Raw genomic sequence first — 117,186 nt, 5'->3', positions numbered from 1 at the left:
ATGGTGTCCCCAGGAGGGCTGGGGTTCCCTGGGAGTAGGGTCCCTGGGAGCCCTGCGGGGTCTCCAGGAGGGATGGTGTCCCCAGGAGGGCTGGGGTTCCCTGGGGGTAGGGTCCCTGGGAGCCCTGTGGGGTCTCCAGGAGGGCTATTGGGTCCCCAAGGGGGCTGGGGTCCCCAGGAGGGCTGGGGTCCCCAGGAGGGTGGCAGGGTCCCCAGGAGGGGCTGGGGTCTCTGGGAGTGTTGTAGGATCCCCAGAAGGGCTGTGGAGTCCCCAAGAGGCCTGGGGTTTCTGGGACGCTGGTGTCCCCAGAGAAGGCTGGGGTCCCTGAGAGCCCTGCAGGGTCCCCAAAGGGGGCTGGAGTCCCCAGGACATCCCCTGTGGAGTTCCCAGGAGGGCTGTGGTCCAGCTGCTGGTGGGGGACCCACCTGCACAGAATGGAAAGGGCAGGGCAGGGGATGGGGGCACCTTCTTCCCCCTTTTCCAGCCACCCCCAGCCCACCCACCCCGGCATTGCAGAGGAGCAGCCATGTGGTGTGAGAGGTCGCAGCCGCCGTGTCCCCCTGAGGACAATGTCCCCTTGACCCACAGAGAAGCCTCAGCGTCACGCCGTACAGCCCAACGCTTCACCGCAGGAAAGGATCTCTTTCTTTTGGGCGAGGGGGGGAGTTGCTTTCTGCTTGCTGGTGCTTAATTGCCTTGTGTTAATTAGATGCTTTATTAAATTTTGCTACCCGAGATTTGTCGATTTTTCCCTCGCCGTCTCACTCCTGCGTGATGGGGCAAGAAGGCTGCTTGTCAGCTAGGAATAAGAATAATAACCAAAATATCTGCCAATAATAATTATTAGCAGTGAAGAAGAATAATAACAACAACAGTTGCAACAATAAACAACAGTAACAACCATAATATCTACAAAAGGTATAAATAATAGAACAGAATACAATACAATACCGTACATAATCTACTATATATACATCATATATCAGACATAATAAAATTATAATATACTCAGACATCGTACATCAGAATATAATTGTGGTGGGTGGACCTTGGCTGGCTGCCAGGTGCCCACCCAGACGCTCTATCACTCCCCTTCCTCAGCTGCACAGGGGGAGAACGATGCGAGGGGTTTGCGGTCACTTCATCGCACATTGTCTCTGCCCCTACTTCCTCCTCACTCTCTTTCCCTTCTCCAGCATGGGGTCCCACCCACAGGTGACAGTCCTCCACCAACTGCTCCGATGTGGGTCCTTCCCACAGTCTGCAGTTCTTCACAACCTGCTCCAGCGTGATCTCCAATCCAGGGGGTCACAGGTCCTACCAGAAGCCAGCTGGGATGGGCTTTTTGGGGGGTCTCTGCAAAGGTCTTGGTCCTCCCCCATAGGTTTTGCAGCCACGGTAGTGCGGTTGAGGAACCACTGCAGCCTGGGTGTCACAGACCTGTGATGCTGCAGAAGATGCAGCAGCACCTCGGCAATGATGCTTGGGTGCCAGGTGGAAGTACAGCTTTGCCATTGCCATCACTGCCTGCAGAGAGAAACACAAGCGTTACCTGGCGAGCATGGGGACAACCTAGGAGATGTCTGTGTCCTCCAGTATTCCACCCAGCAGCCCCCAGAGGAAGCCCAGCCCTGGGTGTCCCTCAACCACCCTGGTGGCTCCTTGGCCAGTGGGGAGACCAGGCTCATGGACATCACTGGTGGCCTCCGGGGATGGACAGGGCTGGGGCAGGGGGCTCACAGCGGCATTGCGGCTCTGCAGCACGGGCTTGGTGTTGCGCAGGAATAGGTGGTGATCAGGGTCCATGATGTAGACCTTGCACTTGGCCAGCGAGACTGCCTCTGCCTTGGTGTCCTTGGTGTCCTCGGTGTCCTCAGTGTCCTCCTCCTTGGAGCCATAGAAAGCCTTCTCGGCTCTCTCCTCCAGCAGGGACTCCTGATGGTAGGTGGGATGCCTTGCATCCCTCAACAGCACCCTCCTTTTCCCCACCTCCCTACCACAAAACTGGGCTCCCAGTGCACCCCGAGGCTCCTAGGGCACCACAAGGCTCCTACAGTCATGTTCTGGCTGGGGCAGAGGAACTGGGTGCACATATGTCCTGATGACCACCTGCTCCCACTCCTCCACATCGATGCGCAGGTTGCAGAGCTTGCGGTAGTTTTTGTGGATGAGGTCGATGCTCCCTGAGCAGACCTCCTCAAGCGCCATCACCATGCTGCTGGCCATCATCTCGGTAGGGAAAGTCTGGGATGACTCACCAGAGTGGTGGCATCTCCATAAAGATGCCGGTTTGGTGGGGATGGTGGCATCTTCATGAGGATGACAGCTTTGTGGGGATAGTGGCATCTCTATGAGTATGCCAGCTCAGCAGGGATGGCTGCATCCTTGCCAGGATGCTGGATCATGGGGCACAGTGGCATCCATGTGAGGATGCTGATTTGGAGGGGACTGTGGTATCCCCAGGAGGATGCTAGTTTGGCAGGGATGGCTGTATCCCTTTGAGGATGCCAGCTTGGTGGGGACAGTGGCATCCCCATGGGGATGCTGGTTTGGTGGGGATGGTGGCTTCCTCGTGGTGATGCAGGTTCGGTGGAGGAGATGGCAACCCCACGAGAATGCCAGCTCAATGGCTGGGTTAACAAGGAAGGCTGTGGCATGCCCAGGAGGGATGGGTCACCAGGAGGACTGTTTTCCCCAGGAGGGCTGACATACACAAAGAGGGCTTGGGTCCCTATGGGGTTGTAGTTTCACTGGGGAGTACAGTGTCCCAATGAGGGCTTGGTCACCAGGAGGACTGTAGCCTCCCCAGGAGGACTGGGGTCCTCAGGATGGCTGGGTTCCCAGGAGGGCTCTGGTGTCCCTGGGAGGGCTGTGTCACCAGTAGGGCTGGGGTCCCCGAAGAGGGATTGCTGCACTCCCTGATCCCTCCCCATCTTTCCTGTGATGTAGTCCAGGGTAGCGAGCTTGCTGTGTGCCCCCCTTGGTGCCCTAAGGATCTTGAACTCCGCCATCTCATGGTCATGCAGACAAGACTGCCCTTGGGCAAGTACTTTAGAGTGTAGAATAGAATATAGAATAGAATAGAATTAATATACGTCGCAACATAAAATAATGTAGTATAACATATAACAACATATAATATATAACATATAGGATAGAATATAGAATGGATTATGGATTATCAATTATGTATAATATAGGATGATTGAATATACAATATATATGATACCACAGAATTAATATAATTTGTAATGTAATATATAACATATAATATACGGTGTATAGTATGTAGCATATAATACACAGACTATAATATATGCTATATAATGTATTATGTATGACATAATAATATAAGGTAATGTATAAATATGATATAATATGATTTAATATAATGTAATAGAATGTAAATGTGTATAATTATATAATCTATAATGATGTATGATATACAAGCTATACGATCTGTACTATATAATCACATCCCAAACCCTACTACTGCTAACATCCCGAATTATGCCCGTTTTACTGCTGAGCTGGCACCCAAACCTGTGCAGGTGGGGGGGGGGGGGGTGTCCAGGCCGGGGGACCCCTTTTGAGGGTGGCAAAGCCCCCCCCTTTCCCCCCTCCAATGTAGGGAGGGGACGAACCGCCCGGGCACTGCTCCCCTGCACCGCGCATCCCTGGAGGGGGGTGGCAGGGCTGTGTGTGTCCCCCTTGAACCGCGCATCCCTGGAGCGGGGGTGGCGGGGAGGTCCCCCCCCGGAACCGCGCATCCCTGGAGCGGGGGTGGCGGGGCGGTCCCCCGCCTTGAACGGCGCATCCCTGGAGGGGGGTGGCGGGGCTGTGTGTCCCCCCCTTGAACCACGCATCCCTGGAGCGGGGGTGGCGGGGCGGTCCCCACCCTGAACCGTGCATCCCCGGAGCGGGGGTTAGCGGGGCGGTCCCCCCCTCCCCCGCCCGGCGCTGACATCAGTCCCGGCGTCCCCGCCGCCGCATCCCGCCCGCATCCCGCCGCCATGGCCGCCAGCCCGGCCTACGGGGAGGAGAAGGGGGGGTCCTCCAGCCTGGGGGAGCCCGAGTACGGCCACGACCCCGCCAGCGGCGGCATCTTCTCCTCCGACTACAAGAGGTGGGGACAAGGTGGAGGAGGCGGGGGACGACAGGGGACAAGGGCCGAGCCTGGCCGGGTGGCTGCCGCCGTGGGCCTCGGCCGCCATCCCCGGCGGTACCCGATGGGGGCTGGCAACGGTCCCCCCCCGGGTGGGGGACGGGATGAGGATGAGGATGGGGATGGGGATGAGGATGGGGACAGGGGACGCCGTCACGCCGCTGCCACTGCAGGTTGCAAAGGCCGCGCAAGGTTTCGGGGGAAAACCGCAGGGTTTTAGAGCCACTGTGGCGGGGGGGATGAGCGGGGACCCCCCCCAGAGCACCCCCCATCCCTGGGCGGGGGGAACCATGGGCACGGTGTCCCCCCCCGGGCTCCGCTGGCTCCCACGGCTCTCGCGGGGGTCCCCGAGTGACGGCACCCCCCCCACCGAGGTCCCCAGACGGCGGGAGGGGCTGAGAAATGTCACCCCTGTGTGGGGCAGGCTGATGGGGGGGGCGGGGGGTGAGACAGGGACGCAGAGGAAGGTGAGGGGCAGGTCTCCGGAGCTGCAGGAACGTGGGGGTCCCTTTGTCCCCCCAGCCCTGGCAGTGTCCCCCACTCTGAATGTGCCCCCCGCCCTGACCTCCTGTCTGTGTCCCCAGTCTGGCAGTGTCCCCCTCCCTGACTCGCTGACAGTGTCCCCCATTCAGGCAGTGTCCCCCATCCCTGGACCTGTCCCTAATGCCACAGCAGTGTCCCCCTGTCTAGCAGTGGCACCCCCCCCCTACCCCTGGCATCATCCCCCAGTCTGGCAGTGTCCCCCCAGCCCTGATGCACTGTCCTCCCAACTCTGGCAGTGTCCCCCAACCCTGAAACACCCCCCTCAGCAGTGTCCCCCAGTCTGGATATGTCTCCCCAGCCCCAAGTCTGGCAGTGTCCCCCAGCCTGGCAGCACTTTGTCCCCCATTCTGGATGTGTCTCCCATCTGTGACCCGCTGACAGCGTCCGCATCTCACAGTGTCCCCCCTTCCCTGATCCCCTGGCATTGTCCCCTGCTCTGGCAGGGGGATCCCCCCAGCCCTGACTCCCTGTCAGTGTCCCCCAACTCCTTGGTGTCCTGGCAGTGTACCCCTGTCTGGCAGCATCATGGTCCCTACCCGGCTGTGTTCCCCAGTCTGGCAGTGTCCCTCCATCCCTGTCCCTCTGGCAGTGTCCCCCAATCTGGCAGTGACACCCTAGCCTTGACCCACTGACAGTGTTCCCAAGCTGGATATGTCCTCTCATCCCTGCCCTGCTGGGGGACTGCCCCAAGGCTGGCAGTGTCCCCTCATTTGTCAGTCTCCTCCCTCCCTGACTCCCGGCAGTGTCCCCCAGCCTGGCAGTGTCCCAATCCATGATCCCCTGGCAGTGTCCCCATCTCACAGTGTTCCCCCTTTCCATGAGCCTCTGGCAGTGTCCCCTGGTTTGACCCCCACTGGCAGTGTCCCCCAGTCTGGCATTGTCCCCTGATCCCTGCCCCTCTGGCAGTTCCCCAGTCTGGATGTGTCCCCCATCCATGACCCGCTGGCAGTGTCTGCATCTCACAGTGTCCCCCCATTCCCTGATCCCCTGGCATTGTCCCCCGCTCTGCCAGTGTCTCCCCAGCCCTGACTCCCTGTCAGTGTCCCCCGACTCCCTGGTGTCCTGGTAGTGTAGCCCTGTCTGGCAGCATCATGCTCCCTACCCCTGGCAGTGTCCCCCAGTCTGGCAGTGTTCCCCCACCCCTGATCCCCTGACAGTGTCCCCAGCCTGTGCACTGCCCTTCTCCAAAGCCTGTCCCCTTGTGGCCACACCAGATCTGTCACCATCCCCATGAGCCGGGCATGGCGCGTGGGGCAAGAGAAATGCAGCCCCACCACACATGTGGGACACCCACAGATGTCCCGCTGTGCCACCCTCACCACCCAGGTGGGTGTCCCATCATGATGCTGGGTCCCCGGCCAGGACTGAGCCACCCAAACCACCCGGGAGGAGCTCCCTGTAATGTCCCCAGGCCACAGCTGCAGGACAGGTGTCTCTTGGGATGTGACACCACAGGGTGGCTTTGTCCACTGGGAAGGGCGTCGTGGGCGTTGCAATTGTGGCTGCAACCCAACCCCAGCCCCAGCATCAGGTTTCAGCTGGCGGTGCAGGTAGTAAGCTCGGGGCCACAGCCGTGCTGCTGTCCTCAGGGCCACCACCCCTGGCCAAAGCCATGCTGTCCCTGCCGCCGGTGCAGAAGCTGCTGCAGCAGCTACCGGCGGGGCCAGCCAGGCGGCCAAAAACACCGGCGGGTGGCGACGTGGCTGAGGAGGTGACGAGCCCGGTGCTGGCCGCCGAGGCTGGACAGCCTGCCTGCTACAGCGCCCTGCGAGCTGATGAGCTGCAGCCACTTGCCAGCACCGAGCCTGCAGTGGCCACTGGCACCGGGCCACCGCTGCGGTAAGACCCCTTCAAGGAGATCCCCTGGGACCCTCCAGTGACAGTGGCTCTGGCTGAGCATCGTCCCATGGGTGCCACCCCCAGCTACTGTGGCTGGATACAGCCTTGTAGGTCTCCCCGGTGTGGTGGGGATGGACGTCCCTTGGAAAAGTGGACAGTGGTGACAGCCAGCCTTATAAAAGGCTGGTGGCATTTTCCCAGGCCAGGGAGGGGACTGGGGACAGGCTCTGCATTGGGGTGCAGTGGCACATCCATGCCACTGTGCCCATGGGGGACAAGAGACACCAGCCAAGCAGGGCTGGTGGCTGGGATGGAGCCGGCGATGGGTGCCTGCTCGCTGGGAAGCGATTTGGGGACATCCTAGGGTGAGAGCCACAGCTGGGCTGGGACAGGGTCCTTGTCCCAGTGCCTGGGATGGGGACAGAGCCGGGTGCCAGTGCTGCGCTGGTCCCTCCGGCTCCTCTTTCACCTGGCTGTAACCCAACTCCCGTCCCCATAAATATTGCATGGCGAAGGGTCAGGTTGACAGCCTGATGGCAGGCTGGGAACAAAAAAAAAAAAGACTTAAAATGGCTAAAAATAGAAAACTGGATATTTTTTTTCCCCTCCGGCATGGTGCAGGCATGATGACCTCAAGGAGATGCTCGATAGCAACAAGGATTCACTCAAGCTGGAGGCCATGAAGAGGATCGTGGCGGTGGGTGTTGCTGCCACCGGCGGGGACCACCGCTGGTGCCGAGCCAGCTGCCCTGTGTCACACCGCTCCTTTACCCCCTAGATGATCGCACGGGGAAAAAACGCCTCTGACCTCTTCCCAGCTGTGGTGAAAAACGTCGCCTGCAAGAACATTGAGGTGAGGAAGGTCTCGGGTGGCCCTGGTGGCACCCATGGGTGTCCCCAGGGTCTGGTGCCTTCCCTGCAGGAGGGTTTTGGGGATGGGCTGGGTTTTGTGGGGGGCTGTGAGGTGGCCCCACCATCTTCACCCCGCAGGTGAAGAAGCTGGTGTACGTCTACCTGGTGCGCTATGCAGAGGAGCAGCAGGATCTGGCCCTGCTCTCCATCTCCACCTTCCAGCGAGGACTCAAGGTGGGCTGGTTTGGGGAGCCGGGGGGTGGGTCTGGGGGAGGGCAGCAAGTCCCTCCATGCCGCGCTGCAGCCCCCCGCATGTCCCCACAGGACCCCAACCAGCTGATCCGCGCCAGTGCCCTGCGGGTCCTCTCCAGCATCCGTGTGCCCATCATCGTGCCCATCATGATGCTGGCCATCAAGGAGGCCGCCTCAGACATGTCCCCGTACGTGCGCAAGACGGCCGCCCACGCCATCCCCAAGCTGTACAGGTATTGGCGGGGGGGGTTGGCTGCTAAATTTTGGCGGTACCAATAAGGGTGTAGTGCTGGGTTCTCAGCTGCTTGGTGCGTGCAGGGACAGGCAGGGATGGGGGGGCAGTTTGGTCTGGCCGCACCTGCCCTGCTCTTCCCTCACAGCCTTGACTCGGACCAGAAGGACCAGCTCATCGAAGTGATTGAGAAGCTGCTGGCAGACAAGACCACAGTGAGTGGGGCGCCATGTCTCCCCTGCCCCTAAGTCTGGGGATGTCACCATCCCCGTTGACCCAGTGTCCTCGGGGGGATGCAGATGTCCCCACCAAATTGGTGTCCTTGTGGGGATGCAGCCATCCATGCAGAGTGGGAATCCTTGCAGTGATGCTGCTGTTCCCATCGAACCAGCATCCTCATGGGGTTGCCACCACACGCACTGAGCTAGCATCCTTGTAGAAATGCAGACATCTCCACAAAACTGGTATTCTTGTGGGTCTGCAGCCGTCCCTGCAGAGCTGGCATCCTTGTAGGGAGGATGCTGTCTCCAACAAGCTAGGATCCTCATGGGGATGCAACCATCTCCACCAAGCTGGCATCTCCATAAAGAAGCCACCGTCCCCAACAAACCAGCATTCTTATGGGGATGCCACCATCCCCCCATCAAGCTGGCATCATGATGGAGATGCCATCACCTCAGTGAGTCACCCCAGGCTTTCCCTCCCCAGCTGGTGGCTGGCAGCGTGGTGATGGCATTCGAGGAGGTCTGCCCGGAGCGCATCGACCTCATCCACAAGAACTACCGCAAGCTCTGCAACCTGCTCATCGATGTGGAGGAGTGGGGGCAGGTGGTCATCATCAACATGCTGACCCGCTACGCACGCACCCAGTTCCTCAGCCCCAACCAAAACGTGAGTGTGGGAGCTTTGGGATGCCCCGGGAGCCTCGGGGTGCCTTGGGAAACATGGTTTGGGTCAGGGAGGTGGGGTGAAGGAGGGTGTTGTTGCGGGGGTGCAAGGCGTCCCACCTACTGGCAGGAGTCCTTGCTGGAGGAGAGCGCCGAGAAGGCTTTCTACGGCTCCGAGGAGGAGGACACCAAGGACACCAAGGCAGAGGCAGCCTCACTGGCCAAGCGCAAGCCCTATGTCATGGACCCTGACCACCGCTTGCTCCTGCGCAACACCAAGCCCCTGCTGCAGAGCCGCAATGCCGCAGTGAGTCCCCTGCCCCAGCCCTGTCCATCCCTGGAAGCCACCGGTGGTGTCAATGAGCCTGGGCTCGTGATGTCCCCACTGGCCAAGGAGCCACCAGGGTGGCTGAGGGACACCCAGGGCTGGGAGTCCTCAGGGATGGACTTCCTCTGGGTGCTGCTGGGTGGGACACTGGGGAACACAGCCAGCCACCAGGGTGTCCCCATGCCCCCCCAGGTGACGCTTGGCTGTCTCCCCACAGGTGGTGATGGCCGTGGCACAGCTCTACTTCCACCTGGCACCCAAGGCAGAGGTTGGCGTCATCGCCAAGGCGCTGGTGCGACTCCTGCGGAGTCACAGGTTTGCTGCACCCAGGCTGCAGTGGTCCCCTACCTTGCCATCCCCATTGGTGGGACTCATGGGGGACCCCCAAGACCTTGGGAGAGACCCCCAAAAAGCCCGTCCCTGCAGGGACATCAGGTTGAGGCAAATTGCCAAAAAAAGAGGGCTTTTTGACCTGTCCCAGCCCAGACATGGAGGAGCAGCACCATGGTGCCACCAGCCTGGTGGTGGATCCTGCCCTGTCTTCATGTGGAAGTGCTGGTGGTGCCCGGCCCTGCCCCACTAATGGCAGTCCCCTCTTTGTCCCCACAGCGAGGTGCAGTATGTTGTGCTGCAGAATGTTGCCACCATGTCCATCAAACGGCGGGTGAGTCTTGGATTCAATGTGGGAGGAGTTGGCCCTGTCAACTCGAGCAGAGCGAGGGCTGGCCAGCAGCCGCTCTCCAAGGCCGGCTGCCTGTGGGTGGCCTTGGTGAGGTGGGGACAGGGATGGCACTAATTCTGCTTTTTCTGCACACAGGGGATGTTTGAGCCCTACCTGAAGAGCTTCTACATCCGCTCCACAGACCCCACGCAGATCAAGATTCTCAAGGTGAGCTGGAAATATGTTTGGCAGGACGCATCACTGGTGGCTTTGGGGCTTCCTGGTGCTTTCCCTGTGGGGCAGCTGTCCTCCATGCCCTGGGGACAGGAGGACAGCAAGGACCCAGTGTCCCAGCACTGTGCCCTCATGCTGCCCGTCTCTCCCTTCTTCCCACAGCTGGAGGTCCTCACCAACCTGGCCAACGAGACCAACATCTCCACCATCCTGCGGGAGTTCCAGGTATGCCATGGCCATACCGGGGTGCCACCCTGGCATGGCTCTGGGTGCCAAAACACCACCATGGAGGGGACAGAGGAGAGCCCCACCAGGAGGAGTGGGCTGAAGCCAGGTCATCCCCATGGGTGGCTCCAAAGATCCCCAACATGTGACTACCACATGGGCGGATGCCCGTCACTGGCATGTGGGTGACATGTTGTGTGTCCCCCCCCATGCCTGCACAGACCTACATCCGCAGCATGGACAAGGACTTCGTGGCTGCTACCATCCAAGCCATTGGGCGCTGTGCCACCAACATCGGGAAGGTGCGGGACACCTGCCTCAATGGCCTGGTCCAGCTCCTCTCCAACCGGGATGGTGAGTGAATGCAGTGGGGGTGAGACAGGGGCTCCATTGCCCTCAGGGCAGGACCCTCCTGAGGCCAGGTCTCTGCCCGCAGAGCTGGTGGTGGCCGAATCTGTGGTGGTCATCAAAAAGCTGCTGCAGATGCAGCCAGCTCAGCACAGTGAGATCATCAAGCATATGGCCAAGCTGACGGACAACATCCAGGTAGGTCGGGGCGTTGCATGGCCTGCAGGACTAGGGGAGCAGCAGCGGTGCCACATGCCCGGGGGCATTTTGCAGGTGCCGATGGCGCGGGCCAGCATCTTGTGGCTCATCGGCGAGTACTGCGAGCATGTGCCCAAGATCGCACCCGACGTGCTGCGCAAGATGGCCAAGTCCTTCACCAACGAGGAGGACATCGTCAAGTTGCAGGTCATCAACCTGGCAGCTAAGCTCTACCTGACCAACTCCAAGCAGGTATCAGGGATGCAGCCCCACAGCGTGCCTCAGTTTCCCCAGTGGGGAGGAAGAGGCTGGCCCTGAGTGTGTCCCCTGGCGCAGAGCAAGCTGCTGACCCAGTACGTCCTCAACTTGGCCAAGTACGACCAGAATTATGACATCCGCGACCGGGCTCGCTTCATCCGCCAGCTCATCGTGCCCACTGAGAAGAGTGGGGCCCTCAACAAGTACGCCAAGAAGCTCTTCCTGGCTCAAAAACCTGCTCCCATCTTGGAGTCCTCCTTCAAAGGTACCCACCCCTGGTCACAGAACATGGGAACACAGAGCCAGCTATTACCACGGTGCTGCATGGCTGTCCCCGAGCTGCTGCCACCTCTCACCCCGCTGTAGATCGGGACCATTTCCAGCTGGGCTCCCTGTCCCACCTCCTCAATGCCAAGGCTGTAGGCTACCAGGAGCTGCCTGACTGGCCAGATGAGGCCCCTGACCCCTCCGTGAGGAATGTGGAGGTGTGTAGAGCACCGTGGTGTGCTGGGGTGCACGGGGGTGCCAAAGTGGGGGCATCTTCTCGAGGTCGTGGGAGAGCCCCAGAAGGTGCCCAGGTTCTGCTCAGCTGCCCCATGTCCCCTCTCTGGTGCCCACACACCCGGCTGGGGACAGGAGCTGGGGAGGGCTGCTGTTTGGGTCCTCCACCCATGGGCAATGGCCACGTTCCATCAGCCTTGTGCCCGCAGGTTCCTGAGTGGACCAAGTGCACCAGCCGGGAGAAGAGGAAGGAGAAGGTGGAGAAACCTTTCTACTCTGACTCAGAGGGCGAGTCGGGGCCCACGGAGTCAGCAGACAGCGGTGAGTACCCGGTGGCACAGCAGGGCATGGGGCAGGGGCCACAGTGGTGGGGCAATTGGGCAGGGGTCAGTGTGGCAGGGACATCAGGCAGCTGCCACCATGGAGGGGCATGGGTCAGGAACCGCCATGATGGGGCATCAGGCAGGTGCCACCATAGTGGGGCATGGGACAAGTGACACCGCAGTGGGGTATCAGGCAAGGGATGCCATGGTGGGGCATCAGGCAGGTGCCACAATGGTGCAGCATCAGGCAGGGGACACTGCAGTGGGGACATCCCATTGTAGCAGGAACATGGCAGGGGACATGGTGGGATGTGGTGTGGTGTTGCGGGGACGCAGCGGGATGCAGTAGGAAGATGTGGGGATGCAGTGAAGGGATGCAGAGATACAGTGGGATGCAGTGGGAGGATGTGGAGATGCAGCAGGATGCAGTGGGAGGCAGCAGAGGGTTCTGGGATGCAGTGGGAGGATGTGGGGATGTAGCAGGAGGACACAGGGATGCAGGGATGCAGCAGGAGGATGCAGGGATACAGCGGGAGGATGCAGCAGTGGGTGTGAGGATGCAGTGGGGTGCAGTGGGAGGATGCAGTGGGATCTAGTGGGAGAACGGGGGGATGGAGTAGGAGGTTGGGGGGATGCAGTAGGACACTGCAGAGAGGTGGGGGGATGTGGGGGGACGCAGCAGCAGGGCTGAGCCATGGCCCCCACAGAGCCCGAGTCTGCCAGTGAGGAGAGTGGCAGCAGCAGCAGCTCCAGCAGCTCCAGCTCTGGCAGTGAGGAGGAGGAGGAGGAAGAGGAGGAGGAAGGCAGCGGGGAGCAGTCAGAGGACAAGGAGGAACAGGAGGAGAAGAGGACGAAAAGAAAAGAGAAGGAAGGCTCCCGGAAGGCAGCCCCGGGGAGCGCTGGCAGGTACCCCCTGGGAAAGCGGGGTGCCCCTGGCCAAACCCCACCGTGGCCCTGGCCCCCCCTGAGGCAGGGTCTCCCACAGCCCCAGTGAGGAAGAGGAGGAAGAGGAGGGGGCAAAGAAGGCCAAGAAGAAAAAGACATCACAGGGGAGGAAGAGCCATGCTGAGACCTCATCGGAGGAGGCCAGCGCCTCCGAGAGCAGCTCCTCAGGCTCCGACTCAGGCTCCGAGGCAGAGGCCAAGCGGAGGAAGGAGGTGAGGGCCGGGCTGGGCTGGGCTGGGCTGGGGGCAGCACGAGGAGCCCCAGCACCCCCATTCATCCACCCTCCCTGCCTCTCTGCCCCCTTGCAGCCCCCCAGCAGCAAGGCGGGCCCCAAGGAGATCTCCCTGCTTGACCTGGATGACTGTGAGTGGCTGCCTGGGGCAGGTGGGATGGCCGTTACGGTGGCACTGGGGAAACTGAGGCATGGGCACCCACCCTGGTGGGATGGGGGTCCCACAGATCCTTTGGGGGCTGCTGAGCTGGGACGGGGACCAGTGGGGTGAGTGGTCCTTGTCCCCAAGAGGATGGCTGTGGGACAGGTGGCTGTGCCAGTGGGGCTGTCCCTGTTGGGGCACTGCACATGGGATTGTCCCCATGCAGCTGTGCCCCTGGGGTTGTGCCCACCAGGGCTGTCCCCATGCAGCTGTCTCCATGGGGATGTCCCATGGGGCAATGCCACCGGGGCTGTCCCCATGGGGTTATCCTCACAGGGCTGTCCCCATGCAGCTGTCTCCATGTGGCTGTCCCATGGGGCTATGCCACCAGGGCTGTCCCCATGGCGTTCTCCCCACAGGGCTATGCCACCGGGGCTGTCCCCATGGGGCTGTGCCACTGGGGCTGTCTTCATGTGGCTGTCCCATGGGGCTACACCAACCAAGGCTGTCCCCAGGGGGCTGTGGCTTATAAGAGCTCTGTTAACCCCGTGTCCCCCCACCCCGCAGTCACCCCCCCTCCTCCCCAGCCCATCCCCTCCAGCAGCATCGTCTCCACCAGCCTGGTTACTGACCTGGAGGGCCTCACGCTCACTGACACCTCCCTGGCACCCGCCGTAAGTGTCCCCAATGTCCTTCCCGGGGGTCTCCTGGGACCACTGCCACCCGCGGGGCCCGTCAGCCCATGCTGGTCCCTCGGTCCCTCACAGCTGCTGAGCCCGGCGTTCGGCACGGTGAGGACCTACGAGCTGCTGCACCGCATGGCAGGAGAGGGGCTCTCGGTTGAGTACTGCTTCAGCCGCCGGCCCTTCCCGGGGGACCCCCACATGGTGGCCGTCCAGATCCAGATCTCCAACAACACCGATGCTGAGGTGAAGAGCCTGCGGGTCAGCGAGCCCAAGCCTCTCTCCGGCATGCGGATCCAGGAGTTCCCTGAGATTGGTATGGCACGGCACAGCACGGCACAGCCACAACGCTGCCGGGGGGGACGGGGACAGGGGTTGGCTGGTGGAGGGGACGTGGGACACGGTGGCAGCCCTGTGATTTCAGAGTGTCTGGCGCCCGGGGACACGGCCAGTGTGGTGATGGGCATCGACTTCTGCGACTCCACCCAAGCGGCCAACTTCCAGTTGTGGTGAGCGTCCAGCACCGGGCACGATGGGATGGGTGTCCCAGGGGATGGGGACATTGTGGGGTGCTCCAGGGATACGGGACAGCGGGGCAGGGCACGGGTGCTCCAGGGGATGGGAAAAGTGGGATGGGCACCAACATCCCTCCAGGGGATGTGCAGCAGGAGGGGACAGGTGACAGCCAGACAGGGCATGGGGTACCCTGGGAGACAGGGACAGCAAGAAAGGGCATGGGGTACCCCAGGGGACAGCAGAACAGGGTATGGGGTGTTCTAGGGCACTGAGGACAGACAGACAGGCACCAATGTCCTTCCAGGGGATGGAGGACAGCAGGAGAGGCTCCAGGGGACAGCGGGACAAGGTCTCTCTGGGAGACACAGGACAGCAGAATAGGCACCAGGATCCTTCCAGGGGAGGGGGGACACCAGGATAGGCATGGGGTGGTCAGGGGACAGCAGGGCAGGCACCGGGCTCCCTGCAGGGGACAAGGAGGTGTCAGCAGCCTCAGGTCCAGCCTGACAGGTTCCCTCTATTTCTGAGATGGTTTGTGCCCTCAGCTTCCCTCCAGCCCCCCCTACCCAGGGCAGGGATGGGAAGTGGGACACGGAGGGGGGGACATTTTGAGCATGTGTTCTCCTCACCTGCCTGTCTCCCCAGCACGCACACGCGCCACTTCTACGTCTCCATCCAGCCGCCCGTGGGAGAGCTCATGGCCCCTGTGTTCATGAGCGAGAACGAATTCAAGAAGGAGCAGGGTGAGTGGGGGATGGGGATGGGGACAGGGCGGCCTGTGGGCACCCAGTGCCCCAGTGCCAATGCTCACCCCCCTTTTTGTCCCCTCTGCCGCCCTTGCCGTGGCCTTAGAGCACCTCGCGCGGCCGGGCGAGGGTAAGTGGCCACTCGTCAGGCCCCTAGACTAGCTCTGCTCCCCTCGTCCCCCTCCTGAACCCGCAGCCTGCGGGTTGGGGTGACCGCCCTGGTGCCTCTGCCGGGTCCCTGCGCAGTGTGGAGGTCTTGTGCCACCCTTGGCACCATGTCCAGTGAGTGATGGGGACACCCTGGCACAGCGTCCCCATGCTCCTGAAGCAGCAGCATCCCTGCCCTGGCCCTGTGGATGGGGGTCTGCACTGAGCGGTGGGTGCTTGGTGCCCTGCAGCACACGGTCCCATCGCTGCCAGTGACTGGAGGAGCCTGTCCCCAGTAATGTGGCTCTGCCACTGGGCAAGGACAAGCCTGGAAAAGGTTGTGGAAGAAGGATTTTCCCAAATTCGTCTCTGCCTGGAGCAAGCAGGGCAGCCAGTTCAGGATGTCGTGGGGGACCTGGATGTGGGGAGCTTGGTTTGGGGATGGCAAAACGGGGCCTGGCAGGGACACGGCCACTGGTTGTGTGGCCAGAGATGGGCAGGTGCCTCTGCTGCCTGCTCCAGGGAAGCTGACGGGGATGAGTGAGATTACGGAGAAGCTGACGCTGCCCGAGAAATGCCGGAGCGACCACGCCATCGTCCAGCAAGTGACCTCGGCCGCCAACGTGGGCCGCGTGCCCTGCGGTGCTGACAACGAGTACAGGTAGCCAGACCCCCACGCTGGGATCAGGCAGGTGCTGTCACCTCTCCGGTCCCACACAAATCACAGCAGGGACACTCAGGGCTTCCTTTAGGACAAGGAGCCTGCGTGAACCCACACATGATGGTGGCTGTGGGTGGCAGATGCCTCCCTGGTCCCCACCAGAGCATCCTGAGGTAGAGAAGGGTGATGGGGGGACAGCTTGCCCTGAAGCCCCGTGTTTGCTGGTGGGCAGGTTCGCTGCCAAGACAGTGACAAGCGGGAGCCTGGTGCTCATCACCCTGGAGCGACGGGAGGGCGCTGCAGCCCAGCTGACGGTCAACAGCGAGAAGATGGTTATCGGCACCATGCTGGTGAAGGACATCGTCCAGGCCCTGGCGCAGTGACAGCCAGGCCCTGCCGCACCCACGGCCTTGCCGTCCCACCCCCCTCTGCCCCACACCGTTCCCCGAAACACTCCCTGCCCCGATTTCTGCCAGGTTATTCCCCGTTGGGAAGAAGGAGCGGGACAGGGCGGATGGGATGCAGGGAGCTGTCCCGCTCAGAGGCGTGGAGGCAGCTCCAGACCCCACGGGAGCACTGTGTGGCTCCATCCCCCGGCCCCTCACCACCATCTCCTAGTGTAACCCCTATTTATTATGGCCAGGATCACCCAATAAAGCTCTTCTTGAACCCGCTTCCCTTCTCCTCCTCTGCTCTGTGTGCACAGCCGCTGGATCAGCCCCAAACCGTCCCCACACCAGGCACAGCCAGCCTCCCCCGGAATGGGCTGCTGTGGGGACATCATGAGACCAGCCAACTGGGGACATACGAGTTGCTCGGATCGTGTGTCTGCTGGCTTTTGGAGAAAACCCGGCACCGAAACACAGGGCTGGGGTAAACATCCCTGGGGCTTGGCGGAGGGTGGGAAGTGTTCGATCCCAAGTAGGGATCTGAGGAGTCTTGGTAGGTTTCCAGCTATTTATTCAAAGCAGAATTGCTTGTGCTTTGACCACAGAAATACCTGCTACGTCAGGGCTTGATCTATTCTGCAGTGTCACTGGAGGGATTCCGGGGGCCAGCTCGGGGAAGCTTTTCATCTCCAAACTCGGGGTGGGGGTGGGGAGTAGGAAGGAAAAAAAGAAAAAGGAAATTTGACTCTTTATCAAGATATCTCCTCCCAGCACGGGTTGGGTGGGATTTAAGAGAGCCCCAGCTCTCGTTTTCCAAAGCTGCAGCCCAGCAGGGAGCCAGGCCCAGCACTGGAGGGAGAGGATGAGCAGAGGACACACTGGAAGGCCTGCACCCCAAATCACCTCCAGACTGACCCCTTCTGCTGCTGCAAAGTGGGTGAGGGGCTTTCTGCTTTTTCCAGCGCTTGGGCAGGAGACGGGATAAAATCACCTTTATGGCAGGCGAGGAAATGCTGGCCAGAGTGGCAGCACTGCCAACCACTGGGTGTCAAGTGTTTGCTCCGGCAGGGAAGAAAAAACATTTCTATGGGGTTTTCCCATAGAACTGCTTGTTCTCCCTTGAAGTCCTGCCAAGAAAGACAAATGTGTGTTAACCCTGCCTGGTGATGGGAAGAAGGGGATAGAAAGTTCCTCTCTGCAGAAGGAAGGTGCCTTCTGTCCCTTTTCCCTAAGCAGATGATTTCACAGCTCAGGTGTCAGAGGTGAAGACCTTTGCTGAAACCACTTCTGGGGTTCTTAAAAAGCCCTGTGATTTCAAAGAGTTTCTAGTGGGGGTCCCATCACACAGGATTCCAGCCTTAGATCAGGATCCCAGGATTTATTCAAGACGAGTGTCCTCAAGCCTTGACTTAGGTCCAGCACTCCTTACTCCATCACACAGAAGAGCTCACCTGCCGCGGCACGGAGAGGCCGAAGCTGGGAGCCGGCAGCGGCACCGCCACCGCCCCAATTGCCCTGTTTTACCCCCTCGGGGGGGGGTGCCATTCCCCTCAGAGAAGGCACAGCAGCCTGAGGGAAGGCGGATGCCGATGCCGGGCTTCGTGAGGCGCCGCCTCACAGGGCGGGAAACGCCGCGCGCCTGACACCCCGCGCGGTGCACGCTGGGATCGAGGCGGAGTAAGGTGGGGGTGGGAGGGGTGGGTGTGCTGTACGCATGCGCAATAGCCCCTCCTCTCCTCAGCCGCCCCCCCTCCTCCTCCCCCCCCTTCCCTCCTCCCCTTCCATCAAGCCCCGTCGGGGCGGCCGCCCATAAAAACCCGGCGGGGGCGGCAGGGTTGTTACCCGCCAGGCTGTTCGCTTCCCTCCTTTCCGGGATCTGCCCGCTTGCCCGCATGGCCTTCCCGCCGGTGAGGGAACGGGAAAAAGGGGAGGGACGTGTGCTCGGGGAGGCGGCCCCTTTAAGGCCGCCCCTCCTGCCCCGTCACGTGGTTTCACACGTTGGCGGCGGTAGGTGAGGGAGGGAGGAAGGAGGAGGGGGGGGATGTTCTGAGGTGATTTCCCGCCCTTTTTCCATGGCGGTGGGATCCCTCTTTTCCCAGGAATTCCCCTCTTCCCTCAGCAGTGGGGACAGGCCTCTGGGGGCGGGAGGGGGGGGTCGGCCCCTCCTCCCCCCCCGAGGCCTGGCCCCGCTTCTGAGGGAGCTTCACCTCAGGCAACCTGTCGACATCCATTCCACGAGGGAAAAAACAGTGCTCCCAGTCCAACCAGTGCTCATGGTCGCTCTCAGCCCAGGTTATGTGTGGGCAGAGGGAGGTGGAGGTGCTGAGCTGCAGTTGGTGATGGAGGGGTGAGTTTTTGGCTGAAGTAGAAAGCTGTTCTCTTGGTTAAAGCTTCTAAAATCTCTTTTTTTGCTTTAGCGTGCAAAGCGAACAGAGTGGTTATTTCTCCCTTAAACCAGGTGACTGCAAGCTCCATGTAGCTTCTGTTGGTGAGACTTAGGCCCTGTATCCTTAGACCTGTATCAGCAGAGGCAAGAAACAAGTCTGAAAAACAAGTGGGGTTTTTTTTACCCTTCAGTATTCCCCAGCTAAAACCAATTAACGCTTGTTGTTGCTGCTGCTTTGGTGATAAGCTAACTGTGTGTGCTGGCAACTGGAGCCTTGGTGAGGGGCTGTGCAGAGGATGGGAGCTGTGTTTTGTGAGGAGTTTCGGGATCCCTGTTGCTTTGCTGCAGTTTATCTCAACTGAAACAATCTCCCTAAACCAATTAAAAACCTTATTTCTGCTTTGATGATGTGCTGAAACGGGCAGCTGGGATACTGCCTGTTTCCAAAGCTGCTTGGGTGATGGTCTTGTTCCCCCCAAAATACCAAGAAGTAGGTGCCTCAACAGGGAAGCTTCTTTAAAAACAGGTGTTTTGGCAAAATTGGTGTTTTTCCAAAGTCAATGCTCCCATGTGAAATAGTATTATCAAAACCCCTTCCAGTCTTGATTGTGGCCAGGTGTGTTCAAGACCCTTCTCCACCCAGAGTAAACCCAGGGAGAACTGCTTAATCTCAGCCTTGCTGAGGGCGAGAGAGCTGATGCTGCCTAGCCTAATGCCATTTGGGATGTGGCCTTGTTGCTTTGTTAGCAGTGTTGCTTGGTAGGAACAATTACACTGATATCACACTTGTTATCAGTGTAGCTGACTTCAGCTTGGAAAGCAAAATATACCGGGGGAAAAATGACTTTCAGAGCTGCTTTTGTCCAAAGTATGGAGCCATCTTGGCTTGATTATGTTGAGACTGACATTTTAACAGCATCTCAAACTTCGTCTCAGGATTGAAGGCCACCTTGGCTGTAGCTACAGCGCTGAGAAACCCTTTGGGCATCAGCATGGTGCTGTCCCAGTGGGATATCTGTGAAAGATGTGAAAAGTAAAGGCTGAATTGTATCTGAGGTGGATGAGCCTTGTCTACTCCAGAGTGTCCCCAGGAGCTAATGCACATCTTGGCTATACTGGCAGCTGAGCTTTGTTTAATGACTTCCCTAAGGATTAGGATATCGTAATCCTGTGCCCAGCACTGTTGTGATGCTGCAGGTTCTACCTAGCCCTGGGATTTCATTATCTGTAGGTTTCCTACAGGTGTGTCTGCCTCGAGGCTGTAGAGGTTCCTTCATTTCCACTTACCTTGGACATCTTTGGTGGCTCTTGCTGCACAAGTGTATGTTGTTCCACCAACTGAGCTGCTGCAGGTTGTGCGTGTGTCTCTGGAGTGGGACCTCCTGCAGGTAAAACCACAGGCTGCAGCCGTGGGGTTTGCTTGGGGCTGATGGGATGGGAACTCCAGAGACCTGACAGCCACTGTGCTTCAGCTGATGGCTTTTCAATGCGGACCTAGCAAACGAGCTCTCTTGTAAGATGTAATGTGGTAAGGCTCATTGGTTATATTTCTGTTACTCTGAGGGAGTGGAGACTCCCCCCTATTTCAAATCAAGCCTGGCACCCCTTTTCCCATACCAGTGTGTTTGGTTTGGAGTGCTAGAGGTGTCTGGAGCCTGACTGTGCCCTCCCTGAGACCTCAGAGCATCCAGGGGACACATGTTCATGATTTGATATGGGTTCTTGGCTAAGGGTTTAGCTGTGCCAGGATATGATGGACTGTACTCTTGTCTGAGATTCACCTTGATGTGATGCTTTTTTTGGGTCTGTGTTCCAGATCTACCACAATGATTTAACCTGAAGCCTTTAAATTGTTTGCCCTGTGGCGCTGCATGTCTACTGCAGGAAACTGAATTGCCTTTCTCGTTTGTTTCTGATCTAGGAACATCCCTAGAAACTCTTGGCTCTTAAATGGAGATTGGGTGTCTTACCAGGCTTCAGGAAGCAGTGTTTGACTCCTGATGCTGTCAAATGACCTGTCAGCTGGATCACACTTCTGTTTTGACTTGTTCGTCCACTGGCTGCACTGTTAAAATAGTGTCTCCTCTCCTGGATTGGGATTTTGTGGTGTAGCAGGCAGGATCGGCAGAGAATGGCTGTTGTTGGGTCACTGGTTACACCCCAGTGTCACACCATGTGCCAGGTCACTGCAGGGCCCACAGAAGAAGGACCCACCAGTGCTCTGGGGCTGGTGCCTTGGTGAAAGCACAGGAAATCACCAGCACTGAGCCTGAGCAGTAGTGGTAGTTGCCGCTGTGCGGAGGACTTCTAGAGAAGCCTGGACAGGCAGCATGTCTTTAACTATTGCAAAATCCTTCAAGATGGAATGCTGAAAGCTAATCCTGGCTGGCCTTGACTGCTCCTTTGCTTGTCTTGGCTTGGGGATGGGAGAGCAGAGCAGGTTCTGGAGGATGCAGCCTCAGGCGCAGTATTTCCCTGTGCTTTGGTATTAACTCTGAGACTAAAGGATATGGGTGTATTCTCCAGCTACATGTTTGCAAACTCTTTCCACTGGCCTATCCAAGCTGCTGAATGGTTTGGGCCCTGTGTGCTTTGAAGACCTGCAGAGCTCTTCTCAAAGGAGTCTCTCCCTTCTAGGGATTTGGGGAGGAGTGTGAACTTTACCAGGGGAAGGTATAGACACAAGCCACTTCCTACAAGGATTTGGATGCCAACTCTTGGTGTCCTGGATGTTTGCAGTATCTCTGGGTTATCCTTGACAGTCTTAAGGTTAAAAGCTCTGTAAGTGGAAGGAATTTTTGTGGAAATGCTTGGCTGCATGCTTACTGTTTTCTGTTCTTGTTTGTAGCAGGCCTGGTGCTGCCAGTTGTGAGAATCATCAAATGCTAAATGAGCAGGAGCAGGTCAGGCATTTGGTTTGCTGCTCGGTTTTATTTTTGGCTTGCTAGCACAGACTCCAAGGGAAAAGCTTTGCCTCCTGCTGTAAGTGGTTCTTTAGCAGTAACAGGAGTAGAATATGGAGTTTCACGCTTGTGCCAAAGCAGCCTGATGCGGCACTTCTTTTTATTAAAGATGACTGGCAATGCTTTCTTAAATTGAGCTTCTGTACTCCTCATCTGCTTTTTATAAAGATGACCTAAAGCTTGCTCTGCCTGTTCCCACTTGCCTGAAGCTCCCTTTCAGCCCTACCTGTCTTACTCTTGGCTTGTAAATGCTCCTGCATTGTGTCTGCAGTCCCAGGACCTTATCTTGGGATGGGCTGAGCCTTTCATTAGACAAAGATCCCAGCGCTGAATAGATGCTAAGTAGCCTTAAACGGGCTGAAATCCTGAATCAATTGTTTGGACCCTGCCTGGAGGCATCGTGTGAGTTGGCAATTCAGTAGCTTATTCCTGCTGATTCCAGGACAGGGTTTCCTTTGATTTTTAGCTAAATGGTTGGTGGGGGGAAGCTCACAACTGTGGAGAAAACTGTGGGATCATGCAGTTACGGCAGAAAAACTGCTCATAATGACAGGGTTGGGGGGGGGTGTGTGCAAGTCCTGTACTTGGCCTGAGTTCCTGTGTCCACGTGAAATTAATTCAGTTTAGACCTTCTGCCACAGGCCGCGTTCTGGAAAGATCGGTAAGGGATGATTTGAAAGTAAAACCAGCTCGTTGCTTCAGGCTTGCTACTGGGTGAAGCAGGGGGAGAAACGTGGGGGAAGTCAGGCTCAAAACTCTTGCAGGAACCCATCCAAAAGGTAGCTGTATTAAATGTCTCCTTGACAAGTACAAATGGCCCAATTTAGAGCTATAGGCTTCAGTGTGTCTTGGAGTAGCAGGGCCTTGTTCGCCAGCCTCACTGCAATTCAGTTCTCTGAATTTGGCTCTAACTCGATTTGCTTAATGGCAAGGATTCTGCTCCGGAGGCCAAGACTGGCGAGGTTGTGCCTTCCTGCTCTTCTCTTTAATGTGGATCCTAATTGATAGCGATACCGTTTGCTCAGCAGCAAAGGTCTGCTGCAGTGGCTTTTGGGTGGCAGGAGGAGCTGCCCTTGGTCCAAAAATTCTGGTTAGAGATTAAGTTTAGTGGCTTCTAGATCAACAGAGGCTTAAATGTTGTTCAGCTGCACCGAAACGAGCCTGGATGTGAAAGTGGCTTGTGAGCAGATCTGGGGGAAGCAGCTGCTCTTGCTGATTCTCTGGACTGGCACGAGGAAGCAGGAGGGGTTTGATTTTATTTTTTTTTTTTTTTTTGTGGAGAGGAAGCTTTAAGAGAGCTCTGGCTTGTGTAGGATGGTCCTAAAACCTTGATGCTGGTAGATCAGTGCCTGTGGAGGGTCATGCTAAAGCAGAGCTGGTTTGGGGTAACCTCCCTTTGTGGTCAGGAGCTGCTACCTAAAGGGAAGATTGGGAATTAGTTCTCTGCCTTGCCAAGGGAAACCTCAGGATTTGGGGCTATGTTTGATTAGCTGGGAAGCCATGTTTTTTCTACAAGCCTGTTTTCTGATGTGACTGCATGGCTGCTGACTTGGGCCATTCCAAGGTGTTGCTCAGAGCTCCCAAGTATGGGTGGTGAAGTGAGCCTTGCTCATTTCTGCTGTGCACAGGAGGAACTACTGTGGCTTCGTGTGGTGGCTGCCTTGACCATGGGCAATACACTTGTCCCCTAGTGCCAGGAGGCTGATTCTGTCAAGAAGGTGCGTGCCTCTGTGTTAACCAGGTCTCTGCTTTAGTGATGTGATCTGATGGAGAAAAGCTGCAGGGCGCTTGTGTTAGCAACTGCACTAGTTTGGGTGCTGTGGCTCATAGTCTAAAGTTCACCCTACCTGTGGTGAGGACCAGCTTTGTGACTGGGACGTTCCTGGTCTGATGTGCTGTATTGACAAACTGCTGACCTGTTTGCTTAACTGTTTCTGTAATGCCAAGAATGGTGCTTGAGTGTTGCTAAGACCTGGAGCTAAAGCTAATATGAGTATTGGAGGCAATCCGGACTTTCCACAATGTGTTGAAAGCTGTGGTAAGTACTAGCCTGCTTGACATGAATACTTCTTTTTTCCAGAAAGAAGATACTGGGAGGAGCATAAAAGACTGCTGGGATAGCCCAGATGCCCCTGCACTTTCCACTTGCAGCAATGCAGATATATTCCGCCAAATAAATGCCATGTTGGACAACGCTTTGGATTTCAGTGGAGTCTGCACCACGCCTGTCACAAAAAGCAAACGTGACATCCTGCCAGGTGACGTGTTTGGCTGGGTTCAAGGCGAGCTTGAGGATTTGGGACTGGTAGAAGGTGGGGAGTTGCTTGGTGGGACCTAGTGAGCATGTGGTGGTAGTGGTAATCCTTGGTGGTGTGGCTGTTGGCCTGTGCTTGTGAGCAGAGAGCTGCTTGGAGTCAGGGTTAATGCTGTTTTAGTACTGGAGGCTTCATTTGTGTGCCTGAAATGGATAACCCAGGTATTCCCTGGCAGTTTGGATGTGCCTAGGAAAGCATATTTATGTTCACTGTGATGCTGTGGATCATTGTGTGGGCGGGATGTGAGGTCTCGCTGCCTGACCTGACAACTTCTGGTGTAGGTAGTTCCAGCAGTCTGCCTCTCCTTGGAGGCAGGATTCATCTGTCAGTGGTTAGTATGGCTGATCTGCTGCATACATTAAAAATACAAAAGAATTTTGAATAACTGTTTGCTACAGGTCACTTAATCACTTATGTAAGAGCCCACCGAAGCAGGACATGTAGGTGAAGACTTTCTTGCAAAGCAAGTTTGGGATTATGAAATCAGTGCTGCAAGTTTTGCTTCCTGCAGGCTGAGGGGAGTGGGCACATTCTGCTGTGTTGCACTTGATCTGCCTCAAAACAGAAGGCTCTGTGCCAAAGCAAAGAGTGTTGGGTCCAATCTTATTTTTATGTAAGTGAAGGACGTGCTTTTGTCCCTCTACAGTAGGCAAGATCTGCCAGTAAATGTACCTGCCCGGTGCCTGATGTTCTTCTTGCCAGCGCACTTCTGTGCAGTGGTACTTGTGCCAAGGATTTGGGCACTTGAAAGAGATTGCTGTTGCTCCTCCAGCCTCTGAATTATAGGGTCAATAAACACTTTGGCCATTATTGGAAACAAACTGACCCTCTGGACTTGTCCCAAAACAAAGTGGGAAGTAAAGGGAGAAACCTCACCAGCTGGTGACCTTGCAGGCTGCTGTAGGCAGAGGAGCTTTCGTTGCAGTCACTTGGAGACAGACTTGTCTTGTGCTTATGGATAATCTGATGAGTTTTAATCAAATGGGTGTTAAAAAAAGCTGCAAATGGGTGTCTGGGCATCCTGTGGGTCTGTTTGATGCTTGCACAGTACAACTTTGTTCTCGACTAGCGAAATGACTGCTACCAGATGACTTCCAGTGCAGCTTAATCTCCTGGGTATTTGGAGGGCTTAGCACTGTGGAACCCGGGGCTGATCTGCCCATGTGATCCTGTGCTGGCTCTGCAGAAATACCAGAGGAAGTGAATTGTTCGCTTCAAGGTACGGATCTATAGCCAGCATTGCTTGAAACGTGCCTGGTAAAACGGTATTGGAGGATATGCTGGCTGCCCCAAGCAGTTGCATAGTGAATATTAACTGATTCAGGTCAGTGGTGTGGTTAGTGGTGCCTTTTTAGAGATTTGCTGTTGTACTGAGCTGTTTAGACTTTTTTTTTTGTCCCTTGGTACAGTGGTAGTTGGTGTTGTATCTGATCTTGATGCACTGGAAGCATAAGGGAGAAATAAACCTAAGTATTTTCCTTCAGCTCCTTACCATGAGCTCACAAAAGAGCCGTTTCTGGCTGCCTTGTTGAAATCTTAACTGTAGCCCTTCATAGCCCATTTATAACTTGGAATGGAAATGTTTCCTAATTAACTTTCAGTTTACTTCAGTTAACCTAGTTGATAAAGCAAGTATCTCTGCCTGCCAGAGCAGATTCATCCAGTGAAGATGTGGGTTAGTTCTGGTCTTAGGTCTGGGCTTAGAGCTGGCACATCAATTTTAATTTGCAGGACCGTCTTCTAGGCTTCTAAAGCTCTTCTGAGGGACTGGGCTATTCACCTGGCAGTGAAATGAACCTGCTGCATGGAAACCTCTGCTGGGTCTGTCAGTTACTGTGGTATTTCTTATGGATGTCTGGAGAAGAGGGTCTTGCCTGGTGTGGAGCTGATGAGAGGTGATGCCTTGATCGGAAACTGGGTGGATTTACCTTCAGTGGTGTTAAACTGTGCATGTGTTTCAGGCTACTGTTGACTAACTTCTATGGAAGACCTCTTGTAGGGCAAGTATGGTGGGACATGCATGTAAAAAAAGGGAGGCTTCCTCTAGCAAGCATTATTTCTGATGCAGGGCAACCAAAGCTGTGCTTTTTGGGACATCCTAAGCAGCTTTTCTTGTTCCTGACATAGCAGTTGAGGCCAGTCTCGCAAGTATGTGCTGGCTGCTGATGCAGCCTCTTGTGTGTGTTGGGGGTAACCTGACAGGAGGCTTTTAGCTTGTGTCAAGTCCCTTGTGCAGTGGCACAAACACTTGTGATAGCATGAGGAGAGAGGCTTGCCCACTTCCCAAGGGATGCTGGGCACTGCTGGGCCAGAGCTAGAAAGTGGCTGCCTTGGGTGCCCTCACACTTCAGGCTAATAGAAACATGTGATTTATTTTTTTTTTTTTTTCAGAAGGTGCCTCTGGGCTGTACCAGAGACCGATAATAGAGTACAACCTGAGCTACCCTGGCCAGGCCAGCAGTTATCAGCCGTAAATATGTGGATGAGTCAGCATCTGCCAGTGCATCGGCAGCTCAGAGTTATTCGTCTCCTTGCAGTCCTGGCCTTGTTTCCTTAGTGTCAGAGTCAGGACCTCTCAGTAGGTAACAAGGGCTGAAATGCAGCAGTTCTGTAAGATTCCTTCTATCTCTGGATCAGAAGAGTGCATGAGCTGCTTCCCTTGTTTAATGTGTTGCTAATGAGCATCTCCATGAAAAAGTTGGCGCTGTCAGCAAGAATCCTAGGACAGCCATGATCAGCAAATGGGGAGGTGCTTCAGCGCTTGGTTGTGCCATTCTTTTGCAGAAATTCATACCTGGTGGCTGTAAGGCTGAGCAGCTGATGACTAACATTCAGAATATAATGCTGCCAACTGCCCCCTGTGCTGGGCAGATGGTTTAGAGCCTGAAGCAGGCTGTTGGAGTTGTTTGCCATGCCTTTCAGTGAACAGGGCAAGGCTCTGCAGGATCAGTGTCTTGCCTTTGGTGAGCCTGGCTCCTGGGTGGGTGACCAATGGAGCAGAGAGACCCTTGATCTCATGTGGTGTCTTGTCACTTGTGTTAAATCACTTCTGAAGAATTCATGAGCCTCTGGTGCTTTTACTCAATGTAGGAACAACTTGTGTATTGTAGTTAGGCTATATTATCATGAAACTTGTGGCTTGGGCAGTCTTAATGAGCCTGGAGATCTACCCTTAACGTAGTTGCTATAACAGGTGAAAGGACTGTCTCTTTACAATTTGAGCTCTTTTGTTGGTGGGCTTGAGGAAGTGATTTTATTCCAGCAGGGGAAATACTTGTACTTTAATCTATTCATGGTCTCAAGCTTTTCAGTCATCTTCCTCAGGTCAAACTAAATTTATCGTGGATGGGACTTGTGTGTAAGAAGCCCCTTTCAGTATTAAGAGGATTACATGTGGTGGAAAAGGGATGGCAGAAGTTCGTGACCTTTCACTAATGCTATTGGGAGACACGTGTGGAGACACCTTACTCTGTGCGATGAGGTGTGCAGCAGGATGGTGCTGAGGAGATCAGCACAGCAGCAGTCTGAGCAATGTGAGAGAACAAGCTTATTCAGCAGTCCCAGATCTGACACAGTTGGAGAGTTATCCAGATCTGGGCAGAGCTGCGTGGCAGAAGGGACTGCCACTGGAGATTTAGCTTACCATACCTAATGTTAAATCTCTATAAAGATCAGTTTGCAGTTAATGATAATCCTTGGTGAACGTAGTTGCCTTGTCAAAATGATCTGAGCTGTCAGGCCCAGCCTGACCACCACAGCAGTGGCTCCTGGGTGCTTGCTCCAGGAGTTCCCCAAGCAGCAGGCTTAGATTGCTAGCCCAAACCAAAGGGTGCAGTGCAGCAGTGTGGTGAAACCTGTAATTGTAGAACCTGTCTGGTAGCTTCTGGGACACGATTGTGTGGTGCTTCAAAACGCCTGCTTTTCAGTCCAATTCTGTCATCTCTGAAGAAAGGCAAAGGTTCCTCAGCAAGGTTGTGTGTAAGTGCAGACATTAACCTTTAGTGGGGTGTTGGAGATAGGAGAGAGAATGTGGCCTTGATAGAGGCAGAAGTCAACATCTCCCAGCAGCCTGACTCCTGCCAGTGCTGCTGGAGTGCAGCCTGTCCTTGAGGAACCACTTCCTAGGGAATGTTGGTTCACTCCCGAATTTAAGGCTTATCTGCATGTTCATTGCTCGTCTGGATAAGAATGTAAGCAAAGCCAATTTCTTGAGGTAGGAGGTGGTTTGTCTGCCAGGCTTTAAAGCTGGGCCTTGCTGGGTGGAAGGTGCTGCTACCAGCTTTGGTTAATAAAAAAAAAAAAAACAAACCCTAAACCAGCTTTCAAAATCATCGGTCTGTTCTTTAGGCACAGCTTCCAGGTTAGTTAAGTAGAACAGTGAGTAAAGCTCCGTCTTCAGCCTTTGTATGCCCATTTACTCACCTGGCTAAGCTGACTGGCTTCAACTGAAGGCAATGCTGGCTTAAAACAAATGGATTTAAAAGGATTGTAGGTACCCCAAATGTCCCATCAGCATTGATTTCCCTTTCATTTATCTCTGCTCGTTTAAGTGAGACAAAGCAGCCATTATTTTGCTATAAGTTGACAGTCCATTGTGTGAAGAAATGGGAGATGTTTAAATGACTTCCTGTGGATGGGAGTGGCTTAAGGTGCCAAGTTCAGTGTAGAGGCTGTTAGTTGTGGCCCATCAGGTCCTAATGATTCTCAGTGGCTGCTTTATTTAAGGAAAACTGAAGGACAAATGCAAACCCAGACTTGCTGATGACTAGATCAGCTTCCTGTTTGCTCTCCATTGCAGTCAATTAATGACTTACCGCTTGTTTAGCCACCCAAAAAGTCCTCTCTGGTACTATAATGTAAATTCCTCTGTTCTTCACTGCCCTGCAGCCATGAGGAAACATGCCAGAGAGCGCTGGGTGCAGCCGACCTGATGTGTGTGGTCTTGGATGGCACGGGGACAAGGTGTTGTAAGATGCAGAGACCCAAAATGTAGTGCTGCTTGCCTGGAGCGTGTGGGGTTAACAGGGTGCCTGAGGCAAGGCTGTTAGCAGGAGCTCACCTGGAGTGGGCAGCTGAGAACAATTCTGCTTGCCCCTAATACATGCTGTATGCCTGGTACACACATCTGGAATAGTGAAATTCAACACCTGTGTGCCCCCAAAGAGGTGCACACCTATGGCCTTTGGGTTTTGGCCTTTATATTTCAAGTGTCATGTTAACAGGTTTTCTGCTCTGTGATACTTTTCTTTACTGTAAGGTAGCTCTAGTAAATGGGTTTTCTTCATCAGATCTGCAAATGAAAGCAGATCTTGGTGGTGTGTTCTGCAGTGAGCAGGGACTACCCCTAGAGCTGTTGCTCCCTGCAGCAGTCACAAATTGGATGGTGTTGCTGAAGATCCAGCAGGTTTCCTGATGTGCTGTGTTCTGTCGTTCAGGTCTTGGTGCTGTAATCCTGTGGCACTCTCTCACTCCTACTCTTGGAAGAGGTAAGTAGAGCAGCAAGGTGAAGTTGCAGTGCCCTCTTCCTTAGTTTCTTAAATAGTTGCGTGACAGCTGTTCAAGTGGTTGTGGTTACTGGAATAAGACAAACTCCTTGCTCTGGCTGTGAAACGGGTCATGCAGCAGCAAATATCTCCACTTGAGGAATTTTTCAGATTGCAGGGAAGATGCTTAGTCGTGTATCAGAAAAACCTCTTGTAACTAGTAGGTTTATGCCGAACAAGAGCTTTCCTAAGTGCCTGATGATCCTCAGTGTACCTTAGAGGATGAGCCGATTGTATTCCTAAAAGCTTTCACCTGAGATTTGTTTGTCTTGTGTGCAAAAGGTACTTGAGAAGCTTAATTTTCAGGGATGCAATTCCCAGCCTTTACAGCTGGAGGTGTAAAGAGGTGTGAAAGGTAAAAGAATGCTTCTGCTGTGAGCTGCCTTCCCATTTGTGATCTGAAGGCTGCAGAAATGCTCACCTTGCCTCTTGCTTCTCTGGTTTTGGTTTGGAAGTCCAGCCTTGGCCAGAGCTCTAGTCCACAAAAGTGAGTCTGGTTCTGTCAGTGAACAGAGCTCACAGATGAGCTGTGCTTATCCTTCCCCCGCTTTGTACACTCAAGGGCCTCATTTGTGGAAGGGCTTCCTAAATTAGCACATGGAAGCAAAGGGACACCTCTTCATGGTTGCAGAGGTAGTAGGAGTCAGGTCTAGCTTGTTTGGTTCATGCTTGCTTAACCATTTTGTTGCTGCCTTTCTCTGGGTTTTCTCAGTTTTCAAGCTAAACCCCATTTGCTGGATTTTTAGCTGGCTTTGCAAGGGGCCTAGGTCTGGAAGGCTCGAACATCTGAATGTCTTTGTATTTGGATGAAGCGTTACCTTTCAAGACTAAGTCTTATGGCACAGAGGGATGCTGCTGCTACAGGACAGGGACTGAATCATGCTCAGCTCTTCCCATGCTACCTTAACCCGCCTGCCACAAACTGCCTGTGGGTCGCAGCTCCTGGTGCTGGTCCCTGCTTGTCCTCTCCACACAGGCTTAGGCTGTAATTTTCTAAATGTTTTCCTGTTTCAAATGCCTGGTCAGTGCAGCCACACTGCATACCAGATCAGGGGAATGAGCTAGGCTAAAACTAACTCCTAGTGGCTTGGTTTTAACCAGATCAGATCCCTATCCCAGCTTCCTGTGTGGAAACTCATCTGCCTAAACTAGTGTAAGTGGGGAGGGAACACTGGGGTGGGGACAAGTGGCTGGGGCTGCAGCTTGTGTAAGCTGTCTGGGCTGGTAGGGCTTACCTGCAGGTTTAAGAGCTGAACTGTGTGGAGATCTTCACCTTTTAAGAAGCCTTTGAAATGTCTTAAAGTTGGCGATGTTAACATTTGAAGTCTGAAAAATGCAGCTTTCCGTCTGGGCGGTGGTGTGGAAAGCTGTCCAGCCTGTGCTGCAGTGTGCCCTGGCTCCAGGGATCTCCTGGACAGACAGAAGGACGTCATCCAGGAGAGCCGCCTGCTACGAGACCTGCACGGAAGCGTTTTACTAAGGACTTGCTTCTCGTGATGCTGTTGAAATCAGACCTAACTGGCTTGGGAGGTGGGAGCTCAGTCTCTCCCAGACGCTTGGGCATGAGCCCAGCACAGCGCAGCTCCCTCTGCCAGGATGGTTGGCTTCCAGTGGCAACTCCAGAGAAAAATTCAGGTTGGAAAGACTCATGCTGGTTCTTGGGGCTTGGAAAAGTCTGCAGTGAAGCATTTGGGCTGGGTTAGGCTGTGTCAGGTTGCAAAGTGAAACTATTTTATATTTGGTAGACACTTACTTAGAACTGATTTGAGGTTGTGACTCTTTAGGCTGAATTTTTGTAGGAAATGAATTCTTCCTGCCCCAGTATCCTATTAGTTTTGTCTGCCATCAGCAACTGATTGCTTTGTAAGAAATTTCCAGGCTCTGAATTTGAAAATAACTATTCCAGAAATCCATTTAAATTCTATTTTTTAAGCTGGTGTTTTTCCGTGATGGCTTGTATCCATCTTTCAGTGTGGTTGGGAGTGTTAAAGAGGAAGGCTGTTTGCTTCAGATGGGAAAAGGTCCAGTTAAAAATTGCTGGTTATAGAAGCAAATTCTACTGTGCTTCAGTAGTTATACCCGTAACTGAATTGCAGAGAGCTTGTCTTTAATGCAGACTGAAGTCATCAGAGGGAAACATAGATCTCTTGAACTTGAATCTGATTGGGTTCAATTAAACAAAAGAGCTTATTTCCTGAGAAATGTAGATAGCCAGGGAAAACGTGGCTGGATGCTGTGGAGTGAGCACTTCCTGTCGCTGATGTATTTGTTCCCTACTTTCCTTATTTCTTCAGTGGTGAGTTTCATCCAAGATGTTGGATGAGGGACTCTGGGTGGGATTTGAGTTCTGCTGTCTGTCGATAATTCTCTGTGTCCATGCTTCCCAGAAGATGAAGCTTGGTGGGAATTAATTTTGAAGATGACATAAAACTTAGCAAGATCTTGGTCCCCAAAGGGAAGGTAGTCTCCTACTGCCAGGGCTCTGGGCTAGAGCAGAGCACTTGAGCATTTTCATAAACACAGAAATGTTACATATTCATATGGGCAAGCTATGGTTGCTGTGGGAACTGAGTTGTCTGAGCAATGTGCCTTTATCTTCTCCTCCTTACAGCTGCATTATAAATGTTTTTAGGGCCTGTCCAAAACAAGCAATCTGAAAACTATACAGGAAGAGTTAATGCAGTGAAATACCCTGCTGAAGATGCAGTGTGATGCATGCTGTTACAGGTGCTTGATAGTAATATGACTGAATTGGCACTACAGCTTGTACTAGTACTACTAGGGGAGTAGGGAAAAAAAAAAAACAAACCCAGTGGATGCTACCCTGGTGAAGTGCTGTGGAGGAGGCTGCAGCTGGAAGGGGAAAGGCAGCGCGTTGCCAGCAGGTATGGTTTGAGCTGCTCTCATACTGACTGCAGTGCTTCAGCCCCCTCGCTGTCATCTGGGAATGTTGGCGTTCCCAAATCCCTGTGGGGTGAAGATGAGGGTCCCACCTCTGGTGGTGGGGCAGCCCACATCTTGCATAGGGTAGCCAGCTGATGGTGGGGCCTTTCCTGGGCTTCACTAGGTCCCGGGCAACCAAGTGGCATGGGGTGTGGGTGTGGAAAAGGAGACCGGGAATGCTGTCTGGGATGGCCGGGGCCGCACGTGAGGGATAACGTGACAGGCTGGAGCCACTGCAGTGCCCTGCTGAAGAGCCGGGAGTGGTGTGTGCGAGGTGTACATCTGATGGCACAGTGGGAGGGTGTGGGGGCAGGGGGAGGAGGAGACAGCTGCTGCTGCTTGGTAGCTGGCTTATAAATGCCCTCTGACTCAGATTTCGGGTAACACAGCTGAGCATCTTGTGGTTTCATCAGCCCCCAGATCACCGCATTAAACTGGAATTCTCAGACTATGAACCTGCTGCGTTTCCTTAGGCTGTTGGCACAGGCTTAAACCGAGGCAAGAATCCGGCGTCTCCAGTACTGTAGGCTTGTGAACAACCCCGCAGGGGAGGGGAGGGCTGGGAAAGGGGGGGGGCCAGGCATGCAGAAGGTAACAGGCCATGAAAAATTCCTGATGTGAAATGGGTCCAGTGCTCTGGTTGGTCCTCTTCTCCCTATACCAGTGCGATGTGCCCACTCGGGCTGGACCCGGGATAATGGGCTTCTCTCCGGGTAGCAGGGGGGTTGAAGGTTATCCTTGTTACTCAGTGGTAAACAATGCAGAGTCAGTGAGGCACAGTGGCCAAGTTGAACCAAATAGATTATGCTAGCAGAATTGCGAAGCTTTGCATTGGGCTCTGAATTAGAGCCAGCAGCTGGAGCCTGTCCAGGACTAAAGTGTTTTTGGGTTTTGTGGGTGGAGGGAGGCGGGGACAGGAGAGCTGGGTAGCACTAAAACTAACTGTCTGCTCTGTCGCTGCTGCTGTCGTCGTTGCTGGGGGGATTGCTGCCTCGAGCCTGTCATCTGCTGTGCCGTATTGTGGAGCCCTGCTTTTGTGCTGCCTGCCTCCCTCGATTTACTGGAGCTGCACCTCTCTCCTCTCGCCTGCCGTCTTGTCTTTTGGGGGAATCTTATCCTTTCTTCTTACCTTTTATTTTGTAAGAGCTGATGCAGTTCTCTTGCATGGCTGAGTGACGTCACTGTCAGCACAGTAAGCATCAGCAGCCTGGTCACATGCTGACCCAGTCAGTAATGCAGACGGGATAGGAAGGTGGAGGGGCTCAGGGGGGTGGGGGGCTGGTTCCTGGACATATGGTAGCCCTCCCTTTTGGGGTGCAACTGCTAGTTGCAGAAGCTGTGGCTTCAGAGCGGCACGAGACCTGGCTCAGGGCTTAACGCTTTGGAAAACTCCTTCTTTAAAAAGAAAAAAAGCAGCCCTGAACTCTCAAGCTTCTGTTTGTTCTCAATCTGAGCAGACTTCCAGGACTCTGAAGAAGCAGTGGCAAGCAGCATGCTTTTCCCCACGTCCACGCAAGAGTCTTCCCGTGGCCTCCCGGACACCAACGATCTGTGCCTTGGCCTGCAATCCCTCAACCTGACAGGGTGGGACAGACCCTGGAGCACCCAGGACTCTGACGCTGCAGCGCAAACCAGCCCACAGTCCGGTGAGTCTGCTGACACATACAGCAACAGTTGTTGGATTCCTTTTATTTTTGGTCATTTTAAAGCTAACGTGGAGCGATTTGCTTGTGTAAGGGGGTGCTGGTAATTCACTCATGGGGGTTTCTTGACCTGTAATGCTTGTGTAATGTGGCGGTTGAGTTGGGGAGGCTGTGGCTGGCTGTGCCACAGCCCCCTCTGCTCTGCTGTCAGTTCACTGCAGACAAGAAGTGCCCAGGCTTATGTTTTGCTCTGTAATGCTGGTGGAGGAGGAATAACCTCGCTGAGAGAGGAGAAATCTTCTCCCTGTGTTTGGAGGAAGTGGGTGGGGGGTGTGGTGTCAGGAGGCTAAACACGCCGGGTGGGAGTGAAGCTGAACTTCACTCCGGCAGCCTGAGAAAATCCCTGGTGGCAGGTAGCTCTGCGGGCAGGGATGCACGTGTTTGCAGAGGGACCCCCCACCCTGCCCAACTGCAAAAGTCCAGGCAGCACTGCTCGCTCCTATGCTACAGCAGCGTTGCCCGCTGAACTCTGCCTGCGGGGTGTGGTAGGTACAGCCAGCATCTGACTGACAACTTCAGCCGGCATCTTGCAGGCTGGGAGGAAGACTTGGAGGGATCCTTCCTCCACTCCCACGTTCAACTAGAAATAGCGGTCTGCTCCTAGCAGTGGGCTGGAGGAGATGCAGTGGAATGGCTTCTTGCTTTAACTCTTTTGGTCCAGCGCAAACCTACGTGATCAGCAGGGTGTGGGCTTGCAGCCACGCGCTGCTGGCTGGCTTGCCCTTCCCCCTCAATCCTCTCCAGTCTGGTTTTGCAGCTGGGAGTGGATGGGGAGTTTTTGGGGTGCTGGGTACTTCCCCTGGAGTGATGCAGGGTTCAGTTAACTCTTCCAGAGGCATCAGCCTTCTCTGTAAAATTGCAGGAGGAGAAAGGGGTGCTGCATGTACAAACTTAACACATCTCATCAGCCTGGTGACAGAGGAGGGGAGTAAAACAGAGGCAAGAGTTCATTTCCCAGTCTGAGGGCTGTAAAAACCAGTTTCACAAATGGTGGTGTGTTCGTTCAAGTATCCGTCCATGGAAAGATCTAGTGCTTTGGCAGAGTTTGTACAAGTTCAGCCTGGTTGCTACAGAAACTCATCCCTTTATAGCAGCACACTGCTGCTTTGTTAAAAGGGTAGTGCATCTCTGCACAGACTTGGGTGACACAGGAGGCCCCAGGCGTAAAGTTGGCGCTGACAGGAATGTAGATAGCTTCTGGGGTGGCCTGGGCAGTGCGACTTGTCCACACGGATGCTTGGGGGGGCGGGGGGGTGCTGTTGACCACCTCTGTCCAGGGGACACTGCCCTCAGGATAGGGAGACCTTCTGGGACGCAGCCCTGAATGTTGCTGCATGGGTTGTAAAACAAACAAAAAACCACTTGTGGGGTAGCGGAGTTTGAAACAACAGCTTCACCAGCACAGCTCACTCAAGTTTCTACATCTAATGTCCACAAGACGTAGTGTGCAGGCTTGCATGTGGGCCCTAGCACAGGCACTTAGGATCTGCTTGCAGTCAGGCTGTGGTAGCTTTATTAAGCCTTGCTCTGCTCCAGCACATGGTCCTCTGGGCTTCCCCTAATGAACAAGGGAATACCACACACTTGGTGTCTGTCCTCCTTTCACTACCAGCTAAAACCTTGAAGGAGGAGAGAGAAATGAAAGTTATTAGTGTGCAGTGGCCTGGACAGGTGCTTCAGCTGTGCACTGAGCCCCTTATGGTCGCAAGCAGACTATGGGGCGCTGAATAGGATCTTTAATATAAAAAGCACGCTTCAAGCAGTCAACATCCATGCTGAAGGGTTCTGCTGCTGCTAACAGCCACAACACCCAGGGCTGGGCGCACAATGGCGTAGAACAAGGGCTGTCGCACACTGAGGTGGCTGCTCTGTGCAGATGTCCCAGCCCCACCTGATCTGCTGTAGCTGTCTCCAGTGCTCTGTTGGCCGGCTTCCTGCCAGGCTGTCTTGGCAGAGGCAGGAATGTCTCTGCAGCGCTCCGGCAGGCAGGCAAGCAGTGCTCGCACCAGCCTTGGCAGGCTCTGCACCTCTCTGGTTGGGTGGTGGGACTGGGTGGACTGTGGTGGTGGGTTTGCTGTCAAGGGTGGATGGGCTTCTGGTTTCAGGAGGGAGATTCATTTGGAGATGATTTGAAGGTACTCTGGTGACCTCCCTGCTCGCAGAGGGTGTATCTGGTGTCGGGTGCCCCCACCGACTGCAGCGCATTGTGCTGGAGCTCCTGCCTGCCGCAGAGGCCTGGGAAGAGCGGCAGGAAGGATCTAACTCCAGGTGCAGCCCTGGGCTTGGGCAATCTGCACCCAGTGGGTGTTTGTGACAACTTGTGGTAACACCTGCTGGAGCATGGCACCCAATACTGTCTGGAGAGGCCTGTTTCCTCACATCTCACTCCTGATATTCCCCTCAGTATGTGAGGGAGGGGATTTGGGCATAAAAACCAACTCAAATGCGGCCGTGCTGCTTCTACAGAGGAGCCTCTGGCCTGCAGAGGCTGTGCGGAGGGTCTAGGGCTGTATAGCTGGGGGTGCTGTGGTCCTGAGACCGTGTTCTCCTTCTCAGTCCCACCCTCCCATCCCAGGTGTGCAGCAGCTGGGTCAGGAGTGCTCCTTGGCCACTGTTGCTCTCCTGCTCCCGAGCGCTGTGAGGATGGCATTTGCTGCCTGGAGAAGTGAAATGCTGGTATCTGTGCACAGCTGTTGTATTGCTTCAGCCTGCCCACACCTCCCACGTCTGCAGAGCCTTTTTCCCCTTCGTAAGGGCCCTGGAATGGCAATGTGGAGCTCCATGGGAGGGGAGATCTTGTAGTTCAGGAGCATCATCTGAAAGGCTGTGAAACACTCCTTTCTGGGTGGCAAAGGAGTCTCCTGTGTCTGAAAGCTGTATGGATCTGAGGAGTCGGCAGATACTGAGGCTTCCAGGTGGCTGGCCATGCTGTGGTGGAAAGAGGGATGGCATGGAGAGGATGCTACTATGTCGGGGCACTCCTGATGCCCAGTGCTGAGCCCTGGGAGGCTGCAGCTGGCCCCCAAGGGCTGGGGTCTCCATCAGGGTGTCCTGAGGCTGTATCAGTGCTGGGCTGTCTCTAGGGGTTGGGGAGGGATGGCGCTGCCAAGCAGAGCTGTTGTGATGCTGGCGCCCCAGCATTTGGAAGGTTCCAGCAGTGACTCAGCTGTACAGACCCGCAGGGAGGTGTCTGGAAGGGTGGAAATGCAAAAAACCTAACAATCAGGCTAAAAATATTGCTGATGTGGTCCCCTGCAGTGCCTGTGCTTGAGTACTGATGAGCTGGGACCTCCTCTCCTGTCCACGTAGTCCCTGCCAGTGCGGAACTCTCAGCCTGGGAAGGACCTTTGGCTGCAAACCCTTCTGGTGTCACCTTGCACTCCCAGGGCGGTGTCACCATGCAGCTTGGTGCAGTGGGATCAGGTGCCTGACACCAGCTAGGGCTGTGCCAGAGGAGGCCAGAGAAGCAGGGGGGATGGCTTGTATGCTCCAGTCATGCCTACATCCCCCTTCCCAAAGGGCTGCTGAACCCCTTGCACCCAGATGAGATTATTTGTAATGCGTTTTCCTTCTGGGCCCAGTACTGTAGCACACTGAAGATGTGTGCTTCGCCCTTGAGAGCGTGCCAGATGTGCTGCCAGCCCCTGAAGCTGGTGTCTGGAGAGAGCCTCTCCGGGAGGCAGCAGCTGCTGTAGGCTCTAGCTGCCTGCATTTATTGGCTGTAGGATTGAACTGCTGTCTCATGGCAGGAGAGGCATCTCAAACCCACTGCTGCCACTGGATCTGTCAGGCTGGAAATACTTCAGCAAGTCCCAGAAGCCTGCTCTGTGGCCCGGGGAGGGGCTTTTGCAGGAAACTGGCCTTGAACACTTCCAGTCCTGCCATCCCTGGCTGTACTACTTAAGGCAGCATTTCCCCTTCTTTAAAGTAGGCTCATATATCAAGACCTTTGAGTTCATCCCTCTTCAGGGGCAAGGAGGGGTTAAGAGGGAGTGAGAAGGAACTGCCCTTGATGGTATCCTTTACTTTCACTGCCCTGTTCTTCAAGGAGCACAAGCAAATGGGGTCTCGATCCAATTTTTGCCTGGAGAACGGGTGACAGCAGTACGCAGGCAGATTCATGTGCAGATTTTGGGTCTCTAGCTGTTTTCAGCCTGCGTGCCAGCTGCTTGGTCTGGCTGGTCTGTTTTGCCCTACATCGGGAGGCTGAGGCTAACCCTATGTGGGACAGGCAGACTTGCCCGCTGGGAAATCATCCTAAAACCGGTCTGTTAACACTAAACTTGTGATGCTAATGTGGAAGGGCATTTTCAGAAGGATCAGCTCTTCTTCTGGAGAGGACGTTGGCTTCTCTAGGTGAGCCCAGCCTGAGCAGGTGAGCTCTTCCTGGTGGTGTCAGATGGACCACCTTGCTGTACCTGCCTCTCCTTGGTGTGTGACCCTAAAGCTGCTGGTGCAGCAGCAGACTGGAGCTTTGTCTTGGATCTGCTCTTGAGGCTACAGCTCCAACCGCATCCATGCCCTCTCTGGGCTGGCTGCTGCCATCTCATTCTCTAGCCACGGGGTTACAGCTCTGGTGCTAGGAAAGTGGCTTGTGGTAGAGAAGTGCAGCTGGATCTTTCCGGCTCTTGGTTATCCTACTTCCCACAGCACAGCAACCTCTTCCTGCGGTAAGCTTGAACGTGCTGATTATCTGTAGTTGCTTAAAATCTGCTAGGCTAGAACTGCTGGCAATCTGTTGTGCATAGCCTGGCAGATAGCGAGGCCTCTGAGTATAAATCACTGAAGTCTTCAAGGCAAAACCCTGTCTCTGAAGGATGAAAGAGAAGACCTGTTGCACAGAAGGAAGTGTGGTTGTTGTCATGGGCTCATAGCCTTTCTTCTTGGTAACAGCAGGAAGGGACTGTTTTCAGACTGTCCTCAGGAAATGCTGCCTATGTGGTGGCAGGCACCTGAGAACCCCCCCAAGTGAGAGTTGCTAATCAGTTTGGGAGTGGTTGTTGCTAATAAGTGCAACACAGCAATTGCTGGCCTTCCTCGAGCAGTTGTTCTGAGTGTTTGGCTGCAGAGCTTGAGGTGGACCTTAGAAGGGACAGAGGATTTGGCTGAGGGAAGTCCCCTGGATATCTCTTTTCCCTGGCTGTTTAATTTGCTGCTAGACTAACCTGTGCTGCAGCACGGTGCCAAGTGCCTGCTCCATAGTGCTCTCCCTGTGCCCCTCTGTGTCAGGGTCTCTCCCTGCTCTTCTGCTTAATGTCTCTTGGACAAGTGGCTTCAGAAAACAGTTGCTGCCTAGGTGTGCCCTCAAGTCCTGCGTGCTTGGCTGCATGAAAGTCCTTCTTGTACTAGAGAAAGGTTTCAGAGGCTCATTCTGATAGGATCACTCAGCATCTGGATAACTCTAGGTTGTTACCATAATATCCAAGAAGGATTTTTTTTTTCCTGCTTTCTAGTGAAAGGGGAGCCTCAGGTCCAGGGAGTGAGCACTTCACCCTGAGTGAGACTTGCTTCATACGAGTTCACCTGCAGCCTTATGCAGATGGAAGCACAAGTCTGCCTAGAAAACTTAGTAAAAGGTTCCTTCATGCTGCTGATGGTGTGGCGATTTGCTGGAGCAAGGACCACCTTTTGCTGGCCTCAGACTGGCACACAATTCAGGCAAATGGGTAACCAAAGACTTGCAGGGGGGGAGAGGGATCCTGAATCCCCATGTTCTCAGTGTCCTTCATTGTCTTGAAGGGAAGACAGGCTTTCCCAGCAGCTGTGCATTAAGCCCTGGTCCTTCTGGAGCAGCCTGTCTACTGCTCAGGGCTTAGTAGTGGATGCACAAACATCACCATGTTGCCATCTGTGTGGAGTTAAGTATAATAATGCTGTAAGGGAACAAAGCTCGAAGCTGGCTTGACTTGCATGGTCTCCTCTGGGGCGGTTGTACTTCAGGAGTACCTGAGATGGCCATGCTAAAAGCTTGCCCCATGCCATCTTAGCTCCTGGAGGGCTTTTCTGAGAACGCACTTGGTGTGGATGCTTAACAGGCACTTGTTTCTCGAGCATGTTTTGGTAAGGGCTGCTCACGCTCCGTGGGCTGACTTCTAAACTGCTGGCCAGAGCCAGCCATGCTGTGGAGTAGAAAGCAAGGAGCACTTAGTAACTGCAGACTACTCATGTGGCAGCAGTATTTGATCCTTAACAGAATAAAATATGTATCAAGTAAGTAAAACAAGTAGCATAACTCTGAGTTTGCAATTGGTTCTTAATGGAAGTTCCTCTTAATCCACTTCTTAAAGCTTCCACTTTGAGCAGCTTCTCCTAAACAGATTTATTTTTACTTGTGCTGATGCTGTAAAATAGAAGATGCAAATAGATGAGTAATTGGAACAGGAATCTAACCAGCATCTCTGCTTGTATCCAACTAGTGCTGAAGTGGGTCAGGGCAGCCTCCAGTCTTGTGCTGGACATCACTTGTGGGACCAGGCATGCACCACCCAGACCCCTCCCCTTGACTTCTGTCAGGGAAGGGTGTTTTATTGCGGCCTTTGTAGCAACATGGAGGGGCTGTTGCTGCTGCCTGTGTGCTCTCTGGAGGTAATGGTGAACGAGCACAGGTACAAGAAAGGCACAGACCTTTCAAGCACCTGATCCTGCTCAAAGCTGGAGATGCAGTGATGAAAATGTTCCAGCACTGGTGGATCTCCATCCTTCATAGACCTGCTGCCTGGTAATGCTGGTGTGTACGAATACATCAGGCTTATGAAGCTTGCCTATAAACTCTTTGACTCAAGTTGTAGTCCAGAGTGTGTGCCTCTTGGCTATCTCCTGAAGTGACCCTTAACAAGCACGTTCCTTTCTGAGGAGAGCATCACAGCCGCTGTTTGGCTTTGAGCTGCCCCAGGCAACTTGTAGCTTAGTCTTTCTTCCCTGTTGCAATTGATATTGGAGGTAGCAGCAAGGTGGTTTAGATGTGTGCAAGCTCTGGCCTGGGGTGAGATTCATCCCCAAAATTGTGCCAGTCAAATGCGAGATGGGGCAGTTAAGTTTTTGTTCAACCCGTGCACTGCTGGATGTTTAAGCAGCAGATGGGATGCTGGCTTGCTGGGCAGAGCAGACATGAAAGGCTTTTTCTGCTGCATCTTCATCAGTGGTAATATGGTAGCTCTCTAGAAGAGGCCTGAATGTGTTTTTTTTGGCTGAGTGCCTTCATTACAAACTCCACAGCGTGTGTGCAGGTCTGCATTCTTCCACCTGGAGCTGGATAGTGGAACTGCCTGGACTCCTGCACGGCTTTTGGAGCTGCTCTGCCAATGTGCTGGGGCTGCCTATAGCAGAAGGTAGGAGTGATGCCCACTCATCCCCTTCCCCACCTCTGGGTTCATCTGCTTCTGCCTTAGACTCACGTTTATCACTGGTGCTGCGTTGTGCGTGGGCACAGTGCGCTGCTCCGATAACCAGGCTGTGTAGTGTGGTGTTGCAGGATGACTTGTTACTGTGGTGACACTAGGGGCTAGGCCAGTGAGCCAGCAGAGTGCTTGGCCTGTTTGTACAGCTGAAATCCCTCTAGCTGACTTCTCGTGCAGTGACTGCCTGTGGGACTGCTGTTAGAAGGCATCTTAGACCCTCTGCGGTGCTCTTGACAGGTTGTCCCTTTAAAATGATAGGGTAATTTGGGTTGTAAGGAACCTCTTGAGGTTATCTAGTCCAGTCTCCTGCTCAAAGCATTATAGAAAAGCTGCTAGAGAGTGGCAAAAATAACACAGCCCAAGGAGGGGCTCAAGAAACTGACTCCTGGGCTGCTTCAGTGTTCCCTGTTTAAATGGGCACCTCCACTGAGCTGGCTCCGAAATGATCTGCTTCCAAAAGGTGCCCTGGTCCTTGAGCTGTCACCCTGCAGATGGCTGCGCAGTGCCACTGCGGGGCTGAATTATCAGCCTCCCGGAGGGTGTGGGCTGAGGGCAGGGGCACTGGGCAGGGCATCTATCTCCAGCCAGTGCCGCATCTTCCATCTCAGCACTTGTTATCCACATCTCCAGGCTTCCTTGCCTTGTGCGTGGTCCCTTAGGTGCTGGCAAAACAGCTGAATCACAGGTGATGCCTGTGCTACTGCCAGCTCAGAGGCTGCTCTCAGACACAGCAGCAGCCACCATCTGTTTGAGACAGCCGCGGAGAAATGCCCAGCTTTCCTCCTTGCCCCTCTGGCTTGTTTTCTCTCTGAGAATGCAGAGGGAAAGAAGGATGAAACAAATCCCTGAAGCTGTGACGCTATACCTGAGGCATGCAGACCTCTGGAAAGTAACTGGGAATCTGCAGGCATCACTGGTGGTGCTGGGTGTGCCAATCTAGTGATGAGATAGGTGGCTTTATTCCAGCTGAATGCCTTAGTGAGGCTTGCATGCCATTTTTCAAGTAAGATCGCGTTTGGGACTAAAGCTTGTCTCTATTTTTTTTTTATGTTTTTCCTTCACTGCAGCTTGCTGCCTTGCCCAAAGGGGTACGACCAGCAGCCTGCTCCCCCCAGCCCCCCTCTAAAGAACATACCTTCTAAAGGTGGTATCCTGATGGACTTGACACCCCAGGAACTGTGATGCAGCTGAGCAGTGAAAATGAGTCAGCCTCATCCTTGTTAGCATGTAAAGTAACACATGCTGCAGAGTTTGCACCCTGGACGTTGCAGCAGATAATTGAGAGGAGTTTGGTACTTAAATATAGAAGTGTTTGTTCTTGAGGTTTGCAAAGCTGAAGCTTGTTGTGCAGAATTTGACCTGAATATGTTGGCTTTTAAATCTCTCTGGGACTGATACATGTTAAACCCTGCTGTATTTCAATGTTCTGATCTCTTTAAAGACAAACGCAGTTGTGGCAGTCTGCTTAGTGAATGCAATTACCTGTGCACTTCTAATCCTGAGATGTGTTTTAGCTGTCTTTACTGATTTTTATATTTACCTTGGGCACCTGTTTTCCCTTCCCAGAAACATAATAGTAAATTCCCTGCCTCAAGAAGCAGCGAGGCTTGTTGTCAGCCAGGTCCCACTCTCTCTCTCAGAGGAGGACTGGTGCTCTCAAACATTTAATGTAATAAGCTGCTCAGTGTTCCTAGTTCTGCTGCTGCTTCCATTTTTCAGGGCACACTGGGAAAGTGACTTACCACGTTGGTGCCAGAACCAAGAATAGACCTCAGGTGTCCTGACTCTAATTCTGTGGTTCAGCTGTGGGATCATGCTGCCTTTTTTTTTTTATTCCCCTGCCCCCTTCTTAGCAAACCAGAAATAGCTGCCCGAATAGCCTCAGTTCTTCTTTGCCCCAAATGAGGAGTCTGCCAGGGCAGAGGTTCCTCTTTAGTAGTTCAGGAACAAAAAGGCTTGTGCTGTAGTTCTTATTCAGTTGGTGGTTACTGCTGGTTTGATCACATCTGCAGTTCTGGGAGTTGCTTTTCTTGAACACTGGCAGTTGGTTCAAGATGATAGAGACTTCTGTTGTGATGTACAGCTCCATAGAGTGTTGCATGCATCTGACTTTAGGTGGCTTTTCTCATAAAAGCAGTGGCTTCTTTCCCCAGTGGAGTAATGGGAGTATAATCAAATTGGGAGGATTTGAGCTGGACAAGATCTGTGGAGTCATCCAAGGATGGGGAGGGCCTAAGGAGGAGATCCCTTCCTCTCTGGGCCCTGTCCCATGGCTGCTCCACTTAAGAGGAGTAAATTTTAGTGCCGCTTCCCTTACTGCAGCCTTTCCCTGTTTCTTTGGGCACCTGTAAGAGCCTGGCTGTTCTTTATAAGGAACTTCCTGTTAAGGAGTGAATAGATGGGTGAGGGGGATCCAATGTCTGCCTTCCCTGTGCCAAGCAAAGCCTGTACCTGTACTCTGTGCTGCAGCCCCACAACTGTCATCGCAGCTTCTGCTGGGCTGGGTTCAGCTGGTACTCCCCGTGCTGTGCCTGCAGGCGTGCTGGCTCCTTGCAGGCAGCGTGAGGTCCCATGGCTGCAGGCGTGAAGTATTAAAACTTCACTTAAGATTAGTCTGGAGTATTGATCACCCCTTCCTCTGTGGCGAGTGGGTCGTGTTTTTAAGCAGCTTGGTGCTAGTGTGTGATGGAGGGGGGAAACTCACTGTGGCAGCCTGTCTGGCTATGTTGTAACTACAGAGACATTAACTGTAGCTGTAGGAGGTGGCTATGGTGCCCATTTGCCTTTCAGACATGCTAATGTTTCTCTTGCCATGAAGTTGCTTAGTGTCTGTAGGAGGTGCTGCTTTTTGGCTGACTAAAACGTTCAGCCTGCTCCCACCCCACCAGAGTAGAGTCTGGCTGGGCGGTAAAAACTGCAGACGAGCTGTTTTTCTGGAACTGCAGCAGGCTATTGTTTGGGACATCAGCCTTTTTTTTTCTTTACAAGCTTATTTGACAAATGACAAAAGAAACTGCACTGTGTTCAGTCTCCAGGGCCTTGGTCACGCTGCTTCCCTCCTTTGCCACCCTGCCCCAAATGTGCATACAGCTCTGCAGCCTCTGGGTATGGCAGGTGTCTCCAAGTGGAAGCAGGAGCGTGGTCGTGCTGAAACCCATCTCTTCTGACTGGCTTCTCTCGGTAAGAGCTTTCCTATCGGTCTCTTCACCCCTGCTTTTGCAAGGAGATCAGGGCAGAATGGCAGACTTTCAGTGTAAGTAGTATTGGTGGGTGAAGGGGAGGTCTTGACAGTCTGCCAGCTCTCCTGTGCTGAGTAGTCTCCCAGCAGTCAAACTTCTGGTATCTCCTCTCAGGAGACTGAAGTGTCCCTCTATCTAACCTTGATGGTGGTGCCAGCCAGCGAAAGTGACTGTCTGAAGGCCTCAGCATTGTAGACCTGCTCAGACAAGTCCTGGTGCCTTCTACATAGGCTTTTTTCCAGCCCTGCAGTGAGCTTTTAAAGGCTGGAACACATCTTCAGAGTGTGACTCCAAAAAAGCGCGTGCATGTGCTCATCTAACACTTGGTGGCACTGCCAAATGCAGTGTGGAACTGCCTGTGCATTAAGTGTGCAGGTGCCAGACATTACTGGTAGTAGAAGAATCTGGGGCCTGGCATGCTGTTCTGCTCAGCAGGAGTTCCTTGTGGGCACACACATGGTTACGGGTGCCTTCAGGCTCATGAAGAGGCTGTGATGTGTGTTGCCCTAGGGCAAATGGTGTTCTCCTCTATGGGGAAGCTTCTACTGATGTTCTTGGTGTGGGGAAAGGGCTTGAGCAGAAGGACTTGGATAGTTGTAAGGTGAGAGGGTTTGGTTTGTTGTTTGGGTTTTTTTGCTCTGGGCAAAAAAACTCTGCTCAGTTTCCAGGTAACTTGACTAAAACTTGACACAGCGAGGAGTGAAGAGCATCAGCACTGCCCTGCTCATGTGCTGTTGGCTGCTTCTGTTCGGTGGTCTCTTGCAGACCCAAGCTAAAGCAGAAGTACTTGTACAGAGGACAGCTTAACGGTGGCAGAGCTTTTTTTCAACTCTAGCTGTCAGAAATAAATTCAGTGGATGCTCTGTGTGTAGTGTTCTGCTTATCTTAAGGTCTTGTTCAAGGCATTAAAGCATCATTTGTCATCAGGATAGTGGTAAGGTGGTTTATTTACCCAGAGCCCTTCCCTGAGCTGCCAGCATTGGTAAGCCCAGCTCCTTAGGGCTCATATTTACACCCATCTCTTATAAAATAGGCTTGGTCAAAGCTACCAGGAAGGTCTAATTCTTAAATGGCTGTAAATTGTAGTATAAAGGGAAGAAAGTACTTCAAGGTTCTGAGCAGGTGCTGGAAATCTTAAATTGCAAGTCTAACTGGCACATGGGAAAATAAAAGCTGTTCTGAGGCTGGTTGGGCTGGGCATTGGGCATCTTGCTGTTGGGGCACCTCTCACAAGGTGTGTGCTGTGAATCACAGCTTGTGCTGATGGAGTCATCTGTCTGAGGCTGGGTAAGTTTGCTTTAAATGTAGTAGCTCAGTAGCTGGTAACTGGATTTAGAAGGTGATTTGGGGTCTACAGGACAGAGCTGGCATGAAGAGTTAAAACTAGTCACCATCTTGGGTGTGATGGGTCCAAGATGCTTGTACGTGCTCCACCTGGTATCTTAAGGGGCTCCAGGATGATGCGGGAATTAAGAGGATGTATTGCAGCAGCATGGTCCTGATAGCATTTACTAGGGAAAGCTCAGCTAAGGAGGAGGAGTGGTTCGTAAAATGCTTGTTCTCTAGAGAGACCTGAGCGCCTGCGATCTGGAAGAGTGCCACACTGGTATCGAGACTGCTCCACAGAGCTCTTAAATCTGTCAGTGTTTGGCTGACGTGCTCAAAGATGGAGCATGCAGGCTCTGAATCCAGTCATTAAAGCTGCAGCAGTGAGTCAAAAGTCAGAGCTGAGTTTCTATTAAAAGCTACCTTTTTTGCTGTCCCCTGCAAAGGAGCATTGGCATGTGCCTCTCTTGCAGCTCCAAGCGGAGTCTTGAAAAGTTCCAGAAGCTCTCTGCAAACTGCCACGCTCTGGACAGCAGGGCTGCTGTGTTTGAGCGGATGAATGGGATTCGCATTGACCCTTCGGTTAAAATTTGCCCAATAGATGTGTAAAATAGTTGTTTGCACTTAGGGTTTTTTTTCGTAGTCTGAGTAGTTACCTGATGCTTGCTGCTTCGCTTTGGGATCTTCAGGGATGTTCTTGACACCAGAAATTGCTGATGCATCTTGCATGTGCGTTGGAAATGCATTTTCTCTTCTGCAACCTGTCGTCTTGGAGGGGAGACAAGGCCAACTTCCCTGGAGGAACTGTGGTTTTATTGAGTGTCCCCAATGACGTGAGAGCCTTTTTTAAGGTGGGCAGCCTTTGTCAGGCTCTTGTGCCCCATCCCCCAGGAGGGGGTTCAGTGGGTTAAGGCAGGGAGTTAGAGCAGGATGCCTTTGGGTTGGGGCGGTGAGAAATAAGATCTGATCGTGTATGCTGATGTTTCCTAGGCTACCTGCAAAGGCTGGCTTCAGGGGACACAGCCTGATCGCTAGGCAAGTGCGGAGGAGGAAAGGCCAAGTGTGGCTTGCAGCTTTTCCTTCCAATGTCCCTGTGAGTGGCTGTAGGTACCAAGTGAAGCTGAGTCAGACCCACTGGGGTGATGTGGGCTCTTCCATGAGCTCAGCGAAGCCTGCCTAGCGTGTAACCAGGCGCTGCCTGTGCAGACCTGTCAAAGCTTCTGGAGTGGATGAAATCCATCTGCGTTAACAGCAGGATGTCAGCACTTCCAGGACAAGAGGTTAGGAGTGGGTCAGTCATAGCCGGCAGGATTTTGCTTGGTGGTAGGTGCTGAAACTCAGATGCCCAGACAGTAGATCCCTTGAAAGGCTGGTAATCCTGCTACTTGAATGCATTCATACTGGCCTTACTGGTTTTCTAGCTGTGGTGAGAGCTAAGCAGTCTTGGGAGCAAATGTGTAAGCAGTGGCTGCAGCAAGCCAGAGATGAGGATGAAATAAACGGGGCGGAGCAGTTGGGTCCTGTAACACCTTGGGGAGATCCCAATGAGCTCCTGAACCCTTGCTGGTGGATCCCAAATGGAGTTCTGGTCCCTGCCATCTCTGATAACCAGGAGATGAGGTGCGGGATGGCGTTGCCTGGTAGCAATCCATGTGGCATTTGCTGTTCCAGCTCTTTAGGAACGCTGCGCACATGGGGTCAGTGCAGGGCTGCTCGCTGCCCGGTATTATAAAACCACTGTGCTTGATGGCTGAGGAGGAGGAGGACATCAGTGCTGGAGCGTTTGTTGGTGGTGAGGCTTGGGCCATGGGATCAGCTGCTTTGCTTTTGACTCTTGTACTGTTTAGTGACTAATCAGATTTTTGAGCCTGTTTAACAAATTCAGCTGTCTCCCTTGAACAATACACTGGCTGTATTTTTAAACGCATCACGTGGCTTCAGAGAAGTCGGCAAACCAGCGTAGCGCAGCTTGCCTGGGCTGGGAGATGCTCTGCCCTGCTCTGTGCTGTGACTAGGAGGGAGCAGTCTCCTCCCCGACTCGAGCTGTCTGCGGCAGCTCTCCCTCACTACCCGCTGCTGCTGGCGGGGCTGCTGCTGCTCCTTGAGCTCTGCCCAGGGTAAGTACTGCTGGGCCAGTGAGGTTTTTCTGTGGCTGCGGGGCTGGGCGTAAGCACAGGTGCTGCTGCCGCTGGGGAGAGCCAAGCAGATATTCAGGGGACAGGAGGTCCCTTTCCAAGTGCGGTCAGAGGTGAGCTCATAGTCCTGTGTCGCAGCCAAAATGGATCTGCACCTCTGTTGGGGAAACTCACAGGTTCAGTGAATGTGGGGAGATGCTGTGACTGTCGCTGACAGCTCCTGCAGATCAGCTATGCCTCAGGTTGAGGTAGATGCTTCAAGTAAGACTCACCTGTACCTGTCTGGGTGTTTTGTTGGTGTTTCAAGTTATCTTGCTCTACTGTGAGGCTAGAGATGCCAGCTCCCTGGCAGGTATCCTGTGAGTCATGCTGCTTGGGACAGGTATATCCCAGCATCTTGGTTCGGCCATGCTCGGCAGCTTTCTCTGGCGCTGGCACCGAGTGGGTACTGGTGTCTGACCGTAGTGCTACCGCTTCTTTCTGGTAGCATTTTTCTACTCACCTGGTTTGGGCAGCATTTTGGACTGTTAATCCTCCTCTGTACAAGAGCTACCTGAAAATCTGGGTTAAAAACCTTGTGGTCCTAACTGGTTGAGATCAGGTGGGGCTGGAGGATATCAAGTGGATCCCAAACTTGCTTTGCTGAGAACTGAAAGCTCCAGGGCAAGCTGCCTTGTTTTGCAGCCTCTGAATAATTAAAACCATTTCTGAATGCTTTGCTCTTTTCGTTTGGTTTGGGGACACACTCAGCTTGCTGAGACTTGCTCCTTTTGAATAGAGCTGGCTGGTGTCGTGCCCGCGTGGGATCCTGTGTGGCCGAGCCTGCCCTGCATTCCCTTTCCTTCTGGGTGGCAGCTGGTCCCACACCGCTGACCCACGGAGCAGGATGGGACTTTCACGACCCCTTGGTGGCCTGGTGCTCTGCTCAGGGGGAGGGCAGCTCTGTTTGTAGGGAGGAATTTGCCTGCCTCAATTCTCCTCAGTGGGAGGAAAACCTGCTGCTGTGCGAGGGAAGCAGTCTGGCGCATACTCGCCTGTCAGCTCTCGGGCAGAGGCCTGACCAGACAGGCTTGTTGTGAACACGTACCGGGGACGGTGCTCGCCGCTGACTGTGAAGCGTCTCCTTTGTCAGCCAGCCAGACTGGCACATAGCTGGGTGCTTGTAGCCAGCTCCTGTCAGGGCTGACGTGCACAGTGTCCCACCTCCGAGCCTGCAGATGGCTGCTCGTGGGCCAGGACTTGCTCTTCGCAGCCTGGCCATCAGCGTGTGCACAAATGCTGGCTGTGGGCCCGGTCTGTGCACCCCATTGCGAAGACTGCATGGGTACCTGCCCCTCTAGGTCCCAGCTTTGTCCAACACAAGCAGCCAGAAATAGCAGCATATGGGCATGAACCTGTCTGGAGCATCTGAGGCCCATAAGTGGGACCTGGGGCCTCTGATTCTGCTCCCAGATGAAGTGGGATCTCCTGTCTGATCTTGGCATTGGGAGAGTGACCCATCCTCGTGTTTGGCAGCCACACCAGGCTGCTGCTGGCTCCAGCTGTGCAGCACTGTGCTGCAACTGAGGGCAAACAGCAGTGTGCAGCCTTTCTGGAGTGACGCAGAGGTTGGTGCCTGCCAGACGTGCCACCTCCTGGATGAGCCATTGGTGGGCTGATGGGAGCCCAGTACCCTCCTGGGCCTCTGCCACAAGAGCCAGGAGGGAAAGAGGTGCGTCATGCTGCAGGACTGACAGGCTCTTTCTCTGTTGCAGTTCTCGGCATGCTGAATAACCCTCTTGGGAACGTCCTGGGGAAGCCCCCGATGGGTTTCCTGCCTCTAGACCCCATTGGTTCAGACCTGTCAGAAAAGTTTTCCACACCGACGCTGAGGAGCTCCCGCCTGGATTCCCGTTCCCTCCTGGACTCCCGCTCCAGCAGCCCCTCGGACTCAGACACCAGTGGGTTCAGCTCTGGCTCCGACCACCTCTCAGACTTGATTGTAAGTTTGGGTCCTGCACATGCTGTGTGGTTCCTGGTGTCTTGGTGCATTTCAGGGGAGCACAGGAGAGCTGTGAGGGGCTGCAAGCTGTAGCCCAGGAAGGGAAGGGTGTGCTGGAGGGATCCCCATGCTGACACAGCAAGGTTCTGCAGCCCAGGGTTTGGAAGAAGGGCTGCTCGTGCAGTCCTCCTTCAGCACAGACTAGCACTGTCCTCATTTATTTTTTTTTTTCCTAGATAATGTTTTGGCCTTTTGGCTTTGTGCTTGCAGCCCTAATGGGTTAATGGGTCAGACCCAGAGGGGTCTGAGTCCTTGAGCTGGTGTGTGGCAGGAGGGTGTCTGTGCCCTGATCCCAGCAGGGAGGTGGTTGATCAGCACAGCTGCCTCCAGGCTCCAGCCTGGGCTTCTCAGGAGCTCCTGTCTGCCTTTCATTGCCCTTCCCGTTTGCTGACTGCACTTCTCTATCTCAGGGCTGTTTCTTCTAGAGCAAACTGGGTCTAGCCTGCTCCCGTTCCCTAAAGCATAGCTAAATTTGGAAGCCAGCAAGTGAGGCGAGTGTCTGTCTCGCTGACCCAGTCTGTGCCGCTGGGTCTGTGTTGCAGTGTGAGCAGCAGCTCTGGGTGCCAGCAGGGCAGCCTGGCTCCAGCCAGCTCTGCGGGTGCTACGTGGCTCCTCTGCAGGACCTGAGGCTAAAGCCAAGGCCGAGCTGCTCCTAGCTCTGCGGTGGCCTTGACCCCCATGTTGGGGTGGGCATGAAGGACACAGCTGGCTTGATGTGGAGTTGATTCTCCTGTGATCCGTCATGGAGAATTGGATGGTGCTGTAAGTGGCTGCAGCCCCCTGGGCTCTGATGATGGCAGGTGGTGCGGGGTGGCAGGGTTTTGTGCTGGCCTTGTTCACGAAGGTCAGGTCTTCCCCAGCATGGCCTCAGTGTGGGTGGCTGTGCCGCAGCAGCACACGGCCGCATCTGCAGAGCGGCTGGCACTTGATAAGCTGCACAGTGTCTCACATCCCTGCTGTTCTATTAATCCATGCTTTTACTCCTTCCACCCTGGGAGAGGCATGTTAAACCTGTGAGCGGTTGGGTCTGTGGCCAGCCGAGCCCGCATCCTGGTCAGGCAGCCTGGGAGCTGGTCTGCGGAGGGCAAGAGCCACCTCTCTGCCTGCAGAGCTCCTGGGTGCTGCTGGTGAGCCCTGCCTGCTGCAGGCAGGGCCCGAAGCGAAACATGAGGCTCCTCCTGGGGTGGTTGATGTTCCCTGGGGGTGGCAGCTGTCCTTGAGGCTGTGCAGGCAGGGGGTTGCTGTTGGTTTTGTGGTCTGCCATCCTGCTTAATGCCACCTGCTGCTGCTAACTTGGCTTGGGTTCAGGGGGAAATGGCTGTAGGGGCAGACCTTTCGCAGGGAAACAGTGATCCCATCAGGCTGCTGGGACAAGTGACGTGGCTGCTTTCCTGCCTCTGCCAGACCTCAGAGGGTCTTGGAGAACAGGAAATCACTGAGAACACCTTCTCTTGCTGTGGGTGAGGGCAGGGCCCCAGGGTGATGCATGACCTTCAAGTATTGTGTGCTCCTACTCAGAAGCTGGGTTTTAACGTGGACTTTTCTCTTGCAGTCAAGCCTTCGTATCTCCCCACCTCTGCCCTTCCTGCCCCTCAGTGGGGCATCAAGAGACTCCCTAAAGATGGGAGTGGGGTCCCGGCTGGATCAAGATCAAGCTGCCCTGGCTGCAGTCACTTCCTCCTCAGCCAGTGCATCAAAAAGATGGCCTGGAGCATCTGCATGGCCTTCCTGGGATCTCCTGGACTCTCCAGAAGACCCCTTCAGTATCGAAAGAGAAGCCAGGCTTCATAGGCAAGCAGCAGGTAAGTTGGTTCGTGGGTCTCCGTAGGCTTCAGTGTGCTGTGACGGTCTGGTGCTTCTTGGAGGGAATGGAGGTGGTTTCTGTGCAGATAATGTGGCTGGATATGAGTTTGCAGCAGATCAGACCTTTCTCCATGCACAAGCCTGACTCTGGGTCTACCTGCTGGCAGAAAACCAGGCAAGATGTACGGGCCACTGCCTATCGCTGCCGCAGCTCTGCTGAACCTGTAGTTGTGGGATATGGGGATTTGCTTGGAGACCTGTGGGAGAGCAGGAAGTGAATGGTCCTGTATTGAGTGTTGCTTGTGCTTGTCCCAGCTATGAACGAAGCAACCTGCACCTGGAGTGGTCAGCTGCCTCCCCGACACTACAAGAACCCCATCTACTCCTGCAAAGTGTTCCTGGGAGGAGTCCCGTGGGACATTACGGAAGGTGAGGAGCCCCAGGCTGGGCACTGAGGCCTTGGATTTTGACATCAGGAAGGTGCAGGGTGAAGCTTTTTAGGGGGGTGCTGACTTCTTTCCTTCTGTCTGTAGCTGGACTAATCAACACCTTCCGTGCTTTTGGCTCACTGAGTGTGGAGTGGCCTGGTAAGGATGGCAAACACCCACGCTGCCCTCCCAAAGGTAATATGCCTAAAGGTAATAGCGACACGGTAGGGTTACTCTTTTCCCATGCTATGTTACAGCACGGATGCTGGGATGGTACGGCTGCATGCTGGTGACTGGATGGTACAGAGCACCCTAGGGTAAATCTCCTGCTCTCACATGGGTCAGCACCAGGGTTGCAGAGCACTGTCACCTCGAACCTAGTGTCCCCCTTTGCCCCTAGCAGGGCTGGACAGGAGCATGGGCTGGGGGAAAGCCTCTCTGGTGCTTCAGGAGCCCCACGTGGGGTTGTCTTGCTCTGGGTGATAGCTGCTAGTCCCCACTGATAGTGCAAGCACTCAAATCGGACGCACCCTTGGGGCGCACACAGTGAATCCAAGTGTGTGTCCGCAGCAAGCTGGCAGCTGTGGGGACTGGTTAGCCCAGCAGCCCCTGTGGCATAATCCTGGCTCAGGCAGCTGGGCTGATGTGTTGTGTAAGCAGTAATGAGTTACGGGGCAAGGACTGACTAGTTTGTAGGTTTGGTGGTGCCTAATGGCCTCATTCAGTGACCAGAGCACTGCGAGGTAGAGTGCTGGCACTGACGGAAAGGACTTTAAAACCCTGAACTTCTATTTCTGGGCCAAAACATCTTAAATGTGAAGCAAAGTCTGTTTTCCTGCAGGCCGTGCTGTGACCAGGCTGGTGGGTGTCCACTTGTCATGTCTAGATGTGGCCTTGTGGGTGGGGGACAGTGGCCCAGATGACACTGGGTGTGAGTAAACCTGTCTCTGATGGCTGGGCAGCCTTGTGCTGAGCTGGGGCCCTCTCCCAGCTTGGCCAGCCTCTGTGCATTGTGGGTAGATCTTGTATGTAGAGTTGGCTGGGGCAGGTGCTGCAAATCTCTGCCTTCCCCTAGAAGGGGTTGAGGACAGCAAAGAAGATGCAGTGCAGATACTTTGGGTGGCATCTGAGAGTGATTTTGAAGGTGTCTGCGAACTGGGATGATCTGGTTTTCCTCTGCTACGGTTCTAATAACTGTTTCCTTCCTTTCACCTCTAAAGGATATGTCTACCTGGTGTTTGAGTCTGAGAAATCTGTGCGTGCTCTGCTCCAGGCATGCTCCCAGAACCTGCTGAGCCCTGATGGGCTCAGTGAATACTACTTCAAGATGTCCAGCCGCAGGATGCGCTGTAAAGAGGTGAGCAGAGCCCAGAGAGCCCTGCAGCTGACAGCAGGGGGTGCTGGTGAGATCCTCGGAGGCGAGGGGGCGCACAGAGTCACTCAGCTTCAGGACTTAAGCAGAGCAGCAGAAGTCAAACTGGCTCTTGGCCATCTTTAGTTGGTGCGTTCCTGTGGTAGGGCTGGACGCAATCAAGGAGGGAAGTGTCAGATTGGTGTCTGTGTCCTTCACAACAGCTTGCGTCAGGAATTGTGACCTGGAGCTCCTGCATCTGTGGGAGACCCTGACCTCATGAAGCCAAGCAGCTTTGGTTACCTGGAAAAGTAGTGCAGGAACAGGGGTTTTACTGCTTCCCGCTTCATTCAGCATCACGCCTTTGCTTGCGGAGACAGACTTTGATCACTTTGGTGCTTTATTAGATCTTGTCTGCTTGCAGAATGAATGAATTTCATGCTTAACACAGGTGGATGCTTTGGATCCACAGCTGTAACTGCAGCTGCTCCGCAGTGCAGCCCTGGCTGGCTAACCAAGCTCTGGAGCTGGGGGTGCTGAGGCTGTCAGAGGCTCGGGTTGGCCTTCCAGTAAAGGAGGGCCTTAGCTATAGGTGGGGTACAACTGTGTGAGTTTGGAGTTCAAAAATTGAGGTTCGGCTCTTATCTAGACAGGTACAAACTAATTGCACTCCAGACAGCTCTCCTGGTGTCTGGCTTTTGGCAGCACTTTCGTGCTTGGTGATTTAGCTCTGGCAGAAGTTTCTCCTCTTCGGAGCCCTATATCAGCTGTCTAGCAGATGGAAGCTCCTGTCGAAATTGGCAGTGGGTGGGTTGTTTCATTGATCTCCAACTACAGGCTTCTGTGCAGGGAGGCATCTGACTGGGCTGTGAATGTAGGTGCAGGCAGTAGGTAAAATCCACTCGTGCATGGATTGCTTCCTGGCTGCCAGCCCTGAGGGACCAGTGTTTTGGATTCCAGTTTGCCTGGAAGCAGAATGCTGTGGCGGTTGGTTTTGTTCCCTTGAACAGCCCTGTGGGCTCTCCTGAGGAGTGAGGCTGGAGCTCCAGAGCTGTAGTGCTGCAGACATGGACCCTGAATAGCAATAATAAAGTGACACTTGCAGGCTGGGGGTAAAACCCGAGGATCTGGGATGGCTTCTGCTGCCAGCTGAGGGCACTGTGGAGCAGCACAGCTTGTGGCTTTGCAGGCCCTTGCCGACCTGGCCTGCTTGTGTGTGGTTCCAGGTGCAGGTGATCCCATGGGTTCTGGCAGACAGCAACTTTGTGCGCAGTCCGTCGCAGCGGCTTGATCCCAGCAAGACAGTGTTCGTGGGGGCTCTGCATGGGATGCTGAATGCGGAGGCCCTGGCAGCCGTCATGTATGACCTGTTTGGAGGGGTGGTCTACGCTGGCATCGACACGGACAAGCACAAGTATCCCATTGGTAAGTGTCACTCGTAGGATGCTCTGGGGAGGCTGCAGTAGTGCCCCTGGCTTGGTCCCTCGGTGGGGGAGACTGTCCGGGGCACGTTGGGCAGGGCTGGCAGAGTTGATGTGCCTGGGAACTGGAAGGTCCTAGATCATTCCAGAGCAGCTCAAGGTTTTAAATATCTCTTCAGGCATTGCTGAAGGGTTTTCTGCCCTTGTTCAGTGCTGTTAATGGTCACTAGATGCTGTTTTATCTGCTCTTCCATCCCCAGAGTGGAGATGGCTATGGATTTTACCCCAGCTCTTGCTGCCTGTCAGGGCAAACTCAGGCCCACTGGATGCTGGAGAGGTGCCAGCTGCTGGGCAGCAAGAACAAGGCAAGGTCATGGCTGACCCAGCACTTGTGGGCAGCATCCTGTCCCCACTCTCCTCTTTGGTTCCCCTTCAGGGTGCTACTTGGGCTTGTAAGGCAGCTGGTAGCACAGGTGGAGAGGCTTCCCAGAGCCTCCTGACTGGGTCTGCTGGGGGGTGGCATGTCCACCTCTGCTCAGGGCATCAACCTGCCTAGGGTCAGAGGTGCTGGGGATGAGAGTGACTCTTGGACAATACTCCCCTCCTCTGATGGGGCTGAAACTAGAGACTGCTGCAGGCAGCAGGGAGGCTCAGCTGCCTCATCTGCTCTCATGAGGAGGGATGCTGCCCCCATCCATGACCCCTGGGTCAGGTAGACCCATTGAGCTCTTGCAGGTGGAGAGTATGAAGCCTCTGAGATCCCACCTACCAGACAAGGCTGTGTGTTTGGGAGGGACAGGTCATGAGGGCAGCCCTCTCCCCATGCCCTGCTGAGATGGCCTCCCAAATGGGAGTTGACTACTTGCCGCTCATGTCACCACAGTGTTCCCTGTACCTCTGTGGTGGCCTCATGGGGCAGGGGACAGCACTGGGGTCACTGGTCTGTATGGAGGAACCCTACTGCTGAGGATGAGGTACAGCTTTTCAGGCTTGAGCTGCAGCAAGTCACATACTTAAGAAGGGACCATGAATTTCCTCTGTGTTGCCAGGCAGGAATAACGTCAGAGCTAGCACAGAGCTGTCTACTGCTTGTCACTGTCCTTGGACAGCTTTCAGGCTGTTCTGGTCAAGGCTTGGTGCCCAAGGCTTGGGTTTAGGATGTGCTTGTGTTACTGAAGTGGCTTTTGGGGGGGATGGTCCCAAAGGGTTAGGAATGGAGGTGTGAGACTCTTAAGCACAGATGAAGTCATGCCCACCAAACTGCCCCGTGCTGGCACTGTGAGGTTCTAGAGCATGACCTTAACACCTCCCGTGGCTTCATGCAGAGCCCAGGTTGCTCTGGCTCGCAACAGGAGACTGGCATTTCAACACTTGAAGTTGTCTTAGAGTTATGGCAACATGAACTCCATAATTAAACTGTACCCTAATCTTGTTCCGTGTTGATTGAAGCACCTCCTGGGCTGAGATGCCGCCCCAGGCTTGCTTGACCGCTGCCCCTGGCTTGGCAGAAGGTTCCTGAAGGGAAGGCCACTGTGTGTAACCTGTGGAATCATCTTGAATGGAGGGTGATCCTGCTGGCAGCAGGGAGTGTGAGAAATCAGTGTCTGACCACAGTTATGAGGAGCTGCCTTTGAGATGAGCCAATCAGCAGAGAAAGCCATTGCCCAGATGGTTTTTGGGGGGTCCCACTAGGAGGTGGAATTGACCCTTTTGGAAGAGGAAGGATCCCCCTGTGTGCAGCTGCAGTCCCTGTAGACAGCATAACCCTGAACCAGATCTGGGGCCCCCCAGCCTGTGCGATGCTACAGGAGAGGAGCTATGAGGGTTCTGGGTGATGCTTTGCAATGTGGCTGTCAGTGGCGAGCTGAGCTTTGGCCATCTGCCGGTGCAGGACAATCTTGTAGCAGCCAGAGCTTCCCCTTACACGGAGGAGAGAAACTCATAGGTAAACACAGATACATTTTCCTGGAGCTTAACAAAACTTGGCTGGGAATGAGTGGTGCAGGAACGCTGCTGACTGGCGATGAAGCTGCAAAATGCAAGGCTCCGGGATGAGTGGGAGGCTCAAAATAAAAGCTGCTGAGCTGTCTCGGCACTGACTTATTTCAGGTGTGGGCATGGAGCCCTCAGCAGTGCCCTGGCAGCCTCCCTCCCTCTGCCTGGCCACTGCCGGTCCTCCTGGGATCGCTGCCGCCTGTAAGCTTATGTCTAAACCAGCCTGGAGGTGTCTATGGAAAAGCCTTTCTGCTCTCCGCTGCCTGCTGTGCTTTTGGTACTGCCTGGGGAAGGAGGCAGGCACAGCCACAGGCCTTGGATACCATCTCCTTGCAAAAGCTGCTTCCCTGCCAGGGGCTGAACTGTGCCGGGGGCTTGCTCGTAGCCTCCCCAGGTTCTTGCCGTAGGTGCGGGGTCAGTCTAACCCTTGTGGCCTGGCTTATTCCAGGGTCTGGACGTGTCACCTTTAACAACCAGCGCAGCTATCTGAAGGCAGTCACCGCTGCGTTTGTGGAAATCAAAACCACCAAGTTTACTAAAAAGGTGAGTGGAGCTGCTGGGGGCAGCCTGGGGAGTTGAATCTGTGTGTGATGGGTGGTACTGCTGGGAGCACCATGGCCCACAGAGCCTGCTCCGTATCCGTCTTTGCTCTGTACCCCTGTGGCAGCAGAGGGAGGTGGTGAACTGCTGCTCTGCCAGCTGTGAGGGGTGCTGGTGGTGGATTTGGGGTACTCAGGGCGGTGGGTCAGTGCCAGTGGGGCTGCCCAGGGAGCAGGCAGTTGCCCCCAGCACTGCTGTGTGCTCACTGCCTGCTTCTCCTGCAGGTTCAGATCGACCCGTACTTGGAGGACTCCTTGTGCCAAGTCTGCAGCACCCAGTCTGGCCCTTTCTTCTGCAGAGACCAGGTAAGGTTTTCTGCTGGCTCTGCTCGGCTCCCGGCTGCTGCACTCGGGAATTCGTCAAGGAGCAGCAGGATCTGCCTGCGGTACACTCGGGGGAATTCCTCGAGGAGCAGCAGGATCTGCCTGCAGCAGCACTCGCTTTAGTGTCTGGGGATGCCTGGTGTCCCTTGCCGAGTGGGGAGGATGAAGTGTTCCTGCAAGAGCCCCAGGTGGGCCCTTGTTTTGCAGGAGGTGCAGCCCTCCTGGGGCAGGGCTGTGGTGCTCGCTGGGAGGCAAAGGCAGCTTCCACCCTGCTGGGAGACGGGCATGCCATGGCTGCACTGGTGCTGTGCCAGAGCACCGGGGCCTGCTGTGGGCAGCGGGCTGGCCCAGAGGAGAGGCTGCTGCTCCCTGGGCTGTAACAAGCTGGAGCGCTGTCACCCTGTATCAGTCCTGGGGCTGCCTGAAACGCAGGGCATTCTGGCTGACCTCCACTTGCTGTGGGCGAAGGAGCTCGGCCAGGGTCTGGCGGCTTCCTGCAGAGTCTGGATGGGCGATGAGCAGCAGCAGGCTTTGCTCTGCTGGGAGAGGTGGGAATGCAGCGAGCCTGGCTGCTGCCCCCGCAGCCCCTGCCTGCAGCTGTCCCCAGGAGGCTGCTTCCGGGCAGTGCCCAGATCCTGGTATTTCAAACCTTTTTAAAAAGGGGCCATGCTGGAAGCTCAGCACAGCGCATCCTCCGGCAGCATTGCTGGAATTCCCTCCCTCCGCTTCAAAGATCCACTGCGCTGGTGTGGGCCGCAAAAGCGGGGAGAGAGGGGATGCCGCTTGGCCAGTGGGACGGTGTCCGTGTCCCTTGTCCCACGGCGTCGCCCCTCTGCTCTCCCCACAGATCTGCTTCAAGTACTTCTGTCGCTCCTGCTGGCACTGGCAGCACTCCATGGAGGTCCTGCGTCACCACCGCCCGCTGATGCGCAACCAGAAGAACAAAGACTCCAGCTAAAGCGGCCGCTGAGGCTCCGGGGGCTGCCGCAGGTGCAGGAGAAAGTCCTTTTGTGAACCTGCCAAGTGGAGAGCGCACGAGCGTGCCTGCTGGTGCCAGACCCAGGCTGGGAACGCGCTTCCTGAGGACTAATGGGGAAAAAAAAAAAAAAAAAAATCTTACATTCACGTTTGCACTTGCTGGTCTTTTTTTTTTTTTTTGTTTCTGCACTAATGCACAGTGAATTTTGTCGGGTTTTGTTTGGGGGTTTTTTGAGGGGGGGGAGCGCCCCTCAAGCGATTCTGCAGTTCCCAGACTTTGGTTCCTAGTTTGCTGACAAGAAGCCAAAACAACAAAAGGGCCACGTGTTGAGAAGGTGTTGATGCAGATGCCTTCACCTAGGTTTTTTATTTATTAAAGGCGCTTTTTTACATTCCTTGCAATACTGATGGTAATAATGCAGGTCTCATTGGCTCCATTTTTTTGCAGTTGCCATACAGTGCCTTTCCATTCATTTAACCCCCATCTGAACGGCATAAACTGAATGTTCAGCTGGCGTTTTTTACTGTAACAACAAGGAGACTTTGCTCTTCATTTAAACCAAATCATATTTCATATTTTACGCTCAAGGATTTTTACCAGTTCCTTTTTACACTCTTAAAAACAGTTTTTAAGTCGTTTGAAACGAGAGATTTTTTCTTTCCTGGCAGCTTTTAACATTATTGCAATTTGTGTCTGGGAGCTGCTGGTGGAAAGTTGTAAATCGAGGGGTTTGCAACGGAACAGGATGGCTTTTTTTTTTTGGATTTGAAACTGGACCGGATAAACGATCTCTGAGCTGCTGTATATAGTTTTAAATAGTTTGTTGCACTTTTTTAAGTTGCACTTAAGGGGGGTTGATAAAGGTTTTTAATCACATGAAGTCACAGGACTTACTTTTCTTTTGTAACTAGCTAAAAAAGGGCTGCGTTTCGGTGGACAGATGAAGGTTCGTAGGAGCCCTTTCTCTTAGAGGGGACAAGTACTTTTCCTTTCCTTTGCGGAATGTGCGGAGTAATGGTGCAGTCGACTGAAATGCTGCTGCTGGGATTTGAGAACTTTAATTATTGTTGGTTTTTTTTTTTCTTTTTAACTTTCCCCTCTATTGGAAGCTGTGTGCCAAAGAACCAGTGTCATAATTTCTCCCTCTCTCTCTATCTTTTTTTTTTTTCCTGCTGAGCTGATGTTGCATTGTTGCATATCCCAGCTGCTCTTTGTGGGGTTTCGTGAAGCTGTGTGTGAAGTCTCTACCTCATTGTAGTATATGCAGGCAAGACTGTACTCTCCTACAGATGCGTGGAGTAAGCTGTGGTGTAGTTTTTGGCACATAATAAACACGTTGCAGCAAAAAAAAAAATAATTATAGTTGTCTTGTGCTCTTTGCTTGGGTGCCTCGTGTGAGATCTCTACAGCCTCCGGGGGGGGCTGCGGGGTCTTGTCTCTTGGTGAGATAAGAGCTGGGAGAAGCTGAGCCTGGTGCAGTGGGGAATGTATGGATGCTGTAGGTGACTCAGCTGGGGGATGAGTTTGGGTGCCCCACGGCCCTGGTGCAGGGCTTTGGGCTCCTTCCTGGTGTTGCCCTTCCCATCTCCTGCTGTGAGTAACTGTAGGCACCCTGGGTGGCCACCTGTCTCTGGTCTGGGTGCTGGTCCTCTGGTGGTGAAGGCAAAGCAGGTGAGATTTTGCCAAGGAAGAAAAGGCAATCAAGGAAGACAAGCGTGGTGTCGCAGCCTGTGGATAGCGAAAAGACATAACGAACCCAACTTGGGGCAAACTGCAGCATTTTTATAAGGATTCTCTTAAAACAGTGGCATTGCTGGTTGTTACAAAGTGATGGAAATAAAATCTGTCTGTCCTTTAGGTGAACCTGGCTCATTAGCATGTGAAAACCATGGCTCCCAAGTGTAAGCTACTCACTGAGGTTTCTGCAGAGCACTGATGCTAACTCTGATACAGGTGCTCGAGGAACCGAGGGGCAGTGCTGGGCCTTGTGCTGGCAAAGAAGGGCTGGCTGGGGAGCTGGTGGAGCTCAGGATCCTGCCTGGAAGCAGGCTAGATGATCTCCAGAGGTCCCTTCCCATGCCTGCCATTGGGTGATTCACTGAGCAAGCATGGGAATGGAGGAACAAGCTGTACCTTTGATTCAAAGGGGGAATACAAGCAGCCCCTAGGAGCTTCTTGTGAAATCATGAGTAGCCAGTCATAAGTGTTGTGTGTTAATTAGCTGATTTTTTGTAAAATATAACTGCTTGGCCTGCCTAGGCTGAGGTGTGCGGGCTTTGTGGAGTTTCTGCCCAGTGCCCCTCCTTGCACAGACCTGAAATAAGCCAACATCTCAGCCCTGGCTGTGTGTGGGCTCTTTGCACCCTGGGTATGGACCCCATATTTGGCCACATACACCCCCCCCTCTCGTAGGTGGGGTGAGTTTGTGGGGGCTCATCTGCCTCCTCTGTTCATCACACAGACAGATCCGGGATCAGCTGCTGCCACCTGCTTCCCCCAGGAGCAGAGGGCTGAGCAGAGCGGTGCTGGACCACCTGTGTTTAATAGCCCGGGGTCAGCGCTGGACGCGGCCCTGGGGCTTCCAGCCCGGCGCGCTGCCGGCGGACGTTGGGACCCGGGTGAGCGCTCGGAGCGTCTAGCCCCGCCCCTCACGCCGCCGCAGGCGTCCTCCGCGCCGGGGGGGGGCGCTGTGCGCTCCCGGCGGCCCCGCGCGCGCCTCCCGCCATCCTCTGCTCTCTTTCCGCCGCCGCCGCCGCCATGGTGAGTGCAGTCCGCGCCCGCCGCCGCCGCCATCCGCCGCCATCCGCCGCCCGGGCCCCCTCGCCCGCGGCGCTGAGCGGCTGCGGAGAGCGGCGGGGAGCGGGGCGAGGGGAAGGGTGGGCCGGGGAAGGGGGAGCGGGGCCCGGGGCGAGGGCAGCGGCGCCGGGGTGAGGGGAGGCCGCCCGCACTGAGGGGCCGGGGGACGGCGGGCCCGGGGCGGGCGGCGGCGGGGCCTGACCGGTGTTGGCCGCCCCCGCCCAGGGACGCGTCCGAACGAAGACGGTGAAGAAGGCGGCCCGGGTGATCATTGAGAAGTACTACACCCGGCTGGGCAACGACTTCCACACCAACAAGCGGGTGTGCGAGGAGATCGCCATCATCCCCAGCAAGAAGCTGCGCAACAAGATCGCGGGGTGAGGCACGGCGGCGAGGGGGGTCGCGGGGGGAGCGATGGCCGCCAGCCCTGCATTCGAAAGTGATCTTGGCCTCGGCCGTGGCCCGGTCATCGATAGTGCAGGGAGAGGAACGTTGAGAGCTTTCCCGTGTTTGGGGGGGCGTCACCCCCCTCCCAAACCCTGTTGCTGTCGGACACCTCGCCGTCCCTGACGTGCCCCGGAGGTGGTGGGACGTCATTGGGGCTGGTGGTGGGAGAATGCTGGGCTTGGTGGTGGGACAGCGCTGGGGCTTGGTGTTGGGACATCACTGGAGCTTGGTAGTGGGACATCGCCGGGACTGGTGGTGCGAGAATGCTGGGCTTGGTGGTGGGACGTCGCCAGGGCTGGTGGCGGGACAGTGCTGAGCTTGGTGGTGGGACATCACTGGGGTTGGTGGTGGGACAGTGCCAGGGTTGCCGGCGGTGTCTCTTCTCCTCAGTCTGATGCGATTTTGGGAGGATGAGGGTGGAGAAGAGAGATGAGGGCTGTGGGAGCGCGGGGAGGCCTTGGAACGTGCTGTGTGTCCCCTGCAGGTATGTCACCCACCTGATGAAGCGTATCCAGAGGGGACCTGTCCGAGGCATCTCCATCAAACTGCAGGAGGAGGAGAGGGAGAGGAGGGACAACTACGTCCCTGAGGTGAGGCTCTGGCTGTGCTCGAGTGCCTGTTTCGGCATCTGTCTGTCCTGCCTTGAGGTGTCTTTTCCATTAGTGGCCCCAAATGTCTTTGACACCAAATGTCAGCCAGGAGGAGCTGAGGAGGGTTTGGGTCACAAAGGGCTGAGGTGGATTTTGGTCTCATATTGGGGCCATATTATCTACCTTGACCTTAGCAAGGCTTTTGACACTGTCAAAAAGGCTTTTGACACTGTCTCCCATAACATCCTCATTAGGAAGCTGAGGAAGTATGGGCTAGACGAGGTGACAGTGAGGTGGATCGAGAGCTGGCTGAGTGACAGAACCCAGAGGGTTGTGATCAGCGGCACAGAGTCCAGTTGGAGGCCTGTAACGAGTGGTGTCCCTCAGGGGTCAATACTTGGACCAATTTTGTTCAATATATTCATTCATGACCTAGATGAGGGGACAGAGTGTATCCTCAGCAAGTTTGCTGATGATACCAAGCTGGGAGGGGTGGCCGACACTCCAGAGGGCCGTGCTGCCATCCAGCGTGACCTGGACAGGCTGGAGAGCTGGGCAGAGAAGAACCAAATGAGGTTCAACAAAAGCAAGTGTAGGGTCCTGCACCTGGGAAGGAAGAATGCCAAACACCAGTATAGGTTAGGGGCGGACATGCTGGGAAGCAGCTCTGAGGAGAAGGACCTGGGGGTCCTGGTAGACAGCAAATTATCCATGAGCCAGCAGTGTGCCCTTGTCGCCAAGAAGGCCAATGGCATCCTGGGCTGCATAGGGAAGACTGTGGCCAGTAGGTCGAGGGAGGTCATTCTCCCCCTCTACTCTGCACTGGTGAGGCCACAACTGGAGTACTGTGTCCAGTTCTGGGCTCCCCAGTTCAAGAGGGACAGAGAACTACTGGAGCGAGTCCAGCGAAGGGCAACCAAGATGATTGTGGGACTGGAGCACCTCCCTTATGAGGAAAGGCTGAAAGAGCTGGGACTCTTTAGCCTGGAGAAGAGAAGGTTGAGGGGGGACCTGATTAATGTTTACAAGTACCTAAAGGGTGGGTTTAAGGAGGACGGAGCCAGGCTCTTTTCAATGGTTCCCAGCGACAGGACAAGGGGCAATGGGCACAAGCTAGAACATAGGAAGTTCCGTTCAAATACACGGAAAAAACTTCTTTACAGTGAGGGTGACAGAGCACTGGAACAGGCTGCCCAGGGAGGTTGTGGAGTCCCCTTCTCTGGAGATTTTCAAGACCCGCCTGGATGCAGCCCTGAGGGATGTGCTTTAGGCAATCCTGCTCTAGCAGGGGAGTTGGACTAGATGATCTCTAGAGGTCCCTTCCAACTCTGAAGATTCCGTGATTCCGTGGGGCGCTCCCTCCAAAACCACTGCCTGGGAGGGGAGGAGCAGCTGACTCCTTGCTTTTTGACTCTGCTGCCAGTCGGCAGATGATGTTCCTCCTTGATTTTCCTAACTTGAAATGAGAAAAAGTAATTTGATGGGATGCGGGAGGATATTTCAGAGTAGCTTAAAACCTGCTGTACAGCAGATGTCGCTGAAGAGAGGGAATTGGTGAAACTCCCTCTCCTCTTGAACCTGGGCTCACAAGGGGTTGAGGTCTCACCCCAGGAGCTGGTGGTGCCGGGAGAGGAGCTCCGAAAGCGTTTCCCGTGGTGGGTGGGTTTGATCCGATCCCTCCCAAACCCTGTAGCCTTCAGACGCAGCGCGTCTCACCCCTCTTCGCATCTCCGTGCCCAGCTTTTGGTGGAGCTGCTGGTTTCACCAAACCGCTTGGTTCTGTCACTTCGGCTCTCCCAAACCATTGGTGCTGGGGTTTCGTTACGTGGAAGGTTATTTGGGCAATGATCTGGAAAGAACAGGCAGAATGTCATGGAATCCTCGGCAATGCTCTGTCGGGTTAGTGCTATCCCCGCCATGTGGAGATCTGCCTCAGGAGTGCTCTCGCTGCTTTGCCCCCTTGGTTTTGTAGCCCAGGGTGAGGTGACACAGCTCCCCACAAGAGACCAGGGCTCGGTTTGACTCCCTCAATCCCCACAGCTAGAAATGACGCGTGAAACCCTGGCAGCTCCGTGCAGATCCTCTCCCAGATCCCTCAACGCCCTAGATGTTAGGTGGCAGCACAGCGCTGACCTGCACAGCTGGTGTCGGGGGCTTGGAGGAACCGGCTGGGCGACTGTCCGTGTGTTTCACATAGTGACCTTCCAGCTGAGTTTCGAAAGCAGGATAAGGTGGTGCTGTTGGGAGAGGTCACCCCTGGAGGGACCCCAAGCAGGAAAGGAGCATCTGTGCTGCAGCTGAACGGGCATCGTTCATGGCTTCTTCCAAAAATACTGGTGTGATGTAGCCTCTTAGGGAAGGAAGCGCGCAGAGATGGAGGTTTGAGGTCCAGAGGAGGCTGGAGGTCGGAGGAGGTTGCTCTGTGCTTAAAGAGCAGGACACCTCAGGTCGTGGAGTGGGACAGCCCAGTGGGTCACTCGGCATTGCTGTCTGCCACCACGGTGGTTGGGCTCCGGCCTTAGGGAGACGTGTCACAGGATGAGAGCGAGTGTCGGTGGTGACCAGCGGGGCGCAGTGGTGCACCCAACCCTGGCTCCTCTTGCCAGCCTCGGCATGAAGCTGGTTAGGCCTTGGGTTTCCAAAGACTTGCCATAAAACAGGCTCTTCTCCCTGTGTGGGGCCTCTGCTGCCCGGTGGCCTCTCGCGGTGTTTTGGCAGGAGAGCTGGGCCCCACTGGGGTCCTCCTGGCTCGTTCTGTTGCTGGAGCCGTTCCCCGCGACAGGCAGAGAGATCTTGTTCGTGTCGAAACAAGATCTGGGCAGCACTGGATGGGGGCGCTGGGGGAAGGATCAGGTCCCTTCCAGCAGCCCCTTTGTGGTGGGATGGGAGCGGGGTGGGCGTGTGGGGACACCCAGGTGGCAGCAGGGTCATGGCTGTGGGGCCTTGTCAAACTGGGTCCGTCTCTCCTTTGTCTCCAGGTCTCTGCCCTCGACCAGGAGATCATCGAAGTGGACCCGGACACCAAGGAAATGCTGAAGCTCCTGGTGAGTGGCCCCAGCTGTCCCCCTGCCAGGCTGGTGGCATGTCCCTGGCAGCGCTCCTGCTGCCCTGAGGGGCTTGCTGGTGTCGGATGAAGGCTTCCACGCTCTGGGCACACGGCAGGTGCTGACCTGAGGGCCCCCTCCTCAGCTCTTGCTGGGAGGTGAACATGGGTTTGCCCCAAAAAAGACCGGATTCCCCCCACCGATGAGCTGATCTCCACAGCGAGGTGGTCATCTCCCCTTTCTGGAGATGTGAATCCACCCTTTGTGCTACCGCACACTTCCTGCTCCTCCCAGGAGGGATCGGCCGCCACCCTGCATGGGGTCAGGTGCAGATGGTGGGCAGGGGGGCATGGCTGATCCCGATCCCGTGCTGTTTTCCAGGACTTCGGCAGCCTGTCCAACCTGCAGGTGACGCAGCCGACGGTGGGGATGAACTTCAAAACGCCCCGAGGAGCGCTCTGAGTTGGTCCCTGTATGTCACTTTTCCAATAAACGTGGGGAAACCATCTCAGCCTGCCTGGTCTTTGGAAGCTGGTGTCCCCTGGGATGAGGAGGGAGGGCTGGTTCCTCGGGGTGCCACATCCCAAATACAGGTGTCCAGGGCTTCAGAGGGTGAGGAGCAGTCTTCACCTTCACGTTTGCTGGCATTTATTTGGGTTCTTTCCTGGCTGTTTTGGGGTGTGAGGTGCAAAGCTGTTATTTTACAGGCTCTCCTGCAGTACACAGCCAGGAGAGGACAATGGTGGAGGCTCCTTGGAGAATAAAAGTTGCTTTTTATAGCCATGTTGGTCACTTTTAAGTGCTTCAATGAAAGGAAAAACTTGTTGCTGGTTTTCTTTGTGAAGCGTGCTGAGCAGAGCGCTGTGTCTGGGGGTGGAAGCTCCCTGTGGAGATGGGCCCTGGTGAGGCTTGTGCTGTCCTTCCCCCAGCGAGACGCTCCATCCAACAATTTCCCCATGGAAGAGTTTTGGGGTTCACCCCCCTGAAGCTCCTGTCCTGCTGTGCAGAGGCACTGCTTGGAGGCAGAGGAGACCTACAGGTCTCTCTCCACCTTGGCTGGTGGCATCACCCAGGGGGTCCAGCTGCGGGCAGTGCTCCTGGGTCCCGGGGTTTTCCCTCCCTGCCTTGAGTGACCGACTCCATCACGAGGTGGGTTTTCCTTAGGGACGTCTGGGGCCCTGCGCTCAACACCTCTGCAAATGCACCGATCTCCCCACGTGCCTGGGAGGGGTCAGCCAGCTCCTGTCCTGTCCCATCCTGTCCTGCCATCACCGCCACGGTGCTGGATCCCACTGGTGTGTACCACGGGTGGGTATGGCTCTGCTGTGGGTGACCTCCCTGCCAGGAGACCTCAGTGGTCCCACCAAGGAAAACTGTTCACAGCCACATCTTAAACCCCCCAGTACACCATAAAAAGACAAAATTATTTGTGTTTGGGGGAGAAATGTCTATATTTAAGTTTGCTGTGGAATTTCTTTCAAATAGTTACTCATAGAAGAAAATAGTAAGTGTAGGCAGGTATTTAAATACACATTGAACGTGCTGAGGCAAGCAGATAAGCTAAGCAGAGATAATTCATAAATCCTGTGTACCGCGGAGATGTAACTCGGAATTTGCAGCTCAATACCACCAATCTCTTCGCTATTTAACTAAAACACGGGGAGAACGCAGACTGATGGTTAAAATAACCATCAACCTGCAGAGGAGAGCGAGCAAGGAGGCATCCGAGCACCTAACTATGGGATCAAATTCCCAAAGGCCACCGGTAGCTCACTGGCAGTGAAGCTTCTGATGCTAGCAGCCACCCGTTACTTACAATTTTCTCTTTGCTCTAGTCTTAGCATCAGAGTGAATGTTAATTTCATTCTGAATCCAATACACCGCGTAGCCCGAGGTGCCGGGAGTGAAATCCCGGAGCTCTCCGGTGTATTTCTTCATGTCACGGGCGGAGGTGTAGCCTGCGGAGGGAAAGCGCAGGTCTCACCGGGGGAGCTGCCCTCTTCTCCCATGAAATGAGGATGATGGAAAATGAAGGGAGCGATCCCGCTGGAACCCTCAGCCGTTCCGCTGCTGTGAGCGCCGGGAGGAACGGAGGAGCACGCAGGGGGGGTCACTGCTTCATCCGCACTCATTTTCCAGCATATTTTCCACTCCTTAAAAAATATACCGATACCAAACATTACCTGTCACCATGTTGTTCAGGGGGTATTCCTGGAGGGCACGGTATGGAAATTCCCCTTGGGCAGGACCTCTGGAGCCTGTTTCTTCTTCGCTGCTGTAGTGGGGAGGAGAAAAAAACCTGTGTTATTTCCTATGCGTTGAGGATCTCTTGAAATTTTGGGGGGCGTATCCAAATCCTGTCGCCGAGGGCAGGAAAATAACCTTTCAGCCAGGTCTAGCACATCCTCCTCCGCTTCTTCCTCACAGCCTTTTCTTGCCACCTCTGGTTCGTCATCCGTCAGGTTTTCATTGGGCTGCGAGTATCAAGGCAGAGATGAGTTAAAATTGCACCCTGGGTACCCTGTGAAACACCAGAGACCAAATCCAAGAGGTGTTTTTAGGACTTGTGGTCTCAAACGTGATTTAGAATACAATTTTAAAATCTAATCACATTTTCGCTTCAAAAGTACTGAGAAGTTGCTTTGAGAAGAGAGTGGGTGGTTTCTTGGAGCTACGCAGGGCAGGAAAACACGGCACAGAAGGGCTGAGCTCAGACCTCAGCGATGGGTGTCCCCGGAGGGATGAGCTGGGGAGCCAGGGCGTCTGGCTGGGTGAGGGAGGAAATCCCTCCTGCGCATCCCACACTCAGTCCGGTGCTGTCCCCCCTGGGATGTCATGCCAGGAGGTGACACAACGCAGCAAGCACAAGAATGTTTGATCTCCTATTTGGGGATCTGGAATGAACCCCAGGCTCCCTGAAGTTGATACAACCAATATTTTTTTTAAGCTACAGCTTCTGTAAGGATATATTTCTCATCTTACCTGTTCTGCAAGGGAATCATCTGCCTGCTCCCAAATAAAACCACCGATTTGCCTTCTGATTTCTGCCACAAACAAAAAAATGAAATGGCTGAGAGAGCATCAAATAACAAGACCGGGCGGCAGCCCCTGCCTCTCGCAGGTGCTAGCGCAGGCAGGAGCTCACTGCACGGCACTGCTCGCCAATGCAATATAAAAGATATTAGTTCTGTCCCTGGGGAGGAAGAATCGCTCCCAACATAAAAATTCCCTCCACCACCGAGAGCAGAAGTAACTGGAGGTTCTGATTGGCAGCCCCCAAAAGGCTGCGCTCATGGGGGAACCCCCCAGGCAGCCCAACCCCGATGGTGGTTTTTTTTGTATCCTGACCTTCTTGCAGGCAGGCGGGGGGCAGGACGAAGTGGCCCAGAACCACCGATGGCTTCGCTGCGGCGCCGCTGCTCGCCCAGGCGGAGAGGTAACGGGAGTGAAAGATGGTAGCTCTGCCCTCCAAGTAATCGAGGCTCTGGTGTATTCTGCAAGAGAAAACAATAGCTGGTTTCCAAAGGTAAACCTGGGAAAAAAATAGTTTAGAAGGATATTGTCATTAAAACTGACCTGCTGTGATATTTTTGACAAAACCACCTAATTTTCCATAGTTTTCTATCAGACTGCACCAGCAACGTCCCATTACGGTCCTGGCTGCTGGCACCTCCTGTGAGCAGCCTGGAGGAAGGACAGCGGGGACCTAAAAACACCTGTTTTTTAGGGACTGAATGGCACCACTCCACACTCGGCTCTCAAGAGGAGACCAGTTCTTCAGGGAGGGGGGGAAAAATGGTATTTTTATTTATTCTTAACCCCTCTGGTCCCTGCTCAGGCTCATGGCGCGGTCCCCAGCCAGCCGCTGCACTACAGCTGAGCGAGGCAGGGTGGGTGGAGGACGGCCAAGCCCTCACCGTCCTCCTTAGAGGGGAATTAAATGTCGTTTGCCAGGGTTTTACCAATAATTAATCCGAACATATACATTGAATATATATATATATAGAATTATATATAATTCCCTGTGGGGGAACAACCCAGTCCATTGGGATGCTGTGGTGGAAGGAAGGTGGTTACTCCGGGTTTCTCAGGATTCCCCTCCGGCAGCTGGAGCGGGTGGCTGAAGGATGACAAAAATCAGCCAGTTTTACACAACGGCGTGTTAAAAGCAGCTGCTTAGTCCGTCCCAGCAAAGCCTGCTGCAGAGCATTCCGAGAAAACATTGCAGTTCCCTTTCACATAAATATATTTACGTGATATGGAGTACAGGTAAATATTCACTCGCTGGAGGAAGACCCTGAATAGCATTTCCTTATATTTGTCCAAATGTTCTTGAGTGCTCCGATTTTATATTGAGCAAGGAGAAGGAAAATAGCAGTTGGGCCCTTTTCCAGCCACTTTTACCCCCGCGGTTGCTTTCAGAGTTAACTCGCGCTGGCTTTTTTGCACCTGGTTCCTCAGGGATGGTGTCACCTCTATTTTAATTTTCCAGTAGATCAATTCAAAGGTGGCGAGAAAAACAGCGCAATTAGTTTAATTTACATCGGAGTTCAGCCAGCCTGACACGTGGATGGTTTTTGCAGCCATTTTCTGTTTTGTCTTGCTACGGTTTAGCGTGGGTGTGAGCTTTCAGACCCCCCCTTAGGCAGTAAAACCCCAGCAGACCTGTACCAAGCACCCTAAAAACACCACCCTGACTTTTCAAGGATGTCTGCATCCATTAAATAGTTTACGTTAAATACATTAAAACCGTTATCTACGCCTCCATTCATCTCTTGCTCTCCACAGCCATCACGTGGAGAGGGCTCAAGGTGAGCATGAAGCGGGCTGCAGACATCTCCCAAGCAAGGAGGGCATGGGGGTGACACATGGCGGGGACACGGCGGGTGGGACAGAGCCCACCTGCGGGTGTCTGGGTGGTCGGCTTCGCTGCTGAAGAGGTAGTCGGCATCCTGCCAGTGGGCGAGTGCCCCGCCACCAGCCGCTGCAGGGGGAAGAGGGGTGAGGAGGAAAGTGGACGCCCCAATGGGTCCCCACCTCGGGCTGGCCCGGGATGGGGACAGCTGCCCGGGTGGGTTGCGGGCCTGCAGGGCTGGGTGCCAAAGTGGGAGCTGTGATGGCCCTCCCCCTATGGCTGTGGGTCTCCCCGCCCCCTTGAGGGCTCTTCTGGCCTTTCCCTCAGTGTGGGGACACCATGACTGGGGGGACCTGCCAAAGCCATGCTCTTTCCTGCTGGGGGGGGGGGCTCAGCCCTGCTCTGCCCCACTGAGGGGTGAGGGACCATGGCCCCAGTGAGGGGTCACAGGGCTGTGTCGCCATTGCTTTGCCCTACTCAGGGTTGACAGGGCCATGTCCCCACTGCTGTGCCCCGCTGAGGGGTGACAGGGCCGTGTCCCCACTGAGGGCTGACAGAGCTGTGCCGCCATTGCTCAGACCCACTGAAGGGTGACGGGGCTGTGTCCCCACTACTCTGCCCCACCAAGGGGTGATGGGACCATGTCCCCATGGAGGGGTGACAGGGCTGTGTCCCCACTGCTCTGCCCCACTGAGGGGACCATGCTCCCAATGCTCTGCCCTACTGAGGGGTGATGGGGCCATGTCCGCACTGGAGGGTGACAGGGCTGTGCCGCCATTGCTTTGCCCTACTGAGGGGTGACAGGGCCAGGGCCCCACTGCTGTGCCCCACTGAGGGGTGAGGGGACCATGCTGTCATTGCTCAGCCCCATTGAGGGGTGACAGGGCCATGTCCCCACTGCTCTGCCCCACTGAGGGGTGACAGGGCCATGTCCCCACTGCTCTGCCCCACTGAGGGGTGACAGGGACACGTCCTCACTGGAGGGTGGCAGGGGCTGTGCTGCCAGTGCTCTGCCCCACTGAGGGGTGACAGGGCCGTGTCCCCACTGCTCAGCCCCACCGAGGCCGGCTGCCAGCCCCCGCGTCCCACCCCCGGGTCCCCTCACCCCACAGCTCCCGCGGGCCCGGGCTGACGCTCTGCGAGAACCAGGCGCTGCGGCCGCGGAACATCGCGGCGGGGCGGGGCGGCGGCGGCAGGGGCGCGAGGAGGAGGAGGAAGAAGAGGAGGAGGAGGAGCCCTGAGGGGCGGTGGCGGCGGCAGGAGGAGCCCTGAGGGGCGGTGGCGGCAGGAGGAGCCCTGAGGGGCGGTGGCGGCGGCAGGAGGAGCCCTGAGGGGCGGTGGCGGGAGGAGGAGCCCTGAGGGGCGGTGGCGGGAGGAGGAGCCCTGAGGGGCGGTGGCGGCGGCAGGAGGAGCCCTGAGGGGCGGTGGCAGCGGGAAGACCCCGAGGCGCGACGGGCGCTGAGGGGAGGCGCAGTGCCCCGAGGGGCCATGGCGGTGCTGGCTGCCCCCCCTCCTCTAAAGTCGTTGGGGCACCGGTAAGTGAGGCCGTACAGGTTTCACACCGGCCTCGCTGAGGGCTCCGGGCCCCGCTGCCACCTCCCCGTGCCTGTCTGCCCTCGGCTGGGCGCCAGGAGTGGGGCTCAACCCCCTCTGGAGACCCTCCACGGCTCTGGCACACCTGGAAAGAGGAGAGGATGAGACAAGGGCATGGAGAAGCCAGCACCTAGGCTGACTTGCCCAGGAGAAGGCAGTGGCAGAGCTGAGCAGCATCCGATGGCCTTGGTCCTCTCCATGCCCGCCATCGCCCTGCACCATCTTCTGAATCTCTTCCAGCTTCTGCAGAAAGGTGAAGCAAAAGCCTTCAGACTATGGCCTCCTTCACTGCCCGGTCCCAATTCCTTCCCTCTGTTCCATGGGGAGAACAAGCTCCCCTGGAGATGCTCGATATTAATTTTCTCTGTAGGTGGTGGCAAAAGAGGAGGTAGTGAGAGGAAGACAGTATCTCCTTGCCTGGACTTTGTGTCCTCCCATGTCATCTGCTGGATCGGAGCCCCGGAGCTGCCCACCAGACCCCATCCCCTTCAGATGGTGCATGCTTTGTGCTGCGGAGGGAACAAACCATCCTGCCAGGCAGCGTGTGATCACCAAATCTGGTGAATACAGGGCAAGTCCAGCCCAGCAGGACGCACGGGTGAGACACAGCCACACCTGGTCTCCTCCACACTTGGGTTTTCTGCACACCCCAGGAGAAAGATTTACCAGCGCACATACCTAAGCAAAGCTGAATATGCCCCCAAAGGCTAAGCTGGGCGTCAGCAGTACTGAAAAGTGATACAGAAACCCCTGGTCTTTGCGTATTACTAATTTTTAATCAAGTTTTTACACAAGCTGAAGAATTATTTCTGCTTGCACTCAACTTCCCTTGAAGGACTTGGTAATGCAGCAAATTAAAGGAGAGAAAGGCAAGGAGAGGTGTTAGGTCACATTTAACTGCTGTGTGGCACAGATGAGCCCAGCTTAATTGTGCCGAAACGGGCCAGCCTGTGTGAAGCAGCTGGGGCTGGCCTGGGGCTGTGCAGCCTCCCTCTTGCAGACACCACATGGACGTTTTGAGAAAAACATGCTGTGGATATCTGCCTTTACCCACCTTGCTGTGGTTTGCTTGCTGGAGAGGGAGCAGATGGCAACTGCATTCCCACAGAGCTGGAGCTGTGGAGGCAGAGCAGAGACTGGGTGTGCGGGGCTCTTTCGCTTGGTTCCACTTTTCTTGGAGGATGTCTGTGTTCAGCCATGTGCCTTGAATGATTTTCCCGTCCTCTTGCACCCATTCCTTCAGTTTTTCTCCCCACTGCCCAGGAACTGGTGAAGCTTTAAAAACTCCAAAGAGATGTGACGTTGAAGAAATTGGACTTTAAAAAAGTTCTTCTAAGTTGTTCTTCTAGAAGTAAGTTGTTCTCCTAAAACCACTCATATTTGGTTAACTCAGGAAATAGTTTGCTTGCAGCAGAATTGCTTGTATTTCATAAAGCACAAATGAGGCTTGTTTCATGCTTCAAACTTGCTAAGATAGCCTTCAATGATTCCATCTCCTGGGAACTTTTGCTTAAAAGCCAGCAGCAGCAGCACAGCCACACGCCAGGTACCTGTGGAGCCCCCAGGCTGGACCCCGAGGATGCCTGATAAAACAGGTAAGATTTTTCTACATACAGTCCTGAAATTCAGATGTTAATCAAAATTAGCCAGCTTCTGGGATTGGCATGCATTGTTCTCCCCTGGAGGGGGAGTTGAGTAAGCCGTGAAAATATTTCCTAAGAAAGACCACAAAAAGCCCACAGATACAATCAGAGCAAAGACTTCCCTGGTGCGGGAAGATGTTGATGTAAGTTTCCTTTGGAGACACGGTTGCACCACATTGCCTGTGCCACAGCGTCTTCAGCTTCTGCAGTCAACGTCACGCATGTCCTAATTAGGATGAAATTTTCCTGTTGGTGTGATGCACCCAGCCATTACTCTCCGACGCTCTTGACAATAGTAAAGGTGAAGCCAAGGTGGTGATAGGCACTTTGGTGGCTCTTTGTGATACAGAGGAAGCTGGGACAAGGCCCATGTCTCAAGCCACCTCAGGCTTTCACAGCAGGCTGTGCTGCTCTGCTAGGGTCTCTGGAGGAGAAGCCCAAACCTCTTCCTCTCAGACCATCTTTTACCCCGGAAGGACCATTGCTGGGGCTGGTGCAGTCCCTGGCTAGTTTCCAGAGCATGGCTGGCTGAGCTGGTGAGTCCTGCCGTCCCATGCTAGGTCACAAGCTGGGTGATGAGCATTTTGCATGACCACCCAGCCATGACATCCCCACCTCTCCTGGTTTGAATGTTCCTCTGGTGAGCACAAAGGGACACCCATAATCACTCCCTTTACCCCAGTAACCTCTGACCCGGGTGCTGGAACTGCAACAGTTTGAATTTTCCTAACCCTTAACAGAAAACATTATTATAATGGAAAAAGCTATGAAACAAGCAAAGATGCCTCAAAATCTCAAGCAGGTGTTCTACAACACCAGTCGCAGCAATCTTAATGCACCCAAGAAGACGTGCAATGGATCACACCCACTGGGTTACTAGTAATCCTTGTTCACATACACAAGATCTGCATTGATGAGATACTCCTCGATCCAGCAGTCACCGAGCAATCATACTGACTTCTTCCTAAAATAAAAGCAGGCTGACAGATTGTCCCAAGTGGCACCATTCTTGAGTAGTGTTGTCAAAACCCCTGACGGATGTCAGAAGACCAGCCCCCAACGGCGCTTTTCCATAGGGTCAGCCGCTTGCGGAAGATAAAACCAGAAATGAAACCTCTGACACGCACATCTGCTTCCCCTTGGCCCACCTTTACACTATGCACCCCCAAGAAGCATCAGTTCTCCCCCATGAAGTGGGCACCACATCCTGCCCATCACACCTTTTCCTCTTGCCCAGCTCTACAACACTTGCCCAGTATCTCCAAGGTCACTTTGTCCCTTTTTTTAACCTTGTGCCTTTCCTTCAGAGCCACACAGGAGCCTGTGGCCAGGCAGATCCCATATAAACCAATTAAATCTTTTCTTCTTTTTTTTTTTTTTTTATGATGGAAAAAGTGTTCCTCCACCTTCTCAGCAGGGTAAAAAAGTGCAACTGAGCACAGTGCCACCACCCTCCAGATCCACCCACAACCCAGCGGCCATCGCAGCCCAGGAAATCAGCTGGAGTTGTCATGCGACTCCAAAGAAACATATTGGAGGACTTCAGTGGTGTCCTTAAAATTTATTTAGATACAAATCTTGTACAATTCAGAGCATTAAAGAGCTACCATTGGTTTCTAATGAGTAATGTGGATGTTTATAGCTATGTGTTCCAAAAAAAGCCTAGCTGGCATACTGGTTTGGATAAAGGATATTTTAACAATAACCTTTATTAAAGGAGGTTATTCTGCAAGAAAGACAATTGCTCTTCATCATATTCCAAAGCGAGGGAAGGACAGAAGCTCAAGAAGATTTTGACTTGCAAGACCTGTGTGGAGAAGAGGAGATTGATGTCAGTCACTCTGTTCACACCTTCAATTGTAAGTATTTTAAGAAAAAAAAAAAAAAAAAAAAAAAAAAAAGTGTTTTCCACAGGGAACTCCAACTGCAGAGTCAGAGACTCCAGACCCTAGTGAAGTCACCAATGTCCCACCTCCAACCAAGTTTGGCATCCCTCGCCATCACTGACCTTCTTGCTGATGTCCCACCAAAGCCACTGCTGCGTGGGCACCAGCGCATCCCAGACCCTGCCCTAGGGCCAGGTTTCCATCCCCGCTGCCCAAAAGCGGGTGAAAAACCATGAGTGGCTAATGTTTCAGAGTGTATAATTTTTCAGAGCTCCGTTAGCTAAAAGTAAAAGTGTCTGTACCGTATCAAATCATAGGTCCCTTTACCTCAGCATCCCATCTTAAGCAGCAGTTAGAAGCAAACCCTTAAACGCTTATGGTGTCCCTTTTAAATATCCTTCCAATCCAACCATTTCAGGCTCTGGGGAATCTCTGGAGCCTTTCCCCAGCCCCCAGTATCACACCTCCGCTCCTCTGCTGCAAATTTACAGTATATCTTTTCTTCTGTTGTCCCCCCCTAGAAAGATGGTCAACTGACCTCCATTTTCTCTTGTCCCTGGAAGCCCAACACCCCTCCTACAGCCTTTGCTGCTCTACAGCGAGGGTGGGCTAGGGAGCTTTAAGAGGGAGAACAGCATTAGACAGTGAGAAGTGAAGAACTTGGATCCATCTACATCTTCCCAAGAAGAAATGCCCAAGGCATTTGTTTTCCAATTTACAAAGTTCATTTGGCTCTCGCTTGTGTCTCAGTCTAAAAGCCATCAGTAACATTTTCTGGTCCAACGTGGAGGACATTTCAAGTGAGGTCTTGCCAAGGCTTGTCCTGGATGCAGTTAATAATTATCCAGCCTCTACGAGGATACAAAACTAAGGCGTTTCAACCAGCATCACGTCAGCTAGGCCACAAATCTTTAGTTTTATTTTCGCTATCAACGGTAAACTAGGATTTATCCGATTGCTACATCCAGATCAGACAGTTTGAAGAAACCTGGAGCCCTCAGACCGTGAGACACCAGTGAATAAAACCAAGACTGCTTCTGGTCTGCCAGCACGGTGCCGATTTGCGCTTCATAAACCCCACCTTGCCGAGGCAACACGCTGCCCGCCACAGGGTTAACCAGCCTGTTTCCCTACACATCACGGGGATTTCCAGGCACGGCAACTTCCTCCTCACTAGTCCAAAGATAACAGCGCAGGGGCTGGAGAAGCACTGGAAGACCCGTGACAACTCTAAGCGGTATCTGGCAGTCGTGCCGAAGGCATGTAGGGAACTTTTGCTCCAAGGAGCTCGTTTCTTTCGAGGAAAGGAGACTCTCGTAGGCAAGGCAGAAAACAGTGGGTAGAAAGGGTGTGGGAACAGCCCCACTCCCAATCAGCAGCAACACTGTATTTTTAAATTTTTTGGGGGGTGGTTGGTTTTGTTCCTCAACTCCACAAGCTACATACTTTCCCCCTCCAGAAAGCAGTCGACGTTGCCCTCATCAGCATAGCACAAAGCATCAGCAAAACTCACCGTGATTACCCCAGACACAGCTTAGAAGTCTGCCTCTGCAAGAAAGAAGGGCAGAGCGTCAGGCTTCAGGGTAAAGAGACCCCCACACACACACACCACAAACCCCCCCTCCTGCTGGAAACAACCCCCAGGGAGCTACCCTCGCTTGGCTCTGTGCTTGCTGCAGCAGGCTGGGTCGCCACAATCGGTCCCCAGTGCCACATCCTTCTTTGTATTCACCAAATATAGTGCCAAAAAGTCACTGCACGACCCACCTCTTTGTAGGCAAGTTCTCCTAGAAAGTGATCAGAGAGCTCCACTGGGAGCTGTCAGGCACAGCACAACCAAACACCTACAGATAGGAAATACCAAGGAAAATCTTCCCTGTCTGCTACTAATGAACTCTTTCATGGGTATGGATTCAGCTCAGCTGAAACCAAGTTAATCTGCCATCTATAGCACGAGGCCTTCAAAATCCACCCCATTATAGCACCCTGAGAAGGGGAACAGAGACACTGTGGATATGAATTAACAAGCTCTGGCTTCTGGACACAAACAGCAGGCAAAGCTTAACGAGGAAGGCACACCATACCCCATTGGAACACCTGCGGCTCCTGCAAGGTGGAATGGGCCACTTTGCAAGCGTAGACATCGCCCTTCATGGGGGTGAACGGCACGTACACCAGGCGCTGGAAATGCCACTTGTCATTGAAGGACATGTCCGCGTACTGGACGTCGCTCATGGGCGCCCCGTTCTTCAGGAGAGTGATCTCGATCTTGGGAGGGTGGAACCCGCTCACGAAGCAGTTGAGGGTGTTCTCCTCTCCCACTACAGCACGTTTGCGGGAGTACACCTCCACCTTCGGCGCCTCTGGAGAGGAGGAGGGAAGGAAGGAGGTGGTGAGAAGCCTTGGAAAAGCCAACACCCACCCACGGTGACCGGTGCCGGAACCCTCACGGCCCCTCCCGCCCCCACGGGCACTCACCATCTGCCGCAACCAGGGCCACCAGCAGCAGCAGGACGGCCACCTTCCCCGCTAGCTCCATAGCCGCTCTGTTCCGCTGGCCGCGCAGACTGGCCCGCCTCGCTCGCCCGCCGCCTTTTATAGCCTCCGCCGCCCGCGGCCAATCGCCGTGCGGGACTGCCCGACGCGTCACCAGTCTCCCGGCAGAGAGGGAGCGCAGAGGTTGTGCGAACCCGCCCGCTTGCAGGCAGAGTCGCTTTCGGTTTCGCTTTAGGTCCGAGGCACCGCCTGGGGCACCCCAGCCCGGGGCCTTTCCCGACCACGGCGGGATGGAGGCCTCAAAGGGGTGAGGCGGTACGAGCCCCGGCCACCGCTCCCCCAGCCCTGCAGCTGGACGCCTGCGGTCAGGAACCCCCGCCGGGAGCCGGTCATGGAGCAGCGGCTACAAGGTGCTCACCTGGCTCCTGCCTCCCCCCCTCCCCCAGAAGTGGGGTGAAAACCGCTTCTCATGGAGGAGTTTGTAGCTAGAGCCAGTACTACGCTAACAGCCGATGCTAGCACAGCCCGGCTGCCTTCCTTCCTGAACCTTGGCTTGCTCTCTGGGCATCAGCGTTGTCAGCCCAGCGGCTGTGGGGTGGATTGACTCTGCCCTTTGAGTGCAGTATGGACTCCCCAGCATCAAACGCAGCAACCCAAAGGTCAAAGAAACAGGTTCTCTGGTGCTTCCTCCAGAAAAGCTGCAAGAACCGTAGCCCAGCCAGGCTGGGTACCCCTCCGGACAGCCCTGTGACGCTGCTTGGAGGAGAGAAGTACTCTGCTTTGAGTATTTGTTGAGAAAACGAACGTTAAAAAAGGAAAATGAAACCGCATTAAAGAGCACATAGATATTTTATACACCCAGGAGCTTGTCTGCTTGTGGTCCTACAGGTCATGTGCTGCTTATCTTCAGTCACTGTTTCAGACTGGGAAGCAGATTGTCTTTCATCCAGCTGTGTAAGGATTAAAAATTTAAATAAAAAAAAAAAGGAAGGGAAAGAAAGTCACTACTAGCGGGAAGAAAACAGCAGTACTATGGAGCTGCTCTAACACTGAGGTTCTCTAGGACTTGCCATCACAATACGTCCCATTTAAAGACCCAACTTAAATCCATAAAGTGCGAGCAGAGAATATCCCCCACCCAAAGGCCGCAGGTAAATCAGTGGAGACCGAGCAAAGGGAAAACATGTAAATGCTCGTTGCCAGTCCCCACCGGACCGGCTCTGAGCCGAGCTCCAGCTGAGTCTGCTGGCCACTCAGCTGCCCTTGAGTGCTTTTGCAATGAGATAAGGGGATGCAGCTGTGGCTGGAGCCTTATCGGGGCTCTCATGGCAATGAAGGCTGAGTCCTATGTGGGTGTCACAGCCCAGCCTGTGGGCCAGTGTAACCCTCCCTGGGATAGCCTTCCCCTGGGCTCGGGGAGGATTAATTACACAAATGGCAGGATACAGATCCTGTCTCAGTGCTGACACCTGGGATCTGCCCCTTGGGACGGGAATCCCTGGACATGACTCTGCTGTCACTAGTGGCACCCGGTGGACTTTCCCCAAAAAGAGAAGCTGAACCGCGAGTTTATTCCACATGTTGGCGACACCAATTTTGTTAGAACAGCCAAATCTTCCTCTTTTAGGCACTTCCACTTTTATTAGCAGAGGGAAATATCGAAGGGGCGGGTAAGGTCTGCCACAGCTGCGGCGCTGCCGGCGTTTGGGGGGGCCGACATTTGCGGCGCCTTTGCCTTGGTTTTTCTTCCCCGTGCTCCCGAACCTACTACAGCAAATCCCCAGGATGTGCTTCCAAGCCGCGCCGACCACTTCCTGATGGATGGCCGTGACTGCCCGGGGGAGCATCAGTTGGGAAAACGCCGTCGCTGTCAGTGAGCGACGAGAAAAGTGGGGAAAAAAAAAAAAAAAAAAAGCCGGGTTGCGGGTTTCTGCGCGCCGCAAAACGCGGGAAAACCCCCTTTCCCCGCCACTTCACCCCACCCCGCTCCGCCTGCCGCGGGGGCGGGGCCTAGCCGAAAGGGGCGTGGCGACGAGACTGCGCAGGCGCGGCCCGCCGCTGGGCGCCGCCATGCTGTACGGCAAGCGGGGGTCCGTAAAAGGCGGCGGCGGGGCCACTCCGGCCCCGTAGAGGGACGCGGGCGGGCGGGTGGTGCCGCGGCATGGCGGAGGGCGGCGAGCCTGTTGTGAGTGCCCGCCCTGCTGCGCTGGCCCGTCCCTGGGGCCGTCTCCTTTCCCGCTGCCCCTGGTCACGTCCCCCCGGCGCCGGCTCCCCCGGGGGCGCCTCTCCCGGTGCTGGCTCTCCCGGGAGCGGTCGGTACCGGAGAAGACGCTGTCCCGGAGGTGCTAGTAGGCGTGCCCTTCCTTGCCTTGTGCTCGGGTGCTGTTCGTGCCCCGGTAGTGGGGTGTTCACTCTGAAGCCTAATGGTCCCTCGGTGCTAGCCACGCTGGTGCTGTTCCTGCGCTTGCCACCATCGCCACTGGGCGGCCACAGCCCTGGTCCCGGCAGACTTCGGCGAGCTCGTACCCTGTGCTGAGCCAGCGGTTCCTGCCCTCGCTGGCCGTGCCTGTGGCTCCTGCTTTTCCCTTTCCAGCTGCGGAGCAGCCATGAGCCCTGCCGGCTGCCCGGCGTTGTCAGCGGTGTCGGGGGGAGGTTGGGTGCCCCGCACTTGGGGGTGGGTTAGGGTTATGCCTCTTCTGCCTGTCTCCCTTAGCAGGGACTCTGCTGCTTTCCACTCCAGATCCTAGAGGACTACATGCTGGTGCAAGATGCACCTTTGCTGGAGGAGATGGCTGAGGAGGATGAAGAGCTCGACCTCTACAACGAGATGACTTTTGGGTTAGGTAAGATCTCAGGGGAGCCCCAGGGCCAGGACCCCCAGCCAGCACCCAACATAGTGAGGAGGATGGAGGTGGGGGGGTAAGGAGCTGGGTTTGGAGCAGGGACCCTGGTGGGCACTGCGTAGGCTCTCACCCACCCTGATGTGCTTTCCTTCCCTGCTCCAAGACCGAGACTCCACTGAGGAAGACATCACAAAACCCCTGATGCCTCTGGAGATGAGCCCTGAGCTGGCTGAAGTGGTGGCAGAGGAGACTGAGGCTGGGGAAGAACTGGAGCCCGAAGTGGCTGAGCAGCCGGAGGAGCTGGGAGAACCCCAGGAGGAAGGTGGGATGGAGTCAGAGGTTGAGCAGGTTGGCTCTGAGTTGGAGGAAGAGGAGGAGGAGCTGGGGACTGAGGAACAGGAGGAAGACCAGGAGCCCTGCGAGGAGCCCAATGACCTGGGAGACCCAGCAGTGATGAGAGTTGTGCAGAGCAAACCCACACTGGAGGTGATGCATCAGCAGGGAGGGAGGGGACCCACACTTGTGGGTCCTGCCCCACAGAGGGGGTGATTTGATTCCTGCCTGAGGGAGGGAGTCCTACCGTGCAGTCTGTAACCACCTCTTTGCCTGCAGAGCCAGGACTCAGCGGTGTTGGACAGCAGGATTGGTGCGTGCTGGGCAGAGTTTGGCAAAGATGACATGGTAAAAATGTCCCCCTGCATCTGGTGGTGGGGCTGAGGGGCCTCTGTGGCATGCCCTGCCCCTCTCCTCTTGTCCTCCTTCCCCTTGCTGATCATCTCCCTGTCTTCCAGCTGGCGATGGATCCCACGGTGTGGGGCTCTTGCCCCAGCAGCATTCCGCCCCACCACGTGCTGGAGGTGGGTACCCCTGGCCAGACTCTCGGGGAGCGGCTGAGGGCTCTCCAGTACCATGGGCCAAGGGTCATGCAGGCTATTTGGGATGCCTGGGGGACCTCCAAAGCCTCATCACGGGTCTGAGGGTGCCTGGGCATGTCTCTTGGGTGCTAAGGCAGTGGATAGAGGTGCCCACCCTAAGCAAAGTCTGGGTTTGAAGGCGAAGCTGTTGAGTTTGGGGGGGCTAGAACCCCCATGCTGGGTGTCCCCATGGGTCCCCTGCTGTTGCACACCACCAGGATGGGAGCCTGTCTGGTGCATGGTCTAGCTGAGCAACAACCAAAGGTTTTGGTGAGCTGCTTGATGCTGGGGGAGCTAAATTGATCCCAGGTGGGCCCTGTTCCCATCTCCTGCTGCCTCCTCCCTGCAGGATAAAGCCATCCTCCAGGTCCTGGAGAGGCCCCCACCATCCACCAACGTGGCCCTTGACTTCCTTGGCTCCCCCGTGCAGCGGGGCTATGGGGGCTCTCCGCGGCTCAAGCGCCCTGACTTAAGACTGATGTCCCCCAAGTCCTTCCCCCAGCACTTTCTCCGGCAGGTAACAGGTTTCAGGGGGCTCTTGTGTCCCCTCTTTCTCTGCCCTTCCCTCCCTAGAGGTGCAGTCTTGAGGACAGTCTTGTCCCAGCAACACCTCCCCATCTCCTGCCCTGCAGCAGCCGCCGCCGATGCCTCGCTCCCACTGCTCCACTCGGTCCTTCGTGCCAGCTCGCAGACCCTCTCCACTCTTCACTTCCAACCAGGTAACACAGTGGACTGTGAGCCACTACTGTGTCCCCTCTCAGGTGGCTCTGGAGCAGCAGGGGATGGGGATGGTGCTTCCCCAAAGCTCTGCTGTCTAGATCAGACTTTGCAGCTCCATCTAATCCTGAGCACATATCTCCAGCGTCTTGCCAATGGGGAAAGTCCAGCCACCTGTTGTTTCCTAAGTCTATTTGTCCTGAAGTCCCCATGGGACCTGCACTGGGCATGGTGTTGTGCTTGGTGTCATGCTGTGGCAATGGCGATGGACATAGGGCATGCAATCCCTGGTGACACCTGGGTCCCCTTGCCTTGCTCAGCTGTAGTGGCAGGATTGCCGGGGGGTATTGCTTCGTTGCAGTGCCCCACGCGGCACCTCTGTGCAGGGAGAGGGTGCCCTCTCAAGGACAGGAGCCAGAAGCTAGCATGGAGCTGGCAGACCCCTCCAGGACCCTTGGAGGGGAAGGCTCTAACACCTGGACACTTCTCTCTCCCTCTCCAGACCACAGGGTATGCATCTCCAACTCCTTTCCGGCCCATGTCACCCAAAATCAGCAGCCCACCGCGGCCTCTCAGCATGCACTTTGGTCCCATGTCTCCTTCTTTGGACCCTGCTCTCTTTTTCACTCCGTCAGCCAGTGGCCAGCTGAATCTCAGGTAGCAGGATGGTGAGCGGGGTGCCTGGGTGGGACTGGAGGAGCCCTGCAAAGCAGCTGGGGGGGTGTCCCTCCTCTGAGGATGGCTCTAGTGCAGGTGCTGAGTTCCCAGGCCATATGTTGTCTCCCTTGCATTGCTCCCAGCCATATGACCCAGCTGCACCCCCAGCACCAGCGGATCCTGACCCAGCGGCAGCAGCATGGCGGGCAGGCACAGAGGTAAGGGGGTCCCGGGGGAGCTGCGGGGCAGCGGGGGAGCTCTGGGCAGTCCCAGCAGGTTGTGGTCTTCTCCTGTGCCAGCATCTCCCCCAAGAAGGTATGGTCTCCTAAAGTGGACCCTTATGCTGGGCTGATGAGCTCCAAGGAGAAGGACTGGGTCATCAAAGTGGAGATGATCCAGCTGCAGAGTGAGAACATGGATGATGACTACTACTACCAGGTGAGCTCCTGCTGGCAGTGCCAGTGGCTCATCCTGCACCTCAAGGCTGGGCCTTCATCTCTCTGGGAGCCAGAGAGTGCCTGAGCTTGTGCTGCCTCCCCTCCTGGCTACACCTGTCCTTACAGACGTACTACCACCAGCTGGAGCGCAAACAGGCAGAGGAGGAGCTCCTTGGCGGGCGCAACAAGCAGGAGCCCCCCAAGCTGGTCACACCATTCATCCAGAAAGTGGAGACATACGACTCTGGTGAGGGGCTGGGATGGGTAGCGAGGGGCAGGATGAGGGGATGGGTTGTGGGATATGGTCTCACCGTATCCCATCTCTCTTCCAGTCGTGCGCATCGCAGGCTCGCTGGGCCAAGTCGCAGTGTCCACCTGCTACAGCCCTCGCCGGGCCATCGATGCTGTGCACCATGCCCTCGTGGAGGAGGTAGGTGAGGGGAAGCTGGGTTGGTGGGTGACCTGTGTGCCTGGGGACGCAGCTCTGAGCTTTCCCCAGGCCCTGGAGCAGCTTTAGCAGGAGCTTTAGGAACTGCTGTGACCCAGCATGGGTGCCGCCCTGGCTCTGGGTGCTGTCCTGAGCTGTGGAATGGAGCAGATGCTGCTTCGGCGGTGGCAGCTTGTCCCCTGATGAGGGCGGGATGGGGCTCCTGGCAGTTGGAGCTGGCCATGGCCTCCCTGTGGGATTGCTCTGTGTCCTGAAGCCACCTCTGATCCCCAGGGAGCAGCTAGCCCAGCGCTCTGCCAGTGGTGGTGTCTGGTGCTGGCTGTAACAGTTGTGCCTTCCTTTCTCCCCTCCTGAAGGCTGCGGGGAGCCACCGGCTACGGGCGCTGCACAGGATTGAGAAGGTGAGTGAGCTGCAGTTCGGGGCAGGGTGGGATGATGCAGACACCCTTGGCTTTCATCCAAGGAGCTCTGTGAGGGGACATCTGCCTAGGCAGGGGTCCTGGATAACCAGTTGGTAGATGTTCCAAGCTTCCCCCTTACCCTGTGCTGTGTTTCCAGCTCTTTCTGCAGCTGCTGGAAGTGGAGGAGATGCAGCGGAAGATGTCCCTGGCTCCTGAGGAGGAGCAGCCCTGCTGTCAGGAGCAGAAGAGCCAAGAAGTGGAGCGTATCTACCAAGTCTTGAAAATCAGAGCTTGCAGCAGTGAAGAGTGAGTTTGTGCTGTGGGGAGAGGGGAGCAGGTGACATGTTCTGGTCCTCACAGGGCTCAGATGGTCACAGATGAGTAGTTCTGGGTGATGCTGAGGGTTGATCCGGTCCTCCGTGTGTCACCGTGGCCTGTGTGAACTCTGCCCATGAGCCTCGTCCTCCACTGGAGCTGATGCTGGTCCTTCTGGATGGACAGAGATGCTATGGGTCCCTTGGGATCTGTGCCAATACAGCCTTCGTCCCCAGGGAGGCAGAGGATGAATTCCTGCAACTCCTGTGTGTGCGGAAGGGCAAGAAGCTCACAGCCCGGCTTCTGCCCCACCTGACCCAGGAGCAAGCGGAGAAGATGCTACTGACCATCACCCACCACCTGCCATTCCTCATGAAGAAGGACATGTTAGAGGAGGTGAGCACCTCCAGCCAGGGCAGGGGCGTCCTGGGCTGCATCCTTCCCCTGTCTGCTCTTGCTGTGGGGGGACACTCTGGGCAATGGTGGGGCCTGTCTTGCTGGATCCCAGCACAGCTAGGCAGCTGGTGGGGTTGACCTGAGACAGGAGCCTCTTTCCTTCCCTCCAGAGGAGGAGAAAGGTTTCCAGGAGGGGTTAAAGCAGTCCTGGTGGCAGTCTACCACGAGGGGGTGCAGTGTTGGTCTTTTCGTGCTCCCCCCCTCCCCCCAAGATGTTGGGATGGGGCTCAGGGATGGGGCTGTGGCTGTGACAGGTCAAACGGTCTCAGATCCCTGCTCTCCTCTCTGCCCTGCCCAGTCTCTCTCCCTGCTCTACGGCCCATTGAACAAAGTGGTGGGCAGGATGACCTTCAGCAGACTCATCGAGGTCCTGCAGGAGATGACCAGGCCTCTGCCTGAGTCCCCTGAGCTCCCCCTCGCCATGGCCTTGAAGAACCAGGTAGGTGGCCCCAAGAAGGGCAGAGCTGTGTGGCGTCCCTGGGAAGCCAGCACTGCCAGCTGCCTGTGATGCTTCTTCTGGTGCTTCCCCACAGTTTGGGATCTCCTTGCTGTACTCCCTGCTGAGCCACGGCGAGAGGCTGCTGTCATCCGACGTGCCACTAGAGCCATGCAGCGGGGACTTCGAGATGTGGTGAGGGGCTGTGTGAGCACTGGGATTGGGGTTTACCAGCCAGTGGGGTACTCACCCCCCTATGTTGATGCCCCCAGGACAGACACGGTGTTCCTGGTTGCCCGGGAGCTGTCGCAAGTGCCCAAGACCTCGCTGGTGGAACCTCTCTTCTTGCCCAGCAACCTTCTGTCGCTCTTCTGCCGCTACCTGGACAAGCAGACTATCCACCATCTGGAAGCCAAGATGGAGTGAGTACCGCCTGGTGTGGCTCCCTGCCTCCTCTGGGGATCCCCTGGGAGAGGAGCAGCAGCACGCAGCAGTTCGCCACTTCTGTCCCCTTGGGGACCGCCCTGTTGACACATGTCTCCAAACCTCCACTGGGCTGAGATGACACCTGTGGCTTTGCTCCTGCTTCTCTGGGACAGGTTGCCATCAGCTGCTGGCAGCATTAGTGTGACAACCAGATGCTCCAGCCTTGTCTTTTCCCCCCAGGTGCTCCCCGCTGCCATCGGAGGCTGCCATGCCATGCTGAGCCCTGGGAGCTTGGGAAGGGAAGCCGGGGCTGGTGGTGCTGGGAATGGGCAGGGCCCAATGCCCTGACGTTGAGTTTTGAAGCAAACACTTAACCCTGGTGCAGGACACTCTGGGTGAACTGGGCACTGGCCGGGCCGGTACTTGAGGGCTGATGCCGACCTGCCCCGGTGCCCGGGAGCGCAGCACGGGGAGGCGGGTAACTTATTTTGGCCTCACACCCAGCAGCGGAGAGCGCTGCATCACGGCGGGTGTGGAGGCAGGGTCTGCACAGGGGCGCTGGGAGCACCTGGGGGTGAGTGACTTTGTGTACAGCAGTTGAAATAAAATAAAAATGTGATTAACGAGCTCCTCTGGCTCCTGTGGGCAGCTTCTGCTGTAAGCACAGGGAGTCTGGAGGCATCACCTGGGCATGGAGGCCCGTGGTTGGGGATGATGGGGATCCAAGTGTGCAGTAAAAGGGAAAGAGAAGCAGGGAGGGATGCGCAGAAGACTCAGGAGGAGGATGAAGGGGGATGGAAGAGAAGGCGATGTGCTCGGGAGTGGAGGGAATCAGAGGACCCCATGCTGCCGGGGACAGAGGGGAATTGAGCGCTGAGGGAGAGGAATGGGCTGGGAGGAAAGGGATGTGGTGGGGAAGAGAGGGTCAGAGATTGCCCCGAGGGGAAAGGAAAGATTGGTGCATGCAGGAGGGCACATCTGGGTGCACAGGGGAAGGATATGGGGGATCTTAAACACAGGTGGGTGGGTAATTAAGTACCTCTTCTATTTGCTGAACTCTCAAAGACTAATTAGTCTAAAGGCTTGTTGAGGTGGTTGTGGGGAAGTACCTCAAAGTATCTTTCTTGAGTGATTTTAACTGACCATGACTTACCACAAGCTGACCCTTGCTTCTGTGTTTTAGGGCTGAGGGGCTGCCCAGGTCCCACTGTAGGAAATCTCTGTGGCTCTGCTGGCTGTATGGTGGGACTTGCCCTGATCCTATGGGACATCTGAACCTAGGCCACCTCTGTCCATCCCAAGGTCTAAAATTGACACACAAAGCCTGGTGTATGCTCAAAAGAGGTTTGCACTCAAAAGTTGTCTCGTCCTCAGACTGGTAGCTAACAAGTACCCGAGCTCCAACCCCAGGTAGAGGAGAGCAGATGAAACTATTCCTTTAAACTGGCATCCTCCAGAGGTCAAACTAATGCACAATGAGAATTTGGAGAAAATAAGGATGTGAGTGGTTGGGTGGGATTTATCTCCACTGCTTATTAAGGCAGCTTGCGTCTCTGCTTCTGAAACACACTTCAGAGGAGCAACTGAGATGCCCAAATACAGTTGTGCAGAGACAAGCGATGCTGCAGATGTGGTGCAGGACCTAGAGGGGGCTATAGTGCTATAGGTGGGGTGTAGGCTGTCAATCATCTAAAAGGGTGTGAGGTCCAGCTGGAAGGAGCTCCAGGTCACCCTGGCAGCTGCTTTTGTCATCCTGATGCCTCTCCTGCTCATCTTGGTGTCCTGCAGCCTTTTCCCTGCCCTCAAAATTGGGTCTGCCAAAAAGTAGGCTCCAAGCCTTCTCCACTTGCTCCTCATGCTTTATTGTTGGAGGTTCTTGTTTGGGACAGCTGTGTTCATCCCTATGCAGCCCTAGCCATCCGCTGCTACATTGCTTCAAAAGAGTGACCCTGGCAGGTTGTCACTGTCATCAGGGTGAAAACCATAGTTTCAAACCCACCAGGGTCATCTGGGAGGATACCTGCGTGATGACTCACCTGCAAACAGAAGGATGGACCTTGCCACTACAAACCCTAGAGATGATTTCAGACAGAAGGGAACTAGCAGCCGCTCACTGATTTGTAGGAAGAGAGGAGGACACCAGCAAGTCCTTCAAGATAAGGATAATCTGTGTTATGTTTTCTGTTTGGAACAGAGCAGAGTGCAGACTGGCATGGGTACTCCTCGCCTGAGAGCCAGCAGGGATGGAGGGAGGAAAGCGTGGCACAGTTGCAGTCACCTATGAAACCAAATGCTCTGATGTAGGAGGTTTCTACTGGACTTTGTTGCAGGAAGCAGCTGAGATGAAAGAAGGAAAATTTATCTCTTTTGGTTACTCTCCCACCTGGAGAAAGAGACCCTCTCCCTGGGGCACCACACGGTGAATGAATTCAGCTGAGGGGTGTCCGGCAGGTAGGGACCGCATCTGGTTTATCTGCATTGGGGTCTTCTCCCTTAACCCAAAGCTTATGAAAGTCCAGCTCACCCGGCTCTGCTTTACCTACTGCCCTGCATGGCTCCTCCTGGCACTGTCCTGAAAGAACCACCAGCCCCATGGGGTGGTGGTGACCCATCACCATGAGTGAGTGACTGGAGCAAGGGCGGTCACCGTCACAGGAATACGGGGCTTGTTCTGGGATGTTTTGAGGGGTGTAGGGCTCATCCTGGGATGTCTTGGGGGGGGTACAGGACTCGTCCTGGGATGCAGGGAAGGGCATTTTGGGCTTGCACAGTATTACTGGATGTTTAGGGGAGGAATCACAGGTGGGGAGAAGGAGAGGGATCAAGGTGGTTTGTGGCAGTGTCGCCTCTCTTGGGCTGCTCCCGAAAACCCTTGTGCTGAAGAGGTGGCCATCCTGGTCAGGGTGTGGAGGGGATGGCAACTGTCCTGGTTGAGGTGTTGAGGGAACCATGACCATCTTGACTGGGGTGTTGAGGGTACCATGGCCATCTTGGTTAGGGCATTGAGGGGACTACGACCATCTCAGTTGCCCTGTTGAGGGGACCTTGGCTGGTAGGATCATTGAGAGGACCATGGCCATCTCACTTAGATTGTTGAGGGGACCGTGGCCATCTCGGTTGGGGAACTGAGGGGAGCACAGCCATCTCAGTTGAGGCATTGAGGAGACCATAGGTGGTTGGAGCACTGAGAGGACCATGGCCAACTCAGTTGGTGCACTGAGGGGACCACAGCTCTCTCAGCTGATGCACTGAGGAGACTATAGCTGGTTGGGTTGTTGAGGGGACCGTGGCCATCGTGGTTGGGGCACTGAGAGGACCATGGCCACCTCAGTCGGGCACTGAGGGGCCGGGGGGACGCAGGCTGCCATCCCCTTGGGGGCACCCGCGCGTCACCCTCAGTCCCCTCGGGCCGGGACTCGCCCACTGCCCCCGGGGGGGAACAGGCTCCCCCTCCGCCGGCGCAATGGTATGGCCCGCCGCCCCCCCGCCCACCCCTGCCAGGTTCGTGGCCGTTTCCATGGGGACGGAGCGACGCCTGCCAGAGGAGAAAAAGGGCGGTGCTCATTGGCTCCCCCTGGCGGGAGAGGGCGGGGCAGGCGGAGGCACCGCCCAATCTGGAGGCCGCTCCCCCTCCGGCCCCGCCCCGGCGGGTTAAAGTGGCGGCGGCGGTTTCCGGCGCGGCTGTCGCAGGCGGAAGCGGCGGCGGCAGCGCGGACATGGCGTCGGGCGGCGCCAGCGGCTCCCGCTCTCCCTCCCCCGCCGAGCGCCTCCCCCCGCCCTTTCCCGACCCCCACGGCGGCGACAGCGACGCGCCGGGGACGGCTGACAGCGACACGGAGGGCGAGGACATTTTCACCGGCACCGTGAGTGTGGGCCGCGGGCGGGGAGGGGGCAGCGCCCCGGGGGTAGGCCCGGCCCGGGGCGGCTGTGAGGGAGGAGCTGTGGGGCTGGGCCCAGCGGTGCCTGCGGGTGGACCCTCTCTGAAGGGCGGTCCGGTGCCTGCAGGCAGCGGCGTGGCATCCTCCAGGTTTGGTTAAAATAGGGGAGAACCCCCAAAAATCCCCAAAATAAAACTTGGGGGGGTGGGCCGTTCCTCTGGGCTCTTGCTCCTGTAGGGAGCCCAGCATCTCCTTCCTCCCTAAGAGCACCTAAAGTGCCTCGGGTGGCTGTGGAGGGGGGTGCCGTGGGTGCCTGGGGGTCAGGGAGCAGGCCCTGGGGTCCCCTTTGGCTGCAGGACTGTGCAGCAGCTCGTGCCAGGCCGGTCTCTGGGTCCCCGGGGTTATAACCTGTCAATTCTTGCAGAACCTGAGCATGTTGAAGGAGCCTGTCAGTGTGAAGATGTCCCTGTGTGGCTTGGGCACAGCGCCGGGGGCAACTGACAGCTTCTCGATCCCCCCCAGATCAGGGTCAGAGTAACTCATGAGCGGGCCACCTTGCTGGTTTGAAACCTGGTGGCAGCCGCGGCTCAGCGCCTTTGCTGTGCAGCTCGTGAGACTTCACGAGGAAAAAGCCCTCTGTCTTCCTTCCCCTGGCATCAGCTCTCATCCCTTCAACATCCCGACGTGGACGCTGGTGTGGTGCTAGCTGCCTTTAGTTTGGTATTGGGGGATGAACCCCTCTGTGCAGCAGCAGTGAGGTGATAGGAGGCATCCAGTATCTTCTGCTCATCACCAGGAGGGTCACCAGCACGTTGGTGACCTCCTTTGCCTTGTACCAGCACAGTGGGCTGCAGGAGGGCCTAGGAAGGTTTGGTGTTCAGCAAACCAGGTCACTGTGGTGCTGCACAAATTCCCTGCTGAATGTGCAGGTGCGAATGGTGAAGGGTTTCAGTGCCTTTTCTTGTTTGTAATAGTTTTCTGTGTGTGAATCCCTGGTTGTTGAAGGCTGTTGGTGTTAACTCTTGCCGGCTGTGCTGGCGTTTGCTCCAGACAGTGGTCAGCAGCCAGGAGGGGAGTTAAAACGCTGGCCAGTGCTTTCCCAGGCTGAATTCCTCCCCAGCCAGCTGTTGGCCTCAAGTTCTTGGGCTCAGCATCTGCACTGAGCGAGGCTCTCTGCTAGAGGGGGTGCAGAAGCTGGCTGCTCCAGCAGCCTGGTTGCTTGAACGCTGTAAGTTCTAGGGCTGGTTTCCTAACTCTGCGAGCTGAGGCTGGTCACGTTGTCCCCTGCGAGGGATGACACTCTGGCCTCTGCCTGCCTCACTCAGGTTTTTTGTAGTCTGCCTGCACCTGCCAGCAGGGCAGGAGGAGTTGGTGTCTCTGGCAGTAAACTCTCCAGAAACCTCCTGTCTGCAGTTTCCCAGGCCTGGTTTTCCCTGGGCTGGGCTCTGGGAGGCCTTGAGGAGGAGACCGTGGCCATGAATGTGCGAACCTGCCCGCTACTGGGAACGGAGCTGGCTTGGCCAAGCTTCATCCTGTCACCAGCACAAAACTGGAACTGTCTCTGCCCCACTTCTGGTGGAACTCCTGGCCTGGTGCTGCCTGGTGTCCTTGAGCCATGCTCACTCAACAGCAGGCTGTCTTCTGCTGGTGGCTTAGCAGCAGGGAACAAGGCAGATTTGGGGAGATGTGGGTAGATTCTGCCCTGTGTGAGCTTGAGAGGATGGAACTGCTACATTGGTCTGGGGAAAACAGAGCAGCGGAGTCATATGTTTTGAAAACAACGTGGGAAAACGTAACCCTGGCCTTGGAAGAGAAAGATGCAGGTACCTCTGGCTTGCACTAGGGCACGGTGATGGTCTTGAACTTCTCAGGACCTTTCTTTATTGAAGAACTGGAAGATGTAGTAGGTGGCTTGTTGCTTTGTGGTAGAGGCAGCCTCCCAAAACAGACAAATGCCAACTGCTGCGGGCTTTCATGCAAATAAAGCGGCCCTTCACCGAAACTGGAGTCTGTTAATAAGCTAAAGCAGCTTATCAGGTGCTTAGTGTTGTTGTTGAAGCAACTGTCATAACTAATACTTGGCTCTTCTGTGCAACCCGGTGGCTTTGCTTGTCTCTCTGCCCTTGAGCGTTAGAAAAACACTTTGCAGGGGAGTCGGGCTGGTGAGGCAGACCCATCCGGCTGCCGGCGTTCGGGTGGCTTGACAGCGCTTAGCCATAACGCAGTAGCCAGCAAAGAAGCATTCGGGTCAGACACAAAAATAACCAGAGCTGGACCTCATCCGTCTGCTGAAAAAAGTTGGTCTGCTGCATGACCACAAATGTCTCTAGGGATGCCCTCAAGCGCCAGCTCTTCTGACCAGAGGTCTGGTTCCCCGTGGTAGGCATCAGGCTTGTACTGGGGACCTAAGGAGCTTCTGCCTGCATGCATGATGGTCGGGGTGTGCTAAATCAGACCTCTGAGATGGCGGGTGTTGTGTCACGGGCTGCAAAAGAGGCCGTGGCTCTTCTCTAGTAGCAGATGGAGAAGCAGGAATAGGGCGTGGTACTTTCAGTCTTAGAAACTAAGTCTAAAACAAACTGAGAACTTGGTCGCAGTAGAAAAGTAGGTAGTCCTTTTCTGCGTTTGGAAGCTGGGAAACTCATTAGGGAAACTTCAGAGCCCACCTTAGCTTGTCCACATTGAGTGGGGTTTCTTTACCAGCTTGGGAAGCTCCTGTAGAAGCAGAGGATCTGAATGAGACCTGCTACAAATTTCCCTGATGTAGGTCACTGTGGTGTTAGCAGCCCTCGTGTTGGCTCGGCTGCTGGCTGGAGGAGGTCCCTGTGGTGGTTGCACTCTTGTTGGCTTGGCCACCAGCTGGAGGTCCCTCTGGAGGACCCTGTGGGAGTCTGGGTGTGATGTTTGGTGTGGGTGTCTCTGCTCCCCACTCTCCATCACTAGCAAACGTAGCTCCTGCCTATAACTCTTCTGATCCAAGCTGGGAGTAGTCCCAGCTTTCTTCTCCAGGAAAACATCCTAAAATATAAGAGGACTTGCCATCAAACAGAGCACTGGTGTTTTATGTACCCAAAGACTTGGGCTCACCTCAGAGAGGAGCAGTGTTAGCACTGCTTTACTCCTTTGGGAGCAGTGCGAACTGATGATGTTTCCTTGCTGAAGAAAGGCCAAGGAGCCTGTCGGTTCGGAGTAGCTGCTAATAGTGCTCCATTTACTGGCCATCAAAGACCTGTTCTGTTCTCTGCTAAGTCGTTAAAGAATAGCCTTGCTGTCCCATCCTTGCTTGGAATAACTTGTACTTGCTTGTCTGCCTGCAAAATGAGGGATGATTCGTGATGCCAGCGTCCGTAGCGCTTGCCTGCAGCAGGAATGCAGAAATAGCTCTGCCTTCTGCTGTGGTGGACTGGTTGGCATACAAGCTCTCAGGTGGGCTTTCACCTTGTTCCCAAGCCTGCTCCTGGTAGCCAGGACGGTGTCCTCCAGCAAAGCTGCATGCCCAAGGGGCTGTTTGCTGTGGTAGGATCCAGCTGTAAGTCCCAGCCCTGGGGTTTGGGGCTGGCTTGTCCCAGCCCAGCCATTCATGGGGAGCACAAGCTTTGGGTTGCAAAACATGGTGTGCAAGACTTTGCCAGCATCGCTTTGCGAAACACGGAGAGCCATGCCTGGCTTTAGTCCAGCCTTGTCTCTGCTGCGAGGGGTCTTGCAGGAGGGCGTGGTACGGCTCCATGAAGCAGTGCCAGGGCAGTGGAATCTGTGACACCCCTTGGAACTGAGCTGCTGCATTAAAGCATGGCCCAGCAGCTTCACACAGGCCCTGTGCAGCCCTCTGGGGAAGGGCAGCTGGGCTGGTGGTGGTGGTTGGACTGCTAGCACAAGTTAAGCTGCTGACAAGGCTCCCGTGATCCCCGTCGTCTTCCCTTCAGGCGAGCAAATCGCTGCAGGTCTCTGCCACCAGCAGCAACAGCTCAGCTTTCCCAAGGGATCTTCTGTTGGCATCGTGCTTGGATTACTACGGTTATCCCCAGTGCTGCCCACTGGCCTTGGTGTGGTGTTAGGGCTGGTGTGCAAGTCACTACCTGGAAATGGTGTGGCTGGGTGCGTTATGGGTGCTGTGCACAGGGGCACTTGCGTGTGCTCGACTGCCTGCTGCTCCTGACACCTGTAGTCCCCGGTCAGGGACTGGGGATGTGACACTTGGCCTGTGGGCTGGCACGTCCCAGTGACCTGCTAGCTGCTGCCGTTCTGCTAAAGATCAGGGTTGAGAATGGCTGTGAAGTTCTGCATGATACTTGGTGTCCTTAACAGCTTGGGTGCTGCAGTACAGCCTTGCTGGCAGAGATCGTAACGCTCAGGGGTGGGTGGAAGGGAAGCAGCCTGTGATGTCCTCTGGCCGCTGCGTTCACATGAGATTTGTAGCAGTGACCCTGTGTGGCAGCAGCTAGGAAGGTGAGCTGTTTAGTCCTCCAGCTTCCCTTCCTCAGTGTAAATGACCTTTTCTTTATGTGCTTTTAATTCTCTTACAGAGCAATCCCACGCCACCGAAAAGGGAATCTCTTCTCCCTGTGAGCAGCACCTCCAAAGAAAATGGTGTTCGTGTAGAGCAAGATGATCAGGACTTATTTGCAGGTGAGTCTGTGTCTACTGGGCGTTTACTGGGGCTTCCTGAACTCTAAGCCTGGAGTGATCTGCTTTGTATCCATGACCTATGTGTCACACTTATTCTGAACTATCACAGGTCCTTATCTTAAACTCGTGTTCCAGTCTGCTCTGGAAGCACTAAGCGCTGGTGGTGTTTTTGAGAACACCAAAGTAGCCTCCTCCAGGTCTCTAGCATAATCATGTGGCAGGATTAACTGTTTGGAAGCTGAAGAGCATTAAAATGGGGTTTGCTTTAGTTTTGTTGCCTTAAACTGTAAGGTGCTGAGTGTCTTCTCAGAGTTAAAAGACTTTTGTTCTCTACCTTCTCCTCCCTCCGTGTGGGTGGAGGAAGCATCTCTGGTAGAGATGTGGCTGTTCCCAAGGAACAGGAAACATAACACCCCTCAGCAGGGGAAAACGAGGAGGGTCAGACCTTCCCCAACCCTGGCATGGCGGGATACGTCTGGCAGAGGCATCTGAGAGTCAGTTCTGGAGAAACCTGCTAACAGATACAAGTTTTTACTTCCTCTGGGTGGAGAAGTGTACTGGGAAGGAGCCTACCTTCCAGGCCAGCATACACGCCATGTAAAAAAATTCCAGCTTGGCTTTAGCTGTTCTAGTGGAGCTCCTCTAGCACACAGCAAGGAGGTAATGCCTGGCTCCTTCTAGAGTAAGAGGTTCATTGGATTAACTTAATGTTCTCCAGCAGGATTGGTCAAATGCTCTTACTGAAGATGCGTCAAGTCATGCTCTTCCCAATACTTGTAGGTGTCCTCCCTATGTTTTTTTTTTTCTAATTAAGACTATTGTTACTCTCTAGATCCCATGAACCTCTCGGAGAATACTGAAATTACCTTTCCAGAAACCCAAGGCAGAGAGGCTGACCCTTGCAAACTTCTCTTGACAGATGCCACCGTGGAGTTGTCTCTAGACAGTACACAAAACAACCAGAAGAAGGAACTGGCCAAAGCATCCAATCCTGCCCCCTCATTAGAAGTAGCTGCAAGCTCCTCTTCTAGAAACCCTCCAAAGAGCTATGAGGAGGTGAGAATTGCTCTGAGCTTTCCAACTTGCCCTGCTGGTTTCCAACTGTAATTGGCAGGAAACCTGTCTGTTTACTTAGTTGTAAACATGCATCTTAAATGATGCAATTAATGTAATTGCCGTACTGGATACCCTGGCTTGTATCTCAGGCCATCAGTCTGGGACTGATATGGCTGAAGTGGGGCTCAGGTCAGCCTGGCAGCATTCTTGCTCGTGTGGTGGTGAACATTGCTTCCAAAGCTGAAATAGCAAGCGGCTGATCTGGTCCTGAGGGTCTGAGCTCTGACTTGAAGCTCTATCACGCTGTATTGCCACAGATGGGGCAAGCGGTGTAGCTGCTGTTGTCCATGTTTTTAAAAGAAACAGCCTCCTGGGTGACGTGAGAGCACAGGGTCCTTACGTGGAACTTGTATTCTGGTTGCCAAACCCAGTTAATCAAGTGGTACTGGGCCCGAGTCTGGGTTCTCCCTTAAAGAGACTGAAACTATTTTGGAGGCAAGGAAAGTGTTCCTTTTCTGTGCCAGGCACCCCTGAGCTCACGAGGATGGGCTCTGCAGTGCCGTCAGGAGTAGTGTCTCAGGTTGGCTTCAGACTGGTGTAAGTGAAGGACCAATGCAGAGCTAGGTTGGAATGCTGAGCTGGTCAGCGAACTGATAAGCTGTCATCTTCTGGTTCATGGACCAAAGGCCAGCCTCAGCTCTGCTTTGCTCACTCCTACTACCGTTCCACTAACGAGGCACTGCAGTGCTTGCTACGCAAGCCTGAAGTCTCTGTGGCCTGTCGGAGGCGTTACTGCTGGCATAGCTGCCCACTGGCCTTTAGCAAAGCAGGGTATGACGGAAAGACCCGTTCAGATGGTGACTGCCAGTTGCTAACCTGACTCTCCATCCCTGTGTGCCTACACAATACAGCTTACCTTGCCTATAGGTTCAGTATTTTACGCTGTTTCAGATGAGAACTGAAATCATGATGTAGAAGAGCCCAAAGGGAACTATCTTGTGCAGAGCTGAGGCTGGAATCTGAGTTTCACCTTGGGGCTGAGCAGTTTGTACATCGGTCTGTGTAGATAGCAGTGTTGTAAGGACAAATCCACTTTAGGATCCTTGGAACATGTGGCCCAGGCACAAGTGAGAAGCTCAAGGGCTTTATAGAATGGCCTTGGCCAGACTGAAGTACCAAAGGTGCCTTGGCAGTGTGATAAGCTCCCCGTAACGGATGGGACTTTGTGTTTCGAGGTGGTTTGGAGCCTGGCTTTCTAGTTCTAACTTGCTGTCTTCATGTGCTTACTCCAAACAGCTGGAAGAAGAGGAACAGGAGGACAAATTTGAGCTGACTGTAGGAGTGAGTGACCCAGAGAAAGTTGGTGAGTTAATGTCCTGTCCTGCTGCACGGTGAAGCACAGTTAGACAAGCCAGGCTTGGCAGTAGGACCAAATGCAGCTATCACCTCCACATGCCACAGCTCCAGCTCTCGAGCTGTCTCTGCAAGCGCAAACTTGATCCCAGAGAAACTTCTCCAAGACTTCTTCCAACAGCTAGAAAAAGCAGAGCTACACAAAGCAAAATGACTGTGTCACAAATGAGCGAGGCAGGAGCGAGTTTTGGAAAGCTAGGGACCTCAATGACATGGAGCTGGGAGTGGGTTTTTTGGGAGGGTGAAACGTGATGCTTGCAGTAGCAGAGCTTGGTGTCTGGAAGTGTGGCGACCAACTTGACTTGACCTCCAGGCAGCAATGTCCTGTGTGCAGCTGGCGAGGGGGAGACAAAACTGCCTTAACCTAAAACTAAGTGTATTATTCCATGCTCTGCCACCTTCCCTAGCAGCTGTGCTTGCCAGGGAAGCAGCTCTGGCTTCAAACTGAGAAGCAAGAGGGCTTGTCTCCATTGAAAGTGGGACTCGGCCAGCTACGTGTCAGTCCCTGGGGTGCGGAGAACCCAAGGAAACATCTGATCCCAGCCAGCGGAGCAGCCTCATGAGGGGCAGCTTGTTCTCCCTCTGTGGCTTGTGATCTCTGGAGCTGAGAGGTGCACTGAGGAGGTGTATTAGGTGTAGCACCAGACCTCTGAGGATGCCCTTCAGTTGAACTACCAGGTAAACAAGGGGATTTCTGTGTTAACCGGAGAAAACTGCCCATGATGTTTCAGAATCCAACCACATGCAGCCAGGGGCTGTCTGACTTGCATCCTCTGAATAGACTGCTTCATGTGCTGTACAGCTGCCGAATTGTTGCATGCTGAGCAGATGCGTGGAGTCAGCCCAATTGCTGTCGGTGTAACAAGCAACTGATTGTCAGTGTTGCCTGCCTTAGGAAGTAAAAGGAGGGCTGAGCAGTCAGGTCGGGGAAATGCGGGCAGGAGTCCTGGGGCCTGTGGTGAGATGCTGCCTGTGGTTCTGTACAAAGGTTTGGGGCTCTCTCAGACCAAAGCTCAGAACCACCGAGGCAGGCGAAGGCCAGGAGCCTCGTGCTTTGCTTTCAGGTGATAGTGGAAAGTGCTGTTCTTGTGATACTAATGCCTTGGTTTCTGTTTTCCGTAGGGGATGGCATGAATGCGTATGTAGCCTACAAAGTGTCAACACAGGTATGTCTAATTCATCCCTCCTGAGATGGGGTGCCATTATTTTTCCGTGCTCAGAGGCAGCTGGACTGTCTGTTCTTAGCCAAGCCAGTGGTGACCTAAATAAACAGGAGGCCTGAATGCCTTGTTACATGGATTCAGGAGTTATAATCCACCCCTACAGATCAAAGGATGAGCCCAGCTGAGAAATAGGTTTTGAACCTGTTTGAAAGGAGGCGGTTTTTTTTCTTTTTTCTGTTATCTACCTCATTGCAGTCCTGGCTGATACTGGTGCTCAGTGTTGGAGTGAGCAGCAGGAATGACATCTGTTAGGGAGAGCCCCAGACGCTGGGACTGCTGCAAATGGTTGCGTACCGATGGTAGCATCAGATTAAGCTGACCTGAACTCAGCTCTTGCTGAAGAGCTGCTGCTGTAGCTGGTTTCATGTCAGGACCTGCTCTCCTGGGCTAGTCGCAAGAAATCGAGCCTTCTGCAGCTGCTGCCCTGCTTGGAGCTTTGGGGTGCTGCTAGGAGCTCTGCAAAAAGTTGTTCCTAGCTGCCTGTACAGGGGCTGCTGGACGACGGGCATCCTGTTCTCTGAAGCTGATGGTGTTTGAAGGGGATCAGGGGACTTGTTAGCCTCCGCTCCTGCTCTGCAAACACAGTCAAAAGCCACTGATGGCCCCTGTAGCCTTAAGGTGATAAAGGGTGACCTGACAGCCGTTCCTGTCCCTGTGGGGAGCAGGGATGATGGGATTAGGCAACGGGCAGGGCTTACCAAGCAGCCTGCGGCCACAGTAACAGCTGCTCTGTTATTTAGTGGATTAAGACTGCTGCTTGGTCCAAGGAGAACTGTTAGGAGGTAAGTTGGTGACAAGCGAGGCCCAAGCTTCCTCTGTTCAGCCTAGCCCATTTCTCAGATCTTGCAGAGCTCAAGCTGTCCCGCTTCACTCCCAGAAGTGACAGCAGATAGAGCCAGCGAGGCTGTGTGTGCAGGGGCCAGGTTCCCCGCGTGAGTCTGATCTGAGTCTCGTCTCTTCCCCCAACCCAGACGAGCATGCCCATGTTCAGGAGCAAGCAGTTTTCGGTGAAAAGGAGGTTCAGTGACTTTCTGGGTCTCTATGAGAAGTTGTCGGAGAAGCATGCCCAAAATGGGTTCATCGTTCCTCCACCGCCCGAGAAGAGTCTCATAGGTGAGTGGTGGAGGTGCAGAGCTCTAGAGCAGGTCCTTCTGGTGGCGAGCTTTGCACCTGAAGGACTGCCTGTGGTCTCAAAGCTGAGAGGGAAGCTGCAGAGCAGCCGTGGGGAGCTGTGGGGAGCTCCCCACGTGGGGAGCCGTGGGGAGCAGAGTGGAAAACAATCTGGGTTCTGTGGCACAGGCAAATCTCTGGTTCCATACTCGGAGCTCTGGGCTTAAAGCCTTGTTTGAATTCGCAGATGCCTCCGCATCTGCTTGATGCAGAGTAAAAGCTCATCCTCTGCGCTGTCACTGAATTGCTGTTCACTTGAGTCCAGACCTGTAACCCTTCCAGTCTTGCCTGGCATTGCTCTGTCTCTCTTCTGGATGTTGACTTCTGCTAGATGTTGGGCATAGAGTTTAAATTTCCAAGTAGCTCTTGCTGATACAAGATCTAAATCCTCTTGTAAAATACCTCTCCTCTGCTGTCACCCTGATAGTCTGTAACAGACCGTGCTACCTTGTGTGTTGAGTTTGATGCAGCTCATTAATTGTGTCTTCCTTCTGTGCTAGGAATGACCAAAGTGAAAGTTGGGAAAGAAGACTCCTCCTCTGCAGAGTTCCTAGAAAAAAGACGGGCTGCTCTAGAGAGGTACAGACCCCAACAGCTATCCCCTCGTGCCTGAACCAAGCAAGGGACCTCTGAAAGGTCAGACTGGCTGCACTCTCCTCCCTATGTGAGAAAAGCCATCTGCTTCTAGGTTTGCAGCAAACCTGGAGGCTGCTGAAGAGTTGCAACTGCAGAGAGTTGCTTTGATGCTGTAAAACAATCTGCTTCAAAAGACTCTGCTGGTGTTTGGGCCAAATCTGGCCAAACTCCGCTGACAGGGCAGGGAGAGAATTGAGCTGTCTCAGGAGCCTAAAAACATGGATATTAAGTAATTGTACAAACAGTGCAGATCAGGTGAGAAACAACTCGATCTCTGTGTAACTCGCACCCCAACTATGAAGCCATGGGTGGCCTTTGCTCTGCCACCTGTGACTGTTGTAGTTAGCACTGGGATGCTGATCCTCCCTCCAACTTCAACCTCTGAAAGATCCGTTAAAAACTTCGTTGTTAAAGATGTAACACTAAATCTTGATCACTTGGTATATCAAGTAACTTTCTTGCTATAGCAAGTGTTACTCAAAGGTCTGGCAGGTCTGATCTTGCAGGCTGGTCTCACCAGAGTCCACAGGGAGGTGGGACTTTTGGTGGGTAGATGAGAACAGCTTGGTGGGCCTGACTTTCAGCTACCAAACTGCCGTTTCAGAGCACATAACAAGCAGGTTGTGGCTGACCCGCACATGCTGCAGCTCACTCTGGTGGCTCAGAGCCAGGTTTGCTACAGCCGAAGTAACTCTTGGTGCATTCCTCTCCACAGGTACCTACGGAGAGTGGTCAGCCATCCAACCATGCTGCAGGACCCCGACGTCAGGGAGTTCTTGGAAAAGGAGGAGGTCAGTAGTGTGGAATACTGTAGCTACAAGTATCTTGGAAGTACAGACGGAAACAGTACACAAGGAGTTAGTGAAACATCATCCTTCAAAGCTCAGTGAGAAGCAGCAGAACCCTGTAAGAGCACTTGACCAGGGATGAGGAGAACAGGACTCTCTTCTGTGTGTCAGTGCTTGTTTAAGCACTGTATGCTCATCACGAGCTCTGGCCTAGCTTGCTTCCATCGTGGTGGGGGCACGTGTTGAGAGCACAGGTGGTCTTTGTTCTCTGAAATGCATGGTAGGAGTGTAGCCCGCTGTTTGGAGGTGAGGGGGGTCCCGTGCTGGCTTGGCCTGATGCTCAGATGTTGAGGGAGCGCTGGCTCAGTACTGAGCCATGTGGCTGATGTGGTCCCTGCTGCTCCAAGGAGAGTGTGACCATGCCCAACTGCACACCTGGCTTGGAGAAGTCGGAGTCTTAAAGAGGCTGAGCCCCAGGGAGACCCGAGCCTGAGTGATTCCAGCAGTAACGCTGTGCTGGAAGGCTCTTGCGTAGGAGCAGACATCACGGAAACACCTCACTTTGCTGCTGAGCAGATGCAGCTCTGTCTGGAAGATAGTTGTGGCTGGTATGGAGCATTTCCCAGCATCAAAGCACTGCTCTAGTGTCCCCCAGCAGTGCAAACTGCTGATGGCTTTTGAAGAGATGCTCCGAAGCACTTCTCTGTGCCTGCGTGACCTGTGGCAGCTTGGGTATCCCTTAGTTCAGGGATTCAAGTAGCATGGCAGGTTCTTACAGATCTGTGATACCTTGGTCAAGCAGAACAGGCAGACCCCAGATAACACTGTCAGGTTTAGGAACTCCGCGTTAGTTTGAAAACCACTCCAGCCCTGTTATTTGAAATACCATACAGGCTGTGCCACCACTTGGGTGGTGTCTGGCTAATTCTTTGCAGTGCTGTGAGCAGAAAAAACCCCACTGTCAAGGGACCCACGTGCGAGAACGATGCCACTGTGGTGACACCTTGCTAAGCTGCCATTACCTCCTGGCACAGCAAACTTTTCTATTTCTTTATAGCTACCAAGAGCAGTAGGCACCCAGACCCTGAGTGGAGCAGGAATTCTGAAAATGTTCAACAAAGCTACGGATGCCGTCAGTAAAATGACCATCAAGATGAATGAATCGGACATAGTAAGTATTTGGACACCTCTGGGCTGTCCTTGTCCTCACTCCGGAGCTGGGTGCTCTCCCCAGCTCAAGCTTTGGGTGCTAGATGGAAGGAAAGCCCCGCAGCGAGCCCGGCTGTGGGAATCAGCTCTGGCTTTCCCCATTTCAGTGGTTCGAGGAGAAGCTGCAGGAGGTGGAGTGCGAGGACCAGCGACTACGGAAGCTGCATGCTGTCGTCGAAACACTAGTGAACCACAGGAAAGGTAACAAGCTTGGCATCGCTTGAGCTGTAGCTTGGCGTGTAACAGTTAAGCCTCGTGCGGTGCCTGACTGGAGGTCGCCAGTGCACGGCTGTCCTAGGAGGCACTTCGGAGGAGATAGGACAGCGCTTCCTTACTGTAAAGGGCTCTTGGTCTCTTCACCATGGGGGACAGAAGTAAAACAGTAACTCACCTCTTCTTCTTCTGTCCAGCCCTGTGAGCTTAGGATGATGGCGCTGAAGTGAACCAGCGTCCTGCTGGATGGAGGCTGCCGTAGCAAACCTGAGCAGAGCTGGTCTTATTCCTAATTCCGAGCTGTCCTCTGGCAGGGAGCAGGGGTGTTTTTCTTCTTCTGCATGTTTTGAGTGGCTTCTGCGAAGCTGTGCCTGTCCTCCCACTCTGCTGCTTCCCTTCTCCCCGGCTGGAGTTCCTAGCCCTCCTCTCGCCATGCTGCAGAGCTGCCGGCTTGGACCGAGGCAAGGCTGGTTCTTCCAGCCAGCATCTCCTGGGGCTACAGGAAAGCAGCTCCTTGGGCTGAACTCTAGGCTGGGGCTTGACTTGTGGAGCACCCAGCGTAGCGAGGCCCATCGGTTGTCTCTCTTATTCCATTCACTAGAGCTAGCCTTGAATACAGCCCAGTTTGCAAAGAGCCTGGCCATGCTGGGGAGCTCGGAGGACAACACGGCCCTGTCCCGGGCACTGTCCCAGCTGGCTGAGGTGGAAGAGAAGATCGAACAGCTGCACCAGGAACAGGCTAACAATGACTTCTTCCTCCTGGCCGAGCTCCTGGGAGACTACATCCGCCTCCTCTCGGTTGTAAGGGTAAGCACTCCTTTGGGGCACGCTCTAGGCCATGCCGCTGGTCCCAGCACCGACCCTAGGCTTAGGTGTGCCAGGAGGCAGCTGGTCTTCTAAATCCAAGCCCAGGGCATGGCGTGCCTCTGCTCTCCAGGCAGAGGGCAAACTTGCTGCTTGTCCAGTTGTGCGTATGTTGGAGTGGTTAGATTGGAAATGTGGGGTACATGAGGCCTGGCTGTCCTGCTGTTCTCCAGGGGGGATGTGGAGCAAGTTCATGGCTCGTAGGTGGCCTCAACCCTTCCAGATGTGAAGGCTGCAGCTGCTGTGGAGGCTGTGAGCTGATAACCTGTGATCAGGGTGTTGCAAATAGATCTGCCAAGCACCTACTGGGGGAGAGCTTGAGTCTTCACGTCCCCACAGCCTGCCTGGCGCACTGGCCTCCGTGCCGGAGGCTGAAAGAAACCAGTCCCAAGCGAGCTGCGAGTCTGGCAGGCTGACTTGTTTCTGCCCCAAACATGTCCTGCCTCTGAGCAGTCCTTTCTGGGGGCTGCAGAGGCCAGAATGCAGCCCAGTGAGTAGGCATGAGCCTCCTTGGTCTGCCAGGCTGTACCGAGAGGTGTGGTGGGTGCTGCAGAGCAGGATGGAGATCTCTGCTCGTGCTGGAGGTAATAAGGCTTATCTGGGATGTTCTGGTGAGGAGCCCTAGTGTTGTCTCAGACTTTACCTGTCTCTTGGCTGCTCTGTCCTGACCAGGCTATCAGACACTGCTTTCTGCTATTCTAGCTCTTCTCCACGATCTAGCTGGATGCATTCAGAAGCTTAATGGGATCTTCCTTGCTTGGGCTGGTGACTTGCAGGCCTGCTAGCATCATCTGGCCTCCGGAGCTGGTGCAGGAGGACGCTGCATGGTCAGCAGGAGCTGCGGGCACTTAGCTCTGCAGGAGCTCGCGGTGGAGATCTGGTGGGGGACAGGCAAGGGTAGCTGCTTGTACTGGCCACTCTCGATGTCAGACTGAAACGGGCGGGCAGCAGGGCTTGGGGACAGGTCAGGCATTGTGCTTGGGATGCCGCCAGTTCAATGGGTGGCCTCAGGCCTGTCCGGGCTTGTGCTGAACCACGCACATAGATGGAGCTTTTCCAGTGACTGTCCTGCTGAACCCTGGAGCAGGTGGACGGCCCTGTATGAAGAGAGGCCTTAAAGCTGCTCCTGAAGCATGAGTTGGTTGATGTTCCACCTGGGTTCCTTCACTAGTAGAGCAAGTCCATGTTCTGGTTCAGGTTTGGTTACACTGAGATGGGTCCAGGACGTCAGTGATGAAGCAGCTCTGTCAACTAGCTGATGTCACCCTTGCCAAAGACATGGTTGTTACTGCCAGCAGAGCTCCTGGCAGCTGCCCGCTGCTCCTGGTGTGGTAGTAGAGGCAGAGTAGCAGAGACAGAGCGCGCTCAGTCTCTGCTCCTTCCTTTCAGGGAGCCTTTGACCAGCGCATGAAGACCTGGCAGCGGTGGCAGGATGCTCAGAGCATGCTGCAGAAGAAGAGGGAGATGGAGGCCAGGCTGCTCTGGGCCAACAAACCCGACAAGCTGCAGCAGGCCAAAGAGGAGATCTCGGAGGTAGGGAATGAGGAGGGCCGGGGCCTCTGCTCGGCTCCTTTCCTCTGTGCTCTGCTGCGAGGCAGTGGGAAGGGCACGTTGTGAGCTGAAGGGACAGGTAACTGTTGCCAGCCTGGCACCAAGCCAGCCTTGAGCAAGCCCCGCAGGAAGCCACAGAAGCCACAGGAGGGGCTGCTTGCGGTCCCACCTCCCATGGCTTCCTTGCTGAGCTTGCAGCAAGCAGGGGATGCAGCTTGCTGTGGCGACGAGGACCTGAAATGCCGGGCTTTGCTCCGGCAGCGCCTCTCACGCGAACGGTCGTGGCACCAAAAGCGCTTGGAGAGGGGAGCGAGAGCTTCTCCACTTCCCCTCCCCTGGAAACAGCGCGGTTCCTCTCTCCGCAGTGGGAGTCTCGTGTGACACAGTACGAAAGGGACTTTGAACGGATTTCTGCCGTCATCCGCAAGGAAGTGATACGGTTTGAGGTACGTTTGGCTCGTCCCTCTGTGTGCAACCCTGCTGCTGGTCAGCCTTGATGTGCCTTGTCTGGGAACACCAGCCTGCGGTAGCTGAGGGCCACCTTGGCTCCTGACCCTGGTCCTGGGACAGCGGCTGCCAATGTTTATAAACCTGGACATGTGTGAGTTGGGGTATTGCTGCTGCGGGCAGAGCTGGTGTCTTTTGGCTCAGAGGCGGCTTCTACGCAGAGAAGGGCATCCATTAAAAGGAAGGTGGGAGGGCAAAGATCCTCCGAGCCCTCAGGCTGGTGCTGGAGATGAGCTTCATCCTCAGCATTTTGGGCTCTTCTGCTGGTCTCTTCATGGGGCTCCAGGAGGAACAGGAAAATCCCGGTGGTTTTTCCTTCCTCCTCCTAAAAAGCCGGAGGGTTTTGGTGGTTCGTTGAGCCCTGTACTGACTCCTGCCCTCGTCTCTTGCAGAAAGAGAAATCCAAGGACTTCAGAAACCACGTCACTAAATACCTTGAGACGTTATTAAACTCTCAGCAGCAGGTGAGTGGCCCCAGCCCCTGGTGGGCTGTCACCTCCCCAGGCACCGCCGTCTGAGCTTGTGCCCCCCCACCACCCTGGGTACATCCTTCTCCCCAGGTGTGGGGAGGGATGAACCCCCGCCGGCTCGAGCAGGGCAAAAATATAAGCACTGCATCCCCCTTGATGCCTGTTTTGGGGGGACTGTGCCCTTTGAAAGGGTTTTTACCCCCTCCCAAAATGCTTCTCCCCTCGCTCTGGGCTTGAATGGTGCCGGCAAAGGGCCCGTGGGCTCCTGACTCTCTCCCTCCCTCTCCCCACAGCTGGTGAAGTACTGGGAAGCGTTCCTACCCGAAGCCAAGGCCATTTCTTAATTGGACCGAGCAAACGAGCTTACCTGAACTTTGCCTTTTTTTTTTTTTTTTTTTATATACACTATACCTCTTCCTCTTTTACACGTGAACCAACCCTAGTTACACACTCTGGAGCTGGTAGAGGTTTAACCCCCAGACAAGCAGCTTTGCAAGCCAGTTAACTCTTCTAACTGTATATTTTTCATTTAGCAACATATATTTTCTTACTGAAGAGAAACTAGTTTCCTGCTTTGAGACCAGACCTGCGGCAGGGGGTTAACGATATATGTAAAATGTATATTTTTCAGGCTGGGTTTTAGGGCTCTAATGACTATCTTATTCCTGCAGTGCCATTAAAATTCTGTAATAAAACTTCTATCAGGGCAAACAGGCTCTGTCTGGTGGGGGGGTGGGGGGTAACGGCCGCATCCTGCCGCTGGGGGGGGAGGGAGGCAGGGAGCCTCCTGCCTTGTTGTGACTGGGGACAAGGGTGACCTTGGGCACTGCCCCAGCCACCTGTCCTGGCTCCTGATTAAGCCTTGGCTTTCTGCCCTGCTCCCACCAGGAGCCGGGGGCGGCTGTTTTTAGGATCTGAGCTCAGCGTGGTGGCTGGTGTGGGGTTTTTCTTAGGGGGGGGACCTGGCCCCCCAGAAGTCGGCGTGGGGCTTCTGGGGGCTGGGATGCTCCTGTCCCGCTCGTGCCCCTTCAACCACCCCCTCCCCAGGACCCCAGCTGGGGATTTCATCAAAACCGATGCCCCCTTTTTTTTTTTTTAAAAAGAAACAAAAAGGGAAAAGGCAGCTCGTGCTGACTTCCCACTTTCCTTTCCCCTTGTCCCTGTCGCGCCGGATCCCTGCGGGACCTCCAGGCTCCGCCACCCCCCTGCATCCCCCCCTTCAACAGCGCCGGGTTTGGAGCTGGGGCTGCAGGACCCCTCCCTGGGGGGCTGCCGGCCCCCCCCCCCCGTGTCACCCCGCGGTGGCCGGGGCTGTCCCGGAGCGGGGCTGTCCCCGCTGCCGGAGGTGACAGCGGCGCGGCCCCCCCGCTCCCCCCGCGGCCGGGCGGTGTCGGGCCGGCAGCATGATCGCCGTCTCCATCCCGGCGGCAGAGCCCCCGCGCAGCCCCGACACGGCGCACACGGTGAGGGGCGTCCGCGGGCCACGGCGGGGGGTTGTCTCTGGATCCGAGGGGGGACGTTTGGTTGTCCCCAAGGGGTCCCCACCTGCAGCGTGTGTGTGCTTCCCTCTGCCCCGGGGGGTGGAGGTCCCCAAGCGTCCCCGGGCGTCCCTGCCGGTGGGGGGGGGACACACCCCACAGGCCCTTTGAAAGGAGGGGGTCACTGGTCGGAGGGTCCCTTCTGGCTCCGGGGGGTTGGGGGGTCCCTGCCTGCCCCGGGGTGCCCCCACCTGCCCCGGGGATTGGATGTCCCCCGTTCCCCCGTGGGGGGGGGCGGGCGTGGGTGTGTGTGTGTTTCCCTCTGCCCCAGGGGTCGGAGGTCCCCAAGTGTCCCCGGGGGTCCCTACATGCCCCGGGGGAGGAGGTCTCTGCCTGACACGGGTCCCTGCCAGGGCCACCCTCTGCCCTTGAAAGAGGAAGGGGGGAGTCCCTGGCCCGGGGACCCTCCCCTGGCTCCGAGGGGGTCCCCTGGCTCCCGCTTGCCCCAGGGTGCCCCCATCTCCTCTGGGGGGGGGGGGGGGGGGGGGGGGGGGTGGCGGTCCCTGCCTGCCCTGGGGAAGGGTTGGCGATGGTGGTCGCACTTTTCCCAAGCGGTTGGAGGTCACTGCCTGTCCCCAGGGGTCCCTGCCTGCCTCGGGGGTGCCCCGACCTGCCCCAGGGGCTGGAGGTCCCTGTCTGCTCTGGGTGGGGGGTGAAGGTCCATGACTACCCCCGGGGCGGTCCCACCTGCCCAGGAGGGAGGGTGTCTCCCTTTGCCCCAGGGGCTGGAGGTCCCCAGGTGTCCCCAGGGGCCCCCACATCTGCCCTGGGGGGGGTGGTCCCTGCCGGGGGCACCCTCTGCCCTTGAAAGTGGGGGTGTTCCTCTGCCCTGTGGGGGGGTGTGTGTGTGTGTGTGTGTGTGTCTCCTCTGGCCCCAGCGGCGTAGGGGTGTCCCAGTCTGCCCCAGGGTGCCACCATCTTTCTTGGGGGATGCTGGTCCCTGCCTGACCCCAAGGGTCTCTGCCGGCAGGGACACCCCTCTACCTTTAACGAGGGTGGGGAGGCATTGCCCGGGTGTCCCCTCTGGCCCCAGTGGGTGGGGGGGGTCCCTGCCTGCCCCGGGGTGTCCCCACCTGCCCGAGGTCGGGGGGGGTGGTGGTTGTTGGTGGGGGGGTGGTGGTGTTTCCTCCTGTCCTTGGGGGTGCGGGGGGGCTCTGTCCCATCTCCCTGGGGTCCCATCTGCCCCAGGGGTCCCTGTCTGGCCTGGGTGTCCCCATCTGCCAGAGGGCAGGAGGTCCCAGTCCTACCCGGGCCAGGGGTTGGAGGTCCCTGCCTGCGCCCAGCGGTCACAGCCTGGGAATCTCTCTGCCCTTGAAGTGTGTGTGGGGGGGTTTCCCTGGCCCAGGGGTCCCCTCCGGCCCCAGAGAGTTGGGGGTGGGGGGGGGACGGACGACATGGCCCTGTCGGGCCTCACGTACCCCTGTCTGCCCCAGGGGTCTCTGTGTCCCCATCTGCCCTGGGGATGGGATGTCCCCAAATTCCTTCCCCCACCCCACTCCCGGGTGTCCCCCACATGCCTCAGGAGTGAAAGTCCCTGCCTGGAGACAGGGTGGGCGGGGGTGGGGGTGGGGACTCTACCTGTGAAAGGGGTGGGAAGGGTTGTCCCCAGCAAGGAGGGCTCCCCTCTGTCTGCAGAGTGTCCTTGTCATCCCCAGGGTGCCCCACGGTTTGGAGGGCTCTACTTGCCCCACCAAAACCCCGGGGTGGGGGTCCTGTATGTCCCAGGGAAGGGGTGTCCTCCAGCTCCCAGGGGGTCCCATCTGCCCGGGGCGGGGGGAGGGACTCGGGGGAGGTGGGGATGTCTCCACCGGTCCCAGGGTAGGAGACCTCTGTCTGTCCCATCTCCCTTGTGTCCTGCCCCCAGATACTGCTGCCTGTGCCAGGGGTGGGTGGGTATCATCCCCATCCCCGGGGTGCAGAGCCACAGCGGGTACCTGTGAAAGCGCGCGCTTCCCCTGAAATGGGGGTGGGGTGGGGGGGGCGGTGGAGGAAGGGAGTGTGTGTATGGGGGTGTGTGTGGGGGTGGGTGTCCCCTGGCCCATGGGGGGGGGGTGGGGTGGTGTCCCCTCTGTCCCTAGGGATTAGGTGCGTGTCCCCATCTGCCCTTGGGGATGACAATCCCTGTCTGCCACCGGGATGGGTGGTCCCACTTTTCTCAGGAGGGTGGATGTTCCCAGCTGTCCCCAGGGTCCCCCCCGGCCTGAGGGTGGAAGTCCAGAACTGCCCCCCCCACCCCACCCCCCCCCCCCCCCCCACCCCCCCCCCCGGAGGGGACTCTCTGCCCTTGATGTGGGGGGAGACTGTCCCTGTCCCAGAGATCCCCTTGTGCCACCAGGGGTGGAGGTCCCTGCCTTGGGGACCCTATAGCCTTGAAAGGTGGGGGATGTCCCTGGCTTGGGGGGACGGGACTTCACTCACCCTTGGTGGTGGCAGCGAGCCCCTGTCTGCTCCTGGGTGTCCCTGCTTGTCCCCTTGGTTTGGGGGGGTTGTGTGCCCCCACCTGCAGGGTCCCTGAGTGTCCCCAGGGATCCCTGCCTGCCCTGTGGTGCTCCCACCTGCCCCAGGAGTGGGAGGGAGGGTGGTGGGGGTGGTGGTGGTGTGTGTGGAGATTTGGGGAGTGGGGCGAGCTGGAGATCCCTGAGTGTCCCCCGGGAGTCCCAACCTTCGCTGGGGGGAGGTTGAGGAGGTGGGGGGGTGGTTTCTCCCTCTGACCCAGGGGTTGGCGGTCCCCAAGTACCCTCCCTTGGAGTGGGGAGTGCAGGGGAAGGGGGTGGTAGTGGAGGTGGCTGCCTGCCCTGGGAGGAGGAGGAGGATGAGGATGAGGATGGAGGCAGTGATGGCTTACCTGCGGCACAGGTGTTCAGGGTGGAAGTGCTGTGCAATGGCCGGCGGCACACGGTGGCGAAGCGCTACAGCGAGTTCCAGGCGCTGCACAAGCGGGTGAGACCCCCTGGCACCACGGGGTGGGGGGGGGGTGACACGCAGAGGGGACACCAGCTCCCCAGCGCCGATGGGGACCAGCCTCCTCCTCCATGGTCCATGGTGTCCCCCCATGCTCTACCCTAGATCAAGAAGACCTGCAAGGTCCCCGACTTCCCCCCGCGCCGTGTCCCCAACTGGATGCCCAAAGTGCTGGAGCAGCGCCGGCAAGGCCTGGAGCTCTACATACGGGTAAGGTGCCGGCCAGCTCTGCCTTTGGGGGTGGGTTTTTTGGGGTGCTGACTCCCCCCCCGGTGCACGGCAGGGTGTCCTGTACCACAACGAGGAGCTGCCCCAGGACGTGCTGGACTTCCTGAAGGTGCGGCGTTGCCAGCAGGACCCCAAGGCCACCAGCCCCCCGTGAGTAGATGAGTTTATCTGGCATGGTGTCCCACCCCCCTCACCCGCATGCAGCACCCCAAGACACTGGGTTGGGGACGATGGGGACTGGCAGGGAGCTGGCACGCAGCCAGGTGACCCCAGGTGCCGATATCCCCTCTCCCGTGGCAGCACTGGCCCCCTGCCCTCCCAGCGGCCCGTCGTCGGCTTCTGCACTGACCCCTACGCGCAGCCACCAGGCACCGGTAAGGAGCGGCACCGCAGGTGCTGGTCCCCAAGAGCCCCCAAAACGTGTTTTTTCATTAATGGGGCCTGGGAGGGAAACAAAAGCGCTCCAGCTCCCCCCTTTCCTTGCAGACCTGCTCCCTAACACTGTCCTCAGGGGGGTCCTGCAGGGCCTCTACGTCCCCCTGAGCTGCGGCCCCCACCAGGCAGCACCTCGAGCCCCCAGCCTGCCGGGGTCCTGAGCACCCACTCAGCACCCAGGGCAGCAGTAGGAAGGAGCCCTGCAGTAAAAACAACCTCCCGTGCGGCAGCTGGAGCTGGGATGGGGCAGGAAAAATAGGTGGGAGAAGCCAAGGGGCAGGGTGGGGGGCACAGCTGGTCTCCAGGCCAGCGCTGCTCGCCCACCGCCACCCACAGTGCCTCTGCCGGCTGGTTGGCGGTTGTGGTAGGAGCCCTCAGAGGCTGAACCATGCCGGAAAAACCCCTCAGCATCCAGCCTTCGGTGCAATAAATCACTCGGGCTTGACTGGCAAAAGATTATTGTGCTCTGTAATTGCGCAAAGCAAACTGCCCCTCTCGGCTTAACAAAACCCGAAAGAAGGGGGTGTGAGGGTCGGGGGATGCTGTGACCTGCCCCCTCTGAGAGCAGAAGAGAGGTGACCCTTTAAAAAACACATTGGTCACATTTATTGGTGCATGTGCTTCTTACAAAAGTGATGGGAAGAGGAGCCAGTGCCCCGTCCTGCCCGCTGGAAGGCGGCAAGGTGCCAGGGGAGGCCAGGCAGTAGGGCACGGCGGCTCTGCTGCTGCTCACCCACCCCGGGGACAGCAGGGAATGCACGGCGGGGGAGCAGGGCAGCCCCAAGGCCCGTGGCCCTTCACGGCCGGGCCCCTTGCCGTGTTGTGGAGCCCGGAGGATGGATCACTCTTTGGCGATGGCGAATGGCTTCTCCACCTCAATGGTGCCGCAGTCAGCGATGACGACATCCTTCAGGGGCTTGTCCCGGCTGTCTGTCTTGGTGTTCTCCACCTTCCTCACCACATCCTGGGGACAGCAGAGGCATGAGTGCGGGGCAACGCAGGGCACGGGCAGTGCCAGCTCGGTGCAATCCCTGTCCCAGAAGGCACCTCCCAAACCATCCTCCACAGCGCTCTGCCCCCTGTCAGCCCCCTGGGCAGCACCTGCCCTGTCCCGCTCTCCCCTTGTTAATCGATCACCCCCTTACCATGCCCTCCAGCACTTTGCCGAACACCACGTGCTTGCCGTCCAGCCACGGCGTCTTCACCGTGGTGATGAAAAACTGGGAGCCGTTGGTGTCCTTGCCGGCATTGGCCATGCTCACCCAGCCAGGGCCGTAGTGCTTCAGCTTGAAGTTCTCATCAGGGAAGCGGTCCCCGTAGATACTTTTTCCTAAGGGAGAGGAAAAAAAAGGCTGTGTTGCTCTCATGGGAAAGCGTCAGGGTAGGGGTGATGATGGCGGCTCTCTCCACAGGCTGGGTGGGGTGAATGAGCGCATCTAGAGGGAGGACCAACTACCAACCCCGCAGGGCTGCAGGGAACCGTGAGCTACCTGCTACCGGAGGGAGCTAAAAGCACCCTGTGAGCTGGGCAGGAGGGATCACGCCCTCAGGGGACTAGAGCAGGAGGCTGCAGGAGAGCAGACCTGATAAGAGCTTACAAGCCCAAATACTGACATCACCAACACTGCTAATGTTTGCTAAGCGGTGGTGGAAAGTTTGAACTCTGCTGCTACCGGACTAAATGTGTCATGGCAGTCAGGACGCCCGGCAGAGGCACCAGCTGCTGCAGAGGGAAGTTTTCTCAGTGAGGAGCTCCAGGTCCTCCTGGGGCAGAGGATACAGCTACACAGGTAACATTCAGAATTCTCACTGCGCCCGTCCCACCCCAGCAGCAAGCTCTGCTTCGAGCCCAGGTCTCTATGAGCTGTGTGCCCACCCATCCCCACTGTGGTACCGAGCTCCAGCTCCACACTGGTCCCCAGGGGGAAGTTGGGCCGTGGGTTGGGAGCGTGGCTGCTGTCTCCCTTCAAGACAGCAGCTGGATCCCTGGGGTGGTGTGGGACAAATTACCTCCAGTGCCATCTCCACGGGTGAAGTCTCCTCCCTGGATCATGAAGTCCTTGATCACACGGTGGAACTTGCTGCCCTTGAAGCCGAATCCTTTCTAGGGGTGGGGCGAGAGAAAACGGAATGAGGCAAAGGGACGGATGAGCTGCCTGTGTCCCAGGGGGCCGGGTGAGGCCCAGCCAGGCAGTTGCCGGCCCCTCACCTCTCCAGTGGCCAGTGCCACAAAGTTCTCCACCGTCTTGGGCACTGTCTTGCCAAAGAGCCCGATGACGACACGGCCCACATCCTCCTCACCAATCCGCAGGTCGAAGAATACCTTGGGGGGGTGGAGGTAAGCTGGAGGGGGCCATCACCAAAGCCAGCCTCACCTTGCAGGGCCAAACCCCCACCCGCCCCTGAGACTGACTCACCAGCCCTAAACTCACTGGGCCTTCCCCCCCCAGCCCCTCACCCCCTCAGCCCCATCCAGGTCCCCCTCACCCCATCTGGGCCTCTTTCACCCCAGGCCTCCCTCACCTCAGATGGGTCCCCCTCACCCCAGGCCTCCTTTACCCCAGACCCCCCACCCCACCTGGGTCTGCCTCACCTCAGGCATCCCCCACCCCATCCGGTCCCCCTCACCTCAGGCCCACCTCACCCCAGCACCCCCCACCCCATCCAGGCCCCCCTCGCCCCAGCACCCACCCCCCTCCCCCAGGTTGGGTCTCCCCTCACCTCAGGACCCTCTCACCCCAGACCCCCAACCCCAGCTGGGCCGCCCTCACCTCAGCTCCCCCCCCATCTGTGTCCCCCTTACCCCAGGCCTCCCCTCACCTCAGGCCTCCTTCTGACACAGCCACCCCCCCAAATCTGGGCCCCCCCCCTCTTCTCAAGGGCCCCCTCACCCCACTCTCCCACCCCACCCCACTCGGGCCCCCCTTGCCCCAGGCCTCCTTCACCCCAGGCCCCCAACCTCACCTGGGCCCTCCTCACCTCAGCTCCTCCCGACCCCAGCTGGATCTCCCTCGCCCCAGGCCTCCCCCACCCCACCCGGGCTCCCCTCACCCCAGGTCCCCTCTCATCCCGGGCCTCCTCCACACCATCCGGGCCTCTTTCACTCCAGGCCTCCATCGCCCCAGACCCCTCTCACCCCAGGCTTCTCTCCCCTCAGGTCTCCTTTGTCCCCCCCTCCATCCGGGCCCCTCTCATCCATGCCCCCCTCACCCGAGGCTTCCCTACTCTCAGGTCTTCTTCGTGTCCCCCGCCATCCGCGTCCCTCTCATCCCAGGCCCCCCCCACCCCATCTGGCCCCCCCTCACCTCAGGACCCCTCACCCCAGGCCTCCATCGCCCCAGGCCCCCCTCAACCCATCCATGCCCCCCTCACCCCAGGTCTCCTTTGTGTCCCCCCGCTCCATCCGGGCCCCGCTCATCCTAGGCCTTCCCCACCCCATCCGGCCCAGCCTCACGCCAGGACCCCTCACCCCTAGCCTCCCCCCGTTCCAGGCCCCCCCAGGCCCAGCCGGGCCCGCTCTCCCCAGGCCTCCCCCGCCCCAGCCGGGCCCGCCCAGGCCCTTCCCCGCCGACCTTGGCGGTGACCTTGGGTCCCTTCTTGCGCTCGTCGGCCCGCGAGGCGGCGGGCAGCAGGAGCAGGAAGGCAGCGCCCAGCGCCGCCGCCGCCACCAGCACCTTCATCCTGCGCCGCTCGCAGCCCGGCCACAGAGCCCGCCGCGCCGCCTGCATCCGGCCGCGCCCCCCGCGCCCCCCCCGCCCCCGCCGCGCAGTGGTACGCGCCCGCCGCGCGCCCCGCCCGCCCGCCCGCTCCAGCCGCCCGGGCGCGACCAACGGCCGCGGGGAAAAGGGGGGGATCGGGGGGAGTGGGGGGTGTCGAGGGGGCGGCACCGCTGCGAGCCGCCGGGCGGCTGCCACGTTGCCCCTCGCTCGGCAGCCGCGGCGCCGGCCAATCAGGAGCGGGACGACGCGCTGATTGGCCGCCGCGGAGGAGGCGGGGCGGGGCCGCGAGGCCGGTGCCGGCCAATGGGCGCGGGCGGCGGCCTGCGAGGGGGTGGGCAGGCGCGCGCGGCGGCCGCTGGGGGCGCTGAGGGGGCGCGCGCCGCCGGCGGGGAGCGGCGGAGGGTCTGTGTCCCCGGCGGTAGAACGGCGACAGCCCGGGGCGGGGGGGGGGCGGGACACACGTTAAACAGTAAATGGCAGCTCGGCGGCCCCAGGGCCCTTCGCAGCTCCGGGTCCGGCAGCAGGAGGGTGCGGCCTTTGCCCTTGCTGCAGCGCCCCCCCGCTCCGCTGCAAAGGTGGAGTCTTGGCCTGAGGGCACAGCGGGAGAGGGGCCTCTGTGACTCCCCCCCGCCGGCTCCTTTCCCTGGGCAAGACTGAAGAGCGGGGCGAGGCTGTGTGATAGAGCTAAAGAAAAGGATGAGAGAGGAGAACGGCCTTCATCAGAGACACAGATTTCTGTGAAATACCAGCTGTGGCCAGGCTGAAAGTGGCACACACAAGTGTGTGCAGCATTGCAGGTGCCCATCATGGAATTGTCGAGGTTGGAAGGGACCTTTAAGATTATCGAGTCCAACCATCGACCCAACACTGCACAAACCACCACTAACCCACGTCCCTCAGCATCACGTCTGCCTGGCTTTTAAATACCTCAGGGATGGCGACTCCACCGCTTCCCCAGGCAGCCTGTTCCCATGCTTGATAACCCTTTTGGTGAAGAAATTTTTCCTACTATCCATCCTAAACCTCCCCTGGCGCAACCTGAGGCCGTTTCCTCTTGTCCCATCACCTGTTCCTTGTGAGCAGAGACCGACCCCCCTGGCTACACCCTCCTTTCAGGGAGTTGTAGAGAGCGAGAAGTCCCAAGACTAATTTTTGGGAACAGGAAATGAAAGTTCACGCTAAAAATATTGTGTTAAGGCTGGGAAATGCAGGGAGAAAAAGCGTCCTGACAAAGATCCCAGTGTGAAGCAGTTTCTAAGAGTGGGAGTTGCGCTGCAGGTGCTCTCCCTGTCTAGATACAGTAAAAGCTGCTTTTATAAGGTGGTACGTTTGCCTAATATCTTGAATGCTTTTCTCTGTACTGTGAATAAATAACCAGCAGCTATTTGCACATGGGAAAACTTTGCAATCCTGGTGGTTGATTCCACGGAAGCGGCACAGTGCTGTACCTTTCTACACAAGAGCCCGGGGAGTGGGCAGAGACACAGGGAGGTAGCACTCAAGGCTGCAATGGTTGGGTCACTGGGTCACTGCCACCTTCCTCTCCGCTGGCACGGCTGCTGCCATGGCATGTGCCAAGGGATTCATCTGGAGCTGAAGCCCCTTGCTGTGCCCTTCCACCTGGGGAAGGCACGCTTGATGCCTACAGCTCTATTCCAGAGACACGGGGACCACGCGAGAGCAGGTTTTGGTGTGGTTCACATCTTTGTGTTCCAAGGAACTAATGGTTTGGCCCATTCTGCTCCCCACAATGCTCGAAGTGGGAACATACAAGCAGAGGGAGAAGACAAATTGGTGCCACCGTGCCTCGGCCAAGCTCTGTGGGGCTGAACCATCCATGGCTGTAAAGCACAAAGTGGTGAGAAGGTCCTGTAAGTAAGTTCCCACACCGTGCACTGTCCCCTCAAAGAAGGGCTCAGAGCTTCTCAGAGGAGAAGAGGGCTACCAGCCGAGCCTGACTGAAGTAAAGGAAAAGAAAATACAAGCGATGTGGTCAGGAGGAGGTAATAAATACGTCTGTTCATGGAGAACAATGCAGCAGTGCAATGTTTTATTGAAAAAAAAAATAATAATCATCTCACTTGATACCTCAGAAGACTGCAT

At 55.7% G+C, this 117,186-nt stretch overlaps 9 protein-coding genes and 1 non-coding gene across 14 annotated transcripts; 7 read left to right on the top strand and 3 right to left on the bottom strand.

Moving 5' to 3' along the window:
* The first annotated feature begins 3,999 nt into the window (after window positions 1-3,999).
* Window positions 4,000-16,581, top strand: AP3B2 (adaptor related protein complex 3 subunit beta 2). The gene is made up of 27 exons (XM_054215452.1): window positions 4,000-4,126; window positions 7,169-7,244; window positions 7,326-7,400; window positions 7,538-7,633; window positions 7,724-7,884; window positions 8,032-8,098; window positions 8,592-8,774; window positions 8,901-9,077; window positions 9,316-9,413; window positions 9,708-9,762; window positions 9,916-9,987; window positions 10,156-10,218; window positions 10,440-10,572; window positions 10,655-10,764; window positions 10,840-11,016; window positions 11,101-11,287; window positions 11,389-11,507; window positions 11,733-11,844; window positions 12,554-12,752; window positions 12,832-13,003; window positions 13,100-13,154; window positions 13,733-13,839; window positions 13,933-14,164; window positions 14,273-14,357; window positions 15,010-15,107; window positions 15,780-15,918; window positions 16,151-16,581. The coding sequence occupies exons 1-27, from the start codon at window positions 4,014-4,016 to the stop codon at window positions 16,299-16,301; spliced, it is 3,312 nt and encodes a 1,103-aa protein (XP_054071427.1). The 5' UTR covers window positions 4,000-4,013; the 3' UTR covers window positions 16,302-16,581.
* Window positions 16,582-23,770: 7,189 nt separating this feature from the next.
* Window positions 23,771-60,489, top strand: CPEB1 (cytoplasmic polyadenylation element binding protein 1). Of its 4 annotated transcripts, none has more exons than XM_054214392.1 (11): window positions 23,771-23,914; window positions 33,915-34,103; window positions 50,012-50,238; window positions 51,851-52,100; window positions 52,417-52,530; window positions 52,635-52,724; window positions 53,750-53,886; window positions 55,107-55,305; window positions 57,745-57,839; window positions 58,121-58,201; window positions 59,067-60,489. In XM_054214392.1, exons 1-11 carry the CDS (start codon window positions 23,839-23,841, stop codon window positions 59,175-59,177), a joined length of 1,569 nt encoding a protein of 522 aa, XP_054070367.1. In that variant the 5' UTR covers window positions 23,771-23,838; the 3' UTR covers window positions 59,178-60,489. The 4 variants fall into 4 exon arrangements, with proteins under 4 accessions (XP_054070367.1, XP_054070368.1, XP_054070366.1 ...); XM_054214393.1 differs by having other exon boundaries at window positions 52,635-52,739; XM_054214391.1 differs by lacking the exon at window positions 23,771-23,914 and adding an exon at window positions 29,438-29,457.
* A 1,390-nt stretch (window positions 60,490-61,879) lies between these two features.
* Window positions 61,880-66,581, top strand: RPS17 (ribosomal protein S17). The gene is made up of 5 exons (XM_054213575.1): window positions 61,880-61,958; window positions 62,220-62,371; window positions 62,926-63,031; window positions 66,010-66,075; window positions 66,457-66,581. The coding sequence occupies exons 1-5, from the start codon at window positions 61,956-61,958 to the stop codon at window positions 66,535-66,537; spliced, it is 408 nt and encodes a 135-aa protein (XP_054069550.1). The 5' UTR covers window positions 61,880-61,955; the 3' UTR covers window positions 66,538-66,581.
* Window positions 62,420-62,549, top strand: LOC128915390 (small nucleolar RNA SNORA71). Its single transcript, XR_008468629.1, has one exon. It is a non-coding gene; the product is annotated as a small nucleolar RNA SNORA71 (small nucleolar RNA).
* Window positions 66,582-67,533: 952 nt separating the features above from the next.
* Window positions 67,534-72,099, bottom strand: TERB2 (telomere repeat binding bouquet formation protein 2). The gene is made up of 7 exons (XM_054213578.1): window positions 72,036-72,099; window positions 70,978-71,059; window positions 69,424-69,569; window positions 69,058-69,119; window positions 68,458-68,549; window positions 68,259-68,350; window positions 67,534-68,033 (listed from the first exon to the last, which is right to left on the bottom strand). Exons 1-7 carry the CDS (start codon window positions 72,097-72,099, stop codon window positions 67,888-67,890), a joined length of 684 nt encoding a protein of 227 aa, XP_054069553.1. The 3' UTR covers window positions 67,534-67,887.
* A 3,608-nt stretch (window positions 72,100-75,707) lies between these two features.
* B2M (beta-2-microglobulin) lies at window positions 75,708-78,682 on the bottom strand. The gene is made up of 4 exons (XM_054213576.1): window positions 78,531-78,682; window positions 78,137-78,415; window positions 77,566-77,600; window positions 75,708-75,973 (listed from the first exon to the last, which is right to left on the bottom strand). The coding sequence occupies exons 1-3, from the start codon at window positions 78,589-78,591 to the stop codon at window positions 77,587-77,589; spliced, it is 354 nt and encodes a 117-aa protein (XP_054069551.1). The 5' UTR covers window positions 78,592-78,682; the 3' UTR covers window positions 75,708-75,973; window positions 77,566-77,586.
* Window positions 78,683-80,648: 1,966 nt separating this feature from the next.
* On the top strand, window positions 80,649-87,331 carry PATL2 (PAT1 homolog 2). Its single transcript, XM_054213570.1, is given in 19 exon segments — window positions 80,649-80,733; window positions 81,289-81,391; window positions 81,555-81,877; window positions 82,004-82,072; window positions 82,183-82,248; window positions 82,655-82,935; window positions 82,937-83,024; window positions 83,525-83,679; window positions 83,823-83,897; window positions 83,979-84,117; window positions 84,243-84,363; window positions 84,449-84,546; window positions 84,921-84,965; window positions 85,123-85,271; window positions 85,517-85,676; window positions 86,035-86,175; window positions 86,270-86,367; window positions 86,445-86,594; window positions 86,839-87,331. Coding segments are annotated over 19 exon segments (2,325 nt in total). The 5' UTR covers window positions 80,649-80,709; the 3' UTR covers window positions 86,879-87,331.
* A 2,952-nt stretch (window positions 87,332-90,283) lies between these two features.
* On the top strand, window positions 90,284-106,913 carry SNX1 (sorting nexin 1). Of its 2 annotated transcripts, none has more exons than XM_054213572.1 (15): window positions 90,284-90,461; window positions 95,000-95,102; window positions 96,022-96,158; window positions 97,455-97,521; window positions 98,694-98,737; window positions 99,766-99,907; window positions 100,465-100,543; window positions 101,316-101,391; window positions 102,446-102,559; window positions 102,705-102,798; window positions 103,412-103,617; window positions 105,064-105,207; window positions 105,591-105,671; window positions 106,125-106,196; window positions 106,496-106,913. In XM_054213572.1, the coding sequence occupies exons 1-15, from the start codon at window positions 90,315-90,317 to the stop codon at window positions 106,544-106,546; spliced, it is 1,557 nt and encodes a 518-aa protein (XP_054069547.1). In that variant the 5' UTR covers window positions 90,284-90,314; the 3' UTR covers window positions 106,547-106,913. The 2 variants fall into 2 exon arrangements, with proteins under 2 accessions (XP_054069547.1, XP_054069546.1); XM_054213571.1 differs by having other exon boundaries at window positions 95,935-96,158.
* A 214-nt stretch (window positions 106,914-107,127) lies between these two features.
* SNX22 (sorting nexin 22) lies at window positions 107,128-111,808 on the top strand. The gene is made up of 6 exons (XM_054213574.1): window positions 107,128-107,665; window positions 110,597-110,680; window positions 110,807-110,911; window positions 110,985-111,079; window positions 111,230-111,303; window positions 111,416-111,808. The coding sequence occupies exons 1-6, from the start codon at window positions 107,606-107,608 to the stop codon at window positions 111,523-111,525; spliced, it is 528 nt and encodes a 175-aa protein (XP_054069549.1). The 5' UTR covers window positions 107,128-107,605; the 3' UTR covers window positions 111,526-111,808.
* Window positions 111,809-111,953: 145 nt separating this feature from the next.
* Window positions 111,954-115,117, bottom strand: PPIB (peptidylprolyl isomerase B). Its single transcript, XM_054213573.1, has 5 exons — window positions 114,937-115,117; window positions 113,574-113,687; window positions 113,375-113,468; window positions 112,510-112,694; window positions 111,954-112,328 (listed from the first exon to the last, which is right to left on the bottom strand). Exons 1-5 carry the CDS (start codon window positions 115,090-115,092, stop codon window positions 112,206-112,208), a joined length of 672 nt encoding a protein of 223 aa, XP_054069548.1. The 5' UTR covers window positions 115,093-115,117; the 3' UTR covers window positions 111,954-112,205.
* Between the last annotated feature and the right edge of the window lie 2,069 nt (window positions 115,118-117,186).

Source organism: Rissa tridactyla, chromosome 9 (assembly GCF_028500815.1).
Source record: "Rissa tridactyla isolate bRisTri1 chromosome 9, bRisTri1.patW.cur.20221130, whole genome shotgun sequence".
Lineage (NCBI taxonomy): Eukaryota > Metazoa > Chordata > Aves > Charadriiformes > Laridae > Rissa > Rissa tridactyla.
Note: the sequence above shows the minus strand (reverse complement) of the source record. Positions and strands in the feature narration are given on the sequence as shown.

Bases quoted from the DNA above. Each gene is read 5' to 3' on its own strand.
- AP3B2 (XM_054215452.1), top strand. From the start codon at position 4,014: ATGGCCGCCAGCCCGGCCTACGGGGAGGAGAAGGGGGGGTCCTCCAGC. The intron at 10,219-10,439 runs GTATGCCATGGC...ATGCCTGCACAG, and splicing joins CCATCCTGCGGGAGTTCCAG to ACCTACATCCGCAGCATGGA. The intron at 11,508-11,732 runs GTGTGTAGAGCA...TTGTGCCCGCAG, and splicing joins CCTCCGTGAGGAATGTGGAG to GTTCCTGAGTGGACCAAGTG.
- CPEB1 (XM_054214393.1), top strand. From the start codon at position 23,839: ATGTTGGACAACGCTTTGGATTTCAGTGGAGTCTGCACCACGCCTGTC. The intron at 34,104-50,011 runs GTGAGTCTGCTG...TCTCTGTTGCAG, and splicing joins GCAAACCAGCCCACAGTCCG to TTCTCGGCATGCTGAATAAC. The intron at 53,887-55,106 runs GTGAGCAGAGCC...GTGTGGTTCCAG, and splicing joins GCAGGATGCGCTGTAAAGAG to GTGCAGGTGATCCCATGGGT.
- RPS17 (XM_054213575.1), top strand. The intron at 63,032-66,009 runs GTGAGGCTCTGG...CTTTGTCTCCAG, and splicing joins GGGACAACTACGTCCCTGAG to GTCTCTGCCCTCGACCAGGA. The intron at 66,076-66,456 runs GTGAGTGGCCCC...GCTGTTTTCCAG, and splicing joins AGGAAATGCTGAAGCTCCTG to GACTTCGGCAGCCTGTCCAA.
- TERB2 (XM_054213578.1), bottom strand. From the start codon at position 72,099: ATGTTCCGCGGCCGCAGCGCCTGGTTCTCGCAGAGCGTCAGCCCGGGC. The intron at 69,120-69,423 runs GTCAGGATACAA...TGTTTGTGGCAG, and splicing joins CCCCGCCTGCCTGCAAGAAG to AAATCAGAAGGCAAATCGGT. The intron at 68,550-69,057 runs GTAAGATGAGAA...TGATACTCGCAG, and splicing joins ATGATTCCCTTGCAGAACAG to CCCAATGAAAACCTGACGGA.
- B2M (XM_054213576.1), bottom strand. From the start codon at position 78,591: ATGGAGCTAGCGGGGAAGGTGGCCGTCCTGCTGCTGCTGGTGGCCCTG. The intron at 78,416-78,530 runs GTGAGTGCCCGT...CCTCCTCTCCAG, and splicing joins GGCCCTGGTTGCGGCAGATG to AGGCGCCGAAGGTGGAGGTG.
- SNX1 (XM_054213571.1), top strand. From the start codon at position 90,315: ATGGCGTCGGGCGGCGCCAGCGGCTCCCGCTCTCCCTCCCCCGCCGAG. The intron at 95,103-95,934 runs GTGAGTCTGTGT...GTTACTCTCTAG, and splicing joins TGATCAGGACTTATTTGCAG to ATCCCATGAACCTCTCGGAG. The intron at 102,560-102,704 runs GTAAGTATTTGG...TCCCCATTTCAG, and splicing joins AGATGAATGAATCGGACATA to TGGTTCGAGGAGAAGCTGCA.
- SNX22 (XM_054213574.1), top strand. From the start codon at position 107,606: ATGATCGCCGTCTCCATCCCGGCGGCAGAGCCCCCGCGCAGCCCCGAC. The intron at 111,080-111,229 runs GTGAGTAGATGA...CTCCCGTGGCAG, and splicing joins CCCAAGGCCACCAGCCCCCC to CACTGGCCCCCTGCCCTCCC. The intron at 111,304-111,415 runs GTAAGGAGCGGC...CTTTCCTTGCAG, and splicing joins CGCGCAGCCACCAGGCACCG to ACCTGCTCCCTAACACTGTC.
- PPIB (XM_054213573.1), bottom strand. From the start codon at position 115,092: ATGCAGGCGGCGCGGCGGGCTCTGTGGCCGGGCTGCGAGCGGCGCAGG. The intron at 113,688-114,936 runs GTCGGCGGGGAA...CACCCCCCCAAG, and splicing joins GACCCAAGGTCACCGCCAAG to GTATTCTTCGACCTGCGGAT. The intron at 112,329-112,509 runs GTAAGGGGGTGA...TGCTGTCCCCAG, and splicing joins GCAAAGTGCTGGAGGGCATG to GATGTGGTGAGGAAGGTGGA.